This window comes from Pan paniscus, chromosome 18 (genome assembly GCF_029289425.2).
Source record: "Pan paniscus chromosome 18, NHGRI_mPanPan1-v2.0_pri, whole genome shotgun sequence".
Classification (NCBI taxonomy): Eukaryota; Metazoa; Chordata; class Mammalia; order Primates; family Hominidae; genus Pan; species Pan paniscus.
Genome location: NC_073267.2, coordinates 55,764,328 through 55,908,506, shown reverse-complemented (window position 1 = coordinate 55,908,506; position 144,179 = coordinate 55,764,328). Strand labels below are relative to the sequence as shown.

At 42.2% G+C, this 144,179-nt stretch overlaps 2 protein-coding genes and 1 pseudogene across 3 annotated transcripts; all 3 read left to right on the top strand.

The window, feature by feature from the left end:
- Positions 1–43,025: 43,025 nt before the first annotated feature.
- LOC100972376 (putative uncharacterized protein MGC34800) lies at positions 43,026–43,548 on the top strand. The gene is given in 2 exon segments (XM_014341754.3): positions 43,026–43,298; positions 43,300–43,548. Coding segments are annotated over 2 exon segments (522 nt in total).
- Positions 43,549–47,235: 3,687 nt separating this feature from the next.
- Positions 47,236–82,950, top strand: CCNYL1B (cyclin Y like 1B). Of its 2 annotated transcripts, XM_055099533.2 has the most exons (10): positions 47,236–51,751; positions 53,077–53,136; positions 55,483–55,517; positions 60,860–60,960; positions 63,940–63,975; positions 67,110–67,161; positions 67,749–67,868; positions 71,923–72,089; positions 76,899–77,061; positions 78,946–82,950. In XM_055099533.2, exons 1-10 carry the CDS (start codon positions 51,382–51,384, stop codon positions 79,057–79,059), a joined length of 1,218 nt encoding a protein of 405 aa, XP_054955508.2. In that variant the 5' UTR covers positions 47,236–51,381; the 3' UTR covers positions 79,060–82,950. The 2 variants fall into 2 exon arrangements, with proteins under 2 accessions (XP_054955508.2, XP_054955509.2); XM_055099534.2 differs by lacking the exon at positions 63,940–63,975.
- Positions 82,951–101,895: 18,945 nt separating this feature from the next.
- On the top strand, positions 101,896–114,780 carry LOC100973660 (complement component 1 Q subcomponent-binding protein, mitochondrial-like; annotated as a pseudogene).
- Positions 114,781–144,179: the final 29,399 nt, after the last annotated feature.

The window sequence follows — 144,179 nt, the reverse complement described above, 5'->3', positions numbered from 1 at the left end:
TCCCAGATCTGAAAGACTTATTCTCTGAAATAACTCAGCCAGACAAAAATAAAATAAGATAAAGAAGTATGAACAAAACCTTTAAGAAATGTGAGATTATGTAAAGAGAAAAAAATCTATGCTCATTGGCATCCCTTAAGGAGAGGAAGATAAAGTAAACAACTTGGAAAACACACTTGAGGATATCATCCACAAAAATTTCACCAATCTTACTAGAGAGGCCAACACTCAAATTCAAGAAATGCAGAAAACCCCTGAGAAATGCTATCATATTCTCCAAGATTTAAATGAAAGATTACATTCAAATGTAATCCTACAAGCCAGAAGAGATTGGGAGCCTATACTTAGCATTTTTTAAGAAAATAAATTCCAACCAAGAATTTCTTGTTCAGCCAAACTGAGCTTCATAGACAAAGGAGAAATAAGACCCTTTCCAGACAAGCAAATGCTAAGGGAATTCCTTTACTACTAGGCCTGTCTTACAAGACGTCCCAAAGGGAGTGCTAAATATGGAAAGGAAAAACCACTACTTGCCACAAAACACACACACACACACACACACACACACTCACTCATATACATACACTATTGAGAGTATAAAGCAACCACACAATCAAGTCTGCATAATAACCACCTAACAACAAAATGACAGCATCAAATCCACACAAATCAACATTAAACTTATACAAACAGGCTAAATGCCCCCCAATTAAAAGGCAGAGTAGCAACTTGGGTAAAGAAGCAAGATCCAACTATATCTTCAAGAGATCCATCTCAAATGCAATAACATCCATAGGTTCGAAATAAAGGGATGGAGAAAAATCTACCAAGTAAAAGGAAAACTAATAAAGCAGGGGTTGCTATTCAAATTTCAGTCAAAACAAACTTCAAACAAACAAAGAACAAAAAAGACAAAGAAGGAAATTACATAATGAAAAAAATCTGTCCTTAATATATATGCACCCAACACAGGAACACCCAGATTCATAAAGCAAGATCTTACAGCCTTATGAAGAGATTTCGATAATCATACAAAAATAGTGGGAGACTCCAATACCCCATTGACAATATTAGACAGATCATTGAGGCAGAAAACTAACAAAGATATCTGGGACCTTAATACCTACCAAATCGTCCTAATAGACTTCTAGAGAACTCTCCACCCCAAAACGACAGAATATACCTTCTTCTCATCTGCACATGGCACATAATCTAAAATTGAACAGACATTCAGCCATAAAACAATCCTTAGCAAATTTTTAAAAACACCTTAGGTAGGGCTCGGTGGCTTATGTCTGTAATCCCAGCATTTTCGGAGGCAGAGGCGGGTGGATCACGAGGTCAGGAAATCGAGACCATCCTGGCTAACACAGCGAAACCCCGTTTCCACTAAAAAAAAAAAAAAATACAAAAAAATTAACCAGGCGTGGTGGCGGGCACCTGTAGTGCCAGCTACTCGGGAGGCTGAGGCAGGAGAATGGCGTGAACCCAAGAGGCGGAGCTTGCAGTGAGCTGAGATCGCGCCACTGCAACTCCAGCCTGGGCGACAGAGCGAGACTCCTTCTAAAAAAACAAAACAAAACAAAACAAAACAGCTTAGGCCTTTTACTTAACTTCTCTGATCACTACTTTCCTTGCCTATAAAATGGGGGTGATAATGTATCTACCTTGAAAATAGGAGGATTCAATGAGTTTGAAACCCGGACAGCACTTAAAAGATGCTGGGAATACAGGAAGCATTCAGTACATAATAATGAGTTCTTTTATTGTGGTAAAATATACATAACAAGGCCGGGCGCAGTTGCTCACGCCTGTAATCCCAGTACTTTGGGAGGCCGAGGCGGGGGGATCACCTGAGGTTGGGAGTTTAAGACCAGCGTGACCAACATGGAGAAATCCTGTCTCTACTAAAAATACAAAATTAGCCAGGCATGATGGCGCATGCCTATAACCCCAGCTACTCGGGAGGCTGAGGCTGGAGAATCGCTTGCACCTGGGAGGCAGAGGTTGTGGTGAGCCAAGATCACGCCCATTGCACTCCAGCCTGGGCAACAAGAGCGAAACTCGGTCTCAGAAAAAAAAAAAAAAAAAAAAAAATATATATATATATATATATACACACACACACACACACACACACACATTTACCATTTTAACCATTTTTATCTTTATATTTATTAATTATTATTACTATTGTTAATTTTTTTTTGGAGACAGAGTCTCGAGCTATTGCCTAGGCTGGAGTTCAGTGATGCGACCTCAGCTCACTGCAACCTCTGCCTCCTGGGTTCAAGCACAATTCTCGTGCCTCAGCCTCCCGAGTAGCTGGGACTACAGGCTCTCGCCACCATGCCCGGCTAATTTTTTGTGTATTTTAGTAGAGATGGAGTTTCACCATGTTGCCCAGGCTGGTCTTGAACTCCTCAGCTCAGGCAATCCACTGCCTCAGTCTCCCAAAGTGCTAGGATTATAGGCGTGAGCCACCGTGCCTGGCCATTTTAACTGTTTTTAATTGTACAGTCTGTGGCATTAAGTATGTTTACATTGTTGTGCAACCATCACTATCATCTATCTCCAGAATCTTTTCATCTTGCCAAACAGAAACTCCGTGCCTGTGAAACAACAACTCCCCATTCCCTCCTCCCCTAGCCTCTGGCAACCATCACTCTACTTTCTGTCTCTATGAGTTGACTACTGTAGGGATCTCCTAGAAATTGCATCATACAGTATTTGTCCTTCTGTGATTGGCTTACTTCCTTTAGCATAATGTCCTCAGGGTCCATCCATGCAGCATGGGTTAGAATATCCTTATTTTTTTTTAAGGAAAAATAATATTCCATAGACCACATTACCCAGAAGCGGAATTGCTGGATCCTATGGTCATTCCACGTTTAATCTTTTGAGGAACCGCCATGCTGTTTCCCACAGCGGCTGCCCCATCATTCTTTTGATTTCAGACCCCATCTATAGGCTGATGAATTCCAGCTTTATATCTACAGCTTTACACCACCCCTGAGTTGTAGACAGATGTATGCAGTTTCCTACTTGATTTTGTCAATTAGATGTCTAACGAATCTTCTTTAAACTGCACCTCCCGCTTGCCCCCTCTTACTTTCCCTCATTTTGGTAAATGGCGCTAACTGAGCAGCGCGTTGCCCCAACTGAAAATTTTCTGCAGAGCCTAGTACAGAGGGAAGAATTGGAGCCTCAGCCAGGAACGAGGAAGTCAATCCCCTCTTCCCACAAGCCTGTGGCCCCAACCCACAGCGGACAGGCCACCCTAAAAGGATCCAGGGTGGTTGAGAGCCCTGGATCACTAGGGAAAAGATTCCTTGACTCCACTTGGGGAGGAATTTATCCTGATTGAGCGTGTTCCATGTGCCAGACATCATCTGGGTGATGGGGATACAACAGAGAACAGAACGGACAAAATCCTGTTGTCATGAAACTTTTATTCTGTGATGTTGCACTTACTCTATGTCTATTACTAAGATCTTTTCAAGAGCCAGGCCCTGACCTTGCACTAAGATACAACAGCGAACAAAATGCACAAACGTATAGTTACATTCGGTGATAAATTAATTCATTTAGCCAGTAGTCCAGATTGCTATATGAACACATAGCAGGCTATTAGATCTGACTCAAGGAACTGGGGAATTTCTCAAAAATGTAAATTAAATGAACTTTATTTTCTGAGCCAGAGTCTCTGTTGCCCAGGCTGGAGTGCAGTGGTGCGATCTCAGCTCACTTCAACCTCCACTTCCCGGGTTCAAGTGATTCTCGTGCCTCGGCCTCCTGAGTAGCTGGGACTACAAGTGTGCACCACCACGCCTGGCTAATTTTTTGTATTTTTAGTAGAGATGGGGTTTCACCAAGTTGGCCAGGCTGGTCTTGAACTCCTGGACTCAACTGATCCACCTGCCTCAACCTGCTAAAGTGCTAGGATTACAGGCATGAGCCACTGCACCCAGCCAAATGAACTTTATTTTTAGGAATAGTTATAGATTTACAGAGAAATCATGAAGTTAATACAGAGAGTTTCCATATATCTTGCACTGTTTCCCATGTTTCTAACATCTTACATCAGTAGGGTACATTTGTTACAGTATTGGACCAGTGTTGATATGTTGATACCTTATTATTAACTAAAGTCCATAAGATATTCAGATTTTTTTTTTTTTTTTTTGGTGATAGAGTCTTCCTCTGTTGCCCAGGCTGGTGTGCAGTGGCATGATCTTGGCTCACTGCAACTTCCACCTTCGGGTTCAAGTGATTTTATGCCTCAGTCTTCTGAGTAGCTGCAATAGCGTTTTGCCGGAATTTAAGATCCAGTGCTTTCATTTATGTTTTCCTGCATTGACTGCAGTGTTTGGCAGGAGCTGTGGCAACAGAAAGACCTGGATTCAGACCTGGCTCTCCCTCCTACACTCTATGTGACTTTGGACAAGTAGTAAACTCCTCTGAACATTATTTACCTCAGCTTTGAAACAGAGTTCTGGTATGTATCCCATGTGGTATTTGCAATGCTGCAAGATAAAGTGTCGTCTTAAATCTGCCAGATTGTTGGGTACCTCTGACATCTCAGCATCCACAACTAGAGACCAAGCCAGCTCTTATTTCAAATGTGTACGGTAGGTCAGACACAGTGGCTCACACCTGTAATCCCAGCACTTTCGGAGGCCGAGGTGGGTGGATAGCTTGAGTCCCGGAGTTCAAAACCAGCTTGGGCAACATGGTGAAACCCCGTCACTACGAAAAATACAAAAATTAGCTAGATGTGTTGGTGCACACCTGTAATCCCAGCTACTCGGGAGGCTGAGGCAGGAGAATCACTTGAACCCGGGAGGCAGAGGTTGCAGTGAGCCGAGATCATGCCACTGCACTCCAGCCTGGGCAACAGAGCGAGACCCTGTCTAAGAAAAAAAAAAACAAAAAAAACCAAGTGTGTACAATGTGACCGAGAAGCTGGGTTAATCCTTTGCAGAGCAAAGTGCCATATGATGGGGAGGAAAGGAAGAGCAAATGTAGACTCAAAAATGCCTGGGTTTGAAGGTTTGGAGTAATCATCTAGGAAGGAAAGAAGGTATATAAGGAAATCTAGATTGGGAGATTTGGAAGATTTGGAAGTTATTAGAAGCATGTTGAGAAGGATCAGGCCATTTTGCTACTAATTTTCCTGTTTATTAGTTATGCATAGTTCCCATCAACAGGGGCAGAGCCCTGCTGTGGGCAGATCTTGTGGTTTTTTTTTTTTTTTTTGAGATGAAGTCTTACTCTGTCGCCCAGGCTGGAGTGCAATGGCATGATCTTGGCTCACTGCAACCTCTGCCTCCTGGGTTCAAGTGATTCTCCTGTCTCAGCCTCCCGAGTAACTAGGATTACAGGCATGTGCCACCACGCTAGGGTAATTTTTTTTGTATTTTTGTAGAGACGGGGTTTCACCATGTTGGCCAGGCTGGTCTCGAACTCTTGATCTCAGGTGATATGCTGGCCTCAGCCTCCCAAAGTGCTGGGATTACAGGCATGAGCCACCACACCTGGCCTGCAGATCTTGTTTCTAATGACCCAGTAGAACAAAATGTTCAGCGATGCTCCCAGGTGGCAGTGTCCCAGAGGAAGGGATTGGGTTGTCCAGTGCTTAGGTGCTTTGTAGTTTAATGTAACAGAGATCTAAGAGCAGAGGAGAGCAATAAAAGGCAAGCGTTAACTCTTGCCTGTCAATGTTGAGAGGGTAGTGGGAAGAAACAATGATAACCAAAAAATTGAAACCAGAAAGGGCCAGGCACTTTGGGAGGCCAAGGCAGGCGGATCACCTGAGGTCAGGTGATCCTGACCTCAGATCCTGACCTAGAGACATGGCAAAAGCCAGTCTCTACTAAAAATACAAAAAATTAGCTGGGCATTGTGGCTAGTGCCTGTAGTCCCAGCTACCTAGGAGACTGAGACACGAGAATCCCTTGAACCCAAGAGGCAGAGGTTGCAGTGAGCTGACATCACACCACTGCATTCCAGCCTGGGTGACAGAGTGAGATTCCATCTCAAAAAAAAAAAATACAGAAAACTTAAATCAGAAAGGTCACATTGAAGAACTCAGCAAAAAGGAGAAAGGACAGGCACCTGAATAATAAAACCTTGGGCATTTACACAAATCTATAAAGGAAAAGAATTGGAAAAAGGGTTTATTAGTAAGTGTTCAGTAGAAAAAGCAGAAATCACCTTAGATATTTCAAAGAGAGAGCTTGAATACAGGGAATTAAGTTATAAAGCTGGTGGTAGGACTGGGAGAACAAAAATGGGAGAGGTGTGTTACCCAGAGATTAGAAACTACAAGAAGTTGGGAACATACTCCATGTAGTTAAATTCTGGGCATTAAAACTGCTTATCATCTGAAGTTTTATGAACAGCTGTGGGTAGAGTGTGGTGGCTCACACCAATAATCCCAGCACTTTGGGAGTTGAAGGTGGGAGGGTTGCTTGAGGCCTGGAGGTCAAAGCTGCAGGAAGACCAGCCTGGGCAACATAGCTAGACCTCATTTCTTTTCTTTTTTTTTGTTTTGAGACGGAGTCTCGCTCTGTCGCCCAGGCTGGAGTGCAGTGGCGCCATCTTGGCTCACTGCAAGCTCTGCCTCCCAGGTTCACACCATTCTCCTGCCTCATCCTCCCGCCTAGCTGGGACTATAGGCGCCCGCCACCACGCCCAGCTAATTTTTTGTATTTTTGATAGAGACGGGGTTTCACCATGTTTGCCAGGATGGTCTCGATCTCCTGACCTCGTTATCAGCCCGCCTCGGCCTCCCAAAGTGCTGGGATTACAGGCGTGAGATACTGCACCCGGCTGACCCCATTTCTAAAAAAAAAAAAAAATTTAGCCGGGCATGGTGGTGCATGCCTGTAGTCCCAACTACTTGGGAAGCTGAGGTAGGTGGGTTGCTTGAACCCAGGAGTTCAAGGCTGCATTAAGCTATTGATATAGGAGATAAAAAGAAATTATTTAGGCAGATAGGGTAAGGAAGTCCTCGGTAAGGTTTTAAAAGTTTTCCTTTTACTGAAAAGCAGCCCCCAAATCATTTCTTTCCTAACAAAGATCAGCCTATAATATTGAGCTGCAGACATACATATCTTATTGAGTTGTCAAATGAAAGACTCTATGTACAATGCCTGGCACGTGGTAGGTACTCAGATATTGGCTGTTATTATTACAAATCAGCTCACTGTACCTACATTTGAAGCCTGCCCAGTGGTTCCTCAGAATTCAAGCTGGGGTGTAGGAGGATAAATGTCTCGTCTGGATCCTGACAGCATGTGGATAAGGAAGAATCTTACCCCACAAACTAGCCTGTGATGTTGGGGAAGTCACTTAACCCCCACCGAACATGCTCTGTTTTGCAAAAGGGAGATAATATTTCCCTTACAGGGTTGTTGTAAGAATGAAATGAGATCACGTGGCCAAGCCTGACCACAGAACATGTTCAGTTTAGCTCTTATTGTTAGGTGCACATTTTTGGCAAAGGAGGCTCTTGGGAATGGTGGAGGTGTCAGAGGCGTTTGAACCAGAGCAACCCCATCCTGAATAGGGGCTGGGTAAAATGAAGCTGAGATCTACTGGGCTGCATTCCCAGATGGTTAAGGCCTTCTAAGTCACAGGATGAGATAGGAGGTCGTCACAAGATACAGGTCATAAAGACCTTGCTGATAAAACAGATTGCAATAGAGAAGCCAGCCCAAACCCACCAAAACCAAGATGGCGACGAGAGTTCCTCTGGTGGTCCTCACTGCTACACTCCCACCAGCGCCATGACAATTTACAAATACCATGGCCATGTCAGGAAGTTACCCTATATGGTCTAAAAAGGCGAGGCATGAATAATCCATTCACTGTTTAGCATATAATCCAGAAAGAACCATAAAAAATGGGAAACCAGCAGCCTCCGGGGGCTGCTCTGCCTATAGAGTAGACATTCTTCATTTCTTTACTTTCTTAATAAGCTTTCACTTTACTCTATGGACTCACCCTGAATTCTTTCTTGGGTGAGATCCAAGAACCCCTCTTGGGGTCTGGATCAGGACCCCTTCCCTGTAACAAAGGGGTGTCAATGTGAAAACAGATTGTGGTGGTGAAGGACCCCCATTAGGGGGCACTATTTTGGCACATTTTCCAAAGGTAATATTTATCAGTTAAAAAACTTTTTTTGTGGGGGGAGGAGCCAAGACGGCCGAATAGGAACAGCTCCAGTCTACAGCTGCCAGCGTGAGTGACGCAGAAGACTGGTGATTTCTGCATTTCCAACTGAGGTACTGGGTTCATCTCACTGGGGAATGTCGGACAGGGGCCGCAGCACACTGAGTGAGAGCCGAAGCAGGGCAAGGCATCGCCTCACCCGGGAAGCACAAGGGGTCAGGGAATTCCCTTTCCTAGTCAAAGAAAGGGGTGACAGACGGCACCTGGAAAATTGGGTCACTCCCACCCTAATACTGCACTTTTCCAATGGTCTTAGCAAACGGCACACCAGGAGATTATATCCCGTGCATGGCTTGGAGGGTCCTACACCCACGGAGCCTCATTCATTGCTAGCACAGCAGTCCGAGACCAAACTGCAAGGCAGCAATGAGGCTGGGGGAGGGGCGCCCGCCATGGCCGAGGCTTGAGTAGGTAAACAAAGCAGCTGGGAAGCTCGAACTGGGTGGAGCCAACCACAGCTCAAGGAGGCCTGCCTGCCTCTGTAGACTCCACCTCTGAGGCAGGGCATAGCCAAACAAAAGGCAGCAGAAACCTCTGCAGACTTAAATGTCCCTGTCTGACAGCTTTGAAGAGAGTAGTGGTTCTCCCAGCACGCAGCTGGAGATCTGAGAACGGACAGACTGCCTCCTCAAGTGGGTCCTTGACCCCCAAGTAGCCTAACTGGGAGGCACCCCCCATTAGGGGCAGACTGACACCTCACATGGCCGGGTACTCCTCTGAGACAAAACTTCCAGAGGAAAAATCAGGCAGCAACATTTGCTGTTCACCAATATCTGCTGTTCTGCAGCCTCCACTGCTGATACCCAGGCAAACAGGGTCTGGAGTGGACCTCCGGCAAACTCCAACAGACCTGCAGCTGAGGGTCATGACTGTTAGAAGGAAAACTAACAAACAGTAAGGACATCCACACCAAAACCCCATCAGTATGTCACCATCATCAAAGACCAAAGGTAGATAAAACCACAAAGATGGGGAAAAAACACAGCAGAAAAATGGGAAACTCTAAAAACCAGAGTGTCTCTCCTCCTCCAAAGGAATGCAGCTCCTCACCAGCAATGGAACAAAGCTGGATGGAGAATGACTTTGACGAGTTGAGAGAAGAAGGCTTCAGATGATCAAACTACTCCGAGCTACAGGAGGAAGTTCAAACCCATGGCAAAGAAGTTAAAAACCTTGAAAAAAAAATTAGACGAATGGCTAACTAGAATAATCAATGCAGAGAAGTCCTTAAAGGACCCGATGGAGCTGAAAACCATGGTACGAGAACTATGTGACGAATGCACAAGCCTCAGTAGCCAATTCGATCAACTGGAAGAAAGCGTATCAGTGATGGAAGATCAAAGGAGTGAAACGAAGTGAGAAGAGAAGTTTAAAGAAAAAAGAATAAAAAGAAATGAACAAAGCCTCCAAGAAATATGGGACTATGTGAAAAGACCAAATCTACATCTGATTGGTGTACCTGAAAGTGACGGGGAGAATGGAACCAAGTTGGAAAACACTCTGCACGATATTATCCAGGAGAACTTCCCCAATCTAGCAAGGCAGGCCAACATTCAAATTCAGGAAATACAGAGAACGCCACAAAGATACTCCTCGAGAAGAGCAACTCCAAGACACATAATTGTCACATTCACCAAAGTTGAAATGAAGGAAAAAATGTTAAGGGCAGCGAGAGAGAAAGGTCGGGTTACCCACAAAGGGAAGCGCATCAGACTAACAGCTGATCTCTTGGCAGAAACTCTACAAGCCAGAAGAGAGTTGGGGCCAATATTCAACATTCTTAAAGAAAAGAATTTTCAACCCAGAATTTCATATCCAGCCAAACTAAGCTTCATAAGTGAAGGAGAAATAAAATCCATTACAGAAAAGCCAATGCTGAGAGATTTTGTCACCACCAGGCCTGCCCTAAAAGAGCTCCTGAAGCAAGCACTAAACATGGAAAGGAACAACCGGTACCAGCCACTGCAAAAACAGGCCAAATTGTAAAGACCATCAAGGCTAGGAAGAAACTGCATCAATTAATGAGCAAAATAACCAGCTAACATCATAATGACAGGATCAAATTCACACATAACAATACTAACCTTAAATGTAAATGGACTAAATGCTCCAATTAAAAGACACAGACTGACAAATTGGATAAAGAGTCAAGACCCATCAGTGTGCTGTATTCAGGAAACCCATCTCACATGCAGAGACACACATAGGCTCAAAATAAAGGAATGGAGGAAGATCTATCAAGCAAATGGAAAACAAACAAAGGCAGGGGTTGCAATCCTAGTCTTGAATAAAACAGACTTTAAACCAACAAAGATCAAAAGAGACAAAGAAGGCCATTACATAATGGGAAAGGGATAAATTCAACAAGAAGAGCTAACTATCCTAAATATATATGCACCCAATACAGGAGCACCCAGATTCATAAAGCAAGTCCTTAGAGGCCTACAAAGACACTCAGACTCCCACACAATAATAATGGGAGAGTTTAACACTCCTCTGTCAACATTAGACAGTTCCAGGAGACAGAAAGTTAACAAGGATATCCAGGAATTGAACTCAGCTCTGCACCAAGCGGACCTAATAGACATCTACAGAACTCTCCACCCCAAATCAACAGAATATACATTCTTTTCAGCACCACACCACACCTATTCCAAAATTGACCACATACTTGGAAGTAAAGCACTCCTCAGCAAATAACAAACTGTCTCTCAGACCACGGTGCAATCAAACTAGAACTCAGGATTAAGAAACTCACTCAAAACTGCTCAACTACATGGAAACTGAACAACCTGCTCCTGAATGAGTACTGGGTACATAACAAAATGAAGGCAGAAACAAAGATGTTCTTTGAAACCAACGAGAACAAAGACACAACATACCAGAATCTCTGCGACACATTCAAAGCAGTGTGTAGAGGGAAATTTATAGCACTAAATGCCCACAAGAAAAAGCAGGAAAGGTCTAAAATGGACACCTTAACATCACAAGTAAAAGAACTAGAGAAGCAAGAGGAAACACATTCAAAAGCTAGCAGAAGGCAAGAAATAACTAAAATCAGAGCAGAACTGAAGGAAATAGAGACACAAAAAACCATTCAAAAAATCAATGAATCCAGGAGCTGGTTTTTTGAAAAGATCAACAAAATTGATAGACCATTGGCAAGATTAATAAAGAAGAAAAGAGAGAAGAATCAAATAGACGCAATAAAAAATGATAAACAGGATATCACCACCGATCCCACAGAAATACAAACTACCATCAGAGAATACTACAAACACCTCTATGCAAATAAACTAGAGAACCTAGAAGAAATGGATAAATTCCTCGACACATACACCCTTCCAAGACTAAACCAGGAAGAAGTTGAATCTCTGAATAGACCAATAACAGGCTCTGAAATTGAGGCAGTAGTTAATAGCTTACCAACCAAAAAAATTCCAGGACCTGATGGATTCACAGCTGAATTCTACCAGAGGTACAAAAAGGAACTGGTACCATTCCTTCTGAAACTATTCCAATCAATAGAAAAAGAGGGAATCCCCCCTAACTCATTTTATGAGGCCAGCATCATCCTGATACCAAAGCTGGGCAGAGACACAACCAAAAAAGAGAATTTTAGACCAATATCCTTGATGAACATTGATGCAAAAATCCTCAATAAAATACTGGCAAACCGAATCCAGCAGCATATCAAAAAGCTTATCCGCCATGATCAAGTGGGCTTCATCCCTGGGATGCAAGCCTGGTTCAACATATGCAAATCAATAAATGTAATCCAGCATGTAAACAGAGCCAAAGACAAAAACCACATGATTATCTCAATAGATGCAGAAAAGGCCTTTGACAAAATTCAACAACCTTCATGCTAAAAACTCTCAATAAATTAGGTACTGACGGGAAGTATCTCAAAATAATAAAGGCTATCTATGGCAAACCCACAGCCAATATCATACTAAATGGGCAACAAGTGGAAGCATTCCCTTTGAAAAGTGGCACAAGACAGGGATGCCCTCTCTCACCACTCCTATTCGACACAGTGTTGGAAGCTCTGGCCATGTCAATCAGGCAGGAGAAGGAAATAAAGGGTATTCAGTTAGGGAAAGAGGAAGTCAAATTGTCCCTGTTTGCAGATGACATGATTGTATATCTAGAAAACCTCATTGTCTCAGCCCAAAATCTCCTTAAGCTGATAAGCAACTTCAGCAAAGTCTTAGTATACAAAATCAATGTGCAAAAATCACAAGCATACTTATACACCAATAACAGACAAACAGAGAGTCAAATCATGAGTGAACTCCCATTCACAATTGCTTCAAAGAGAATCAAATACCTAGGAATCCAACTTACAAGGGACGTGAAGGACCTCTTCAAGGAGAACTACAAACCACTGCTCAAGGAAATAAAAGAGGATACAAACAAATGGAAGAACTTTCCATGCTCATGGGTAGGAAGAATCAATATTGTGAAAATGGCCATACTGCCCAAGGTAATTTATAGATTCAATGCCATCCCCATCAAGCTACCAATGACATTCTTCACAGAATTGGAAAAAACTACTTTAAAGTTCATATGGAACCAAAAAGAGCCCGCATTGCCAAGTCAATCCTAAGCCAAAAGAACAAAGCTGGAGGCATCACACTACCTGACTTCAAACTATACTACAAGGCTACAGTAACCAAAACAGCATGGTACTGGTACCAAAACAGAGATATAGACCAATGGAACAGAACAGGCCCTCAGAAATAATGCCACATATCTACAACCATCTGATCTTTGACAAACCTGGCAAAAACAAGAAATGGGGAAAGGATTCCCTATTTAATAAATGGTGCTGGGAAAACTGGCTGGCCATATGTAGAAAGCTGAAACTGGATCCCTTCCTTACACCTTATACAAAAATTAATTCAATATGGATCAAAGACTTAAATGTTAGACCTAAAACCATAAAAACCCTAGAAGAAAACCTAGGCAATACCATTCAGGACATAGACATGGGCAAGGACTTCATGTCTAAAACACCAAAAGCAATGGCAACAAAAGCCAAAATTGACAAATGGGATCTCATTAAACTAAAGAGCTTCTGCACAGCAAAAGAAACTACCATCAGAGTGAACAGGCAACCTATCGAATGGGAGAAAATTTTTTTGATCTACTCATCTGACAAAGGGCCAATATCCAGAATCTACAATGAGCTCAAACAAATTTACAAGAAAAAAACAAACAACCCCATCAAAAAGTGGGTGAAGGATATGAACAGACACTTCTCAAAAGATGACATTTATGCAGCCAAAAGACACATGAAAAAATGCTCATCATCACTGGCCATCAGAGAAATGCAAATCAAAACCACAATGAGATACCATCTCACACCAGTTAGAATGGTGATCATTAAAAAGTCAGGAAACAACAGATGCTGGAGAGGATGTGGAGAAATAGGAACACTTTTACACTGTTGATGGGATTGTAAACTAGTTGAACCACTGTGGAAGTCAGTGTGGCGATTCTTCAGGGATCTAGAACTAGAAATACCATTTGACCCAGCCATCCCATTACTGGGTATATACCCAAAGGACTATAAATCATGCTGCTATAAAGACACATGCACACATATGTTTATTGCAGCACTATTCACAATAGCAAAGACTTGGAACCAAGCCAAATGCCCAACAATGATAGACTGGATTAAGAAAATGTGGCACATAGACACCATGGAATACTATGCAGCTATAAAAAATGATGAGTTCATGTCCTTTGTAGGGACATGGATGAAGCTGGAAACCATCATTCTCAGCAAACTATGGCAAGGACAAAAAACCAAACACCGCATGTTGTCACTCATAGATGGGAATTGACCAATGAGAACACATGGACACAGGAAGGGGAACATCACACACTGGGGCCTGTTATGGGGTGGGGGCAGGGGGGAGGGATAGCATTAGGAGATATGCCTAATGTTAAATGACGAGTTAATTGGAGCAGCACACCAACATGGCACATGTATACATATGTAACAAATCTTCACATTGTGCACATGTACCCTAAAATTTAAAGTACAATAAAAAAATTTTTTTTGAAAGGCTGATCTATTCACTACCTTATTAAAGGAAGAGTGGTTTGACTCTAATACCCCGAAAGGCGATAACTGGAATGTTGTGCTGTTTTATGCTTTAGGCTCTCAAGGCAGGCTCATGCTTCTGATATCGGTAGTCCTAGTGCGTTAGAGGAGAAAGGATCAGGACTGGAGGTGTATTGTGATTTCTTGGCTGCAACACCACAGGCCCTACACTTCAGGTATGTCAGGAACTGCAGATCAAACTGAAATCTCCAGGAATCAGGCCCCATCTGGGTTTGCCTGCAGGGCTGTTGGGGCAGATCCCAGGCCTGGCACCAACCCTGAAAGGCAACTTTTAGCACAGCAAGGCCACACATCATTCTCCCAGACCTTCCTCAGGGATCTTGGGAGTGCCTGAGAACCTACGACATGCCCCCATGCTGGGGTGCTGGGGGTGATTCAGGCTTCTCTCTTCTTTACTTATTTATTTATTTATTTTTATTGATCATTCTTGGGTGTTTCTCGCAGAGGGGGATTTGGCAGGGTCATAGGACAATAGTGGAGGGAAGGTCAGCAGATAAACAAGTGAACATAGGTCTCTGGTTTTCCTAGGCAGAGGACCCTGCGACCTTCTGCAGTGTTTGTGTCCCTGGGTACTTGAGATTAGGGAGTGGTGATGACTCTTAACCAGCATGCTGCCTTCAAGCATCTGTTTAACAAAGCACATCTTGCACCGCCCTTAATCCATTTAAACCTGAGTGGACACAGCACATGTTTCAGAGAGCACAGGGTTGGGGGTAAGGTCACAGATCAACAGGATAAGAATTTGTCTTAGTACAGAACAAAATGAAAAGTCTCCCATGTCTACCTCTTTCTACACAGACACGGCAACCATCCGATTTCTCAATCTTTTCCCCACCTTTCCCCCCTTTCTATTCCACAAAACCGCCATTGTCATCATGGCCCGTTCTCAATGAGCTGTTGGGTACACCTCCCAGACGGGGTGGTGGCCGGGCAGAGGGGACCCTCACTTCCCAGTAGGGGTGGCCGGGCAGAGGTGCCCCTCACCTCCTGGGCGGGGTGGCTGGCCGGGTGGGGGGCTGACCCCCCCACCTCTCTCCCGGATGGGGCAGCTGGCCAGGCAGAGGGGCTCCTCACTTCCCAGTAGGGGCAGCCGGGCAGAGGCGCCCCTCAACTCCCGGACGGGGTGGCTGGCCGGGTGTGGGGCTGACCCCCACCTCTGTCCTGGACGGGGTGGCCGCCAGGCGGAGACACTCCTCACTTCCCAGACGGGGTGGCTGCCGGGCAGAGACGCTCCTCACTTCTCAGATGGGGTGGCTGCCGGGCGGAGGGGCTCCTCACTTCTCAGATGGGGCGGTTGCCAGGTGGAGGGTCTCCTCACTTCTCAGACAGGGTCGCGGCCGGGTAGAGGCGCTCCTCACATCCCAGATGGGGCGGCGGGGCAGAGGCACTACCCACATCTCAGACGATGGGCGGCTGGGCAGAGACGCTCCTCATTTCCTAGATGTGATGGCGGCCGGGAAGAGGCGCTCCTCACTTCCTAGATGGGATGGCGGCTGGGAAGAGACGCTCCTCACTTCCTAGATGGGATGGCGGCCGGGCAGAGACGCTCCTCACTTTCCAGACTGGGCAGCCAGGCAGAGGGGCTCCTCACATCCCAGACTGGGCAGCCAGGCAGAGGGGCTCCTCACATCCCAGACGATGGGCAGCCAGGCAGAGATGCTCCTCACTTCCCAGACGGGGTGGCGGCCGGGCAGAGGCTGCAATCTCCGCACTTTGGGAGGCCAAGGCAGGCGGCTGGGAGGTGGAGGTTGTAGCCAGCCGAGATCACGCCACTGCACTCCAGCCTGGTCACCATTGAGCACTGAGTGAACCAGACTCCGTCTGCAATCCCGGCACCTCGGGAGGCCAAGGCTGGCGGATCACTCGCGGTTAGGAGCTGGAGACCAGCCCGGCCAACACAGCGAAACCCCGTCTCCACCAAAAAAATACGAAAACCAGTCAGGCGTGGCGGCGCGCGCCTGCAATCGCAGGGACTCGGCATGCTGAGGCAGGAGAATCAGGCAGGGAGGTTGCAGTGAGCCGAGATGGCAGTAGTACAGTCCAGCTTCGGCTCGGCATCAGAGGGAGACCGTGGAAAGAGAGGGAGAGGGAGACCATGGGGAGAGGGAGAGGGAGAGAGAGGGAGAGGGAGAGGGAGAGGGAGAGGGAGAGGGAGAGGGAGAGGGAGAGGGAGAGGGAGAGGGCTTCTCTCTTCTTTAAAGAGGAAGTGCATAGCAAGGGGGCTGGGTTGATGTCCTGCTTGGCCACAGGCATGTGTAGGAGGCAGGACTGGAGTGAAGCACCTTCCTGGGCCTTCCAGTCTTTCAGAGGTTGGGGAAGTGCTTGTCCTTTCAGAAAACCAGTGTTAGAACTGGAGGAAGTAGTGCATACCACGGGGTTGTTGAGAGAATCACAAATACCCATGAAATGTCCCAGAATTGATGGGGGAAGCTTTTGGGTGGCTGGGGAAACCAACAATGGTAGACAGGGTTGGAGCTAGAGAACTGTTTCTTATAACTTAAATGGGGGATGTTTTGTTTGGGATCTGGTCTCTGCCAGCAGGCAGAGTCTCCACCCTCCTGTTGAGTGACCACCAGAGGTGAAAGAGCTGAAGCCCATGAGTGAATGTGTATATTTTTGCTGCAAGCAAGAGGTAGCCTTCAGGCTCTGGAAGCTCATCTTTAGGTCACTGGTTTGGTTTGGCTTGCAACAAGGGGACTCTTTTTGCTCAGTAAAGCCCAGATCAAGGGTTGATCATTAAAGGCATGAGTAGCCAAGGTGGCAAGCAATCTCACTTTTATTAGGTTTCTTGGGAAAGAGCTACGCTTTGCCCACCTTTTCATTCCCTTCCCCACCTCTCATTGGTACTAATATATGTTTTATTTTTTTTGAGGTGGAGTCTCACTCTTGTCACCCAGGCCAGAGTGAAGTGGCATAATCTCGGCTCACTGTAACCTCTGCTTGTTTGCTTGTCTTTCTGTGGACAGACATGGTTTACTCTTCTGTATGTGCCACACTGTGGAAGGAGAAGCATTTACTCAAGGGCATTAGCTTGAGGACTGAAACCACTGAAACCCATATAAGCTTACTCATGTCTGCATTACATGACTACTATCATGCAGTCTTCATAACATGACTTTACTATTCCACTGTCTTTACCAATGTATTTGTCTGTTCTCACATTGCTATAAAAATGCCTGAGATGTGGCAACTTATAAAGAAAAGAGGTTTAATTGGTTCATGGTTCCACAGGCTGTATAGGAAGCATACTGGCTTCTGCTTCTGGGGATGCCTCAGGAAACTTACAATCATGATGCAAGGTGAAGGAGAAGCAGGCACGTCTCACATGGCTGGAGCAGGAAGAAGTGGTGGGGGAGCTGCCAAATACTTTTAAACAACCAGATCTCGTAAGAACTCACTCACCATCATGAGAACAGCACCGAGGGGAAGGTGCTAAGCCATTCATGAAGGATCAGCCCATGATCCAATCACCTCTCAATGGGCCCCACTTCCAACATTGGGGATTACAATTCGACATGAGATTTGGGCAGGGACACAGATCCAAACTGTATCAACCAACACGTTTTCACTATGGCAGGAAACACTTGCCCAGAAAGATAAAGATTGCAAATAACTTTAGTGTTTGTTTTAGGAATTTTCCCCAAACTTACTTAAAACTGCTTAACTTTGGTAGACTGCATCCAATGACTGTTAACTCACCTTGCTGTCTCCAAGATCCTGGATGATGTCATAATCCTTTTCAATCTTAGTCTGCCCCACACTTAAAGAGCTGCCTTAAACCAGACTCTTAAACACCATAAACACCCTGAATTTACCTGTCCCACTCAGACATTGTTATGACTGCCAGGATAGTGCTCTCTCTTACTGCCATGAGCTTTGCTTTATCAACATATTGTCTTGGTATTTTATGGGAGCCAGCATTCAATAAGCTGCAATTTTCTTTTCCACACTATGTAGTTGCTTCAATCCTATTTTATCCAATATCCAATCCAATCCAATCCATCCATCCATCCATCCACTCACTGATTTATTTATTAATTCAACATATATTTATTGGTGTCTACTATGCATTCAGCACCCTTAGACCCTGGTTCAGTGACGATGGATAATGTTACAGCCCTTGTCTTTACAGCATTCACCCTCTTCTTCATCATTATGTCACTTTCCTGCTGCTAGGTGAAGGGGCCCTGAATATACCATTTTGGTTTAAGGATTATTTTGAGCTGAAGACAATTGGGAAAATACAGACACAGGAAAAGCTCTCTGTCCTTCTCCTTTCTGCCTAAAAGCAGGCCATGTTTCCCTTGGTAAAGGTAACATAACTTTCCATTTGTAAAGGATTTGTGAAATGGTGCCTTTCTCCAGTACCAGAAAAGGAGAATAACGCTTAATCACGGAAATGACTTATCACTGGAGACAGTACCAAGGTGAGTCTGCATAACAAATCCTACTATTCATCCCTTATCTACTGTACATTTCTTAGTTATTGTTCCACAATTTACCACTCCTAGAAGCCCAAATGATCTGCTTTCCTTTGTCTAGTTACTTCACAATTTATCACCCTTTGTTAAAATGGTATATAAGCCCCTGAGTCTGATCACTTTTTAGGGGTCTTCTTTTTTTTTTTTTTAAATTTTGAGATAGAGTCTCACTCTGTTGCCCAGGCTGGAGTGTAGTGACATAATCTTGGCTTACTGCAACCTCTGCTTCCCAGGTTCAAGAGATTCTCCTGCCTTAAGCTCCCAAGTCAAGTAGCTGGGACTTTCAGGTGCATGTCACCCCACCCAGCTAATTTTTGTATTTTTAGTAGAGACAGGGTTTTGCCATGTTGGCCAGGCTAGTCTTGAACAACTGACCTCAAGTGATCCACCCGCCTCGGCCTCCCAAAGTGCTGGGATTACAAGTGAAAGCCAATGCACCCAGCCTGGGGTCTTATTTTCTGTGAGGCCTCCTGTGCAAGAAAAAATATTAGCATTAAAATAATTTTCTTATATTTCTCTTGTTAATCTGGCTTTTCTCCATTTAATTTGCAGGCTTCAGTAACTGAACATAAGAGAGTAGACAAAATGTTTTTCTTCCTCTATGTAGGGAACATGGAGACTAAGAAGTACTTTCTCCTTGAATTAATTTGAAAGTGGAGCTTTCCAACAGCAAAAAAAGCTGGATCTTTGTGCTTTTAAAATCTGGACTCTGGATTTGATCTTCAGAAGGTCAGGAAGCAAGGTGTTTGCAATGAGTTTGTCATGCACAATAGTGATGAATTGACTTGTCAGTGCTGTGCTTCCTTTCCTCTGAGGTCCTGCCTTTTTTTTTTTTTGAGGTGGAATCTTGCTCTGTCACTAGGCTGGAGTGCAATGGTGTGACCTCGGCTCACTGCAACCTCTGCCTCCTGGGTTCCTGTGATTCTCCTGCCTCAGCCTCTTGAGTAGCTGAGACTAAAGGCACACAGCACCATGCCCAGATAATTTTTGTACTTTTTAGTAGAGATGGGGTTTCACCATGTTGGCCAGGATGGTCTCGATCTCTTGACCTCATGATCCGCCCACCTTGGCCTCCCAAAGTGCTGGGATTACAGGTATGAGCCACTGTGCCTGGACAGTCCTGCCTCTTGCTTCTTTGCCCTTGTGTTACCCCCATGCAGCTGGTGCAGAAACAGAACTGAGAACTTGGAAGTCACAAGGTGGCCTCACCCCCCAATTAGGACTGTTGTTTTGAAGCCCACTATCCATACATATAGTGAAATGACCCACCAGCATTGCACAGGAGAGCCCACAGAGAGATATGTCCAGGATATATGATCAGTCTGGTAGGTAAGGGGCCCTATCAGAGGCTTTACCAAGAGACATTACCTGCCAAGCTGGTTTGTAAACCAGCTCTAGCTGCTTCAGAGTGATCATGGTGTATCCGGATGAACACAAATCTGGACTCTCAAATAAATCTCTTGATGTTTGGTTTTCTTTCCATTTAATCCCAGCACTTTGGGAGGCCAAGGTGGGTGGATTACTTGAGGTCAGGAGTTCAAGACCAACCTGGACAACATGGTGAAACTCCATCTCTACTAGAAATAAAAAAATTAGCTGGGCATGATGGTGCATGCCTGTAATCCCAGCTACTCAGGAGTCTGAGGCAGGAGAATAGCTTGAGCCCAGGACGTGGAGGTTGCAGTGAGCCAAGACCGCACCACTGCACTCCAGGCTGGATGACAGAGCAAAACTTTGTCTCAGAAAAAAAAAAAGGTGTTTCACTTTTCTTCCCTTTTTATCTTTTTTGCAGCTAGTTCTTAGATTTACTCCAGCCCAGCTTATTTATCATAAGCTTCAGGCAGCTTACTCTTTCCCCCAACCCCTCCCATCTCTCCTTTCCCATGTGATTTCATCTTTCCTTGGTAATGGTGTTTTGACTGGCCTTTTGAATAATGCTAAGTCACCATGAGATAGAATATTTCTCTCCTTATTTTTTTCAGGTGCTTTTGTTTCCTGAGCTGTTTTCGTAAGTGTGTGTGTTCCTGGTTTTGCTTCTAGTTGGCAAATAGGCCCAGTATTCAGGGAGAAGACTGGATACCATGGTGTGTCAATTGGTCTTTAAAAGAAATAAGCAAAAGTTGATCACATGCTGAATCTGAGGGCCAATGCAGAGCTGCCTCCCAAAAGGTCAATCAATTTCAACTAAGGAGATTAAAGTCCTGAGTGCACAGAGGCCCGGTCACGTGTTTCTGGATGCCTGCCTCCTCCAGCAGCCTGACAGCAGGCAATGGAGTCCAGAGTGCTGGACTGAGCCCCTTGGGTCAATGTCAAGATGATAAAAAATAAGGAGAGGATACAAAAGGAAAAGCTAGCTGATGGGACTCAGTGATTCCTCATGGGGCTGTACTAGCAGCGTGGGCAGACCTTCCTTCTGCAGGACTGACTTGCTCAGTGTAGGATGTTTGGCAGTGCTGTCCTCAACCCCATCAAATATGAGTGGCTCTGTATCCAAGCCACTGTGCAGACCAAACCAAACCCAACCCTAAACAAAAGTGATGCCCCTGCACATTTCCTAGTGGACAGGTGCACCCTTGGTACCCAACAGCCCCACCTCTCATTTGCTCTCTAGGTGGAGAGGAGGCCTTGTGTGCCTCCCAGGTGGAGAACTAATTTGCCTTGTCCAGACCCTCCTCACAGGATTCTAGGGTTCCATGTTCCCTGACTGCCAGGGGCTTTGTAGAGCCTCAGCCACCGAGGGGCAAGGTCAGATGTGGCAGAGGAGGGAGAGGGGCAGACTGGCAAGGCCTGGCTGAGACTGAGGTGGAGAAGAGGGGCTTTGGCATCATATAGACCCAGGGCTGGACCTATCTCTGACTCTTATGGGCTCTGCATTGGCCCTGAGCTTCAGCATGTGATCTGCTTCTGCTTATTTCTTTGTAAGACAGTTTGGTATACGAGGTATCCAGTCTGAGCCCAGACTGAAAGTGAGCTACACTTTTGAAGTTTCTAAAAAAGAAGCCACCACCCACCTCAAAGGGGTTATGCCAAGCTCACAGGAGGTGGTGTGTGTACATAAAGTGCACAATAGTCCCTAGCCAGCCCTCTACTGCAGGCAGCTATCCAGTGACACTGGACAGGCAGATGGGGGCAAAAATCCCACTCAGCTCCCTGGATGTGTGGTCTGAATGTTTGTGTGCCCTCAAAATTTATGTGGTAAAATCTTAACCCCTGAGGTGATGGTATTAGGAGATAGGGTCTCTGGGAAGTGATTAGGTCACGAGGGTGGAGGTTTCGTCAATTGAATTAGTGCCCTTATAAAAGAGGCCCAAGGGAACCTTCTCACCCCTCCCACCATTCGAGGACACAGCATAAAGGCGCTGTCTATGAATCGGAAAGCACACCCTCACCAGACACCAAATCTGCCTTGATCTTGGACTTTCCAGCCACTAGAACTATTCACTTTCTGTGTTGAGAAGCCACCCAGTGTATGGTGTTTTGTTATAGTAGCCCTAAGATGCCAGAGCTGGTGATTTGTTTTAGAAGCTGACAAATCAATGTATTTGGGGTTCAGTGGACATGCCCTGGCAACCATGAATACTGTGCAAATGTCAGGTCTGTGGGATATAGCACAGAGGCAGGAGTGAAACAGGGCCAGGGAGAAGGGTTGTGCAGGGAGGCAGGAGGGACTGAGCTGGGCCTTCAGACTGGGTCTGGTTGGTCCCTGAAGGCAGGAAGGAGTAGGAGCATTTCAGGAAGGGGAGTAGCATGTGGCTGGTGGAAACCACAGGTATTTGTTGGGCAGGAAAGTTAAGTGGGCTGGGATGAAAGCCAGTCGGACAGAGGCCTGTGGATGTTAACAACGGCAAAGACTCACTCAGGCTTCCCAGGCAAATGGCAGGAGCCCAAAACCACAGTTCGCCTGGCCTTGAGGTGAGATCCTCTTTAGGGACCGACTGTTCATGCAGGGCCTCTTCCTTCTCTCTGCTGTCTTTTGGTTAGGATGGCCTCAAAAATGGAGTGGGAAGAGGGTGAGGCTCTACATGAGTCTATGCCAGGCCCTGGCTGCTTGTTTGGTTATCTAAAGCGGGGTTCCCCAACACCCGGGCCATGGACTGGTACTGGCCTGTGGCCTGTTAGGAACCGGGCTGCACAGCCAGAGGTGAGTGGCGGGCGGGCGAGCAAGCAAAGCTTCATCTGTATTTACAGCTGCTCCCCATCGTTCACATTATTGCCTGAGCTCTTCCTTCTCTCAGATCAGTGGCAGCATTAGATTCTCACGGAAGCACAAACCCTATTGTGAACTGCATATGCCAGGGATCTAGGTTGCATGCTCCTTATGAGAATTTAGTGCCTGATGATCCGTCACTATCTCCTGTCACCCCTAGATGGGACCATCTAGTTGCAGGAAAACAAGCTCAGGGTTCCCACAGATTCTATATTATGGTGAGTTATATAATTATTTCATTATATATTACAATGTAATCATAATAAAAATAAGGTGAACAATAAATGTAATGTGCTTGAATCATCCCGAAACCTTCCCCCACACCACGTCAATGGAACAATTGTCTTCCATGAAACTGGTCCCTGGTGCCAAAAAGATTGGGAACCATTTATCTAAAGGACAGGAGGGGCCGCTGTCAAAAGCACCTGCCTCAAGATCCAGAGGGTGGCAGAGCCCCAAACCCTCAGGGTAGGGAGGTTCATGCACTTGCCTGAGGTCACTGGGTGGTTAATGGCAGGGCTGGTTTCCTGCTGTCCAGTCAGGAGGTCTTTCTCCTATACCCCCAGCCTCATCCCTATTTCTCCCCAGATAATTGAGAAATGAATGGCCAGCGCTGCAGGCTTAGTTTTGTGGTAAACAGTTGGAACAGCCTGGTCACAATGACTTATGCCTGTAATCTCACCACTTGAGGAGGCAGAGGTGGGTGGGTCACTTTAGGTCAGGAGTTTGAGACCACCCTGGCCAACATGGCAAAACCCCGTCTCTCCTAAAAATACAAAAATTAGCTGGACATGGTGGCGTGCACCTGTAATCACAGCTGCTCGGGAGGCTGAGGCAGGAGAATTGCTTGAACCCACGAGGCAGAGGTTGAAGAGAGCTGAGATCACACCACTGCACTCCAGCCTGGGCACTACAGCGAGACTCTGTCTCAAATAATAATAATAATATTAATAATAATAATAATTAAATATAAGTCAAATGCGTATGGAAGTCTTGAAATACATTCTTCACAAAGAAATATCCCAAAAAAAGTAGTTTAAAAACTGTTTCAGTAGAACACAGGCTAGAGAAGGAAAAATGACTTCTACCTAATGTAATAATAGTGAACACATACATAGCACTTACTGTATGCCAGGCACTGCTCTGAACACTCCCAAATGAACACATTTATTCCACAGAATAATCCTATGAGGCGGGCACTAGTATTATGATCTCCAGCTTACAGATGAGAAAATCAGCGGACAGAGGATTAAATGATTGGCCCAAGGTCACACCGCGAAAGCAGGGCTATGGCAGGTTGAGGCTGCAGTGAGCCAAGACTGTGCCACTGCACTCCAGCCTGAGTGACAGAGCCAGACCCTATCTCAAAAACAAACAAAAAACCCAAAGCCAGGGCTAAAAGCCAAATTGTCAACCTCCAGGCTACTTTCCATTTGACCATTCCAGAAAGCCCCTTACTAAGGGCACAGTTGGTAGCTGAGGGGCTCACGTTGGACTTCCTGGTGGCTGGGCATCTCCTGTGTGGCTCTGGCAGCTGGAGAGAATCCCTGCATTTCCTGGGCTCCAGATTTTTCCATGTCATTTTATCTTTAGTCAGTGACTGAGACCTCTGCCTCAGCAAGGCTTCTCAAACTATCAGTGGTAAGGACCCAGGTTTTTATTTGCAGTGGGGTCTAATATGTGATGAGAAATGGAAATTTTTGTGTTAAAAAAACATACAAAATACAAGCTCGTTTCTTTTTTATCACTAAATTATTGCAACATAGCATTGCTCTGTTAAATGTGTGTGGATGCTCCTGAACACTTACTCTTCACTTTCTGTGTTTGCCTCATTATGGAGCCAGAAGCAATCTTTTGGGTCTTTATGAGTGGTACCGTTCTTTTTTTTCTTTCTTTCTTTTTCTTTTTCTTTCTTTTTTTTTTTTTTTTTTTGGAGAGATGGGGTTTCGCTATGTTGCTCAGGCTGGTCTCAAACTCCTGGCCTTTAGCTATCCTCCCCACTTGGCCTCCCAAAGCACTGGGATTATGGGCATGAGCCACTGTGCCCTGTGAAAAGCAAGTCCCTGCCAGCCTCTGCAGTGACAGATTCTGTAATTTCCAGAGACAAAACGTCACAAGCACTAACCCGGCTACGTCCTGGCTGGGCCTTTCCACATGGTTACCTTGGAGGGAGAGGAGCTCAGGGCCATCTGGTCACCTCTCTCACATTGTGTAGCAGCAAAGCACAGGCCTTAGAAACTCAAGAGCAAATCCATTCCCCTGACTCATGAGCCGTGTGAACTCCGGGCAAGTTCCTAACCTGTCTGTGCTTCAGTTTATCCATCTGGCAGATGGAGAGGACGATGCCTTCCGCTCAGGGAGGCGGTGAAGGTGAGATGCAGTCGTGCCTGGAAAGCGCTTAGCACAGTGCCTCATTACTCTCTGTTCCTCTTTGTCCACAAAAAGACTTGAGTTACGGCTGCTGGGAACAGGTGGGACTCGGGGGAGAGGGCAGCATGGCTGTGAGCCTTATAAGAACAACGTGGCCCTCTTGAACAAAATGTCAGAACAGGCGGTCTGGGTGAGCACAGCCTCCACAAGTCCACACATGAGTGAGGATTTCCCAGGAAAACCTTCCCTGGCCAGAGAATTGTCGAGAGAAAGGCAGGAGGTCAACTCAACCTCAGACCAATTGGCCAAGAAGGCTCCAATTTCACACCTTCCACTGAGATTTGTTGGGGAGGAAGCCTGGTGCTGTGTCTCCAGGGTATCTAGGACAGATGTGGGGTGTGTAAGCACCAAACAACTGGTTAGTCTGTGGTTTCTGGAGTTGGCACTGTTAGCTTCAGAGGCACCGTCTTGGTGTGTAGAGCTCAGCATCAGGACACCTTAGGCCTCTGAATCATCATCGGTAAGGCAGCTGCGACGGCCCAGGTATTAGTATGCTCAGACTGCAGTCACTTAAAGCAACATAAATTTATTTTCTCACAGTTCTGGAGCCTGGAAATCCAGGTCAAGGTGTCCGCAGGGCTGGTCCTTCTGAGGGCTGTGGGGAAAGGGTCTGCTCTAGGCCTCTCTCCTGGGCTTGCAGATGGCTGTCTTTTCCCCATGGCTTCACAATTCTCTTCCCTTCATGTGTGTCTGTGTCAAAATCTTCCACTTGTAATTGGAACACCAGCTTTTAGAATTAGGAATAGGGCCCACTCTAATGTCTTCATTTTAACTTAATGATTTCTGCAAAGACCCTATCTCCAAGCCCGCTTGCATTCTGAGGCACTGGGACTTGGGATTTCAATATATGAATTCTAGGAGATTGAGGGGGGCCCATAATTCAGTCTGTAACAGCCCCTGACCCTACTGGCTTCTGCAGAACCAAGCAAATTAGTCCTTAGGGCAGACCATCCAAAGGCTGATCAACAACAACAACAAACAAGCTGTCAGACCAACAAGAGAAGACAAGATTGCAGTGCCTTCATAATGATGTTGCTTTATTGATGCAATGCAAGGAAAACTACATTAGAATCTATTGATTCTCACTCTCTCTCTCTCTCTTTTTTTTTTGAGAGAGTCTTGTTCTGTCACCCAGGCTGGAGTGCAGTGGTACGATCTTGACTCATGCAACCTCCACCTCCTGGGTTCAAGTCATTCTTGTGCCTCAGCCTCCTGAGTAGGTGTCATGCCCAGCTGATTTTTGTATTTTTAGTAGAGATGGGGTTTCACCACGTTGGCCAGGCTGCTCTCGAACTCCTGGCCTCAAGTGATTGACCTGCCTTAGCCTTCCAAAGTGTTGGGATTACAGGTGTCAGCCACTGTGCTGGGCCTCTATTGATTGTCTTTGACATCAGCAGTAAAGTAAGAGATGAGCCTGGGATCCCCCAGATTCCTCCTGTCTTCAGTATGTTAAGGCTTAGCCTAGAACTGTGCTCAGCCTTCCCTGTGGCTGAATGTGGGACTTAGGGCAAGTCATATAATCTTTCCAAGCTGAAATGTATTGATAAAGCCCAGATAACAAAAATAACTTCTATTTATCTCCCTAGGTGTTCTGAGACTTAAGGCATGGTCGTAGCGATGACGCATTGCAGAACCAAATGAATTAGTCCTTAGGGTAGACCATCCAAAGGCCGATCAACAACAACAAAAAACAAGCTTTCAAACCAACAAGAGAAGACAAGATTGCAGCACCTTCATAGCAACGTTGCTTTATTAATGCAATGCAAGAAAAACTACGTTAGAATCTAGTGATTCTCCTTGAGGTCTAATAATATGCTTTATTCAAATCTTATTCACAAACCACTTCCTCCACCGGTCTTTCACAGTAACTGAAATTGGCCAGTTACAAGCAGAATTGGACCTACTGTCCTTTGAAATCACAGAAGCAGACATGTTTTAGAATATAAAAGACACTAATGTTTCTTTGGGAAACACGTCCTGTTTGGAAAAAAAAATCTCACTTCTAAACAAAAATTGAAAGCATGCCTAACTTCAGATTTATGTGATTACAGAGTCTTTCTCAGGGCTAATCAGTTTTAGAACAGATTCCTATTGGCATCAGAGAGCCAAAAAAAAAAATCCAGGAGAGAAGAAGTAACACAACAACTTAGAGAAACCAGGTTGTTCATTTGTTTAAACAGCATTGAGGCTGGACGCGGTGGCTCATGTCTGTAATCTCAGCACTTTGGGAGGCTGAGGCGGGTGGATCACGAGGTCAGGAGATCGAGACCATCCTGGCTAACATGGTGAAACCCCGTCTCTACTAAAAAATACAAAAAATTAGCCGGGCGTGGTGGCGGGCGCCTGTAGTCCCAGCTACTCCGGAGGCTGAGGCAGGAGAATGGCGTGAACCCGGGAGGCGGAGCTTGCAGTGAGCCGAGATTGCGCCACTGCACTCCAGCATGGGCAACAGAGCAAGACTCCGTCTCAAAAAAAAAAAAAAAAAAGCATCGAATTCATATTTACACCGCTGAGTCAAATTATTTATACACACCCTGTAGGTTTTGCGTCTCCAGAATTTGTTAGCGTTCAGAGGATAATAAACTGTATCTTGACATATTTGTGAAAAAATATGTAGATGACACCTGGTGGAGTTGATTGAAACTATTATTCAGGTGTAGAGCAAGAGAAACTCAGCAGAAAGGAAGGAGGCCGGGTTTTTAGATGTCACAATGGATGGTTAAGAATTTCAATTTTTGGGCAATGTTATAATACTCGAGTTATTTGCCTCTGGTCCTCATTTTCTCCATCTCTAGCATCGGTTGTGAACTCAGGGTTTTCTGTAAGTATTAAATGGAATAACGCATGCTGAGAGATCTGTGTGGGCCCTCCCAGGGTTAAGAATCTAATAAATGGTAGCTCATATATCATCATTATTACAGAGAATCTTTGCATGTTTATATTTTATCTTTGGAAAAGAATTAAATTCGTCAAAAAAAAGAGAGTAAGTCTCAGACCTCCTTAGCATGTGCTCTCTCTCAGTTCTAACAAGGGATATTGCCTCCCTACGACCCCACATGGAACTGGCGGGATGGAGGGGCTGGTTAGCAGGCAGGGTGAGGAAACATGCAGAGGTTTCACTTTTTGCATCTTTCCTGGGTAGCTGCAGCATTTGGCTTGATAACTTGTGAATTCCAAGATCAGAAGACCTACCTGAATTGAATTGCGAGTGCCCCAATCTTTCCAAATTCCATAATAATTTTTTTAAAAAATTAATTAATTAATTACTTTTTTTGAGACAGGGTCTCACTCTGTTGCCCAGGCTGGAGTACAGTGGCACAATGTTCACTCACTACAACTTCCACCTCCCAGGTTCAAGGGATTCTCCTGTCTCAGCCTCCTGAGTAGTTGGGATTACAGGTGTGTGCCACCATGCCCAGCTAATTTTTGTATTTTTAGTGGAGACGGGGTTTCACCATGTTGGCCAGGCTGGTCTTGAACTCCTGACCTCAAGTCATCTGCCTGCATTGGCCTCCCAAAGTGCTGAGATTACAGGTGTGAGCTACCGCTCCTGGCTCATGGTAATAATTATAATAATATTATTATTCTTTTTTTCCCACATCACTGTGTCATATTATAGCACAGAAAACTAAAGTTGGACCAATGACCTTTGGCTAGAAGGAGCCCATTGGGATTCTGATGGTTATTGACTGCATTTGTATGTCCTCTGTAGATTCACTTGTTGAAATCCTAACCCCCAGTGGGATGATATTAGAAGGTAGGGCCTTTGGGAGGTGATTAGGTCATGAGGGTAGGGCCCTTATGATGGGATTAGTGCCCTTATAAAAGAGACAGGAAAGGCTGGGTGAAGTGGCTCACACCTGTAATCCCAGCACTTTGGGAGGCCAAAGCAGTGGATCACTTGAGGTCAGGAGTTCAAGACCAGTCTGGCCAACATGATGAAACTCTGTCTCTACTAAAAATACAAAAGTTAGCCGGGCATGGTGATGCACGCCTGTTGTCCCAGCTCCTTGGGAGGCTGAGGCAGGAGAATTGCTGGAGTGTGGAAGGCAGAGGTTGCAGTAAGCCAAGATAGCGCCACTGTACTCCAGCCTGGGTGACAGAGTGAGTGAGACTCCGGGTCAAAAAAAAAAAAAAAAAGGAAAGAGCTTGCTTCTCTTGCTGCTCTCTACCATGTAAGGTCACAGTGAGAAGGCAGCTGTCTGCGAGCCAGGAACAGGGCCCTTGCCAGTAACCTGATCATGTTGGCACCCTGATCTCAGACTTCCAGCCTCCAGAAATATGAGAAATAAGTGTTCATTATTTAAGCCCCCCAGCCTATGGTAATTTGTTACAGCAACCTGGACTGATAAAAACAAAGATCATTCCAAAAAATAAGAGCTCTTTTTTGTTTTTTCTTCTGATTCCAGCTCTCAGGTACCACCACAGCAGGTTATTTGGGCTCTCTAAACAACTAATCTGGGATCAAGAGAGATACAGATTTCCCATTTGTCTGTCTCCCTCCCTGAATGACAACTCTACATTTTATCTAATATCTGTGGGAAAAACATTCAGCAAAGGGAGAGGCCAGTCCACCAACATGCACAGGCAGCAATGGTCAGGAGAATCCACCTCACATCATGCAGCCCTCACCCTGTCTTGTCTGAAGATGATAATCATGCTGTCATTTATAGAGTGATTCTCTTAGGGGTCAGGTAGTGGTGGTAATTTGACGTATTTTATTTCTGAATCTCACAACACATTTTTAGGCAGTTATGGTTGCTCCCATTTTACAGATGAGGTAACCGAGGCCTGAGCATCACAGCTAATAAGTAGAAAAGCCAGGATTTGGGCTCCAGAGCCTGCATTTAAACAATTATTCTATTTTTACTACATGATTTTTGGGAAGGCACGTAAGCTTTTGGAGGATCAGTACCCTATTAAGCAAGACAGAGATAAAAATCCTATTTTGCAATAAGCACAGAGAAATATGTTCAGATCAGATAAATGCAAATTAAGGAATCCTTGCCAGAGTAACCAGGCAAGAGAAAGAAAGAAAGAAGGAAAGGACATCCAAATTGGAAAAGAAGTCAAACTATCTCTGTTTGCTGATGATATGATTGTATACGTAGAAAACCCTAAAGACTCCTCCAAAAGACTTCTAGATTTGATAAATAAATTCAGTAAAGTCTTAGGTTACAAAATCAATGTATACAAATCAGTAGCATGGCTACTTATCAACGGCCAGGCTGAGAATCAAATCAAGAACTCAATCTTTTTTATAATAGCTTCAACAAAACAAAACAAAAGAAAACAAAAACAACCCTAGGAATATACTTAATCAAGAAGATGAAAGATCTCTACAAGGAGAACTACAAAATACTGCTGAACGAAATCGTAGATAACACAAATGGAAATATATCCCATGCTCATGGATTGGAAGAATCAATATCACGAAAATGACCATACTGCCCAGTGCAATCTACAGATTCAATGCAATTCCTATAAAAATACCAACTTTGTTTTTCACAGAATTAGAAAAAACAATCCTAAAATTCATATGGCACCAAAAAAGAGCCCAAATAGTTCAAAGCAATCCTAAGCGAAATAACAAATCTGGAGGCATCATATTACTTTACAAATTATACTACAAGGATATAGTTACCAAAACAGCATAGTACTGGTATAAAAGTAGATATATAGACCAATGGAACAGAATGTATAACCCATAAATAAAGCCAAATACTTACAACTAACTGATCTTCAACAAATCATACAAAAACATAAATTGAGGAAAGGACACCCTATTCAATAAATGATGCTGGGAAAACTGGATAGCCACATATAGAAGAATAAGACTGGTTCCCTCTCTCTCACCATAATAAAAATCAACTCAAGATGGATTAAAGACTTGAATCTAAGACCTGAAACTATAAAAATTCTAGGAAAAAAAACTAGGAAAAACTATTCCGGACATTGGCCTAGGCAAAGAATTTGTGCCTAAGACCCCAAAAGCAAATGCAATAAAAACAAAAATAAATACATGGGAACTAATTAAACTAAAAACCTTCAACACAGCAAAAGAAATAATCATCAGAGGAAACAGACGATTCACAGAATGGGAGAAAATATTTGCAAACTATATGTCTGACAGAGGACTAATATCCAGAATCTACAAGGAGCTCAAACAAATCAGCAAGAAAAAAACAAACAATGCCATCAAAAAGTAGGCAAATGACATGAACAGACATTTCTCAAAAGAAGATATACAAATGGTCAACAATGAAAAAATGCACAACCTAACTAATCATCAGGGAGATGCAAATTAAAACCACAGTGAGATACCTCCTTACTCCAACCAGAATAGCCATTATTAAAGAGTCAAAAAGCAATAGATGCTGGTGTGGATACAGTTAAAAAGGAATGGTTATATCCTGCTGGTGGGAATGTAAATTAGTACAAGCTCTATGGAAAACAGTATAGAGATTTCTCAAAGAACTACAAGCAGATCAACCATTTGATCCAGCAATCCCACTACTGGGTATGTACCCAAAGGAAAAGAAGTCATTCTATCAGAAGACACCTGTGTGCATACGTTTATTGCAGTACAATTCACAATTGCAAAGATATGGAATCAACATAAGTGCCCATCAAGCGATGAGTGGATAAAGAAAATGTAATATACATATACCATAGAATACTACTCAGCCATAAAAAAGAAAGAAATAATGTCTTTTGCATCAACTTGGGTAGAGCTGAAGGCCATTATTCCAAGTGAAGTAACTTGGGATTGCAAAACCAAATGCCACATGTTGTCACTCATAAGTGGAAGCTAAGCTATGGGTATGCAAAGGCATATGCAATGGTATAATGGACATCAAAGACTCAGAAAGGAGGAGGGTGGGAGGGGGTGAGGGATTGAAAAACTACCTGTTGGGTACAATGTACACTACTTGGGTGATGGGAACACTAAAATCTCAGACTTGACCACTGTACAATTCATCCATGTAACCAAAAACTACTTGTACTCCTAAAGCTACTGAAATCAGAAAGAAATGCAAATGAAAACCACAATGAGCTGTCACCTCACACCTGTTAGGATGGCTATTATCAAAAATATCAAATATAACAAGTGTAGCCAAGGATGCGGAGAAAGGGGCACCCTTGTCCACTGTTGGTGGGAATGTAAACTGGTACAGCCGCTATGGAAAACAGTATGGAAGATTCCCCAAAACCTAAAAATAGAACATGATTCAGCAATTCCACTACTGGGTATACATCCAAAGGAATTGAAATCAGTCTGTTGAAGAGATACCTGCACTCTCATGTTCATGGCCGCACTATACACAGCAGCCAAGATGGGAAATCAAGTTAAGTGTCCATCAATGGATAAATAAAATGTGGCTTATATACACAATGGGGACATATTCATCTATTAAAAAGAAGGAAATCCTGTCATTTGTGACAAGACAGATGAGCCTGGAGGACACTATGCCAAGTAAAATAAGCCAGGTACAAAAAGACAAATACTGTGTGACCTCACTTCTTCTTCTTCTTTTTTTTTTTTGAGACAGAGTTATGCTCTTGTCACCTAGGCTGGAGTGCAATGGCATGACCTCCACTCACTGCAACCTCCGCTTCCCGGGTTCAAGTGATTCTCCTGCCTCAGCCTCCCGAGTAGCTGGGATCACAGACATGCACCACCATGCCCGGCTAATTTTTGTATTTTTAGTACAGACGGGGTTTCACCATGTTGGCCAGGCTAGTCTCGAACTCCTGACCTCAGCTGATCCACCCGCCTCAGCTTCCCAAAGTGCTGGGATTACAGGCATGAGCCACCACGCCCAGCCCTGTGTGACCTCACTTCTATGTGAAACCTAAAAACATTGAACCCTTTGACCTAGAAAGTAGAATCGTGGTTACCAGGGGCTGGGAGTGGGGAGTGGTGGAGTGGGGAGGGAATCAGATATTGGTCAAAGGATACAAAGTTTCAGTTAGATAGAAAGAATAAGTTTTGGAGATCTATTGCACAACATGGTGACAGTTAAAAATAACGTATAGCATATTTCAAAATTGTTAAGAGAATGTATTTCAAATGTTCTCATCACAGAAAATGATGTGTGTGAGGTAATGAATAGGTGAATTAGCTAGATTTGATCATTCCATAATGTACACATATGTCAAAATGTCACATCGTACCCCATAGTTACATACAATTATTTGTCAATTAAAGATAAAAATATGTAAAAATATATTTTTTAAAAAGATGCTTAGCATTATTATCATCAGAGAGATGCAAATCACAACCACAATGAGATACCACTTCACACTCACTAGGACAGCTATAATAAAACAGACAATCACAAGTATTAGCAAGTGTGTGGAGACATCAGGTCCTTCATACATTGCTGGTAGGAATGTAAAATGGTTCAAATTCTTTGGAAAACGGTGTTTCCTCAAAAAGTTCAACATAGGACAGGCATGGTGGCCCACACCTGTGATCCCAGCAGTTTGGGAAGCTGAGGCAGGAGGATGGTCTGAACCCAGGGGTTCAAGACTAGCCTGGGCAACATAGTCAGACTCAGTCTCTAAAAAAGAAAAAGTTAGCCAGGTGTGGTGGTATGTGTCTGTAGTCTCAACTACTCTGGAGGTTAAAGTGGGAGGATTGCTTGAACCCAGGAGGTCGAGGCTGCAGTGAGGTATGATTGTGCCACTGCATTCCAGCCTGGGTGACAGAGCAAGACCCTGTCTCAAAAAAAAAAAAAAAATTTCAACATAAGAGTTACCATATGACCCAGCAATCCCACACCTAGCCATATACTCAAGAGAACTGAACATATATGTCTGCACAAAACCTGGTACACAAGTGTTTAGAGCAGCATTATTTATAATAGCCCCAAAGTGGAAACAACTCAAAGGTCTATCGCCTGATAAATGGATAAATAAAATTCAGTCTATCCATGTAATGGAATATTATCTGGCAATAAGAAGCAATGAAGTTATGATACCTGCTATAACATGGGTGAACCCTGAAAACATGCTGAGTGAAAGAGACCAGTCACAAAAGACCACACATTGTATGATTCCATTTATATGAAATGTCCAGAAGAGACCAATCCAAAGGGAGAGAAAGTAATTCGTGGTTGCCTCGGGCTGGGAATGGAGCAATGTTGGGGAGTGACTGCTCCTGGGTGCAGGGTTTCTTCTTGGGGTTATGAAAATGTTCTGGAATTAGATGGTGATGATGGTTGTGCAACTTTGTGAATAAACTAAAAACCAGTGAATCGCATGCTTTAAAATAAAGTGGTGAATTTTATGTTATGTGAATTATATTTGAAAAAAATTTAATGAATGCTTAATGCAGAAAATAAGAAAAAAAGGAAACAGAAATTGCAATTGCAGCATCCAGAGATAATCACTGCAAATGTTTTGATGTAGATTTCCAGACTCTTGTGTAAATCTATACATCTTTGGAAAATAAAGTGGGATCATATAGCCCATATGCTTTAGTGAAAGTTTTGTTTTTATATTACTAGTACTTTTCCTTTGCATTAAGAAATAGCCTCTCTAAGTATCAGTGGGTTTCACCTCTATGTCTTCTCAAATGTCTTGCCTTTCCACATTTCTCTGCCAAGCCATGCTCCTCTTCCCTACTCTCTTCTTCAGGAGAACTTTCCAAATTCATCTGATGCAACTCCCCTTGGCGCTTCTGCCTCCCCTCGGTGCCTCTGTCTCCCCTGAGCACCTGCCAGAGCTGCTAGAGGAACCGAGGGGGAACTGAGGCCTTCCAGAACATCATGTCTGTGGGACTCAGGGTGGTTCTGGAGGGCAGAGTGAAGGTCAAGCCCAGCAGAGTTAGGTGGGCACGTACACTCCAGAGCATGCACATAAGGGGAGGAGAGAGCGAAGTCCAAGGAACACACAACTGGGCCCAAAAAAGATCTGGGGAAAGGTGCTGACAGGCAGATTATGTGGTCAGAGGTTCCGGTGTCGGGTCCTGGCTCTGCCTCTTCCTTGCCCTTAGTGGGCCTCAATTCCAACAGCTATAAAAGAGGGGACCGAGTATTAAACTTTTCCCAACAGCAACACCAACTGTCTGTGCTCCCAGGCTTGACCTACCTCCAGAGGTTCACCTGGAGGACTGGCCCTTCCAGATGCTTCTGTCATGCCACCTAGATGCTTCCATCAGAAGGAAAGGGACAGTGAAGCCTTTACAGGGAAAACTGAATTTGCTCCAATTCACTGAGGGAGAGAGTTCCCACCTAATTATTACTACTTCCAAGTTACTCGTATCCCACTCAGGGCTCTGAGCTTGGGGCCTCGCCCTGTCTTCCACATCTCCTTGGGCTGTGGTTCCCAAACTTGAATGTGCACCAGGATCACCTGGAGGGCATCATGAAACACACCAGCCCCACTCCCAGAGCCTCTGAGCTCGTGGTCTGGGCTGGGGCTGGAGACGCTACATTTCTAGTATGTTTCCAGGTGACGCTGATGTTGCTGGCCTAGGGAATCCCATTTTGAGGAGCACCGTTCAAGAGCCTCACCTCTTTCCTGATCCCTCAGCCACCTGCAGCAAATGTCTCTCCACTAAAGTGGGGGCTCCCAGTGATTTTGGTGGCTTTCACCACGCTGGGGATAGTTTGACTGCCATTTCAATTTCTCCTAATTCTTTTGGTGGATGGATGGATGATGGAGAGGGTAGGGGGTCGGGGGTGGGGATGAAGGAAAAAAAGGCACTAGAGCTTTATTAATAAGTGGTAGATTGAGAGGCCAAGGCGGGCGGATCACTTGAGGTCAGGAGTTTGAGAACAGCCTGGCCAACATGGTGAAACCCCGTCTCTATTAAAAATACAAAAATTAGCCAGACGTGGTGGCGTGTGCCTGTAATGCCAGCTACTTGGTAGGCTGAGCCAGGAGAATCTCTTGAGCCAGGGAGGTGGAGGTTGCAGTGAGCCAAGATTGTGCCACTGCACTCCAGCCTGGGTGACAGAGAAATACCCTGTCTCAAAAAAAAAAAAAATGGTATAGCCAGTATTTATTTCTACACTGGTCATTCTGATCACAAAGCTCCCTCTTGGAATCACTCTGCTAGGTTCCCTTGGAAACATTTTTTTTTCTTTTTGAGACAGAGTCTTGCTCTGTCACCAGGCTGGACTGCAGTGGCTCGATCTTGGCTCACTGCAACCTCTGCCTCCCGGGTTCCAGCAATTCTCCTGCCTTAGCCTTCTGAGTGTCTGGGACTACAGGCGTGCGCCACCACACCCAGCTAATTTTTGTATTTTTAGAAGAGATGGGGCTTCACCATGTTGGCCAGGATGGTCTCGATCTCTTGACCTTGTGATCCACCTGCCTTGGCCTCCCAAAGTGCTGGGATTACAGGCGTGAGCCACTGTGCTCGGCCTGGTAACATTTTAATAGAGAACCAGCTGTTTGGTTGAAGAAACTACTTCCCAGCTGCTTTCTGGCAGCGTGTTAGGGACATTTCCAATGAGATGATCCAAATAACACACTTTAAACAAGGCTTGACATAGAACCAGTATACAACACATTTCCCTAGAAGTACATCCCACAGCATAGAGTTCAGCAGTACAGGCTCTAGATCAGAAGGCCTGGGGTTGGATCCTGGCTCTGCTACTTGTTAACTGTGTGACTTTGGGCAAGTTACTTAAACTCTCTGTAACTCAGTCTTCTCACCTGTGAAGTGGGGATGGGGATAATAGTACTCCTAGGCTTATAATGGATAATGCAATTGTTATCTGTAAAATACTTAAGGCAATGCCTGGCTCATAAGAACCATTTAATCAACATGTGCTATCATTCCTGGTTCAATGCTTTTGTGCAAACTGAAGTATAAACTGTAAAAGCAAATCACATGGGCTAGGTCCCCCCTGGGGTTATTCTGGATGCTTCTCTCCACTAATAAGGCTACTTGACAGGCAAAACAGATGCTAAGAATGTGAGTTGGAGTCATACTCCCTAGGTTCAATCCTGGCTAAAAAACTCCTTCTTAGTTATGCGAGCTAAAAAACTCCTTCTTAGTTATGTGAGCTAGAACAAGGTGCCTCACCTCTTTCATCTGTTAAGTGGGGACAGCAGTGGTATCTACTTCATAGGATGGTGTGATGGTTAACACTGAGTGTCAACTTGATTGGACTGAAGGATGCAAAGTATTGATCCTGAGTGTGTCTGTGAGGGTGCTGCCAAAGGAGATTAACATTTGAGTCCAGGGGCTGGGAAAGGCAGACCCACCCTTAATCTGGGTGGGCACCATTTAATCAGCTGCCAGCATAGCCAGAATATAAAGCAGGCAGAAAGATGTGAAAAGGCTAGACTGGCTTAGCCTCCCAGCCTACATCTTTCTCCCGTGCTGGATGCTTCTTGCCCTTGAACATCAGACTCCAAGTTCTTCAGTTTTGGAACTCGAAATGGCCTTCCTTGCTCCTCAGCTTGCAGATGGCCTATTGTGGGACCTTGTGATCATGTGTGAGTTTATACTTAATAAACTCATATATATATATATTTTCATTCTATTAGTTCTGTCCCTCTAGAGAACCCTGACTAATACAGGTGGTTTTGAGGATGCCCTGAGTTCAACTGCAGGAATGAAACTTCAGAACAGTGCCCAGTGGCTGGGCGTGGTGGCTGACGCCTGTAGTTCCAATACTTTGGGAGGCCAAAGTGGGTGGATCACCTGAAGTTGGGAGTTTGAGACCAACCTGACCAACATGGAGAAACCCCATCTCTACTAAAAATACAAAATTAGCCAGGTGTGGTGGTGCATGCCTGTAATCCCAGCTACTTGGGAGGCTGAGGCAGGAGAATTGCTTGAACCCAGGAGGCAGAGGTTGCGGTGAGCCAAGATCGTGCCATTGCACTATAGCCTGGGCAACAAGAGCAAAAAAAAAAAAAAACAGTGCCCAGCATGCACTGCAAGTCCAATATGTGTTTGACAGTATGCAGAGGGAATCAGCACTACACATGGCTTGAGAGTCACAAATCTGTTTCTCCAAAGCACATCACCTGCCAGGTCTGTGTAAAACTGCATAGATCAGGAAGAAGCATATGAGAGCACAACTGTGGCCTGAACTCATCAGGTTCTTGGACTTATTTGTTTACAACAACCCACCCCATATTTTATTTTTCTTAGGTAGTCTTTCTCTCCAAATTCCAAAGGCCTTGGCAGTATTGTTTTTTGAACTGATGTGTGAAATGCACTTACACCTCAGATGGGTTTCTTCTCAGTTTGCAACTAATGCATTTTTTATAAAGCTCTGTCTCCAGTTTCCTTTCAAACTACAGAGAGGATATCCTTTTCCTGTTAAGTTGTAGAATGATTTTTTTTTCCTTCAAAGTAAAGCATTAACCTCCAGAGTTCTGTGAATAGGTTTCATGTACATATTATGGTAGTTAACAAGGAGCTGGAAGCTGAAGTTTTCATTGGAGTTTATGTGATACATGAGAAACCTGTTATCATATTTCAAGATATTTCAGGTTTTCATAACAGTATCCAAGCAGAAAGCATTACATATATACTGATACATATACCACTGAGTTTTTTCCTTTACCTTTTTTTTTTGGAAATGATATGTGTTCATTTTAGAAAACTTAAAACACGTATTTTTTAAAAGTCACATGTAGTTCTACCAGCCAGAGATAACCACTGTTAACAACTTCCTTCTTTTTTCTGTACATGTTTGTAAATACTCCTCTTAAAATGTGATCATGCGGCTGGGCACGGCGGCTCATGCCTGAAATCCCAGCAGCACTTTGGGAGGCCAAGGCAGGCAGATCACAAGGTCAGGAGTTCGAGACCAGCCTGGCCAATGTGGTGAAAACCTGTTTATACTAAAAATACACACACACACAAAAACCAAACACACGCAAAAACCAAACACACACACAACACTCACATACATAGACTATTGAGAGTATAAAGCAACCACACAATCAAGTCTGCATAATAACCACCTAACAACAAAATGGCAGCATCAAATCCACACATATCAACATTAAACTTATATAAACAGGCTAAATGCCCCCCAGTTAAAAGGCAGCGTAGCAACTTGGGTAAAGAAGCAAGATCCAACTATAACTTCAAGAGACCCATCTCAAATGCAATAACATCCATAGGCTTGAAATAAAGGGATGGAGAAAAATCTACCAAGCAAAAGGAAAACTAATAAAGCAGGGGTTGCTATTCAAATTTCAGTCAAAACAGACTTCAAACCAACAAAGAACAAAAAAGTCAAGGAAATTACATAATGAAAAAAAACCTATCCTTAATATATATGCACCCAATACAGGAGCACCCAGATTTATAAAGCAAGATCTTACAGCCTTATGAAGAGACTTAGATAATCACACAAAAATAGTGGGGGACTTCAATACCCCATTGACAACATTAGATCATCCAGAAAGAAAGCTAACAAAGATATTTGGGACCTTAACACCTACCTAATGGTCCTAATAGACTTCTAGAGAGCTCTCCACCCCAAAACAACAGAATATACCTTCTTCTTATCTGCACATGGCACATAATCTAAAATCGAACAGACATTCAGTCATAAAACAATCCTTAGCAAATTTTTAAAAACCAAAAGCATACCAAACACATTTTGACAACATAGTGCAATAAAAATAGAAATGAATACTAAGAAAATCTCTAAAAACTATACCATTACATGGAAATTAAACAACCTGCTCCTGAATGACTTTAGGGTAAAGAATAAGATTAAGGAATAAATCTAGAAAATCTTTGAAAATAATGGGAAATAATTTGAAAGAATAAATAAGATTAATAGACTGCTAGTTAGACCAATGAAAAAATCCAAAAGATTCAAAAGAGAAGATCTAAATAAACACAATAAGAAATGACAAAGGGGACATTACTACCTACCCCACAGTAATACAAAACTTCTGAGATTTACACACACACACACACACACATACACACACACACACTCTATGCAAACACAAACTAGAAAATATAGAAGAATTGAATAAATTTCCTGGAAACTTTCAACCTCCCAAGATTGAACTAGGAAGAAATTGAATTCCTTAACAGACTTACAATGAGTTGTGATATTGAATCAGTAATAAAAAGCCTACCAACTAGAAAAAGCCCAAGACCAGATGAATTCATAATCAAATTTTACCAGGTGTATAAAGAAGACCTAGTAAGATTCCTACTAAAACTATTTCAAAAAATTGACTAAGAGTGTTGGGTCCCTAGTTCTATGGAAAATTCAAGCAGGACACTCAAGCAGACCTGTGGAGGGGATCCATAATACCTGATTTAAAACTCATGAGAGATCTCAAGCCATAACTCTACAGCCAAGTTGCTCTCAAATTTCTGACCCATAGAAACCATGACAGACAATAAAATTATTTAACCAAGCTATTAAATTTTAGGGAAATCTGTTATAAACTCTTATAGCTCCACCCTCACTACTTAATTACCTACCAAATACCCCACCTCCAAATGCCATCACACTGGGCGTTAGGTTTCAACATATGAATTTTGGGGGAAGGGCATAAACATTCATCCCATAACACAATAAACTCATGTCAATGTAAAAGCATTAAGAGAAAGGAGATTTTATGTATTTTGTGATTCACATATTGACTTAACAACATATATCAAGCAAAAGTGTACAGAAATACTACAAGTTAAGATGAACATTTTGTAACACTTTATAAAATAAGTATGTTGTTTAATAAGACTGTCATATTTCTCTTTAAATTGCCTTCACATATTTTTCACTTATCCCATTTTTCTTAAAAATTATATTAATTATTTAGTGTGATTGTTCTAATGGGTGTTCAGAACCAATTCATTATATTTATTATATTTCAATTTATAGAAACAAAAATCTTAGGATGATGAGTTTAGGATAAACGCTCAGCAAATAAGCTTCTACTTCCAAGTGTAAACTAAGGAGTGGTGTCCCCTCGCCCTTTTTCCAGTCTTCTTCTGGTTTCAGTTGCTTCTCACCATTGCTGTGTGTCATCATGAGTACTGGCATTATCATCATCTTCCCTAACAGATATTGTTCTGATTTTTCTGTATGAACAAACTTGCATAAAGCACAAATGATTTTATTTGTTAAAAGTACAAGTAATCTCTTTAACCTTTGATTGACTCTTTTTCTAACTAATATTATTGACAGTATGCTTCTTAAAATGAAATAATTTTCCAATTTATCTTTCACTTTTTGATGAAGTGGAGTAATTCAAGTAAAAATTGGAACTATTTATCCGTAAGGATAATGAGATGCCCAGAAACGTGTCTTTAAAGTATTTACCATAGAGCAACATGAATGTCAAAATACCGTCTGTTAGTGAGTCATTGTTTTTTTAAAAGATTAGTGATGGCTTTGTAGTCTTTCTGGGAATACTCTGAAATACCGGTTACGGATAGCTCTTTGTAATTTGAAAAACATAAAACAGTAATAAATTAACAGCTAGAATTCTAAAATATATTACATAGAGAAAGAAGGAGAATTAAATGAAGCAATGTCTCACATATTCAGCATTTTGGGGAAACTCATACAAGTGAATTTTCTAGGATGAATATGTGTATTTTTTGAAGTAATCAAATTTAAAGAATTGTAACTGTTGGTTTATTTTTCTTTGCTTCTTAAACATTATACACTAAAATCATGTCAGAAGTATACCATATTCTAATATAAAATAGTTCCATCTTTAGTGAAGGTCAATCTCCTGACAGTGTGACTATTTAATAAAGGTAGAGATATGTGATTGCTGCTTCCAATTTGCCTTGAATGAGAAATTTCCCGTATCATTGGAATTCAGCATAAACGGAGAGTCACCATGCTCTGAATGATGGTCTGAAGGCAGGGATGCTGGAGCATAAGGTAGAATTTTGCTATAACATTGGATGTATTAAAATATATATCTTTTGATTTATATTTATTACATAAACAATTCTAGCAACCTGATTTCTTATCTTCCCTTCTGTTAACTCAGAGACGTCCCGTTTATTTTTTATTCTTGATAGTTTTCTGAGCTGTTCAATCTTTCAGACAACCAGCTTGTGTCTGAACATATGTATGTGTGTGTGACGCATGCACATGTCACAGAGTGAGCTGTTGTGTGTGCATATGTGTGTGTGTAGATGGTTGAGAGGCACCAATGACAGGCTGTCTGGGTGCAAGCAGGCCAAGCCCCACTCCTCAAGATGGAGGAGGAGCTGCTGCTCCCGGCGGGGACTCCCCAGCAGGCCACTCGGGGAAGCCCCACGACCCAGACAGCAGGTGGAGAGCAGCAGCTGGCCGGAGATCGACTTCAGCGAGAAACTGTGCGGAGCTCCAGCAGCTGGACTTCCTGGAGCAGAAGAGCCGCTGAACCCCGCCCCTGCTGATCTCACTGCACACAGCCTAGGGCCCCACCCGCCGAGGACTCCAGAACCTTCTCCTACGAGCTCGCCCAGAGACCAGGCCAAGAGAGTGGTCTCTGAGGAGCCCGCCAGAAAGGCAAGGCGAGGCCCGCAGAGAAGGATGCCGAGCCTGTAGAAGCAGAGACGTCGGGGATGGGGGACCTGCCCTGGGCGCCGCCAGAGGCCCAAGCGCCCAGCACCGCAGGAGCTGGAGACGTCGCTGAGCACCAGGTGGCGCCGGCGCGGTTCCTACAGGGCGCCTGGAGGCAGGCTGCGGGGTGGCTGTGCCGGGAGACTGGAGCGGCTCCTGGCTCCGCGCAGGCAGGGCCCCCAGAGACAGCTCATGCAGCAGATCCGCAGCCCCGGGGCCCTCAGGCACCGCCGCGGCTGCCGCCCTCGCTCAGTCCCGAGCGCGTCCACCCTGGCCCAGCCAGCTGCCCCCGCTGAACCTGCGCCGGGCGCTCCGGCTCTCCGCCGGGGCCCCAGCCAACCCCGCGGGCTCAGGCTCCCAGTTTCTGTCCCAGCCTGCGCCCGCTCCAGCGCCCCCGGCTCTCCAGCTGCTCTTCCCGACTCCTATCCTTGGCCGCCCCCAGCGCGGAACCGACCCGCGACCCTACCTCCAACATCGCCGGTCTCGCCTCTCGCAGCCTTTTTGGCGTCCGCGCCTCAGCGTTGAAGCCAGGGCCCCTCGTGAGCTCGGCGCCCAGCCTGCCAAGTCCTCTTCTGCCTCAGCTCTCACAGAGGTGTCTTCCCCGCCTGCTGGTCGGCATCGCGCCACAGCCAATGTCTCCTGTTGCTGTCCGCCCCCGCGAAGCGCTGCAAGGGCCAGCGCCCAACCTGTCGCTGCGGAAGACCCGGGCATAGAACCTGTTCTGGTGCTGGGCAAGCGCTTCCGCCCCAAGTCCCCGACCTGGGCAACCTGGGGGAGCCCAGGGAATAGCGCTCCGGACCCAGAGGCTGGACAGCCAGCCCGCCCGCCCGTCCCTGGCCACGAGGCGCCCCGGACCTGACCACCGCCCCCGCCACCTCCGCCGGTGGGCAAGGAGGGTCCCCTTTCAGCCTGCAGTTCCTCAGCAGAGAGGAGGGCCCTCCGCAGGCCCGCGCCAGGTCCCACACTGGGGAGAAGCCGTTCAGCGGCGCCATCTGCGGTAGGGCCTTCACCACCAAGGGCAACCTCCAGGTACACTTGGCACTCACATGTGGAATAACGACCCTCGCAACCTCCCCCAAGGCCGGCTGCCGCGGTGGAACAGTCCATGGCTCTGCTAGGGGATGATGGTCTGAAGTTCTCTGAAACATTCCGGAAGGATCTGACAGCCCAAATAATGAATGGCGACCCCGATTTTTGGAACCAGGAAGCTGCAGCTCACCCCCAGGAGCTTCCCATAAAGAACAATGAGATTTCCATCGTTCAGAACAGAGGCTTTTCCCAGATTCCAGGAAGTTCTGGCTGCTGCACCATCCCTCTGGGTACCCTGGGGTGCAAAGAGCGCAAAATAGCCCTCCCATTGTCAGTCTGGACAACGCACCTCAGCAGCCTGCACAGCAGGCAGCGTCCATTCGCCAGGTTACCCAGGAGAACAAGGAGATGGTCTAAACTAGCTCAACACACGGGACTCGCGTCCTTCAACAGTGAGTCTGACTGTTCTTGAGAACTCTGCAACCTTTTAAGTGAAAAAAAAAAAAAAAAAAAAAAAGGTGATTGCAAAACGGCCTCAGGAACAGAAAGAGCCCAGGCAATCCTCACTTCTTTTCTACTAAAACCCAGTAATCCCTAGAGGGAGAAAGGGCGTCTCCTGCAGTATTCCAGTGAAACTCGCTGGTTTTGCTCGAATTAGACACTTGAACTATGTTTTTAGAACTCTTCATCTTAAAAGAAGTGGTTTAGTACTCCAAATGCTGTGTATTATGACAGTGTCTTCCTCTGACGTATTTATAATGTTAAGATTATGTGGGCAACAGACAATATAATAACCCTAACCTTAAATGAAGTTTATCTACTTCTGAATACATCTGGCTAGGTAAATTTTTTAAAGCAAGATTTGTTTTACTATAAATAAGTGGATTATTTCAATGCAATGTGAAGTTCTATTGGGAAAGAGAGCATGCTTTGTGTGTACAAGTACCTGTCAGTAAGAAGCTTTTTTTTAAAATTTAAATGTTTGTAGCCACTATGTGGACAGTTATTTTCTAGTGTGGTCTGTAGCCCAATGACTGGGGAACAAGTTACAGACAAAATATCATAAATTATTGACAATATTATAAGCAGTTGTGAGTAAATATTTTACATTATTAAAGCTGTGCAATAATAAGATAGTGTTTCCGGGCGGGCACGGTGGCTCACATGTATAATCTCAGCACTTTGGGAGGCTGAGGCAGGCGGGTCACCTGAAGTCAGGAGTTGGAGACCAGCCTGGTCAACATGGCGAAACCCCGTCTCTACTAAAAATACAAAAAAAGCCGGGCGTGGTGGCAGGTGCCTGTAATCCCAGCTGCTCTGGAAGCTGAGGCATGAGAATCTCTTGAACCTGGGAGGCAGAGGTTGCAGATCAGGCCACTGCATTCCAGCTTGGGGGATAAAGTGAGACTCTCCAAAAAAAAAAAAAGAAAAAGAAAAAAAAGAAAAAAAAAGATGGTGTTTCTATAATGTGATTGCAAACTTTTAATGTATACTATTGGACTTTCTGTATTTTGTATTAGAAAGGTTTGTTTATAATTTGAACATTTAAAATTATGTAAAGTATTTCATGAATCATACTCTAAGGAAAATGAAAAAACCAATGTTTTGTTTGTCTTAAGATCAAACAATGTTAGAAATCTATGCTACTTTAACAGAAGAGCCACCAAAACTTGTTAGCTCCTCAATACAATAGGAGCTGCTGTTTCTTAAAATGATTTAACTTTTCTACAAAGCCCATTTAAAAACTGTGATCATCCCTAATGAAACTTTGATGAATTAATCTTAGGACTGTGACATCAGTACAAGCCAGGAAGGAACTAGGAAAACACTGTTAAATTTTACTGTAAGCGGGTCTGTCTCTCTCTCACATTCCCACAGACAAGATTGTGACTGTCTGGTAGCACTGGTCATTTGGACAGTTAATCTGAGAAAAATAGCCAGTGTCTGGCATCATAATCACTCATGGCTTTGACTTTTTCTGGTTTCCTGATTTATTTATTATCTTTTCAGATGAAAGCAAAACACAATGTCCTCTGATTATTCGGAACACAGTCTGATGCTGATGGCCTGTCCATTGTATCCAGTGAGAAAAGAGGCCAGGACACTGAGGCAGGCTGAATCAAAACTTGAACAGAAGTGTTGTGTGTATCACCTCATTTTCACGCATTTCAAGTGTGCTGGCACCTGACATTTTAAACTTCCAACAACAGAATTGTTCAAGAGATGTTCAAGAGATGTTCTGAGTAGCTGAGTGACAGTGCAAGGAGGTGCATGGTTCCTGACGAAAGAATCAGACAGTGAAGTCTTCTCAGTTGAGACAGACAAATAGAAAATCTGTTTCTCACATAACTACAGCGATAACAGAAAATATTGTAAGAGGATGAGCTATTTTTGCCAGTGCATCATTGAACAAAAAAGTTTCAAAGACTCATTAGCTGTTTACTTCTGTTGGAAATTAACGTTGAGCTCTAAAAGTTTTCCATAGTGTTGAGATGTAACTCCCCCATGTCATACCACATGTTGTTCCCCATCATAAAATGTTGTTCCCCATGTCATACCACATGTTGTTCCCCATCATAAGATGTTGTTCCCTCATCATAAGATGAGGGATTGAGGGTGTTGCAAGCATTGGGAAAAGAAAACTGAGGTGGCTTAATGTTGCTGTGTTTTAGCAGTTGAATGCTTTATTATTTATCTGGTTTTTTTTGTATGATTTTTTTGGTTAGTATTTGGTACCATGTAGTGCTGTGTCTTCTCCCAAAAAGATGTGTATTTAGCTTAGGAAAGAAATGCAAAGTGTGGTTGATAAAATGGCTCATGAAAGTGCAGTGAGACTGACCCCATCCTGTATTCAGGGATAGGCCATCCCTCTCTGCCAGTGAAGAGAGACACTATCTTTATACCGTAATACCACGTAGAGCTAGGGCTTCCCTGATCCAGCTGGGGATTGTTACCTACACCCAATATTGTTTATTATTAAATCTTGTGGCTTGAAATATCTACTGATTGAAATGGATGTCTTGGTCTAGGTTACTATTTTTGACATATGTAATTGAAAAAAAAAGCAGGATGTATATTTTAATTTTTTAAAATTTACCATTTTATTTCAAGTTATTGTACCAAGCTCATGAAATGTTTTACTATTTGTCAGAAAAGTGACATTATGGCACATGCATTCTAAGATTTAATACATTGTTTTTAGGGAGGTTGAAATACAGTATCCTGAATCTTAAATATTATAGAACTTTTAAACAATTTGGCTTAGTTGGAGAAGGCTGGGGTATATTTAAGAATGTTATGTGTTCTGCATTACTCCTTAAGAAACAGATTTTCAGGCTGGGTGTGGTGGCTCACGCCCATAATCCCAACACTTTGGGAGGCCGAGGCAGGAGGATTGCTTGAGGCCAGGAGTTCGAGACCAGTTTAGGCAACAGAGCAAGACCTGATCTCTATAAAAATAAAAATAAAAAAAGAAACACGCTTTTGAGATAATAGTGATAACACCTGACTCTGTTACATATCACACCAAGACTAATTGAAGATAAGGAAAATTGGTTCTTGAGATAACAGAGACAAAGTAGACAGAACACATTGATTTCTGATGTAACACATAGTCAGTGTTTGAGGAAACTGTTTATAGAAAGTGAAGCCAAAGTTCTTTATTTTACCAAGGTAACTTTTAATAACCCAACTGTTGGATGAATAAAGCTTTTTAAAAAATTCGAAGCAAATGTTACTCATCATTTGGAGTCTGGATGTCCCAGTTCACAGGGTTACTTCTGAAATGTAGAGCACATGCAGCCTTCTGATCAAAGGAGAGTGAGGGGACTGCTCCTGCCAGGGCCCAGTTCAGCCGCAGGACCCCATGGCGGCCCATGGTCTTTGTCCATGCTGTGGGAGCAGTACAGGATTTATTCACTCAATAAACATTCACTAGGGGCTTACCATGCCGTGGATCCTAGGAGTCTGCAGAACACATCCAGCTGAAACCCTCTTCTGCGGTAGACCTTCAGTTATTCAAATACTACTCTCATTTTTTCACTGAAATGTTGTCAGTCACTCTCAGGATAAACATCACTTGTTTCTTTAACCAGTCCTCACTTATTGTGGTTTTCAGTTCCTTCATAATCCAGCAGTCATGAAAGGAAATGGGAGAAGGTGGGAGAGGGCTTTCCAGTTACTGAATGGAAGTTGGGCTTCCAGTACCAAGGACTTTGGGAAGCAGGCCATACCCTTTCAAGGAGTGCGTTATGAATGCAGTAATTCACACAAGTATTAGACATTACAACATATATGGACTGTAAGTTTTTGTGGCTAGAGGATTCACTGGTATATTCACGGGGAAGTGAATGCTTTTGTGAGTGAGTTTCTTATCCTGCAGAAACGCTTTGGGACCACATCAGGCTGCATTACATTGACTGTCTCATGTTGTTTCTCAAAATAGTCATAGATTCCATGTGGTTAAATCACCCATTTTAAAAGCAAAGCCAAATTTATTTCCTATGACCATATTTGACCATATGGTCATAATTCCTATGACCAATATGACTATATTATTTCCACATTTCCTGTGACCACAGGAACACCTCAGGGCATCACTAGACAAGTAAATTATGGTTTCGACAAGTATCCACTGATACAGAATCATTGAATGGTAGAGCTGATCAGGGCTTTAAAAAGTCATCTATTCCAATGCTGATTATTTGCAAAGAAAGGGCTGAGAATCACAGTGATTATACAACCTGCCCACAGTCACAACAGTAGTTAAGTAACCACACTGGGACTCGTAACTTCATATCTTGAATTCTAGACCAGAGCTCTCTATCCTAAAGCAATGTTAGAGGTACTCTTTTTAATTATACTAATAAAAAGTAATTTTTTATGCAGACTGGCTCTCACTGTGTTGGCCAGCCTGGACTCGAATTCCTGGCCCTAAGTGATTCACTCGCTTTGGCCTTCCAAATTGCTAGGATTACAGGAAAGAACCACCCCACACCTGACCTTTGGAGGGACTCTGGCTTTGTGTGTTTGGGCTAGCCTTCCTGTGTAGTCAGTAAGATGTTCCTGCAGTGTACTTTGGGATCTTTCTGCACAAATTCAGTAGATCGTGTGATTTTTTTTTCATATAATAAATGTATTGCAAATAAATTTGCAACAAATAAGCTAGACAATTAATTCACAGTTAGTAACCTACGGCCTAGAAAATTTCATTTCTTTATCCACACATGTTTATAAGGAGATGATTGAAGAAGTAGTCTAAATATGCAGATTCCTAATCATCCCCAAGAAGAATGGAACCACTGAAAGGCAACCTGGGAGGGTGTGTGGGGTTGTTCTGAGGTTGTGAAAGCCACTGAAATTCACACATAAGGGGATAGTAAAAGGGAATCCACATCTTTTGAGTACCTTCATGTGCTGGGTATAACTTGGTCTTCATTAAGATGATGCACCACCTTTGGAGTCAGACAGAACTGGATTGAATCCCAGTTCCATCGCTTATTACTATATGATCGTGAATGTGTTTTTAGCTCATCTGAGTCTCAGTTTTCTCACCTATAAAAGATGGGGTTGTTATAGGCTTACGTATGGTACATATGTAAAAATCTAGACACAATGCCTGTAATTTTGTAAGTGTTCAATATATGGAGGGAGCAGTATTATATTTCCCTCATTTAATCTTTAGAGCAAGTTTATAAAATTTGTGTTGTTATTCATATTTTTTAGATAAACCGAGGATGAGAAAGATTACATAAATCACTCCAGCCTGGGCGAGAGTGAGGCCCTATCATATATATATATCCTATATATAGCTATATATAGATAGTTTTAAGATAACAGATAAAATAAAAATATCTCCAAAATTTAGAAATTTGTTCCGAATTAATCAGTGTCCCCGGCAGATCATTTAAGTTAAAATTTTTCTTCTGATACTTGCTTTAGTTGTCTACAAATTCATGCCCTTATACTTGATCCTTCTACATAAGCAGAAGTCTAATTCTAGGCATTGTTCTTTGTCTGGAGCTATGCACCTAGTACATAATTAATTAAAAGTGCTTACCTGTCCGACCGCAGTGGGTCACGCCTGTAATCCCAGCACTTTGAGAGGCCGAGGCGGGTGGAGCATCTGAGGTCGGGAGTTCCAGACCTGCCTGACCAACATGGAGAAACTCCCTCTGTACTAAAAGTACAAAATTAGCTGGGCATGGTGGCGCATGCCTGTAGTCCCAGCTACTCAGGAGGCTGAGGCAGGAGAATCGCTTGAACCCAGGAGGTGGAGGTTATGGTGAGCCGAGATCGCGCTATTGCACTCCAGCCTGGGCAACAAGAGCGACACTCCGTCCCCCCAACCCCCCCCCCAAAAGCAATTATGATCACATTTAAAATCTTATTATGTGGTGGTTTTCTCTCCTCTCCTCTCCTCCCTTTCCCTCCTCTCCCCTCCCCTCCCCTCTCTTCTCTTCTTTTCTTTTCTTTTTTCTTTTTTTGAGACGTAGTCTTGCTCTGTCGCCCAGGCTGGAGTGCAGTGGTGCGATCTCGGCTCACTGCAACCTCCGCCTCCCAGGTTCGGGCGATTCTCCTGCCTCAGCTCCAGAGTAGCTGGAACTACATGCGCGTGCCACCACACCTGGCTATTTTTTTTGTATTTTTAGTAGGGACGGGGTTTCACCATGTTAGCCAGGATAGTCTTGATCTTCTGGCCTCATGACCTGCCCGCCTTGGCCTCCCAAAGTGTTAGGATTACAGATGTGAACCACCGCGCCCGGCCCAGTTTTCTTTTACATAAGCCTCTTCTTTTGTTGAAAACATAAGATCTTCCTCACAGTGGAGAAACCTGAAAGCTCCCAGCAGCCAGCAATGAATGAAAGGTGGGGGCGGGGCTGCCGGCATGGCAGGGCCTAGTGAGCCTTGTGCCTAGGCTCCCACATCACAATGGGGTCGGGGGCGCGTGGAGGGGTCTCTGGGCCTGATTGGTTCCTGGGAACCGGGAGGGAGCTCTGGCGGTTGGCAGGGCAACCTCCTTCAGTTGGTGGGAAGCGGTGGAAGGAGGAGGAGCTCCATCTGTGCTCTCTTCTCCGCAGTCACAGCTCTCAGGCTTGTTGCATCTAGACCCATTCTAAATAAACCAAGCAGATTCCTAAGGGACCCTTGCAGACAAGTCAGCTCAGGGGAGGCGGCTGAGGCGGGGTGCGGGCTGCTAGTGGGGTGCAGCCCCATAGCCGGGGCTGGCCCTGCCAGCGTGCCTTTCCTGGGAAGAGGTGGAAGTGCTGAGCTCTGCAGACTTGGAAGCAAAGGAAGGCCCAAGCTGCTGGAGAGGAGCCGGGCTACCCCATGGGGAACACGCTGAGCTATTGCTTGGGCACCAACGCCAGCCTCAAGCGGGGCCAGCGCAGGAGGTCTGGGGAGCTGTCCTGCAGCGCTGACATCTATGAGGCAGCGTCAAGCAAAGGTGTAGGCCAAGGCAGAGAGGAGCGGAGGCGCCGCAGATGGAACATGCCGCTCCCTGATGCCAGCCCCAAGCAAAGCCAGCGCAGGGTGCTGTGGGCGGAACCGCCCTGCAGCCATAACCTCACGGAGGCAGAGGTGGCAGTAAAAAAAAAAAAATCCCCACACCCCACTGCTGTGGAGCCTGCCCAGTCGGATTTCGGAGCCCGCGAGGGCCATGACCTGCAGCACATCAGCGACCAGGAGATGCCCAAAAGTAAGGAGGCGACTGATAGTGTTTGTCCTCAGGCGAGCCTCTGGCCACCGCTGACTCAAGGTCCCCCCAGAGGCATCCACAGCCTCGGACTCCTCCCTCCTGCCCCTAGCCAGCTTTCCTAGGCCCAGGCACCAGGCAGGAGGACTGGCCTTGCGTCGTGCCTACGTCCCCCACCTCCCCCCTGCAACCAATTTTTTTTATCTGTAGCATCTGGTGGTTTCTCTCCTCCTCCCTACCCCAGTGCCCAGTTCTGGCCCCTTTCTCATCCCCCAAGGCTAGGCAGAAACTAAGTTTTCAAAATAGAAAATGTATGCTACAGATTTCATTGCTATAGAGGAAGTGTCTTACAGCTCTTCTGTTTAAACATTGGTTGACCTCTTAATTTATTTAAACGTTTGAATAATTAAGCTTCATGATGAATGTGGCTTTGTAGCTGGAAAGTACTGTACTCGCGGAATATTAAAAAATCGTGAAAGAATGAACAAAGATAGTATGTGAATGAATTGTACCTTTATACACAAAGCATGCAAGTACTTGTGAAAGTTTTTCCTCATTTGGTGGTGTAAGGTAGGCCTCGGAGTGGTTTTACACACTAGGTAGTAGATGGGTAGTGTTGGATGAGAGCCCAAAATAGACTCTTTATATCATTCTTTGGGATTTACAACACATTTTCATGTACGTCTCATATATCACCCTGTCTCTACAAAAAAAAAAGGGTTAAAAATTAGCCGGGTATGGTGGCTTGCACCCATAGTCTCAGCTGCAAGAGGATCTCTTGAGCCCAGGAGTTTGAGGCTTCAGTGAGCTATGCTGGCTCCATCGCACCATTGCATCACTCCAGCTTGGGCAACAGAGTGAGACCCTGTCTCTTTAAAAAATTGTTTTTTGCCCAAAACAGCTCTTTATTTTAACATATTTGCTATATTGAGCCGGTGTCTGACAGTAATTGACCACAGCATCACTTGCTGCTTGAGACTTTCCCTGAAATGCGCTGGTAATAGCCGCATAGAGGAGGGTGGGTATATTTGATAAGTAGAAGGAGGAGGGCGTGTATATGATTCATCTAAAAGTGGCATCAGTTTATTTAGATGCAAGTTCTAAAATGAAGTCCCAGACACAGCCTGGTTTTATTCCACATACGTGGAGAACTTCTGTGATTTTTGCATTCTCCAGTAGAATTGGGACATTGTGGCCTTTATTTTCTTTACATTTATCACTAAAAGCTTTTCTCAAGACTGTTAAAAGTGATTAAAATGGATGTGTAGCTTTAAAAAGAATCTTTTCTACTCACTTAAATTATCCCATTTTTCCTTCTTCCTCTACAGATTTTGCTTCTGACCGTCCAAGGGAAAGCACACTCTTCCTGAGAAAATATCAAATGAGTGGTAAGATAATATTGTTTCTTCCTCCAAGCAAAAAACTTCAAACTTTCTGTTTCATGTATTACAGAAAGTATTTAGAGGAACTCAGATATTAGTTAAAAAAATTTCAACTTTTTATATATTTACTTGTCTTATTTTAATATGTGACATAATTTCCTTTAGTTGACACTGTTCGTGGAAACATGCAGGCTTTATGTCTCCACGTTTGATGACATTTTTATCAACATCAATGCAATTAATTGGCCACATGATTTGGTGTAGTAGTCATGGATGTATGCCTTTTTCTTTATACATCTTTGCCATTTTTCCCTTGCTCCAAAGAGTACATGTTAATGATGAGTGATAAGATTTAGGCTACAGCTTGGATTTCACTTGAACAAATCAAAAGAATCTGTTGTTCTAGATTGGATCCGTGATTTTGGCCTCCTTTTTCACAGTGCTCTAACCGCATGAGCCTGTCACATCCATGTTCATGCTACTCAGAACTTTTTCATTAGAATGTAATGGAAATGTAAACATGGCCTGTGCTGTTTTCCAGGTTAGCCTTAGTGTGTGAAACTAGTGTAAAGTTTCCACATCCTGCTTGTTTTAGGATGAGAATTAGAACTGTAGGAGTTTTCTGTACTCCTGCTTATTTTTTGTAACATTCTGCTAAATCTTACTTTTTTTTCAAAAAAGCCATACACCATGTTTTTCAGTTGTTTTCAACAGCAAGAATACAAGAAGTGGGGTTTCTATAATAACATCTGAAGTAATGCAGCACAATAAAAAATGGGTTTCTCCCCTGCATTTTCATAGTTTGTATGCACTTTGCCTGTCTCGAGCTGGTAACTTCTGGTTAGGATTGTTGTATTTCTCAGTTTCTTCCAGAGCCATGGGCTTCTCACACATAGAGTGTATGGAAGTGGAAGAAAACCTACCCCATGCCCCTCTCTCTTCAGCAGTGAGAAATGTGTGTCAGTGAGACCAGCTCAACTTCAAAGAAGGAGGCATTGTAGGGAACAAAGTGTGGCCCAAGTCCCCCTTGTAGCTTTTATTCTTTGGACCTGTATTAGAATGAAATGATTTTGTGTCCTGAGGATACCAAGTTCAATTAGGTTGGCACACTCATGTTAACATTTGAGTTTAAGCTAGGCTACTTTTCAGTTGTGTAAAGACCCGTTTATTTTTTCAGTAACATATTAGTAGATGACTGATCAGTCATTGGATGCTTGCAGGGATTCTAGTGCATCTAAAGACTGGCTCCAGGCCAGAAACTGGTTCTTAGAGCTGTCAGCTATTAGATCCTGGTAATGAAAGTAAGCTATGTGTAGAATCAGAAAACACTACTGCTTAGGGGTTCAGATATACAATAGGTAAATTTTTTATTAGCTAAATTTCTCATCTGTCCTGTATTTTGGCATTTCTATGAAGGAATACCTGAGACTGGATAATTTATAAAGAAAAGAGGCTTTATTGGCTCACGGTTCTACAGGCTGTACAGGAAGTGTGGTGCTAGCATCTGCTTCTGGCAAGGGCTTTGAGAACCTAATAATCATGGTGGAAGGTGAAGTCATCTCTCACATGGTGAGAGGAGGAGCAAGAGAGAGTGGGAGGTGCCGCCTTCTTTTAAACAAGCAGATCAGGCCAGGTGCGGTGGCTCACGCCTGTAACCCCAGCACTTTGGGAGGCTGAGGCAGGCAGATCACTTGAGGCTGGAGTCCGAGACCAGCCTTGGCCAACATAGTGAGACCCTGTCTCTACAAAAAATTTAAAAATTAGCCAGGTGTGGTGGTTTGTGCTTGCAGCCCCAGCTACTCCGCAGGCTAAGGTGGGAGGGTCACTTGAGCCCAGGAGGTCAAGGTTGCAGTGAACCATAATCACGGCACTGTGCTCCAGCCTGGGCATCAGAGTGAGACCCCATCTCAGAACAACCACCACAACAACAAAAACCCAAGAAGATCATGCATGAACTCAGAGCAGGAACTCCCTCATCACCAAGGGGATGGCGCTAAGCCATTCATGAGGGATCTGCCCCCGTGATCCAAACACTTCCCCACCTCCAACACTGGGGACTACATTTCAACATGAGATTTGGAGGGCATACACGTTGCCTAATTTGTTTTGCCTTTCCTTGTGTACATGGGGATTCTTTCATTTTTGTGTAATAGAACATCTGTTAGGTCAAAAATAAAACTATATTTTTAGATTTTACTTTATGCCAGATTATTTAAATGATAACTTTTGTTGGTAAGAATTTTTTAAAATGGAGTTTTATCTCATTTTATATAGTGATAATCAGATGATTAGCAACTACTTTTATTCTATGGTATTTATACCAGAATTGATTAGTTATTTTTTCATTCTTAGTGCAAGAAAAGAGGAGCAGCTCTCACCTATATTATGTAAGTAAACTTTTGAAAAGTTAAGAAATTAATTGTTTGAATTAAAAATCTGTCATGATTCCTTAAAAATTTAACAGGGAGCCAGTGCTGTTAGCGTGATCCTTTTCTGATGGACTTTCTAAATCTCTTCTATTTTCCTAAGTATCAGATTTATACAGGAAAGTCTTTAGCTTACTGTGCCCATTTTTAAGGGTGATTGTGATATTATATCACAATTTGGTTGTGATATAAATATCTGCCTTAAATATTTAATCTTTTGTATTCAAATAAAATTAAAAATAGCTGAGTCTACTTTCTCCAACACTTTCTGCTGACTTCCTGTCATAGCAGGTGAAAGCGTAGCTTCCTCACTCCACTGTGACCTTATTTCCCTCCCCGTTTCTTCCACCTGTAACCCATTTTTTATTAAATCACTAATTGATATTTACATGATTATGACTATGCACATATTATTCACTGCTGAGTCATGTAGTGTTCTGACTGTGCCTCCTCGTTGTGCATCCTTCATTGTTTCTCTTAAATATTTCTGAAATCTGAACACTTCTGCACTTCTCCCAGATAATCCCCCTTTTCCTAGCCCATGATAGCTCATAAAGCCAAATACGACCATTAGCCCCCAGCTGGCCTCTTTGTTTTCACATCCTTCATTATTTTGTGTGTAGAATTAATTTTCTGACTATGTTCCTTTGCCTCTTTTTTAACAGCTATTCTTCCCCAAGTGGTGTAACATTTGTCACATGCCTATCAAAAATAATGTTTTATTTACTAAAACATATGTTCTGTGTTTTTTCTTGAAGGAACTTTCCTTGGCCTTTGGTTATCCTCCTCCAGGATAGACTGTGTTTCCCTAGGCTGCCCTGAGCCTGTTTCCCTGGGAGCCCTCTCTGAACTCTTATGCGCCCACTCATGTTGGATCCCTGAGTCCTAGACTGTGCATTGCCCTCTGCCTTGTGTTACTCCCCAGTGGTGCTGGAGCACAGTTTCTGAGGAAAGGCTCATGGACACACATGTATAGAGATCTAGCCTCTCTCCAAACCCTTCTTTTGTTATAGAGTATAAAATTCTAGAGTGAAAACTAAATTTCATGGCTCTGAAGACATTTCTCTATTGTGTTTTCATTATACTGTACTTGAAACTATTGCCATCGTGTGATACATCATATGTAACCAATTTTTACATTTTTGAGCTTTTTAAGACCTTCTGTATTCCTGGGATTCGGAAATTGTATAATACAGCTTTGTGGGGACCTTTTATTTATTGCAGCCATTAAGTCTGCAGACTCTCTTTTAGAGAATTGTCCTATATTCTCTGTTTTATTATTATTTTAGTATTCTTATGATTCAAATGTTCGGCCTCTTATACCAGTATTTCTGCATTGATCTTTAATTTCTTCCCCTCCTATTTTCCAATTTGTCTTTTGTTCTGCTTCTTAGAGATTCTTTGACTTTCTGCGCTAACCCTTCTATTGAACTTTTAAAATCTCCTTAAGGGTATTTTAAGATTTTTTAAAAAAGTTTTGCTCCTGAATTTTTACTGGTCCCAGAATTCCTTTTTCCTGTTGTTTTGATCTCTCATTGGAGGCTTCCCTGAGATGTGTGGTGGTCTTTGCCTTTCTCTATTTGGAAGCAGGACCTTTGTTCACTGAGGGGTCTCATTGTGGGGATTTGGAGGTCAAGCCAACTTTTCTTTTGGGGAAACTCAGTGTATTATATGTGGGTATTTTCTTTGCAATGGTTTAGTTTTCTTCCAAGGAGGATCTCCCAGTTTTCTGCCTGGGCAGTGCAAGCATGGCTGCTGGCTTTCTAGAAGCAGGGTTGGGAAGGAAAGTGCAGTTTCACTTTGTGTGTGCAATTTATTCCCATTTCCCAAGTTTTAACCCTAGTAGTTCTGAGCCCAGAAACCCTCAGGTATAAAATATCCAGAGAATACGCATCCAAATTCCTTCTAAGATGGGAAGAGAGGTGGACTTGTGGCTCTAAGCACAGATTTACAGTTGACCTTGCTGGCTTCGGTTGTATATTTCACCCTACCTTCCCAGGTACTATGTGCCTCTGATTTTGGAGCCTGAGTTGGGTTCTTCAAAACAAAGAAGATCACTTGTTTCTGTTCAAGTCACTCCCTGTCAGCTCCAAAGTTGTGCTTCCATGTTAGTTGCAACTCTTCTATCAGCTTTTCACCTTGCATCATTGACTCAGAATGATCTGCCATCAATCCTGTCTCCTGGTCCTGTGTATAATGTTTATTTTATGAATAATACTAATGAGATTTCAGAAGGAAGAGAAAATAAATTTCTGGTCAATCCATCATATTTAATGATTTAACCCATATATAAGTGTAAATCTAAGTTTAAATTCAACATAATTATGACATTAATTCAGACAATTTCTATTTATACTTACAATAAGCACATAACACTTTTCCACTCAGTCCTTGTGTAAGAATTCTATTCAAACTCCATACATGCCATGTGGTCCCATTGCTGTGCAACATAGATGGAGCTGTTTTTGTTAGTACACAAAATGTTATAAATTTTTAAGTTAGCTAAAAGTCATTAATTATTTTAAAAATATCTGAAAGATGTCTCTTAAAAAAATGGGGAGAAAAAAGTGATCTTGAGAGCTGAGCATGGTGGCTCACACCTGTATCCCAGCACTTTGAGAGGCTGAGGCAGGCAGATCACTTGAAGCCAGGAGTTTGAGACCAGCATGGCCAACATGGTGAAACCCCATCTCTACTAAAATACAAAATACAAAAATTAGCCCGGCATGATGGCACATGCCTGTATTTCCAGCTACACAGGAGGCCAAGGCAGGAGAATTGGTTGAACTTGGGAGGCGGCGGTTGCAGTAAGCTGAGTTCAGGCCACTGCACTCCAGGGTGGGAAACACAGCAAGACTTCCTCAAAGCACACACACACACACACACACACACACCCCAATATATGTTCATTATGTAAAATTTTAAATAGAACAAAATGGGGACAGGTATCACCTAAAGCTGTACCAACTAGTCTGTGTTTTGGTGCATTTTTTTTCTGTTCTTTTTATTCTCATATATGGATTTTTTCTCAGAATTGACTTTTGTTACCGCGTAGTATTATGCTGTATTACCCCTAATAGTGGTGACCTTAAGGGATACTTTCTTTCACTTTGAATGAAAGTATCTGAGTGAGTCCATTTTTATTTTTCATGCTATTTTTGTTTTTTCAGGCAATAAAAGTATGTACATTGACATACATACACTGTTAATGTAAAGTATATACATTAATAGAATAGCTTAAGAGACATAAGAGTTTAGCTAGAGTTAAAACATTTCTACCTTGAAGGAGAATTTGGTCCTTCAAATAGTAATATTGTTCAAAAACATCTGGGATTTTTGTTAAGAAGTAAGTGAATTTACAGTGAAAAGCATCTGAAACAAGCAAAATGGTGTTAGACTGTATGGATATTTCTGATTATTGGCTACAGGCAATTTTTAAATACTGTGTACTTTTATAAACAACCGCTAGATCTCCTCCCTACCCTGTCTTTCATGTACTTGTGGGAGACCCTGATGGAAGAGTGTGATAACATGATGCAGACAAGCATATCCCAATAGGAAGAAGGAAGGCTCATGTGAATTATTTTTTTAAAAGCTAAAATAATTGGTATTTTGTGGTTTTAAATAATGCTGTTGATCTCTTCAACCATTTGGTGACTAGGATTTGGTTACTGCCATTATTTTTAAGAAAGAGCATTTTTTTTTAAAGACGGAGTCTTGCTCTGTCACGCAGGCTGGAATGCAGTGGCATGATCTTGGCTCACTGCAACCTCTGCTTCCCAGGTTCAAGCAATTCTCTGTCTCAGCTTCCTGAGTAGCTGAGATTACATGCACCCACCACCACACCTGGCTAATTTTTGTATTTTTAGTAGAGACGGGGTTTCACCATCTTGGCCAGGCTGGTCTTGAACTCCGGGCCTCATGCTCCACCTGCCTCAGCCTCCCAAAGGGCTGGGATTACCGGAGTGAGCCACTGTGCCTGGCCAGGAAGAGCATTTTTTTAAACATAGATGAGGCAGTTTCCATATTGACTGTTGCACTCTCGACAAACGAATAGATACTTTTAAAGTGTTTTATAAATAGTTTATTTTCTAGAGGGCTCAAAAGGTTCACTGTCACCTCTCTGATAGCACTGCAGATAAATTTCACCAATTTGTAACTGTAGGAAGATTTACCTTCCAAATTGTAACTGATTTAAATAACTTGTCAAGCACTTATTGAACTCCTTAATTTCTCCCACATTCTGTGCTCAGCAGCTGCAGGTAGGAGAGGAAGGGCCCTCCCTCCCCTGGAGAGGCTTTCTTTTTCACCAGGGGGATGCTTTGCAGGCAATTGCTATCATGTAACACACGGTGAATTAGACTGACGAGTACACAAAACCGGAAATGTTTTGTGGTGTGGCTGCTGGCAGAGGCATCCCAGAAGGCAGAGGAGGTGAAGCTTGCTGGGATAAGGAGGAAAGAAATAGGTATTCTGGGCAGAGAGCAGCATGACTGAGGCAGGACAGTGCCATGATGTGTGTCAAATTACTTACAGAATAAAATCAATCAACTTTTGAAATGAATGCAAAGTATTCTCGGAAGTTCTCATTTGAGTAATGTAATAGCAGTCTTATGTAAACACGAAGTGAAAGTTAAATTCCTGAAGTGGTTTTCCTCATCTGATTTTCAAATGTGAGAGAGTCTTAAAGTAGTACTTTTCCTATCTTCCCCCAAGGAAACAGGCCCAGAGAAACCCATGGCCCCTCAATTGTTTGGTCACTGAGCAGCCCTGGCACACAGAATCTCTGACTCTAAAATTCTGATTCCATCACACTGTCTCTTGAATGAGTATATTTAGGATTAGTAATTTAGTGAATGTAGTATTAGGTCTTTATTTACTGCAATAAAAATGCTGTTGTGCCAATATTATTTAATGTATGACATTTTGTTGTAGTTAATGAATAATAGAAATAGAAAATCTCAGCTGCTTTTTACTGCATAATAAAAAAACCATGAAATCTTATTTTAAACTTTTCCCATTATTTATAAAGGGAATTCATAATAGAGGCTTGCCAGGTTTGACGATTGGTATCATAGCAAGGGCAACATTTTATAACCCATTCCTCGAACATCATCTGTGGAAGTTAAGCACCTCCAATGAGTTTCCCATAGAGCTGCTCACAATACCACACTCAGGCAGGTCATGGGGTATAAAAAATACCTTAATGCTTTATTATTTGACATTTTGACTAAGGAAAAAAGCCCACACTTTTGTAGGTTCAGCCTACTGTGACATTTTTCTCTATCTTCCTTCTCCTTCAGATACCTCCATGGCATCTTGATAGAAAATACAGCTCATGTTCCACCATATTGCTAGATAACAGCACAGCCAGCCAGCCTGATCTTAGACATACATTAGAAAGGTGAGTAAAACGAGGCTGCCAAGGGCTGAGTGACAGACCCCCATATGCTAAAAGCATCACAGCCATCCTCTGTCATTTCAGCCATTTGGTTGCCCTTTTCAGCAAGCAGTTTAAGAAGTTGATGTCAATGATATATGGATTTCCGGGACCTAAATATGAATTTTCTGTTTCTCTTTTAACCTTAGATGCTGTGTGGTAGAAGGGAAAGCCAGATAGCAAATAAGCAATCCCAGAAAAAGAGTGGCTATTTATTTGATGCATTTATGTTATGACAGTGTTGAACCTCATGGGAAGGAGAGGTGCTTTTTATTGAATGTTTCTGGGAAAAATTATTAGTTCTTTACAGGCCAAAGACGATGGGTAATACTTTGGAAACTACTCTTGAAAGAAGGAACAGCTTGTCCTCCAGTGGTGCCATAGTATATCTGCATTTACATTTTGCCATCATGCATGAGCACTTCATAGGCCACAATCAGAAATGCCTTTTCAAAACACCCTTGAATGATGGGTTCAAGTTTATTTAAAAAGTCACAACAAAGCCCAGTTCCATTGAGGCATCCAGGGAACATTATTAACATGTCCTTAGATTATGAGCATTGATTTTTGGGAAAACAGTTTGAGAACTACTACCTTAGCATGTTAATGTCCTTATCCCTAACTTAACTTTCCAGTCTGTAAACATGACTAGGTTACAAGCTTAATTTTGTTTCTAATGTACTAGCTTTTTAAGCTAATTTGTCAGTAACTTCTACTTTAATTAAAAATGATAAATTTACACTCATAATAATGTCACTTTCCTCTCTCCTGTGTAACAATTATTGAGATCAAATTGTGTTTCATCAGGAACTGGACTCCACCTGTGTCTAAAGCCCTGAGTTTTGGCCTCTATGGAATCATCACCTAATGTTTGTATTCAGCCCTAAGTAAAAAGGCACTCTGTTTTGGCTAGAGTCCCTGGTTTCTTATGATTTCAAAAGATTCTGATGTTTCAATATGCAATTCAAAAGTAGTTTTTAAGCTTCACCTTGCTCAAACAAGTAGAGGTTCTGCTTTTTCTTCCAGCATAGTCTAATTCTTACAAGTTGTTTTAAAATAGATTATTTTTTTCTTTTTTAGAGATGGGGTTTTGCTGTGTTGGCCAGGCTGGTTTCAAACTCCTGGTCTCAAGCAATCCACCCAACTCAGCCTCCCAAAGTGCTATGATTACAGGCATGAGCTACCACGCCTGGCCTAGAAGTCTATTTTTGAAATACAGTTAGTTTTAATTTGCTCTCAAATTTTAGAAGGGATCATTTGGTATATTTACTTTTATGAAATAAAGATTTACTGAGCAAATTAATAGAGCAAATTGGCTTTCAGAAAGATTTTGAAAAATGTTTTCCATGGTTAGTAGTCCATTGTACTCAAAGGGATGAGTGAGCCATATTAGAATCACTTATACCTGTTTCTTCAAAATATATGTCTGCAAACACATGCATCTTCCCAGCTCCACATTCCCTCCATCTCTGGCACTCACAAGCCTTTTAGAAAAATGGTTAAGTATGTGAGGCATCATTATATGGATAAAAGCATCCCAGATGATTCTGACCTTAACCCTAACTCAGTCATTCTCAAACTTTGCAGCACATTGGAATCACCTGGGGATCTTTACCAACAACCCTGATGCCCAAATCATACCCAATGCCAATTAAATCAGAATGTCTCCAGCTGGTGGTGAGGCTGTTTTTAAAGCTCCTCAGGTGGTCCAGTGTGCAGCAAACGTGGGGGCCACTGCTTCCTTTGCACGGAGGAGTGATGGTTCTAACGTATAAATTACACGTTTCCCTGTCATTTGCTCTTCTTTCTACTCATAGAGCCTTTCATCTGTGCAAGTCATTTCTATGTATGTGTGCATATGCTTAAATTTAAACCATACCACAGTGTTTTGTGAACTCCTGCAGTTCACAAAAGCACTATGTGGGGATCTTGGGCAAGTCAGTTTGAAGCCTTGGTTCTCTTATTTGTAAAATGGGTGGTTCATGGAGTGTCATGTAAGGTTCAGTGGCCTTTTCAGCATGTAACTTCAAATTCTGTGATTTTGAAATCAATTTGGAGATGAAACTGTTTGAGGCACTATAGAAATATCGATCTTAGATGCTAATAATGTTGTAAGGTCTACTTTTTACAACTCAAATTTGCCTTCTCAAATTATTCTGAGCCTCATTTTAAATGCTGAGGGCAAATGGAAGCACAGAACTTATCCAAGAGAAGCCCCTGTTTGCTGACACACACCATCTGAGGATGACTGAGGACCACAGTAACATACATCTGAAGAGTTGTATTTGTTCACTAATATTTTGTTTAAATGAATGTGGAAATACCTATCATGAATATTGTATGATGCCGTGTTATGCTCTTTAGTGCTGCTTATTTCAGGATAGTTACAAGTGTCATCAATTTTTGTGTGCATTATATTTACTAATAAATTTTCTGTTAATAATTATGCAGAGGTGATTTTAAATTACTTTATTTGGTATAAGGCACAATCATTGTGTGCTTTTAGGGAACTAATGATAAATGGGTGAGTAGGTGATGGAGAACTAAATCAGCTGAAATGCAGGGCCTAGCCACTTAACAAGCAAAACACTACTATATAGCCTAAATGTAAGCTTATGTACACATAGATGTAAGTGACTTGCACAGGATGAAAGGTTCTATGGGTAGAAGAGCAAATGACAGGGAAAATATGTAATTATTTATATATAATAACCATCAGCAGAAACATCTTCTAACAGCATATTGCCTAGCATTTTGGTTCTCCTATTTTCACTATAAAGCCAGAGAGCTAAAACAAAAGAAAAGTGCTCATATGGTACTGTTTTGAACAAGAGGATTTCAGGGCCACTGAGAGAATTCCCTCCTCCCCCTTTTAAAAACATGTATTCAGGCCTAACCAATGATAAAATCAGTTCTTACAAATATATTTTTTCCCCTCCACAGTGTGGCTTTGGCAATATATTACAACATAAAGCACAGGTGAGCTCTTTGAAAACCTGCCTTGCTATTCCAGCTCATCACTTTGTATAATATGAAACATGCTGTTAGGTCATAACTATAGACATAAGCTGTAGAGTGCTTACTTTACAGTATTAAAGTGAATCATTTGTGGGTTTTTTGGTCTGTAAGACTCTTTTAACTCTTAAATTATTGAGGCTCCAAAAGTGTATTTGTTTATGTCTTGTTTGCAATTTATTGTAAAGAAGAAATAAAAAGATGAACTGGCCTCATGCAAATGTGTAGTAGGAAAAATGTGTATTTTTAAAGCTTTCAGGTAATCGTGGGTATTCTTTAAGCACACCAAAACTTCACAAGTGCTGACTTATTAAAATAGTTATAATGGGATTGTACATATCAATGAATTCATTCCACTAATACTCACTGATCTTTCTCATACCATAAATGGATCTCTCCACTTACTGGCTTTTATAATATTATGCATTGGCTATTTGGAAAATATTAATTCATGTTCATTGATAGTGTCAAAAACTCACTTTCATTAGTATCACCATGATTATAAAAATGTCTTCAAATATTGAGATGCCGTCAAGCTCACAGTAGTAGGTATGAGTTTTCCAAGTCCTGATTTTTAGCTTGAAAGCTTTAGCTTTATTATAGACAACAAATACTTGTTATTTTCCTTGAAATGACAGACTCATTTGACTTCTTTTTGAGAATGACAGTCAGTCAAACTTTCAGATAGAAATGGTGTTCTGTGAAAAATTGGCTTGTTCAGCTCACAATTAAATCACAAGTGCTTTTCTTTAACATACCCATACTTCAGTATGCAGAAGTGGTTTATGTGAACTTCCTACTTTATCGGGGAAATCAGCCCCCAATATTTCAATGTAGGTTCTTTTCTATTTTCTTTAAGTGTCGGCCAGTCTGAGAAATAAAGAAAAAGAGTACAAAGAGAGGAATTTTACAGCTGGGCCTCCAGGGGTGTCATCACATATTGGTAGGACCGTGATGATGACCCTGAGCTGCAAAACCAGCAAGTTTTTATTAGGGATTTTAAAAGGGGAGGGGGTGTATGAACAGGGAGTAGCTCACAAGGATCACATGCTTCAAAAGGCAATAAAGATCACAAGGTGAAGGCAAAATTAGAATTACTGATGAGGGTGTATGTCCTGCTGTGCACGCATTGTCTTGATAAACATCTTAACAGGAAACAGGGTTGAAGAACAGAGAACCGGTCTGACTAGAATTTACCAGGCTGGAATTTCCCAATCCTAGTAAGCTTGAGGGCGCTGCAGGAGACCAGCGCGTATTTCAGTCCTTATCTCAACCGCATCAGACAGACACTCCCAGAGCGGCCATCCATAGACCTCCCCCCAGGAATGCATTTCTTCCCCAGGGTTATTCCTTGCTGGGAAAAGAATTCAGCAATGTTTCTCCTACTTGCACATCCATTCATAGGTTTTCTGCAAGAAGAAAAATATGGCTGTATTCTGCCCAACCCCGCAGGCAGTCAGACCTTATGGTTATCTTCCCTTGTTCCCTTAAATCGTTGTTATTCTGTTCTTTTTCAAGGTGCACTGATTTCATATTGTTCAAACACACGTTTACAGTCAATTTGTACAATAGTGGTCCTGAGGTGATGTACATTGTCAGCTTACAGAGATAATGGGATTAAGAGATTAAAGTAAAGACAGGCATAAGAAATTATAAGAGTATTATTAGAGAAGTGATAAATGTCCATGAAGTCTTTACAATTTATGTTCAGAGATTGCAGAAAAGACAGGCATAAGAAATTATAAAAGTATTAATTTTGGGAACTGATAAATGTCCATGAAATCTTCACAGTTTATGTTCTTCTGCCTTGGCTCCAGCTGGTCCCTCTGTTCGGGGTCCCTGACTTCCTGCACCACTACTTAGAATACTAAAAAGAGAGTTCAGGACTTAATAACACCATTAATTTTTACTGTTTCATCAAGGATATTCTTAAGTGAAGCAGGATATTTTAATAAAAACTGCAAGGGGGAGTGAAGAGTGTAATGAATACTAGTATAATTTGGTACCACAGCCCTTATTCTTACTGAGAAACAAGAAGTTTTACCCACTTTTGCTTTTATGCAATCATTACAAGTGTTGAACAGTGAAAAAGCAAGCAATGTCTTAATACTTTTAGAAAGTAATAAATTATGTTTTATTTTCAATCAGCTTCTCAGGTTGAATTAGTATTCTTATAAGAACATTTTGGGCCATAGGTGGTGGTTGACACCTGTAATTCCTGCACTTTGGGAGGCCAAGGTGGGAGAATTATTTGGGACCAGGAGTTTGAGACTAGCCTGAGTAATGTGGCAAGACCCCATCTATACCAAAAAAGAATTAAAAATTAGCTGGGCATGGTGGTGTGCACATTTCATCCCAGCTCCATGGGAGGCTGAGGCAGGAGGATCGCTTGAGCCCAGGGAGTCAAGCCTGCAGTGAGCCATGTTTGTACCACTGTGCTCCATCCTGGGTGAAAGAGCAAAACCCTGTCTCAAAAAAAAGAACTTTTGACATCATGGGCCTCCTAGGGAATCTCAGGGGTCCACAAACCACATTTGGAGAACCACTGGTTTCCTAAATGAGCACACAATGTGTTAGTTTTTTAAAGTTCATTAAGACTGGCCTCTTTCAAAATAAAAAGGCAATTAAGTTTGTAACTCAAACTACTTAAACAAATATGATAAACATATAATAAAGGAAGATTTGGTAAATCTGAATCTCATTCACATTTATTAAAAGTTATAAGTTTATTGCCAACCACTACTGCTTTATAAAATGTTCTTGTGTTCCAGCATGTGGTTAGAGGAGTGAAAATAGATATAGTTTATTACCATTGCCTGTTAGCGGGGGTCAATATTTAAAGGCAAGTCTGGCTCATCAATGTAGAAAAGACTTCACAGTTCACGACATAATGTGCTGAAGAAAAACAGGTCAAGAAACCCTCTGAAGGCCAGGATCCAGGAGAAAAATTTGCAAAAACTCTTTTGATGAACAAATTTTACCAAAGCAAACAAGAGGTATCTCTCTCCACCCTCCATGCCCTACTCCCAAGCAGATATTTTACTAAGATATTAACAATTCCCGAATTAATTTCTTGAATGCACGTTCTTATTTTATAGATATGCAAATAGATCTCTGGCTATTTTTGAAGAGCCAATACATCCACTTTCAGTAAGTGTTGCTTTATTTGAGGTTCTATTTTTGTCTCATAGAGTTATATTTAGTTCATGCTGAAGTCAGACTCACCCACCTTTAAGTCTTCCCTCTGTTGTGTCTAATCATCTTATATAAGGAGTGTTGTAAAGTGGGCATGCTGGAGTAAGAGCTGACTTGCAGCTTTGCTTAATTAGTGTGCTAAGGGGAGTAAATATACCATGCAAATAACAAAATGTGTCATTTAAAAAAATAATTTTCTATAGCAGCAAACAATATAAATATTTGTAAATAGTCCTAACAAATATGCACAACCTCTGTGAATAGAATTAGAAAACAATTTAAATCAGTTTAAATGCTACAAAAATTTAAAAACTTCCTTCTTCAGATATATGATAGCCACAGGTCCACCTTAGGGCCTGTGTTTACAGAAAACCAAAAATATTTTAAGATCCTTATGTTTATATTTTTAAAATAAAAAGACATTTTATCTCATCAAAATTGTTGTAAGGGACACATGGGCACAAATGTGAACACTGCCATCTTAAGAGTTCTTAAAAAGTTTCCTTGAGTGGATATTTATATTGCCTTTTTTCTTCTTTCAGCAAGAGAAGCTTCCAGGGAAATCCTTCAAGCATGATCCCAAACGCAACTGTATTTTCAGATATTTCTGTACTCTTTTTCAAGTCATAAAAGTAACAGCTCCATGTGCAATCATAGCTTTGGTAAGATATTTCTTATCTATAAAGCATCTTTAACAACTGGTCTCCTACACAGCGTATGGCCATGTTTCTAACTAAAAGTAGATTCCTGAAATTATCATCAGATCTTTTAAGAGAAACCTGTGCAAGCCATTAAATACACATATTTGAGTTGAATCATCATTATGGTTTAAAATGATGCCATTGCTTTTCTTATCACAGAATAATTGCTATTAAAGGCAGCAGGAGAGATTTCTGGTTTCTCCCTCAACAGATTCCAATGTAGATCTAAGCTGAGTCCCAGGCCATATTCCCCGGGCACTTCTGAGGCATGCTGTGACTGGGAGCTGCTGCTTTGAATGCTTTGTTGTTCCTGCTGACCTCTTGTGCCTGCTCCAGAAATTGCCCAGGAACGTGGTAGCAGTAAGACTTGGACACAGGCTTTGCTAGATAGCCTGCTAAGCCATAGCTGTGTCCTTACCTCTACATCATTCTCACAGAATTCCTGTGGTGAGACTCATTCTGAATATGAAGCCCTCTTCAGATGGCTGGGATTGATTTACTCCTCCCCACACTAACCTGTAGAGGAGTGTCAACCATGCAGCCAGGAGAGAAAAGATACTTAGAACAGTACCCTCTCCTTTAGCATCTGGCTAGAGCTTAGAAGAGAAGGCTTCTGCTAGGCATCTGCATAGAAATCCCTCCGTGGGCATTGGATCAGGTGCAGTCCTCTTCATGGAGCTGCAGGCCATTTGGAATGCTCAGCACATGCTGGCAGGAAGCAGAAGTGGAACTTCCAGCTAGAGAGAGAGAGCTGACGCAGGAGGGAAAGCTGGATTGGAAGAAGGGGGAGTTCACTGTAGACAGGCTAAATTTGGTGTGCCTGTAAGATAGCAGAGTGGCCGTGTACAGTCAATATTTGTATCTATGGGACTGGAGCATGAATCTGAACTGGAAATAAGGAATGAGGAGTAAGAATACCTGCTCAAGGCTGGGCACAGTGGCTCACACCTGTAATCCCAGCACTTTGGGAGGCTGAGGCAGGCGGATCACCTGAGATCAGGAGTTTGAGAGCAGCCTGACCAACATGGTGAAACCCTGTCTCTACTAAAAAATACAAAAAATTAGCTGGGTGTCATGGTTGGCGCCTGTAATCCCAGCTATTCGGGAGGCTGAGGCAAGAGAATCACTTGAACCCAGGAGGTGGAGGTTGCAGTAAGCCAAGATCACACCACTGCACTTCAGCCTGGGCAACGAGAGTGAAACTCTGTCTAAAAAAAAAGAGAGTAGCTGCTCAAATGCAGAGAAAGTGTTTAGAATGAAAGTGGAGAAGCCGGGCATGGTGGGGACACACCTATAGTCCCATCTGCTTGGGAGGCTGAGGCAGGAGAATCAGTTGAAATCAGGAGTTTGTGTCCAGCCTGGGCAACATAGCAAGTCCCCATCTCTAAAAAGGAAAAGAAAAGAAGGTGGACAGAAGATAGCTGTGTAAGGACTACCAGCATGTAAGGGACAAGCCCCCAGTAAAGTGGCTAGAGTGGGAGGAGGAAGAGCAGGAGAGGATAATAAAAGAAGAGCAAAGGGTTCAAGATAGGAAAGGCTGTGGTCACAGGGCTAAATGCTGCCAAGAAGTTGTCCGTTCCATAAACACCCCCTGGATGCCGACCGTGTCCCACTCTTCTAAGTGCTGGGGTAGAGAAGAGGACAGGTTGAACACAGTCCTTGTCTTTATGTGCTCATGTTGCAATGAGGAAAGCATTTTTTTAGGTTATGGAAAATAGCAAAACAATAAAGCAGGATAAAGACAGAGTGATGAGAGGGGCTCATTATTTCAAATAGAATGATCAGGAAGAGCCTCTCTAGAGAGGTCACATTTGAACAGTGACCTGACTATAAAGCGAGGACGATAAGAAGTGCTGGCACGACAGGAAGTAGGATGAGTGCTGAGACTGAGACAGAAACACATTTCATGTGTGTTCAAGGAACAAACACCAGGGGTCCACGTGGTGAGAGGAATGAAGGAAAGAATGGAAGAGATGAGGCTGCACAGGCAGTGCGACAGCTCACAGAGCCCTTTGGCTTGCAGGCCATGGGAAGAAGTTCAGGTTTTATTCCAGTTTGATGGGGGCGCTCATGGTAGATCTTGAGCAGGGGAGTGCAGTGTTCTTAATTTAAGAGGTTATGGTGACGGCTTTGGGGAGAGTAGACCACAGTTGGGAGGAAGGTTGGGGCAGAGAAAATTACCAAGAAGCAACTAGGGTGATATAGGTGAGCCGTGACACATGGCGGCTCAGAATCTGAAGCAGGCAGCCTACCAGTGAAGGTAGGCATAGAGGGATTGCACACAGATTGAAACAGGGTAACTCACATTTAAGTGTTAGTCCCCAGGAGCTAGGCCAATGGCAATTCCCTGGACAAGATTAGGGCCAGCTTGGAGAGTGGAGCCTTGGGGTGAAGGGCTCTGGTTTGTAAGTGTCAAGACTCTGAGGACCTTGACAAGAGGAGTCTGAGGCGAGTGATGGGGGTGGGTGAGGTGGGTTAAGGAGAGATGGGAGGTGAGGAGCTGGCAACAGGGCCTGATGCTGTGAACAAATGAGAGGATGCCTCTGGGGAGCTGTGGGGAGCCTGATGGGAACAGGAAACACATTCATATTGGGAGAAATCTCTGGCAGAGAGGGAGAAAGGCTTCAAGAAGAGGTGATTTGGGGAACAGTGTTCTGCAAAAGTGGGATGGGATCCACCGTGCTGATAGAAGAGTTGGTGTTAAAAAAGGAGCTTTCTCACTGACCCAGGAGGGCAAGTGGTTTCGGTGAGTGTCAGCAGGTCCAGCTTACCAGTAAAGGTGACAGGAAGTTGAGGGCTTGCCAATGCTGTTTAAGTGCTCTCTAATGAGTGCTGTGGAGTTGAACCCTGGGAGGGAGGGTCATTCCTGGGATACTTGATAGTGCAGAGTTAGGGGGAAAGGGAGCAGAATCTCTCATAAGAACATATCATGTTCAAGAGCCATTTGATTTTGAAAACATAGTTGAGTTTGGAGAACATTGCCATATCTGAGCCGCCAATCTGATAACCTTCAGACAATAAATGAACTCTCTTAAAATGAACTGTTTTCCTTTGATCTTGATACAAAGATGTCAAGTAGCATAGAGACATACTCTTCTGCAGAGTACCCTCTGGGATAGCAACGCCTCACCACTCACCTCTGTAACCTCCACTCAGCTGGTCCCTCACCAAGTTCTTTATAGGATAGAGATTGGATAGATAGAAAATACTTTCTGAGATTGTCTCACAAACTGCTTGGCATGTTGAGAGGAACCCCGGGGATACAGAGGCCGACAGCTGTCTCTGCCTAAAACCCAACTGAATTGACTGAATGCAGATACTGTAGAACAAGAAATGAGTTTTCTTGAAGAGATTGTGGAGATGTGGAACATAGGGGCTGTGAGCAGGACCCTCCTTTCATACTCATGTGTTCCTTATCAAGCACTGAATACGGAGATTATTTCTCAGCCACAGAGACCTGTGCTTGTCATGCTGTCTGCATGGCAGGCATTGGGAAGTGAGCTTGATCTGCAGTTCCTCAGCTGGTGTCCCAAGAGTGGGTTAGTTACTGTGAAAAGGAGAAGACAGCAGTGTTCTCAGTATCACTTGAGTGTTACATATTCAAGCATGGTATACCTGTAAAATTCCTATCTACCTGCCAGCCAGCTGTGATGCTGCACACAGACGGCACTGGAGTGTTTCCTGAACAACCTTAATCTGCACTGGGCCTGAGTTTGTGCTGCCTTGAATGAGTGTGAAGGTGCTGATGGTGCCTCTCTTCATGCCCACAGGGATGTCCAGTCCTCCCTGTGACCAAAATTGGGCTGGAAATGTCTATAGGCAGAGTAGGCTGCAGAGGTATCTGACTATGACTGTGATTTGGCCTCTTGCTTTGTCTGAGCAAAGTCTCTGCAGAACATAAGAATAAAAGGCACTTACTTTCTGGTCAAAACCAGAAGAAATCTTTCATTTTTAAATGTTCGTATCACCACATTTAAGCTGAACTGAAATCAAAAAGCAGTGCTCTATTTTGCAGGTGTACATCGAACGACTTCTAACTAGTGCTAACATCGATCTTTGTCCTACTAATTGGAAGAAGATTGTCCTTGGAACCATGCTTCTTGCCTCCAAGGTTTGGAGAAATCATGGTCTGTGGAGTGTGGATGACAGCCAGAATCCCAAGGACACTGCAGTTGAGAACATGTGAGTTTGTAAGGTTTTGGTGAACTGTGTAGCCAATTTCCATACCTCATTTGCTCTCCAAGTTAACCCTGTAAAAAATATCTTTATAGGTTTCATCGTGCAGATAAAAGAAATAGGCATAAGACCACAGACTTCTCTCTATCCAGCTTTAGTATAACAATTTATATTTTTTGGCATTCATGGGTAGGTCTTGATGTGTTATTGTTGTAATAACCTCCTGGATAAACTGAAAAGTATTTTTCTGATTGTTTTTTGGCAAACCTCTTACAAGTGTACTATTAGAATGACACAGTACAATAAATATCTTTATAGCTTTTTAGAAGCTATCTGCCAGTTTCAGTCCCTTTTTAAGGGGCAAACATTTGGCCTTTGAAGTAATTGGCCACTGTTAAGGTCTTAAGGACTCTGGACTATGGAGAAGTTATAGCTTCAACCTAAGTCACCCTTTGTGTAGTTGCCTTTGCTGGTCCTTTCCTCCCCATTTTATCTGAAGATCTGTTTTTATAGGAACCTTGAGATATGAAGTTAAATAGCCACAGATTCCTGTGCCCTGGCCCCTCCCCATTGGGAGTGTTGCATGTGTTTGGAAATTAGCCTGATGAGTTAGAAGCTCCAACGTTCGCCTCCCGCAGTGTGAGAAGCATTTCTGGGGCATCTCCCCATGCCCACCACACTCACAAAGCTCCATGGGTACTCAGACATCCGCAGCAGCATGCTGGGGTCTGGAGTTGCCCATGAGAGTGCAAGGAGTCTTGCGGAGTCATGGGGTTCCTCCCAGATGCACCAACATGACACTGAAACGCAGCTTCACCAGGGCTCCCTTCCAATCTGGCCTCATGACTGCTGTGAAGGGAAGGGCCCTGGAGCTGGCAGGCAGGGAGAGCAGGGAGGCATTTCCAGCAGAGCCTTCCTGGATGCCTGCTCGACAGTGAGGACAGCTGTGCAGGCTGCATCTGTGCAAGACGAGGGAGCAGCCCTTGTTCACACTGAGCAGCAGCAGCAGATCAAGATCATGCCAGGCATGGGACAAGTTAGTTTTGTGACCTTTGTCCATGACTCCAGATAATACTGTCATTCTGAATCACCTCAGTGTATGTCTGCAATTGAAGATATAGTGTCTGTTGTAGGTATACCTCAGTGTATATCTACATTTAAAAATGAGCCCTTTGCGGCTGAGCTCAGTGGCTCATGCCTGTTATCCCAGCACTTCAGGAGGCTGAGCTGAGTGGATCGCTTGAGCTCAGGAGTTGAAGACCTGCTGGGTAACACAGTGAACCCTGTCTGTACAAATTTTTTTTTAAAAATTAGCCAGGCGTGGTGGCAGGCAGCTGTAGTAGTCCTAGCTACCTGGGAGTTTGAGGTGGGAGAATTGCCTGAGCCTGGGAAGTTGAGGCTGTAGTGAACTGTGATCACATCACTGCACACCAGCCCTGGGTGATGGAGCCAGACCTTGTCTCAAAAAGAAAAACAAAAATCTATTTTTGCCACCACTTTGCCAATAGTGTAAACCAAGTGATCATGGTGATAGTTCTGGTAGCCATTTTAGCAAAGAGTGTGACCGCAAATGAATTTGAAACTAACGGAAATACTTTGGACGTTGAAAACACTAAGGTGGCCTTGATCATAGTCATCCATTTGTAAACTGGTTCCTCAAAGGAAGCAAGATTTGTGACTGCCCAACTTCTCCTTGCCTGCTGCCTAGTCAGCGCTGATTTATTAAGACAGGCGAATTGCAATAGAGAAAGAGTTTAGTTCATGCAGAGGCAGCTGTACGGGAGACCAGAGTTTTACTATTACTCAAATTAGTCTCTCTGAAAACTCTGGGATGGTTTTTTAAAGAATAATTTGGTGGGTAGGGGGTCAGAAAGTGGTGAGGGCTGATTGATCAGATCAGAGATGGAATCACAGAGAGTTGAAGCTGTCCTCCTGCACTGAGATGGCTCCTGGGTGGGGGCCACAAAACCAGATGAGCCAAGTTTATTGCTTGGAGTGGTGCCACCTTTTCCCAGTACAGGGCCTGCAAAATATCTCAAGCACTGATCTTAGGTTTTACAATAGTGATATTATTCCCAGGAGAAATATGGGGAGGTTCAGACTCTTGCAGCCTTCAGCCGCATGACTCCTAAACCATAATTTCTAATCTTGTGGCTAATTTGTTAGTCCTGGAAAGGCAGGCTAGTCCTCAGGCAGGAAGCGGGTTTGTTTTGGGAAAGGGCTGCTACTGTCTTTGTTTCAAAATTAAACTATAAACTAAGTTCATCCTAAAGTTAGTTTGGCCTCTGCCTAGGAATGAACAAGGATAGCTTGGAGGTTAGAAGCAAGATGAAGTCAGATCAGCTCTCTTTCACTGTCACGATTTTCTTAGTTACAATTTTTGCAAAGGTGGCTTCAAATTTGTTCATGAACACTTAGTTCTACCATCATGGCAGCTGAATTGTTCTCAAAATCAGCAGCTCAGCTGGCTGGGGCTCTGAGTTCTAGTCACAAGATCAGAGAGCATGCAGGGATATGTGCAGGTTTCCACAGAAGTGAGCTCCAGGAGCAGTGGGGCAGAGCCTAGCTCCAAGAAGACCAGTTCCAAACAGTGCTGTTGGTGTGTGAATGGTGAAACACCAGGAGCTATGCTCCAAAAAGGCTGCTTCTGTTTATGATCTTGGGAATCTGAAAAGCATTACATCAAAGTGTTTATAGACATTTGTTTCAGCCCCCTGCTGTTGACTCTTTGCAATGGTCCCATTTTGAGTGTAAATGTAATAGTTAAAAAATTGGTGTTGATCAGATTTTTCTTAAAACTTTCCAATATCCCAACATGGCACATGTATACATATGTAACAAACCTGCACATTGTGCACATGTACCCTAAAACTTAAAGTATAATAATAATAAAATAAAAAAAAACTTTCCAATATCTATGTGTCTCCCTAGAATATTTCCTTTCTAAAGAGTAAGTTAAACTAAGTAGCTGCTATTTGGAAAATTTGCTGTGTCTGTAAAGGGTATGCTATTCAATCATCTAGCCATTTAAAAGAAACCACAAAGCCCAGAAGATGCATATTCTATACACAGAATGCTTTTCTTCAGGATTAAATTTCTATTTATATGTTAATTCTGTGAAGTACTGTATTTCTACACGGTTACAACGTACTAGTGGAGAAAATAAAAAGGGATCGTGAAGTGCCTTTAATTCCTGTCATAAGTCTAGTCCTGATTAGCTATCTATTCATATATTATTTGAATTATATATATAATTTGAATTATATATATAATTGAATTTTATATATATAATTTGAATTATATATAATTGAATTATATATATAATTTGAATTATATATAATTGAATTTTATATATAATTTTATATATAATTGAATTATATATAATTATATATAATTGAATTATATATAATTATATATATGATTGAATTATATATATAATTTTATATATATTATATATAATTCAAATATATAAATATATGAAATAATATTCATATTTATTTGAATTATGTATATATAATTTGAATTATATATACATAATTCAAATTATATATACATAATTCAAATAAATATATTTACATTTCTATGGACTTACGGACATTTGAACAGAAAATTAATTTTGGAAGTAGGTTCAGCTGGGTTTTAAGTTCAGCAAATGAGATCACCTCATTTTGGCTCGTGGTCTAACTGCCCCCCTTACAGGAGAACATCAAGCATTTGTTGACTTAGCCAGTGGGTAAAATATTAAAGCTTTCAAACGAAGAAACCAAATATATTGTTCAGATAGTGATCATTTTTAAGCAATTAACTCATTACAGGGGTTACTCTGAAAGCAGCCAGATTTACTCTAACTGTGTACCTATTAATTTAGCCTTGGTGAGGGCGGCTGGATGACCGTGTGGCAGAGGACGGCTCCCAGCCCTTTAGTCTCCCACTGCATTCAACTCCCCCACATCCCTTTCTGGCCAGGGGTGACAGATGCTGAGCACTTCACGGTTGCATTCCCAACTCAGGAGCAACACTGCATGTGTAAGGCCAGGGCCCTACTAGAAATCACATCGTAAAATGGGTTTAGTCTAGCCAAAATGTCTCTCCTTAATTTTTCTGCCTTTCAAACTTTAAAGAATATCCTTGTCCTGTCATAGTGGCAGTTTCGACTCTTCATAATACTAAGGTGAGCAGAAACTTGCATTATGCCCCTTTGACATAGCCTTGTGGGCTGGAGCAGAGGGAAGGGGATTCTTTTTGCCATGGAATGTAGCTTGCTTACGTATTTATTTGGGATGAATCCTTCTTGTAGCCTTAGAGTTTTTCCTCCTCTGAGATAATAGGGTGGCTCTCCATGGGTCCATTTGTTGCTGTGGTGATGCACCCAGTCCTCTTGTTGGTGCTTCTCTACTTCAGTAAGCCCCTTCCTGTTATCGTCCTGGTAAAAATGCCTGGAGGTACTAAAGAGCTAATAAATGACACCCATCATTCTTGTCATGTGATTGCTATTGCGGGTCTTGTGAGTGAGCATGGAGTTTGAGTTGTGCAGCTGCCCCAAGGGAACTCTGAAGAATGAGCCCCGATTCAGCAGCAGGAGTGCAGAAGAGGCTTCCACCTTTCCCTTATCCCAAACTTGGGGTGCTGGGATGCAGAAGAGCCCCAAGCAGCTGTGTCTTATTTGGACATTAGTGTAGGGACCTGATCAGGCAGCCTTTATGTGTTTCAAAATAGAATTTAGAGCATCCTAGTAGCTCAGAATGATATTTTTAAAGATAACCCACTTGACTAGAATTGTCCTATGTTGGTTTTATTGTGTTTCTCCTCCCCCAGGAGCAAGATGGAGAAGTGTTTCTTGGAGCTACTTGAGTTTAATATTCATGTATCTGCCAGTGTTTATGCAAAATATTACTTTGACCTGCGTGCCTTGGCAAATGACCACGACCTGTATTTTCTATTTAGTTTTCTTCACAAAGATAAAGCCCAGAAACTGGAGGTAAGGATGTGAAGTCACTTAGTGGAGTTTTCCATTGGCTACAAAAGCCAACATCTGTTACAAAATCATATTAAGTAGTGATTTGGAAAATGAAAGCCTTAAAATTAACAGAGCAAAGAGCTTATTTCTTTGGCATCATATTTCTTATCTTTTATGGTCTATAGAAGGATCCATATTCTTAATTAATTAATTAATTAGTTTTTTTGTTTTTTGAGATGGAGTTACACTCTTTTTACCCAGGCTGGAGTGCAATCTCGGCCCACCACAACCTCTGCCTCCTGGGTTCAAGCAATTCTTCTGCCTCAGCCTCCCGAGTAGCTGGGATTACAGGCATATGCCACCACGACCAGCTAATTTTGTATTTTTAGTAGAGACTGGGTTTCACCATGTTGGTCAGGCTGGTCTCGAACTCCCGACCTCAGGTGATCTGCCCATCTTGGCCTCCCAAAGTGCTGGGATTACAGGCGTGAGCCACTGCGCCAGGCCAATGATCCATATTCTTAAAAATTTATTGATATTCTTTCTGCTATGACCATAATTCAGAATATTTTTAATTAAATTTAATCTGATTTTAATGGGCTTTGTTTTTTAACCTCTATCTGTTCACACAACAATGCTTGAATAAATGCAATTGTATTCTTAATTATACATATATACACAATGCACTTACCACTCTTGACTGTCTTTTACTTACACAGTTTGCAAATTTATGTCATTGTCTACCGTATATATCATGGTGCAGTCCCATGAGTTTATTAGACAAAGCAGTAGTGGCTGAGAGACTTGTACTTAGACTGTATAAGGTGCCAGTGTTTCAAGTGCTGGCTGTAGGAAGGACATGGCTTTTTAATGAAAATGGTAACTTTCATGGGGGTAATGTAAGATTTATGGCTTATGACCCTTGGTGAGTATACAGGAAAATTACAACTGAAATAGACATATATAAAATTGGCACTTTCTCTGGTATCTTGGTGATACTTTAGAATAATACATTTTTCTACCACAATGTGCATGTAAAGTAGCACCTTATGGTGCTTCAGTCATTAGACTTCTTGGATGTTCCAAATAGCCCAGCACAAACCTGTCTCATTAAAATTTGCTTTGAGTATATAGTAACTAATAAGGATTTGGTAGAATTTGAATCACTGAGTAAATCGATTTTTTGGCACAAGTGCATGTTTATTACGTTGAAGGAACAAGTGCACAGGTAACAGATATTGTTGTTAGGAGCTTGTCACAATACTCTTGAAATCTTTGGGAGTCCTATTTTATTTTTTATGTGACTATCATCAAGCGATGAGCCCAATTTTAAAATAACTTAATAAAGTAAGTTCCTCTTGGCTCTGGCAATCTATTCATAGCCCTGGCAATCTATTCATAGCCCTTAAAGGAGATCACCTTAGTGAATGGGCAGGGAGTAGCATCCTCAGAACCTGGCAGTGTAAACCTCAGCCAAAGCAGTTGCAAAGGGACCATCTAAAGGAATCTGCATGTGTGGCTTCTCATCAGTGATGCCTTTTAAAAAATGCTGGAGCCCGGCCGGGCACGGTGGCTCATGCCTATAATCCCAGAACTTTGGGAGGCCGAGGAGGGAGGATCACGAGGTCAGGAGATCGAGACCATCCTGGCTAACATGGTGAAATCTCATCTCTATTAAAAATACAAAAAATTAGCTGGACATGGTGGCGGTCACCTACAGTCACAGCTACTCAGGAGGCTGAGGCAGGAGAATGGTGTGAACCTGGGAGGCAGAGCTTGCAGTGAGCCGAGATCGTGCCACTGCACTCAAGCCTGGGCAACAGAGCAAGACTCCATCTCAAAAAAAAAAAAAGTTGGAGCCCTTTTTAAAATTGTACCTGTTTTCTCTTTGACTTACTTTCCCAGGCTATGTCACGGCTGTGTGAACACAAAGACTTGCATCAAGATGCCACTGCTTTGAAAAGGGTTATCAGCATGAACTTCATTGGTATTGGGTGCTCTAATGCCATCTTATCTTAAAGAGAAAAATTAGCCTTATAAGACCCTGAACTTCTCAACTGTAAAGACTAGAAAATATCACTTCTGCTGAAAGAAACAACAATATTAGGATTTTCTTTTTTTCTTCTTTGTTTTATTTGTTATTTGTTTTTTTTGTTTGTTTGTTTAGGATTTTCATCAAGAGGAAGTATCTTCAAGTTAGCCACATTGTGGAACTGGGTGATGGTGGGATGAACAGTGGGTGCCAGGTGCTTCCTGCCCTTCCTCTTTCACTGGGTCCAGATGGCATTCCTAGGGCACCACCTTCTTGAACAACTCTTGGAGAGAAGGAGTGTCACATGGACACAGCACATCCCAGCTCAGAGTCCAGTCACCCAGTCTCAAGCAGGTGCCAGTGGTGTCCACAGTCACCCACAGTCCCTAGCAGGTGACAGTGGTCTGAGCTGAGCTGGAGCTAAAAAAACTTTAGAATTGGCTCCAGATTTGTGAGAGCACCTGGGTTTGGTTCTCTGTCCACTGAGGCACTGAATGCATGATGGCCCAAAACTCAACAATGGTGGGAAGAGAGAGTGGCCTTGGGGCAAGACTGTCGTTACTCCAAGCCCCAGGGTGGCTCAGGTCTGCTCATCTAGTCTTCGGAGGGAATCTGTGCATGTGAAATGAGGCCCCCACGTCATGGTTATAAAGGAAGAGATGAAATCAGCTCATCTTCTCCCAGGCCGATAATGGTCACTCCACCTAGGGAAGCAGTAAAAGACCTGGCCTTGGGATTGTTAGGGGAGCTACAGAAGTGAAAACTGAATTTACCCAGTTCTGGGAAAACAACAAAGGAGGAGCATCTGGGTTCAAAACCTTATCAGAAGATCATTTTCCCAGCTAATCTTGCCCCGGTGCATTGTATGGTCTCAGCGCTTATCAACAAAACAAAAGCCTGTCTATAATTCTAACACAGGGACACACTGCACCTCACATTTTCCAGTGCACTGCAGTGGTTCAAGAGATTGCTGGTGCTGCCCGCATCTGTCTGTTTGCATATGGAGAGGAGCTGAGGTTCTCATGGGAGCAGCTTCTGCATCCTGAGGAAGTTTACTCACGCAGTTCTGGTTGTAATAACTGGTGGCAGCTACTGACATGCAGTCAACAATGGGACTCCTATGGTGCACAGGACTGCCCCCCTTGTCAATCAAGAAATAATTTTCCGGCTTCCAAAATAGAAGGTGCTGAGGATCAACTGCCTCAGAGTCTACAAGGAAACCACTTTCTGAGACTTTCTTTTCTCTTACAAGAACACCAGATCCCCACCAATGTGAGATGTTAGATCAAGTTTTTGTGCAAGGGTGGATGTAGGGGGCAGAATCCTAAGATGCCCCATGATCTCTGCTGTCTTTTGTTACACCCTGAATCCTCATCTTTTCTTGGGTATGGCCAGACCTGTGCCTTGTTCTAGACATTTGAATATGGCAAAGTGAGGGAGTGGCTCTCTGCGAGTTACCTTTCCTTTCCTTTTATCGGGAACTATAGGAATCCCTATTTTCTTTCTTGCGTTTACTTTCACAGTGCAGTGGTTTGGAATATCCCACTGTCAATTTGCGATTTCCTCCTCCAACCATAATCTATGGCCCTTTATATGTAATTGAATGTTTTCATGTATTGATATTTTGTCTGAAGATAAAATATTAGACTAAACATGTTAAAACATTTCATGCAAAACCTTCAGTGGTTGTAAAGTCTACTCTGGTGAATACACAAATTTATCTATTTTATATATTAAAAATTATATTAGTTGTGATAATATTTTCTTTTTTATCTTCACTTGTTAGATATAGTTACTTAAGTTTTTCCAAAATTAATGATATTGTATCTTGTATTTGATTTAAAATACTACTAGGATATTTGGATTGATAGTTGAAAATAAATGGCAAAATAAGAATTGCTGAAACCTAGTGATAATGTACTTAGGATGGGTTTATTATCTATTATCTGTATATTTGTTAAATGTTTACATTTCCATGAAAACCTATACATAACAACTTAAAATTTTGTGTAAAATCCTTCGTGCCCTGCACTTAGGCTCCACTGCATAATGAATAAAAGGAAAACGGATTCTCCTGCGGGAAGTTCTGCTGGGCTCTCCCTTTCTTTTCCCTGCAACATACGGAGAGCGTTTTGAGGTCTCCATGGGGTGAGGTGGCCGTGAGTGCCGGGAGGAGTGCGTGTGTGGAGATGTGTTTCGTGCCCACGATTCTCCCTTGGGTCTTTCTGATTGTGGTGGTGGCTTTGAGGATGGTTTCTGAGGATCCTCTCCAGGGGAGTTCTCCGCTTGTGAGGTCTCCATCTGGGGAGGGGGGAAGATGTCTGGGGAGGGATTTATGGGGTCGCCCCTGTGTGACAGAGGCGCCCTGTGGGGGGTCTCCGGGAAAGCATCTTTTTAGGGGTGGCTGGGGGAAGCCATCGCCTGGGTGGAGGGTGGGGCCTAGTCTCCCCTGTAGGGGGGCGGGATGTCTGAGGGAGTGCTGGAGGGTCCTCCTGTGAGTCGGGGTCGCTGTGCGGGGTCTCAGTACAGCCCTCGACCTGGGGAACTCATTGTGGAGAACCCGAGGTGGTTGGGGCGGAGAAGGGGGCAGCCTGGGCAGTTGCCGCAGTGTGTCAGCGTCGCGGATGCCAGGAGACAGGTTTGGGAGGAGTCTTTGGAGGGGAATAATTGTGGAGTCCCATGTTCCGGGCGGGGAAAACTCGAGGGTGCTCCAAGGCCAGAGGTCAATGCGGGGTGCGCGTGAATAACCTAGGGGGGCTCGCAGGGGAATGATGGCTCCCCCGAGAGGTAAAGGGTGGAAAGAAGGGGCCTCAGCAGGTTAGGTCTTGCAGGGTCCTTCTGTAGGGCGTCTGGGAGATAGATCCGTGGGCTCCTAGGGTCGCCCCTACCCGGCGCGGGGTATTTTCCCGTCTTCAGACCTTTCTGGGTCCCTGAGGAAGGAAGTGAAACTGGCATCGCTCTCTGCATCGCCCGGTGGACGCGGCCAGGAGGCCTGGGCTCCCGCCTGCCACACGTGGCGCTTGGCAAACTTGGTTCCGGGGAGTCGCGGGGCTCCTGGGCGGGGAAGCTCCTTGAGCCTTGGAGACAGCGGGGCCACCCCTTAAGGGCAGGCAGCAGGAAGGAACGGAGCTAGTTGCGCACCTCTGCATCCTTTTATTACGGAATTGGAATTGGGTTTACTTGGCCGACCGTGCGGAGCGGAGGGTGGGGTCGGCGCTCCCCCTCCTCCTTCTCTGCTGGGCGCAATTTCCAGCCCAGATCAGAACTCTTGGGGCGCCTGCTGAGGGGAGCGCGGCCTGGTGCGGGGGGCGGCCGCGGGCTCCCGGGGCTGTCAGGGGACATCTGCGCCCTGTGAGCGCCAAGCCCGCCCCACAGCTCCTGAGCCAGCCAACACTGGCTCCCGGCGCAGTACGCGGACCCGCAGCCCCAGCTCCCGAGGTGGACAATTTTGCTCCAGAGCGAGCGGCGACAGGTAGGGCTACAAACAGAGGGAATGCGGAGGGCTGGCCAAAAAATGAAAAAAAAAAAAAAAAAAAGGCAAATTATTGAACGTGGTAGTCATGAAATGTGGAGTTCCGTATTAGATTTGAGTGTTACATTGGGTTTAGAATGAGTGACTACAATGCAGTTTTAGGACTGGCGATAGACAGCTGTAAAACTCCAGGAAACTGCAGATAGGAGAGTCGTTGATAACCTTTCTATGAGATGGCTCTTTTGAGCTGTGTTTGATAAGAAATATGCCCAAACCTACGAGTACAGCTTTCACATTCCTAACAATCTGAGTCACTCTGAGTCAGAGTGGTCTTCAACAAATTACGATCATTTCCTTTGCTTTTCTGACCTGGTTAAACGAATCACATGGTTCCTGCCCATTAATACCCCTGCATCACTAACCAAACCTTTGCGTGTTAGCTTGCTGCCTCCGTTTTCTTTATTATGCTTTGAAATGGACAAGAAATAGATTTCATTTTTACAATCTGGGCCCTGGGTTTCTCAAAATCTTAAACAACCTTAGTGTATGTTGACCTGTTAATTTTTTAAAATGCTTTACTGGGGTATATTTTATATAATATAATCACATATTTTAAGTACAACTCCAGGCTATTTGGTATATTTATAGAGCCATGCGAGCTTAATTACCATCTAAGTTTAGAATATTTGTATCCCTTAAGAGGAAAATGCATCCTACTTGCATTCACCTTTGCCGTGTCAGATCTAGACAACAATCAATTTTATGTCTCTATAGATGAGCCTATTATCAGAGTTTCTAATAGCCAGGATCATGAATTATGTGGTCTTTTGGGTCAGGTTCCTTTCACTTAGCCTAATGTTTTTGGGTTTCATTTCTGTTGTAGTTTGCATCATTGCATCATTACATTATTCCTCTTGGATGGCAAGTGGAGTTCTATTGCATGGACATGACCACATGTTATGTGCATTCATGTGAGAGTCTTTGTATGATTATAGGAATTTCCTTTGCATACTAACTTTGGGTTAGAATTTCTGTGTCCTATAGTGATTTTATGTGCAACTTTTGAGGGATAGCCACATTTTTATTTCGTATTGTTTTATTTTCAAGGTGGCACAATATTTTACATTCCTATTTGCAGCATATGTGAGTTCCATATTCTCCACTTCTTTTCTAACATTTGTCATTGTATCTTTGGTATAGCCATTCTAGTGGGTGTCAACTAGTACTAATTGTGGTTTGATTTGTATTTTCTTAACAACTGATGAAATTGAGCAAATTGGCAAATTGTGTATCTTCTATGGAAAACATCTATTCAAATCTTTTGTCCATTTTTAATTGGTCAATAGTTGTTTTATTATTGACCGATAAGAGTTTTTTATATATTCTAGATACTAGCTTCTCTGAGTTTGGTTTTTAAGATTCCATATATAAATGAGATTTTATATAAAATATATATAATATATATAAAATATATATGTCTGTGTGTTCTTTATAAACCCTAATATACCCAAATAATGTATAAAATTTAAAATTTTTTTCCCATTAAGCAGCATATTTTTTCATATTCTTTTTGATGTCCTAAAAACAAAAGTTTCCAATTCAATAAAGTATAATTTATTTTTTTAATAAAATTGTGCCTTTGGTGTAATATCTTAGACATATTTATGTAACCCAAGAATACAAATATTAACTATAAGATTTCTCCAAAGAATTTTGTGTTTAACCTCTTACATTTTGATATATTACCCTTTCTGAGTATTTTTGGGGGTCTGTGGTTTGAGTTAGGAGTCCACTTTTTCCTTTTGCAAAGTGTATATTTAATTTTCCCAGCAAAATTTTTTGAAAAGACATTTATTTTCCTTTTACAATTTCTTGGCATCTTTGACACAATCAATTTACCATAAATTAATGTGTTTATTAGTGGCCCTTCTATTCTATTCTGTTGGCCTACATGAATCTATACTTATGCTAGTACCAGACTATAACATTGCAGTAAAAATTGATACTGGATGGGTGAGCAAGGTGGCTAACACTTGTAATCCAAGCATTTTGGGAGGCCAAGGCAGGAGAATTGCTTGAGCCCAGGGGTCTGAGACTATCCTGGGCAACACACCAAGATCCCATCTCTACAAGAAAAAACAAATGTTAGCGGGACGAGTGGCATGCACTTGTAGTCCCAGCTACTCATGAGGCTGAGGTGGGAAGATTACTTGAGCCCAGAAGCTCCAGGTTGCAGTGAGCTGTAATCCTGCCACTGAACTCCAGCCAAGGTGACAGAGCAAGACCCTGTCTCTGAAAAAAAAAAAAAAAGATATTGGCAGTGTAAGTAACTAAATTTTGTTATTCTTTTCAAAAAATGCATATATTTTATTTCCTTTGTGTATCCACATGCATTTTAGGAAGAGGTTTAAAATTTTTGTTGAAAAAAACTAGAGAATTTGCATTAAATCTATAGATCCAGCTTTTAGTATTTTGATATTAATATTAAGCATTGTTATTCTTGAGTATTGATGTCTCTCAACATATTCAGTTCTTTGATTACTTTTAGCATTTTAAAATAATTTTTCACTATGATGTCATTGCTCTTATTTTCTTAAAGTTATTTCTGACTATTTCTTCCATTAGGAGGCTTTTACCAATGGTATTTTTGTCTTCATTTAATTTTTAGATTGACTAATTTTATACAGTAGTACAATTTAAGTTTGTATGTTGATCTTGTATCTGATTGTATCTAATTAATTTATTAATTCATATAGGTTTTTAGTAAATTTCTTACAAATATTTATACAAAATCATGACGTGTGAAATGACCTATTTCTTTTTCAATCTGGGGAGTGGGTAAGAGACGGGTTCTGCCTAGGCCTGGCCCTTCTTCCCATCTGGTCATTGTGTGAGGCCCAGAACCCATGGTGGGAGCTATGGAGAGGCACAGCCTCTGCCTGGGTCCCTGGGCCTGGAGGGGCAGGGCTGTAGGGAGATCCTGGCTCCCACTTAAGCTGGTTAGGATGGATGCCAGAGCTGTCCTGACGGGGCCCTGGGAGCACAGCAGAGGCCCTGGGGGGTGCCCTGGCGAGGTGGGCATGCTCCCTCTCCCCAGCTGAGCTGCCTTTGGCCTCTTGCTGCCAGCTCTGTTCCCCCTGGGAGAGACTTGGTTCCCTCCTGGCAGGGAAGGGGCTGTGAGGATGGGAAGGTGGAGCTGCCAGCTTCTCAGTTGGAGCTCAGAGGCCTGGGGTACCAGTGCAGTTGTCCTCTGGGAGACAGTGATGGGGGGTTCCATCCACCTCCCTCTCACCATCAACAGTGACTCTCAGGAAGGAGGTGACTGTCAGGGCACCTGCAGGGGGCAGCAGGAACCAGAGGCTCCAGCCGGCCTCTAGGCCCAGAAGGCAGAGGAGATGCTCAGTGCCTGTGATTGGCAGACTGGGGCAGCCCCTCAGGGCCTGGGCCCAGCTCTACATCAGCTGTTGCCAAAGCAGTTCTGCCCAACCCTCTGGGGTGGAAGCTGAGCAGAGGACCCCCATTCTGGGCGCTTACGCTGTCAGCCAGTCTCCTAGGCCCTCAATCTTCAGGGGTGTAAGTACCCCAAATGCCGGGTTCTCCTGTCCCCCAGTGGCCTTGCCAGGAGTGGCCCCTTTCTGGGGGTATAGGGAGATAGGCCCGAGTGCAGATAGCTGTGCGTTCTGGTATCCTGGAGCCACTGGGGCCTCCTGGCCCATAGCCGTCCTTCTGGCCAACCTACAGCCAGATGCAAGGCAAGGGGAGTGCACCCTTCCTGGGGCAGCCCTGGTAAGTGTGGTCCCATTGAAGCCCAAAGCCAGCTCGAGCTCCAGCCTGGGACCCACCAGCTGCATTAGAGCAAGGGTAGCGGCAGAGACTGGAATGAGGAACACAGATGGCACCAGGGAACTGGCTACTTTGCTAACATGGCAGTCCTGAGACCCCAGGGCCCGGGAGAGGGTGGCACCAGGGAGCAGTGGAGTCCTCATGAACAAGTTGGCTACTCTCTCACTGGGGAGGTCCCCAGGGCTTCACCCAGAGATGATGAGACCTTCAGGGTTCTCCAGAGGAAGGAGGAGGGGCAGGACAGACCCTCATGGGTAAAAGGAGGCCTCTGGGGAACCAGCCACGTTGTTTTGAAATCTGATCAGGGGATAGATGCCCTCTGCAGGTGGTGGGCTCCCAGAGCTGGGGAGGGAGGATGGGGCCTGTGGCCACCTGGCCTTGTCTCCCCTCTCCTCATCCATGCCTCCCATTCTAGACACACCAAGGAGCACAGGTTTCTCATCTAGGTCCAGGTCTCTGCCTCCCCACTTCTGGGACCTCAGAGCTCAAAACTGCTGCTTCACAGTGGGTGGGGGCCCTTCCTGCTTCTCCCCTCATTCCAGGGGCATACCAGTCAACACAGCCTTTCTCTGGGACCTTGTAGGGTAAGTTCCTCCTCCTATCTGCCCTTCCTCTTGCTGCTTCTTGAAAACCAATCCATCTCTGCCCCTCCTACTCCTGTCTGCTCAGTCATTAGTGTCAGGCAGTTTTTCACTGTGGGGCATGGCTGCTCACTTACCAAGAGCTTGGGGTTACCCTGCCTGGGGGCTGTTGGGTTGCCGGAAGGGAGAGGAAGTCCTTGTGCATCCTTGTGGTTCTTGGCAGTTTCATGGAGGGGTGACAGCAGATGCAGTTATTGAAGACTCTCAGTGGCTAGGGTTTCGGGCAGTGCAGCAACCGTGGGGGTGTGGCTGTGGAAGGGAATCTGGGTTCCTTCTGACCGGTGTCCTTGGGTCAGACTCTGGACCTTTCTGAGCCTCATACACCCTTATTTGGGGTGAGAAGGAGGGGACCATATCTGAGCTCCCGGAGGTCCTATTTCTCCTATGTCGTGGGATACAGGGGAGGGATAGTAGCTTCTCTCCATGTCCCTGGTATGCCTTTCTGTGCTGGCAAAACCTCTGTCTGAGGCTCCTGCTCCATGCTTCCAGTGGGTCTGGTTTGGGCCCACACATTTCTGGGAAATGCACCCTAATCCCACTGCTGAGAGCTGGGTAGGGAAGAAAAGATGGGGCTGGCTGGGATGGGTGGATCTGGGTGTGCTGTTCTATCTGGAAGCTGACCCAGACTCTGCTCAGGGCTGAGACTTTTGAGCTCTCAGCCAAGCCAAGCCAAGCAGGCCTGCCTGGCTGATGGGCACACCCTGGGGTCCCAGGTCCCCATTTGCTCAATGGGCATCCAGGCAGGCCTGTGTTTGATGGAGGGTTTCTGAGAGGAGACCCCAGCTCCCAAAGGCAGGGAGGGGCTCCCCTTTGTTCCCCTGGTGCCTAGGTAGGAATGGAAAATTATGCCACCTACTCCCCAGTCTCCTCACAGCCTGTAAGTTGGGGGATGGGGTGTAATTCTGCCATCAGTAGTCATTCTGGCATTTGAGAAGAGGGCTTATTTCACCTAGGCCTAGAAAGATGAGTGTGCATGCCTGAAAGAATGGAATATCAGGGGCAGCCTGGACAAAAGCACAGAGGTGGGAGGGCAGGGGCAGGGTCTTCAGCCTTCTGTGTTTTGGCGCTTCTAGACCTGAGTGGGAGGCAGGAAGAAACTGAGGCTGGCTTTAGGTTGGTGCCTGAGAGTGCTGGCTTAGGAAGCTTGACTTAGAGAGCAGTGGGCTTATTAGAGGGGTTCCAAGTGGCAGTCTTGAAACAGGAGAAATGCCCACCCCAGGGCTTGGCCACAGAGGTAGGGGACCATGGGCCAGTTGGGGGATTAGGGTGAGTGATTCAACAGGGAAGGGGGACCTACACAGAGCAGCGGCCAGTTTGTGGAGGAAGCTAAATTCCATTCCCACAAGACAAGTCTTCAGTGACGCTTAAGGGTCAGCCACATGTGATGCCTGGGAGGCAGCTGTCCCCTTCATCTGAAAAGCCTGATCAGGGCCAGGATCAGGATTGGCCATGGGAACTTCATGGTGGAAGGAGGATATTTGAAGCCATGGAGAGGATGAGGTGAGAAAGAGAAGAGGCTGGGCCCAGGCACATCCCCAGCTCAGGACTGGTGGAAGGGGATGGAGCCAGAGAGGGAGGGACAGGGGGGTCATATTGGTCAGGGAAGAGGAGGAGGGAGTGTGCAGTGGTGGGGGGTGCTGCTGAGAAGTCACACACATCAGGACTGGAGAAGATCCTTGGGCTGGGCCCTAACAGTGGCATTGGTGACCCTGGGGAGAGTGCTTTGGGCAGTGTGCTCAGGTGGAAGCCATGCCATGGTGGGCTGAGGAGCAGCAGATGGGAAGGGAGGGCTCAGGATGTGGGAGGGAGGAGGCGGTGGACTGCAGGGGTGCCGAGGATGTGGTGGGACTGTGAGTTGGAGGCTCAGGAAGGTATGCAGACACTGTTCTATAAGGCACATGCCCCCCCCAGGTGAAGCGAGGCAGACAGCCCTCCCTCACCAGCTAGGCCCATCTGACTCAGCTCCATCCTTGTCACCCCCAGAGCCACAAGGACTCCCCAGAGAACTCAAAGAAGGATGTTGGTGCAGCCAAGTCACCCAGAAAAGGTGGGCTGGATGAGGTCGATTTGGGAGATAATATCCCAGGATAGGAAGTCATTGTTATTCAGAACATGGCTTTGCTGTGAAGATCCTGACCTCCAGGATAGAGTCCTTCTCTCACAGGTAAGGGGGAGGAAGGGATGCTGGAGACCAGGCCTGAGTCTGCTGGGAAGGATGAGGCTAAAGTACCAAGTCTTACCCATGCTCCTTCTGACCCCATGTCATAGGCAGGAAACCGAGAGTCCTGTGCCTTGCACAGGTGCCAAGACTAGCTCGGTCATGGAGACCCTAACCCAGTGGCACTAGAGGAATCAAAGGCCCACAGAAATACAGAGTGTGGAGTGGGAAATCAGGGGTCCCACAGCCTTCAGAGCTGAGAGCCCTGAACAGAGATTTACCCACATATTTACTGACAGCAAGTCAGTGATAAGCATTGTTTCTATAGATTATATATTAACTAAAAGTATTTCTTATGGGAAATAAAGGGATGGGCCAAAGTAAAGGGATGGGTCTGGCTAGTTATCTGCAGCAGGAGCATGTCCTTAAGGCACAGATAGCTCATGCTATTGTTTGTGGTTTAAGAACGCCTTTAAGGGGTTTTCCGCCCTGGGTGGGCCAGGTGTTCCTTGCCATCATTCCAGTAAACCCACAACCTTCAGCGTGGGTGTCATGGCCATCAAGAGCATGTCACAGTGCTGCGGAGATTTTGCTTAGGGCCAGTTTTGGGGCCAGTTTATGGCCAGATCCAGGGGCCTGTTCCCAACATGTCCCCCTTCTTTGTTTTGCAAAGAGATAAAAACAAAGGCAGCTTTGTCACAGTGAACTACTTCTCACAGGAGTCAGGATCTGCATCTGCATACTACACAAAGACAAACAACACAGATTAAAAGCACAATCATCATTGAAATCATAGAGCTTCCAAGTGTTTTTATCCATTTTAATGGATTACTAGCTGCTAACCCAACTGCAGCTCCTTCAAGTACTGCAGTTCTTGGCATTAAGGTCAGGTGTGCCTGGAATGCTTTAAATATTTGTTCTTTTAATTTTACAATATCCAAAGACAAATTTTTAGAGTGTGCTTCTAGATGCTTTTTATTCTTTCCTAAATTTTGTTCTTATTAAGAGTCATTAATAGTTTCCACAAATCCTTATGTTTAGGTCCTATAACGGGCCATATCATTTGAGGCTGAGGGGCCACTATACCACCATGGTGCCAGATAATAGGAACTCTTGCCATATTTGTTATCATTTCTACCATCTGACCATTTTATTCAGACCAGCTGAACATAGTATGGCCATGGCATGCAGAGGGGTGCAATTCAAGCTAAACAGCCCATTAGGGACCAATCAATAATGATTCCATAGGAATCGTTGCACCAGCACCTTTGCCTGTTCTGCAATGCAATCTTCCTAAACAAGTACATTCATTTTTTCTGCCCAGGTTCAATTCTGTTTACAAATAGGTTTTTGAGGCCAGTATGCCTCAATTATAGGACCAGATTTATTATGGCAAATACTGAGATCAAAAAGCATGCATAACTGTGTCATAGAGTGATTACATCCAGGCATTATTGCCAGCCAAGATTGATAAATATGCCCAATAAGTATAATTGTTCTCTGTGTCAGCCCTTGTTGAAGGAATACTCATGGCAATGGTGATCACCACTATCATAGCTACCATTAAATTACTCATTGTGACTGGTTGTCCCTCTTTCCTCAGGTTTTCTTCTGCCATCTGTGACAGCTTCTTGATCTGTCCCCAGGTGGGTGGCTGTGTTCAATGGGTGCTGCTCGTGACAGTTGGGGTCCTCCTCAGTGTCAGTCTCGACATGACTGCAACCAGGGGGTCCTTGGGTTCTTCCTGGAATCTCTTCCTTGCATCTGACTCATGATAAGGTTTCAGGTTTCTTGATGATATCCAAATCAGCTGTTGACTCAGTCCTGGAGAAACACAAGCATAACCTCTACCCTGTTATTATTTTACCTATTTTCCAACTTTTTGTTATCAGATCTCTCCACCAAACCAGTTGTTCTGCTTCTGTCTTTGCAGCTGGTTTCTATAGATGCTGTTCAGCTGCTAACATTTGGCCTTCAGGCACACTCAAAAAATTTAAAGTTAATAATGCTAGATTCAATTGTGTATGGGCTGTCCCATAATCCCTGTTCCCCCTTTCTGTTTTTGCAACTGCTCTTACAGGGAGAGATTCATTCTTTCCACTATGACTTGTCCTTGAGAATTATATGGGATACCAGTAATGTGTTTAATATCCATATAGAGAAAAATGTACTAGAGCTTGGCTAGTATAGCCTGGGGGAATTGTCTGTTTTAATAGAAGCTGGAATGCCCATCACTGCAAAACACTGCAAAAGGTGATGTTTAACGCAGGCGGAAGACTCTCCTGGTTGGCATGTAGCCCAAAGTGAAAAAAGGTGTACACACATACATGTACATAAACCAGTTTCCCAAATGAAGAAACATGTGTGACATCCATTTGCCAAAGAGAACTAGATTCCAATCCTTGAGGATTAACTCCTCCTGTAAAAGATGAGGAATACACCATTTGGCAAGTTGGGCATCATGGATAATAGCTTTAGCTTCTTTCCAGGTAATGCTGTATCTGCATTTGAGACCAGAGGCATTAACATGGGTTAAATTGTGAAAGTGTTTAGCATTAGATATTGCAATAGCAACTAGGCAATCAGCCATTTGATTCCCTGCAGTCAAAGTCCTGGAAGAGGTGTATGAGTCCTAATGTGAGTGTTGTAAAAAGGGTACATTTTACTCCTAACTGCTATTTGCAGTTGGGTAAATAAAGTTATCAGTTGTTCATCTGTATGAAATCATAACTGAGCATTTTCAAATAATTGTGTGGAATGAACCATGTATGAAGAATAAAAAATCACATTAATAGGCATATCAAAAGTGGTCAATACCTCAATTACAGCTACAAGCTCTGCTTTTTGAGCTGTAGTATAGGGCATCTGAAAAACTTTACCTTTTGAGCCAGAATAAGAAGCTTTACCATTACTAGACCCATCTGTTAAGACATTCTCAGCACCTTCAATTGGTTTAAATTTAATTATTCTAGAGAGGATCCAGTTAGTTAATTTCAAAAATTGAAACAGTTTTGTTTTAGGAAAATTATCAAGAATACCCACAAAGTCAGCTAAATGAGTTTGCCAAGTAAGACCATTTATAAAAGCTTGCTGTATTTTTGCCTTCATGAGGAGGACAATAATTTTTCTAGGATCATATCCATGTAATTTAACAATCTGAGTTCTCTCATTTCCTATCATAGTAGCGTTTTGATCCAAATAAGGAGTTAGAGTCCATGAATTAGTATGTGGAAGAAAAAGCCATTCTACTAAGTCCTGTTCTTGGACAATAACACCAGTAGGTGAATGCTGAGTTGGAGAAATTAGCAAATCTGGAGTCTTCTCTGGATCTATTCTATTTATTTGAGCTTTATGGACTTGCTTTTTGACCAACTGCAGCTCTGCCTCAGCTTCTTTTGTTAATTGCCAAGGGCTAGTGATACTAGGATCTCCTCTAAGAACAGAAAATAGATTACTCATGGCATAGGTAGGAATGTCTAGAGCAGGTCACATCCAATTAATGTCACCTAGTAATTTTTGAAAGTTACTTAATGTTTTCAATTGATCCCTACATATAGTTGCTTTCTGTGCTGAGATGTTAACTGTAATTTTTTAGGTTGTAGAAATATATAATATAGTAAATATATTAAAATATAAAAGATGTTAAAATATATTCCATATTTTTATTTGCATTTTCCAACTTTTTCTGTGCATGTATTGCTTTGTAATAAGAAATTACCATAAAATCTATTTTAAGTCAACATTAAGAACCTTGTTTGAAAACAAGGAAACATTGCACCTATTAAGATAATAATCATTTCCTTTTGAAATGTAAATAAAAATTTGGCGGTTTCGTCCTTGGCATTCCGAGGGAAAGGACCATTCATAATGCACGAGTTTGTTTCCCTGATCCTCAGTAGAACCGCCCAAAGCAGCAGTCATTACAGGCGCCTGTCACCATGCCTGGCTAATTTTTATACTTTTAGTAGAGACAGGGTTTCATCACGTTGGCCAGGCTAGACTCGAACTCCCGACCACAGGTCATCCGCCCTCCTTGACCTCCCAAAGTACTAGGATAGCAGGCAGAGCCACTGCGCCCAGCCAGCACTCCTAAACAGTGCTTTTGACTTGGCATTAGCACTTCCTCTGAGGTTGGAGGGGATGTCTTCCACGGATAATCACGAGGGACATCCATCCTCCCTCATTGATCCAGCCCTGCCTTCCTTCCTCTGCCTCTTCCCATGGGCTGGCTTCATTCCTCTCCGGCTTAATTTGGGGCATGCATGCTTGCGCCCATTGCTCTGATGGGTAGGCTAGGTTAAGGCTGATACAAAAAAAAAAAAAAAGAAATGTAACCTCCACAATTACGCATCATTCTCTTCATAATTATCTCCAAATTCAAGGGACGGACATGCATTTTTGAAACATCTCAGCAGCTCTCTCCTGACACTTTTTGTGCTTCTTAAGAGTCAACACGGCTTTTCTTTTGTGAAGTGGAAGTGGAGAGTCCAGCCCTTGTCATGGCAATGAAATTCCCAGGAAGGAATAAATCATAGGAATTTAAGGTTGTGGGGTGCAACTTCAGTTCAAGAGGCACATGCGATAGCCTGCACTCTTCACAAATATTCATGCTGTGAAAGATAAAGAAGAGATAAATAACAACCCAGATCCAAGAAGAGCAGGGAGGCAGAACCACCCAATGCCATGTGTGAGCCTGGGATGGATCCTTGGCCAGGAGAAAAATAAACATGACATAGAGAGAAATATCACATAAAGAGAAAGATAGCATAGAGAGAAATATAGCATAAAGAAAAATATAACATAAAGAGAGATACACCATAAAAAGAAATATAGCATCAAGAAAAATATAGCATAGAGAGGAATGCAGCATAAAGAGAAATACAGCCTGTTGGAACCTCTGGCAACATTTGAAGTGTGGTAGGCTGCCATGTGATTAAGGCATTAAATCAAATTTTGTGAATTTGAAAGTTGTAGTACAGTTATTGTAAGAGATTGATTTTCTTCTGAGAAAATAACATTAAGGTATTGGTTGGAGAGAGAGACAGAGGGAGACAGAAAGGGACAGAGCGAGAGTTAGAGAGAGAAAGAGTGAGACACAGAGAGAGAAAGAGGGACACACACACACAGAGATTGGAAGGGTAAATATGGCAAAATGTATAATGTTGGTGAATCTAATAAAGGTACTTTGTACATTTTGTAACTATCCTTGTAACTATTCCATAAGTTTGGAATTACTTCAAAACAAATTATTGTTTGTTTTGTTTGAAAGAAGCATGTGTCACTTCATAAAGCACTGACACCTGCTGTAAACAGCAGGAATTGTTGATGAGGCAGATCAGATTCTGATTTGTTGTGCAGTCAGCCAATCAAGGAACCAGACATACCTGCATGGTTGGAGATGGAGGACAGATGGACTGATGTATTCCACCTACAGGCAGGAGGTGTCTCCTAAGAACAGAACCTGCCACTTTACTATGCTCCCAGATTAAATTAGATACTTCTCTATCATATATTAGAAGCATGTATGTGTGTATATGACTCTTCTCACCACATATTAAAGAAATGATTTTACTTTTACTTTGCCATTCCCCAAATTATTTTCCTCTTTTCTCTAGAGTAATATATTTCAAATGTGTCCTGCAAATTGCCTTCCTGAAATAATAGTTGTTGCAATGTTAAACAGTATTGTGGTTATGACAAAGAAATTTTCAAATTAAGATTTTATGAGACTGACGCACTGCCTCCTGCAATTAAGGAGGCAACTCCGATTCAGATTTTAATACCTGAATACCTAACATTGTGAGGGACAGGATGGCTTTAACACAGTGCAGTGACTATTGAGAGTTTGGAGCTACTGAAAAGTTGTTGCATGATATACTTGGCCTTTAGTTTCAGAGCATGGAAAATTATTTTGGAAGTTTGTTTTGATTTTAGAAAAGATTTTAATGACTTTCCCTAAAACAAGTTTCTTTAGATCTAAGACAAACTGACTTTACTTAGAAACATATGGCTATAACAAATGCTATGGAAAAATGGTGTAAAAAATGGTTGATCATTTACAGAAGTTACATGGTTCATGTCTGTGCACCCAAGACATAATGTGACCAGTATGCATCATATTTAAAATCTATCTTTATGTGGCACCCTTCTTAGAACATGACATTTCTATTTGTTGTCTCATGTTGTTACCATGTGTGACTCAATCAGCAGTTTCTGTTGCCCGGTGCTTTCAATTTAAATGACCAACTGTAATGACAGTTTTTTTTTGTTTTTTTTTTTGAGACGGAGTCTCACTCCATTTCCCAGGCTGGAGTGCAACATTACAATCTTGGCTCACTACAACCAACGCCTCCCGGATTCAACCAATTCCTCTGCCTTAGCCTCCCAAGTAGCTAGGATTACAGGCATGCATCACCACGCCTGGCTAATTTTAGTATTTTTAGTGGAGACTGGGTTTCGCCATGTTGGTCAGGCTCGTCTTGAACACCTGACGTTAGGTGATCCACCCGCCTCAGCCTCCCAAAGTGCTGGGATTACAGGCATGAGCCACCTAACCAGGCAATAACAGCTATTTTTTTAATAGAACCCATTATGTACCCCTAGCCCTATGCATGATGTTTGAGATTCTCTTTGTGTCCAGCTTTTAAGGTATAAGATGTCCAAGGTCATAGAGTTTGTCAATGGAAGGACAACATATAAAACCCAGGTTTTTTTTTTCTGGTTTCCCTCTAGCACCCTGCCTTGCTCAGCGATTTAACAGGAATACTGTAACATCCAGTTTACAATGCAACCTTTAGTCTACACAAACACATTTTGGGCAATGGCATATTTGTGTTGATACCATAAGTCTTTCAGTATTTCGCCTGCTTTATATATTCTTCTGCAACATAAAGCTGAACCTGGAACTTAATCTTAATCTTGGAGTACCCAGAAAAAAACATAAAACTCTTACAGATCTACTTGCATTTAATTGATCGCTAGAGAAAATCAAAATGTCCACTTATTATACAGATTTTAAAATCCATCTTTATTAGTTCACTTTCATACTGCTATAAAGAACTGCCAGAGACTGGGTAATTTATAGAGGTTTAACTGACTCACAGTTCAGCATGGCTGGGAAGGCCTCAGGAAACTTACAATTGTGACAGAAGGTGAAGGAGAATGAAGGCACCTTCTTTACAAGGCAGCAGAAAGGAGAAGTGCTGAATGAAGTGGGGAGAGCCTTCTATAAAACCATCAGATCTCGTGAGAAGTAACGAACAGCATGAGGGAAACCACCCCCATGGTTCAATTACCTCCACATGCCTCTGCCTTGACCTGTAGGGATTATGGGGATTATAGGGATTAGAATTCAAGATGAGATTTGGGTGGAGACACAGAGCCAACCATATCACCATCCATAATATTAAAATCACTAATACTAAACTGTGTTCTTATTACACACTGTATAAGTTGTCAGATTTTGGAATATCTTGCTAGATGTTTTCTCAGTTTTTAACCTATGTGCACATTTTTTGAATACCATCTAACCAGGTGCTTTGTGCATGGTGTATGTAGCTTAATATCATGTTTTCTTATTTTTAAGAAATAATCTTAAATGCTAAGCGAGGTTAAAAAAGAATTAACACATTTCAAGTTCTATTAGGATGATGCGTATACCTTTATTACAAGTGTTACCATGCTTTAATTGAGGCAAATTATGACATGCCAAAAAGAACAAACAAAAAAAGTATAAACAGGAAAATTCATCAAAGAACTGACTGTGCGTTTGGACTAAATCAAGCTTAGCTGGTGGGAACAGGAGCTAATGACTCTTCACTCTCTACTCAGGCCCCTTTGCTTGATTTTGTTCCGTTATTACAGATTGTATACTGCTAGTTATTCTAAGTACATGTGATGCTTGCCATGAATGGATTGAGTTCCTGATAGCAGACATTTAAGAGCACACTACCATCACTCTACTAGAACAGTTTGAAGTGATAAATTCTCAGTGTTGATTTTACATAGAAAGGGCATCAAAGACTCAATTAGAAGACCACGTCATCATTTCTAATGCATAAATGTGATTTTTTTCTAAAGAGGTTCCTCCCCATTATTCCTTTCTCATGGCTTCAAACATCAGTTGCACCATCCCCAATTCTAACATCTTCCCTGTATGTGAAACTCTTATATCCCACTGATTTTGTAACATCTCTTTCTGAATATTTAACATCTTCTCAGACTTCTGGTCTCCCCCACTTTGATCTTGCAAGCATGCTTCACCCACCATATTTCTCTCCAGCAAACAGGTTTGTCCTTTACTTCCTTAGACTAAAAACCTTGAAGTCAACCTTGACTCTTTTCATCCTACAGCTTACCCATCAGAATATCCCATGAGTTCCATATTCAAGATATGTGCATACAACAGCCATTTATCACCATCTTTCTCTGCCATTATCTTGTCTTTATTAGAGCAGTAGCTTCCGTGCTGGTCTTTCTATAACATTTTCCCCTTGTCCGTGTTGCCTAGAGTGTATTCTCAACACAGCCATCATAATCCTTTAACGACATAAGACAGATCGTATCACTCCTTGGTTCCAAACACCTCAAATGATACCATTTCACCTTGAGTAAAAGCCCAAATCCTTACATTCATTCATGAGACAATACAAGATCTAGTCCCCAACCCCACACACTTCACCTCTGTCTTCTCTCTCCCCTTCATTCACAACACTGAAGCTATGGCCCTTCATGGGGTACCTTGAATTTGCTGAGCACATAATGCCTCAGGGCCTGTGCAGGTTCTGACTTCCCTTTCTGGAATACTCTTCCTCAACTTATCTGCATAGCTGGCCTCTCAGTTTTTCCAGGTCTCTCCTCAAATGTCATGGTATTAATGAGGTCTTTGCTGGCTACCATATATAGAATACTAGAATGGCCACTTCTACCCTGGCATTCATTGTCCTCTTCATCTGCTCTATTTTACTTCAGAGGATTTACTAGCATCACATGTACGTTGACTTGTTTATTCCTGTCTCCTTCCCAAACACACTGGAATACAAAGTCCCTGAGGGCAAGACTTTGTTTTGCTCACTACTGTATTCCCAGAACCTAGACGACAGCATGCACATAGTTGGCACTCAATACTGAATGAATAAATGAGCCACTGAAGATTGAAAGTCCCCTATCCTTTTGTGACTGCTTGAAAGTATAATTAGCTTCCTTGGAACTATTAATAACACTCAAGTTATATTAAAATCCAATAAAAGACATAAATGTTTTCTATCAGAAAACAGCACTCAGTAAAGACTTATTCATCAATGTCATGCTTCACTACTCCATACATATACTTTATTAATTGAAAACCCTGGCCGGGTGTGGTTGGCTCAGTCTGTAATCCCAGCACTTTGGGAGGCTGAGGTGGGTGGATCACGAGGTCAGGAGTTTGAGACCAGCCTGACCAACATGGTGAAACCCCATCTCTACTAAAAATACAAAAATTAGCCAGGCATGGTGATGCGTGCCTGTAATCCCAGCTACGCAGGAGGCTGAGGCAGGAGAATCGCTTGAATCCAGCAGGCGGAGGTTACAGTCAGCTGAGATCACACCATTGCACTCCAGTCTGGGCGACAGAGTGAGACTCTATCTTAAAAAAAAAAAAGTAAAGAAAAAATTGAAAACCCTGTAAATTCATATTTTGAAAAGTTGCTTATATTTTAAAATATATAAATTAAATATACATATTTAAAATTACAGTTATTTCTATAGTTTTTTTATTTTTATATTGTCTCATATATATCAAGTAGATAAGTTAGGGATGGCTTGAAAAAAATAAAGTTATGAGGACTCTAAATCATTCCTCCTTTGGACCACAAAGCTTTGTAAGAGCCAGCTTTTTACAGCCTAACTCCCAGCCACTGTAGAAGGCTCTTTTGAGGAATGAGGATTCCAGTGAAGGATCGGCCACCTCTCATTGCTGTTATACACTAGGGTCCCAAAAATAACTTATCTCTTACTGGTCACATGCATTTAATAACCAACACATATTTGATAGATTTAATTGTATATTTATTTTCATTCTCATTCCCAGAAATGACAGTCTTAATTCTGACAGTGTCAGTATTAAAAATCAACACTTGCTCTTGTGTCTGAAACTGACAAGTTTCATTTCACCCATGACAGCCTACTGTTGTCACATAGAAAATATGATCTGAACTTGGATCATTGATGTGAAAAGCAAATGTCACTGCTTGGAGGGGCCAAGTACATAACATCCAGTTAGGCAGAAATCACTGTAATAATGTCTCTTTTTTATTAGAGTAGTGAGTGTTGTCAGGAAACAATGTTACTGCCCTTCATCTTCACAGGACCCCCGACACTGATACACACATCACTGAACACATCCTTCCCAACAGTATAGTAGCATTTGCCTTCAGTTTGACTGAATTGTATGAAAACCGTGGTTTGCAGGGATTTATTTAAAGTTATATTGTTAGCCAAAATGTAGGTATAATAGAAATATATTTATAAAATTATGTAACAATTCATAGTAGAGTTTGAAAAGTTTGGTGTCAGGTTAAAATCAGTTAGTTTTAGACTGAGTATAAATAGCAGATATGTAAAGTGTATGTTGGTATACACATGCCAGCGGGCATAGGGAAAAATGGTATAGGAACTGGGTATACAGGAGCTTTTAAAAATCAAAAGGAACCAGTACCATGCTGTTTTGGTTACTGTAGCCTTGTAGTATAGTTTGAAGTCAGGTAGCGTGATGCCTCCAGCTTTGTTCTTTTGGCTTAGGATTGACTTGGCAATGCGGGCTCTTTTTTGGTTCCATATGAACTTTAACATAGTTTTTTCCAATTCTGTGAAGAAAGTCATTGGTAGCTTGATGGGGATAGCATTGAGTCTATACTACAAGGCTACAATAACCAAAACAGCATGGTACTGGTACCAAAACAGAGATATAGACCAATGGAACAGAACAGAGCCCTCAGAAATAATGCCGCATATCTACAATCATCTGATCTTTGACAAACCTGACAAAAACAAGAAATGGGGAAATGATTCCCTATTTAATAAATGGTGCTGGGAAAACTGGCTAGCCATATGTAGAAAGCTGAAACTGCATCCCTTCCTTACACCTATACAAAAATTAATTCAAGATGGATTAAAGACTTAAATGTTAGACCTAAAACCATAAAAACTCTAGAAGAAAACCTAGGCAATACCATTCAGGACATAGGCATGGGCAAGGACTTCATGTCTAAAACACCAAAAGCAATGGCACCAAAAGCAATGGCAACAAAAGCCAAAATTGACAAATGGGATCTAATTAAACTAAAGAGCTTTTGCACAGCAAAAGGAACTACCATCAGAGTGAACAGGCAACCTACAGAATGGGAGAAATTTTTTGCAATCTACTCAACTGACAAAGGGCTAATATCCAGAATCTACAATGAACTCAAACAAATTTACAAGAAAAAAAACAACCCCATCAAAAAGTGGGCAAAGGATATGAACAGACACTTCTCAAAAGAAGACACTTATGCAGCCAAAAGACACATGAAAAAATGCTCATCATCACTGGCCATCAGAGAAATGCAAATCAAAACCACAATGAGATATCATCTCACACCAGTTAGAATGGCAATCATTAAAAAGTCAGGAAACAACAGGTGCTGGAGAGAATGTGGAGAAATAGGAACACTTTTCACTGTTGGTGGGACTGTAAACTAGTTCAACCATTGTGGAAGTCAGTGTGGCAATTCCTCAGGGATCTAGAACTAGAAATACCATTTGACCCAGCCATTCCATTACTGGGTATACACCCAAAGGATTATAAATCATGCTGCTATAAAGACATATGCATACGTATGTTTATTGCAGCACTTTTCACAATAGCAAAGACTTGGAACCAACCCAAATGTCCAACAATGATAGACTGGATTAAGAAAATGTGGCACATATACATCATGGAATACTATGCAGCCATAAAAACGATGAGTTCATGTCCTTTGTAGGGACATGGATGAAGCTGGAAACCATCATTCTCAGCAAACTGTCTCAAGGACAAAAAACCAAACACCACATGTTCTCACTCATAGGTAGCAATTGAACAGTGAGAACATACGGACACAGGAAGGGGAACATCACACACTGGGGCCTGTTGTGGGGAGGGGGGAGGGGGGAGGGATAGCATTTGGAGATATACCTAATGTTAAATGACAAGTTACTGGGTGCAGCACACCAACATGGCACATGTATACATATGTAACTAACTTGCACATCGTGCACATGTACCCTAAAACTTAAAGTATAATAAAAAAAAGTCAAAAGGAAACAAAATTAAATCCACACTATTAGGAGAACTTACAAATAGGAAATGTTCATAATTTATATGGAGAGTTTTGGAGAAGAAACCTTTGTTTACAAACTCAAATCCCTTCCACATCTTTTTCAAAACAGGCCAGCTTTTGATTTGCTGGGTGAGGGAGCTCCATTTGTGAAATCCTAAGCCTAAGCAAGACTGGCTGAGTTTCTGGTCAGAGCAAGCATGGGGACACACTGGCATCTCTGCAGGTGATGAAGTGCTCCAGGTCTTGAACTGAACAGAGTAGGACTGGGTGTTCCCGCTGGGCCTACCAGTTGACCCAGGTTTACCATCGTGTCCAGGATCCATAGAACACATCACCTGCTCCCGCCCACACCTGGACCTGCCTTCTCTGCGATGGACTGGGAGACAGAAGCTGGTCTCCTCACACTTCAGCCAGGGAGCATCTTGTCTGGCATTCGCTGCCAGATCCCAAGGCATCTCAAACAGAAAAATGCCAGGTATGAAGAAAGGGATACAGCAAAAACTCTCAACTTTTAAAATTTAATTTAAAAATATCAGCTAAAGAGAAAAACAATTCAAAAAGTGCTTTTTAACCAGTTTATTTTAATTCAAAAAATGGAAATATATATTAATTTACAAGCTTTAGCTGTAGAGCTAAAACTCTCACTGTTGAATCTTGTTCTACAAGCAACAGAGACTTTTTTTTTTTTTTTTTTTGGCAAAAACCAACTCTTAATGATCATCTAAAATTTCAAGATTGTGGTTACTATAGAATAAGGCAAGAACTTAAGACCCATGAAGGCTATCTTTGTGTATGATCCTTCTACTCCTTAAAAAAAAAATCCCACACCATTTACAGTCATCTTGCTTACAGCTAATTAGCTAATTTGGCAGTGATTTTCATTTTTTTTTGCTATTATTCTATAGTCATACCAACTCTTTTAAAATATTTCATACATTTTTAGAATATTACATTATACTACATAATTATAATGACAAATGGCAGTACCATAAATAGGTCTGGCATAAAAACAGCTGGCTCGGGATGAATGCACAGCACACCTGTTGGGAAACTCAACTTTGCAAGATGAGGTACAATGAGAGAAGCCCCAGTGGTGAGTGCCTGTCCCACCAGGTGCCTCAGGCAGGGACACAAGACACCTGAGCCTGCAAGGTGATTAAGTGGAGCTTGTGTTTTTAAAAAAATCTTCCACTACTCTATATTTACCCATTCTAAATGATTTATAATTCAGCACCAACTTGTTCATTGGGAAACTAGCTATGGCTATAGGAGGCAAGAAAGGTAGAGTCTAAAGCAAGAAAGAAGTCTTCCAACATTTTCAAGACTGACTCAGAGACTAGTTGATGAAGACTCACCAGACTTCATCTCTGGAGGGAACATAACAGGTATGATCTTAATCCCTGTGATGCCAGGAATGAGAAGGACTGGAGCCCCCACAGACTTCCTGTCTCTCCCAGCCCAGAGCCCCTGGGTTGGTGAAATAGTTTTTCTACACAAACAGATATCTCTCAGAAATGACACGAGACATGCTTCAACTAATGTCCAGTGCCCCTGCCACACACAGGTGCTACCAGAAGGTAATGGGTGTGTGCAGTGGACTCAGTGGGGAAAAGCCTCTTTAGGAAGGGCTGTGTCTACAACTCAAGTGAGAGTGTGTCCTACCAGAGCTATTCAGAGGCCACTGCTAGACAGAATGCTATGGGGCACCCAGGTAAACAGGAAGGAAAGGAGAAAAGCAAACATGAGTTTACTCAACACAGAACATACTCTCTGAGAAGCATAGGGCACAAAGTCATACCACTACTTTCCTAGAAATGCTTTCTAGCATGCTAGTTTTCATTTTATAAGTGGCACATGCTTTTTCTCTTTTTTTCTCTGAGTACATCACTGATACACAGAATTTCTTATCTCTGTGAGAGTAAAAAGATGCTCTTTGCTGGAGAAAAATCTGCATTTGAACCATTGATTATGCAATAGTGCATAATCACTCTCCTAATCCCAAAAATAACATACTCAAATGAGAGCACGAGATGGGAGAGTGGGTTTCTTATGAAGCCCTTTCCTCTCCTTCCTTCCTTGCTGGTGCAGCTGTCTTTCTATTACAAAAGTTTTAAGCAACAGAGACTCACTTTGCAAGCCAACCAGTAATTGTTAGGACATGGGCATGTGACCCAATCACGGCCAATGAGACATACAGGAAAGTGTCTGCCAGGGCATTTTTGGGATAAACTCTTCTTCTGGATAAATCTTCACTCCACTGTTGTTGCACTGGACATTGTCATTGGGAATCCAGTATCAAAGCTCTCAGGCACCAGGTGTAAGCTAAGAAAATCCTTACAAAATTGGCCCAGAAGCTTGACATTGTTGAGCCATTAAAACAACACTGGACTCCATGATGTTGGAAAAAAACAAACTTCCATTATCTTGGATACCGCAGGTCAAATATTCTGTTACTTGCAGCAAGAAAATCCTAATTCCATAAGCAAAAATAAAGAAGACCTGGAGCACAAACGCTTTCTTAAAACTTCGATTTCTAGGAACCACAGACTTTCAGAAAATATCTATACACTTAACAATATAGGCCTATACATGCAAGTACAGAAGGCATATAACATACCTCACACCATTTTCCCCAAGACAATGTTTGGAGCAATTGTAATATGTAGAATTGATCCTAAAAATGCAGTTTATAAGGAAATATTAAAATGTGGTCTCGCACTTTTCACTGGCTGCAGTGAAGGGACATAATCTCGGCTCACTGTGGACTCAACCTCCCTGGCTCAAGTGATTCTCCCAGCTCAGCCTCCTGAGTAGCTGGAACTACAGGCATGGGCCACCACACCTGACTAATTTTTCTATTTTTAGTGGAGATGGGATTTCGCCATGTTGCCCATGCTGATCTCAAACTCCTAGGCTCAAGTGATCCGCCAGCCTCGGCCTCAAAAATTGCTGGAATTATAGGTGTGAGCCACTATGCCTGGCCAAATCATTTTAATATACTGTACTACTTAATGAAATCTAAATGTTCAAAAGTCCAGCCTAAACACTTATAAACATGTTGCAACTGCACTCTAATACTAATAATGTAAATCATATTCACTGCAGAATTGATTAACACCCGGCAGATGAGGGTTGTAATCCTACAGGTGTCTGTCTGCTTTCCTGACTTTCCTTAGTGGCCTCTTTCTCATCATCTCTCAGAGCAGCTAGTCTTGGCATTTCACAGAAAGTCATTCAATCTCTCTCTAAAATACTTTCAAAATAGTCATTAAGAAACAAAAATTTTCACAAAGTTATCCAACTCTTCTTTTAATGTTTTCCTTGAAGAAGACAAAAATGCCACCATCGGTCATGGTGGCTCACACCTATAATCCCAGCATTTTGAGAGGCCAAGGCTGTCCTTCACTTGAGGCCAGGAGTTCAAGACCAGGCTGGGCAATGTAGAGGGGCCATCTTTCTATTATAATATTATTAATTTTTTTTAATGCCACTAGTTCACATATTTAGACACCTTTGTCACTATTGCTCAGTGGAAAGGCCTGTCTTGGTTTAGCAGAATTCCACAGGATGCCCTTTTATTTGGTAAAGTGGGAAATACTGGGATCTGGTAGCTCATTCATCTAACTACTAAAATAATACCACTCACACCACACTTGGATTATTAACTTTTCAAAAAATTTGAAAGCCAAAAAAAAAAATCCATTTAACACTAAAGTTGAAAGTAATTTAGACTGTTTCACATTAAGAAAGCAGGTCAAGGCTGGGTGCAGTGGCTCATGCCTATAATTCCAGCACTTTGGGAGACCGATGTAGGTGGATCGCCTGAGGTCAGGAGTTCAAGACCAGCCTGGCCAACATGGTGAAACCCTGTCTCTGCTAAAAATACAAAGATTAGCCAGTTGTGGTGACACACACCTGCAGTCTCAGCTACTCAGAAGGCTGAGGCAGGAGAATTGTTTGAACCAGGGAGTGGAGGTTGCAGTGAGCCGAGATCGTGCCACTGCACTCCAGCCTGGGGGCGGCGGGGAGAAGAGAGAGAGTGAGAGAGAGAGGAAGGAGGGAGGGAAGGAGGGGGGGAGGGAGAGAGGGAGGGAAGAAGGGAGGGAGGGAAGGAAGGAAGGAAGGAAGGAAGGAAGGAAGGTCATAGTCCTGTTGTGCTGTAGGTATTCATGTTCCAGCTTTTTGCCAAAAAACGAAGACATCCTTTCTGTATCACAAAATATTCCCTGACCATTTCACAATCTTTGTTGCATGCATTAAGGCTTTTTGGGTGATGATAGAAAAGAGTGTGTTTTGTTTTATTATTATGACCTTCAAAAGAGTAGCAAGTTATTCTGCTGTACTTTCAAAAACTGTAGCTGGGAAGAACAATATAGCAGAACAGAAGCCGAAAATTATTTTCAAGGACTCAGAAAACGAATGTGTGGTACGTACTACACATTGTCTGTTAAAATAGCCAACCACGGTGAAATCCCTTTGTGGGGAAAAGTAAGAATTTTTACAAATGCAAACATAATGCTACTTCTCTGGGTATAACCACAATAACAAGGGCACAGAAAACTATGTCAGAACCAGAGGAAAGATGGGGTTATATACTCTGAGAATCAAAGCCTCCTATGGATTCTTACTCTGAGAGTGCCTAGAAATAAGCTGAGTTTCATCGATAGCAGCAAGAAATTCAGAGTGGGAAAATCAGGAAGAAAGTTCTAGTAGTGGCCCAAGCTCAGTGGCCCGCACTTGTAACCCTAGAACTTTGGGAGGCCGAGGCAGGTGGATTTCCTGAGTTCAGGAGTTCAAGAAAAGCCTGGGCAACATGATAAAACCCTATCTTACCAAAACAGATAAACAAAAAACAGAGAGAAGAAAAAAGAAAAGAAAGAAAGAAAAAAAAAGAAAGTTCTAGTAGCCACAGAAGTCAGTTGCTTTGACCATGGGATATGATGTCAGAATTTCAGGAGTAACAGAAACAGCAGGAAAGCAGGCAGACAGATGGCAGAGATGTTTGCTGGAACCCTCAAGCCCTAAGAAAGAGTCTTGAATATGTTAACATCACTTTTGAACACTTTAGTGACCACGGCTCTGAGTCTGTGAAGGAAAGCCCTGCTGGCCATTGAGACGAGTGTGACAGACTGTCCTGCTGTGGGAAATGTGGAAGGGCTAAATTGGAAAAGCCTAGGTAGGGCTGGCCAATATTTTGGCTTCCCTGGGCCACATTGGAAGAATTGTCTTGGGCCACACATAAAATACACTAACACTAATGATAGCTGATGAGCTAAAAAAAATGCAAAAAATCTCATAATGTTTTAAGAAACTTTAAACATTTGTATTGGGCTGCACTTAAAGCTGTCCTGGGCCATATGCGGCCTGCCGGCCTAGGGTTGCACAAGCTTGGCCTAGGGTTTCTTGATGAGATGAAAACTGTGATGGAGCATTCAAGCCCACAGCATTGTTTTTTCACAATAGCTTTGGAGAGTAACCATTTTCTGCGTGGTTGTTGAGGTATCACAAGAAAAGAGCCCCTGAGAAAGCGCCAGCTTCTGGGACAACAGCACAAGAAATGCCTTCAACCTCCAGTCCCCTGCAATGTACAAGGAGAAAACAATCGTGCTTCCTATGGCCACCATGACACCTTTATCACAGCCCATGGGTCACGGAGGGACTCGGGCCCTGTCTGGTTCTTTCTTATAATGTGCATTTTCATAGCACATGGGGCAGTTGCCAGTGACGCTTGCTACTTCCCTAGGGAGCACTGATGCATTTCTAATACCAGGATGAAAACCAATGCCAGACCATGGAGAGAAGCGACTTCTCAAATGCTGGTGCCTTGCAGTTGTTGTGGCCTGAATCTAATGTTTTTTAAGAGACAGAGTCCTGCTCTGTCACCCAGGCTGGAGTGCAGTGGTGCAACCTTGTCTCACTGCAGCCTTAACCTCCTGGGCTTAAGCACTAATTCTCCTGCCTCAGCCTCCTGAGTAGCTGGGACCACAGGCAACTGTCACCACACCTGGCTAATTTTTAAAACAAATTATTTGTAGAAATGGAGTCTTGCTAACATAGCAAGACCGTTCTTGAACTCCCAGCCTCAAGCGATCCACCCACCTTGATCTCCCAAATCATCAGGATTACAGTCATGAGCCATGGCACCCAGCCATAGTCTAAATCCATAACTCACTGTCTTAGTTGTGACCTCAGGATGCCTCAGATTTGCCATGTCAGAGTTTGTGTGGTCATCTGGTTTAATGATGATTAAACTGCTGTTGAAGATGCTTCACAGCAGTTCTTAAATTACCATGATGAGACATTAGCAATTGAGGCCCTCAAAGAGTTGTCCCAAATAAGCATAAGACAACAGAATCTCTCACCAAAAAGATTCCCCCAGACTCATTTAAATATAGAAGGTGGTTGGGTGCAGTGGCTCATGCCTGCAATCCTAGCATTCTGGGAGGTGAAAGTGGGAAAATTGAGCCCAAGAGTTCAAGACCAGCCTGGGCAAAGTAGTGAGACTCCATCTCTACAAAATATTTAAAAATTGGCCAGGCAAGGTGGTGCATGCTTGTAGTCCCAGCTACTCATAAGGCTGAGGTGGGAGGATCCTTTAAGCCTGGGAGATGGAGGCTGCAATGAGCTGTGACTGTGTCCCTGTGCTCCCACCTGGGTGACAGAACAGAAGTGCCAGCCTAATGTCAGTGCTTAAAGGACAGGGCCAACTCAGGTATTTCTACATCACCATGAAAAGCTCATGGGGGTGGTGGTGGGAGGAAGTAGATACTGAAGTCATCTTTTTCTGAAGTAATCACCTTTTTGTTCCAGAAAAGGTTAAAATGAGGCATCTCTCTCCTGGTGTCTTCTCCCCCAAACTCCTCCACAGCTTTTTTTAAGATTCCAGAGCAAAAACAATAGCAGAGTTGTCACGGTCACAAATAACTGGTGGTCACAAATGCATGATTATCAACATAAGATCATTTATATTTTAAAGTGTGGTGTACCAAAATGAGTAAAACAGGCATACACAGGTCAACAGAGGTTGCCATGGAGATGGTCAATCATATTGCACCCAGTTTTATTGTTTGTCGTTGCTTGGAAGCACATTCACTGTAATTCTCATCTTCCCAGAATACCAAAACATGCACGCACACACACAGGCTAGACAATAGTTGAGTGTCACGTTCCTATAACATTTAGGTGATGCTCTTATTTCATTTGTGCTCTTGGAACCATGAAAACTCAGAGCTGCAGGAGCTCTCTGTTCAGAGTATTATTCAACTTATTACTTTTATAGCTTTAGAGAATGAGGTCAAGGCCAGAATGGAGGTTAGGAGGAGGGTTCTGACCAGAACCTGAGTGTGCCCCTTTTCCTGAGGGTAAGACAGTATGAAAAAGACATCGGGCTGCAGGTTGCAGTGGCTCATGCCTATAATCCCAGCACTTTGGGAGTCCGAGGCGGGCGGATCACCTGAGGTCAGGAGTTCAAGACCAGCCTGGCCAACATGGTGAAACCCTGTCTCTACTAAAAATACAAAAATTAGCTGGGTGTGGTGGCACAAACCTGTAATCACAGCTACTCGGTAGGCTGAGGTAGGAGAATTGCTTGAACCTAGGAGGCAGAGGTTCCAGTGAGCCAAGATCATGCCATTGCACTCCAGTCTGGGAGGCAAGAGCAAAACTCTGTCTCAAAAAAAAAAAAAAAAAAAGAAAAAGAAAAAGAAAAAGAAAAAGAACAAAAAAAAAAGAAAAGAAAAAGACACCTGGGAAATGTGATCTTCAGACCAAGGAAGGACTCTGTGACATTTGAGAATGATGTCTATCACACATAAAGCACCATTCTTAGGACATTACAGAGCTCTGGGATGTGAATTGTTCCTTTGTCTCTAATTTGTTCATCAAAATGCTTTAAGAGTGCAAGTATTTTTTGAAGCTATACTTACAGTGAAATTATTAAGTGACAGCTGAAGTTTTTAAAATTGTGCTTCCAAAATACACACATAATTCTTAATTTTTTGAGAATACTCATAAAATTCTAACTTAAAAAAAAAAAACAACCAGACATACTTTCCGCAAATCCTACTCAAGAGACTGTTGGAGGAAAAGTGGGTGCAGAGAGCAGAAGGAATGTTAGAAGAGTGAAAAAATGAGAAACATCACAGCATTCCAATAAGAAATTAAAGATATCTCTTCTTCCCTCAAACAGCTCTCTGAAGCATGGTGCAGTGACTCACACCTGTAATCCCAGCACTTTGGGAGGTTGAGGCAGGAGGATTACTTGAGCCCAGGAGTTTGAGAACAGCCTGGGCAACACAGCAAGACCCCTGTCTCTACAAAAGATGCGAACATTAGCTGGGCATAGTGGCTCATGCCTGTAATCCCAGCACTTTGGGAGGCTGAGATAGGAGGATTTCATGATCCCAGGAGTTCGAGACCAGTCTGGGCAACAGAGGGAGGTCTTGTCTCTACAAAAATAAAAAAATTAGCCAGGTTTGGTGGCATGTGTCTGTAGTCCTAGGTACTCGGGAGGCTGAGGTGGGAAAACCACTTGAGTCCAGCAGGTCAAGGCTGCAGTGAGCTATGATCGTGCCTGGGTAACAGAGTGAGAGACCCTGTCTCAAAAGAAAAAAAAGGAAAAAGCTCTCTGGAGAACACAGTAGCTGTGGATTCAGTGCACTCTTCTTGCATGCTCAGATCCCTTTGCTGCAATTAGCGCTTCAGATGTAGTCAACGGCAAGTAACACATGCACTGAATACATTTCCTTATTATCTATTTAATAAGTAAATCCCATCAAAGTAGCCTACTTGCTGGGGTCTGATGCTACTGAGCAGTTCCCTAGCCTATTATCTCCAAGTTTCTGTTGCAGCTTTCTGCTGAGTTTTAACATCAGAAGAGATATAGCTTTGGAATATGATTATTACAAACTCTCTTCATTCTCCAAATGCACAAAATAATATTTTTTAGCTTCTTTTCTTGTCAATAAAGTGATTCACCTAAACGCTGGCTATTTCCACAACAGCACAATCTGAAGCTTTTGGTGTTTCTATGTCCTGTAAAAATGGGGAGGCAGCCCTTGGCTTTGGTGGCTGTGGAAGATAGAAATAGAGTAATGGAAGAAGTACACTGTACCGGTCAGTGCAGGTGATGTCCCCTCTCTTCTCCAGCAACAGAATAACAACCTCCAGTTTTTTGATTCTGGATGAAGACTGGCCAGGTGTGGTGGCTCATGCCTGTAATCCTAGCACTTTGGGAGGCCAAGGCAGGTGGATCACGAGGTCAGGAGTTCGAGAGCAGCCTGGCGAACATAGCGAGACCCTGTCTCTACTAAAAATACAAAAATTAGCTGGGTGTGGTGGTGGGCGCCTGTAACCCCAGCTACTTGGGAGGCTGAGGCAGGAGAATTGCTTGAACCCAGGGGACAGAGGGTGCAGTGAGCCAAGATTGCGCCACTCTAGCCTGGGTGAAAGAGCAAAATTCCATCTCAATAAAAACACAAAAAAAGAAAAAACAAAAAACAAAAAGACAAAGAACTACTGCAAATAGCTGAAATTTGAAAAAAATTGTAGAGAAAGTCAGTTAGCTTTGTTAAACTGGTTGCTTTCAAACCTCATGCCAGAACTACTAATAAAGTAGCAATCCCAGCAAATTTGCAATATCTGCTGCCTTGCCCATCCTGTGATCGAAAGCCCTTCACAAACTAAAATGTCATTAGTCCCACCATGGCAGGGTAGAAAGAGGTAAAGCGAAGGAATGAGATGATCCAGAGTAGGGCTCCCCATCCCCGGTCTGCTGTTTCATGGCCTGTTAGGAACTGGGCAATACAGCAGGAGGTGAGCAGTGGGTAAGCCAGCATTACCGCCTGAGCTCTGCCTCCTGTCAGATTGGTGGCAGCATTAGATTCTCACAAGAATGCCAACTCTACTGTGAACTGTGCATGTTCTCCTTATGAGAATCTAATGCCTGATGATCTGTCACTGTCTCCCAGCACCCCCAGATAGGATGGTCTAGTTGCAGGAAAACAAGCTGAGGGCTCCCACTGATTTTACTTTATGTTGAGTTGTATAATTATTTCATTATATATTACAATGTATTAATAATAATGAAAAGAAAGCACATAATAAATGTAATGTGCTTGAATCATCCTGAAACCATCCTCCCTAGCCCCTGTCCATGGAAAAATTATCTTTCATAAAACCGGTCTCTGGTGCCAAAAAGATTGGGGACTGCTGATCCAGAAAACTAACTGATTTCTAGAGTTTACCCTAACCACAAAACTCACTCCTTTGAATGATAGCAATACATTTCCTTTCTTCACAATTTTTAATTTATTTTTATGTTTTGAGACAGGGTCTTAGTCACCCAGGATGGAGTGCAGTGGCACCATCTCAGCTTATGGAAGCCTAGAACCTACTGGGCTCAAGCAATCCTCCTGGCTCAGCCTCCCAAGTAGCTGGGACCACAGATGCATGCCACCACACCTAGCTAATTTTTTTTTTTTTGGTAGAGATGAGGTCTCACTATGTTGCCCAGGCTGATCTCCAACTCCTGGGCTCAAGTGATCCATGTGCCCGACCCAAAGTCCTGGGATTCCAGGTGCGAGCCACCAGACCTGGCTCACATTTCGTTTTCTTTTTTTAAAGCTTACATATAATCATATTCATTAAAACTGAAAAGTGAAATGTAGTTTTCTTTTCTGTAAAGATAAAATTGCTTTTAGGCACATGTTAGAAGAAAGGGTGTGGCTCTGGAGAGAAGATCTAGCTAAAGGTACCCCTACTTCCTACATGACCTTGGGCAAGATGCCCAGCCTCCTGAGCAGCTGCTGTATCATGTGTAACATGAGAGTGATCAATACCACATCCCAGAGCACTATCACAGAGGACAAATGAGAATCTGCCTGAAAGCCCTTTGTAATTTCTGAAGTCCCATATACATTATTGCTTTTATGAGATTAGAACAGTGCACAGTTTTTAATAATTATTAAAGAATTTTGGTGATTTATGCTTGTAATCTCAGGACTTTGGGAGACCAAGGTGGGAGGATGGCTTAAGCCCAAGAGTTCCAGACCAACCTGGGCAACATGGTTAGACCCTGTCTCTACAAAAAATACAAAAATTAGCCAGGCATGGTGGTGGACACCTGTAGTCCTAGCTACTCAGGAGGCTGAGATGGATGGGTCACCTGATCCTTGGAGATTGAAGCTGCAGTGAGCCATGCTCACGCCACTGCACTCCGATCTGGACCACAGAGTGAGACTCTGTTACCAAAAAAAAAAACAGTCAAAGTCAAAGGGAAGGGAAGGGAAGGGAAGGGAAAAGAAGGGAAAGGAAGGGAAAGGAAGGGGAAAAATGAGGTTAAAGTTGGAGAGAGGGGCGGAAAGGCAGTAGTGTTACCAAAAGGACACAAAATTTGCTGGCTTCAGAACAATTTCCTTTTGGAAAGAGAACAATCCTCTCTACCTCTGCCCCATTACCAGCTGGGCACAGAGAAGCCTATTGCCTGGGAAGGAGAGAAGCAGAAAATAACCTCAGCCAGGTTAGTGCTATAGAAAACCAAGACGAAAATGTTGTCAGGTTCTAGGGTAAAAAGAAGCAAGATTCTAGAGCTGTTCAGAAGTTAGGATGTAGATTTTCTATGGCAATGGGAGAAAAACTGGACGGTCCCTTGAAACTCTGGTTTCAAACATTGTTCATTTTTAACAATACCAAAAAGCCATATTTACACTTAAGTTTTCTTCTATGGTGTTGTTACATATTGTTTTTACCTTTTTATAGAGTAGCTAACACAGGCAGTGATCAGATCAGTGGGGTGGCTGGTGAATGCATGTGGACCATGACCAGCCGTGCATTGCATTCTATGGAAACTTTAACTGAAGATCCAGAAATAGTGAGGGGTTACAAGACATTTCTATAAAGGTCACCCATGTGCTACTCATTTTTCCTACTTTTCTATTCCCTCTTCTTGTTTTCATCTGCCGTCATCTCTTTTTAATTTCTGTATTTCTCTCTCCCCTATCTCCTTATTACACTGAAACAATGTGCAATTTTTAAAAGGTGCAACAAGAAAAAGTTTAAAAACATATAAATACCCATGTTGAGATCCATTTTTGTCCAGTTAAGGAAACTTTTTAAATGATGAGGTCTATGTTGGCACGCACGCAAAACAAAAACAAAAACAAAAACAAAAAACTATAGGCATTTCACATGATGGATTACCTTTTTTTGGATTTAAAGAATTATACAAATTCAACAGTGTTAAAAGTAATAAATGTATGTATGTGGAGTTTTTACAATCCGTGTTCCTTTCACTTAGTATCTAGGATTAGAAACTTATCAAAGCGGTTTAGGCCGGGGTCGTCCTTTGCCTCTGCATGTATTTGCAGCCCCCTCTGTGACGCCGCCTCTGCTGCACTGTGTGCCAGGCGTGCTGCGCTCAGCCGTGGCCGGCCTGCGCGCCGTCGCGCCCAACTCGCCTTTCCCGCAGTTCCTGCAGCGGCTCCTGGGCCACGGGCTTGGCATTTCTGGCTGCTCAGAGTGTGTGCAGAGTCTGCAGGGCGGCCTCGCAGCTGTGGCTGCAGCGTGGCTGCGCGCCAAAGGAGACATAACTTTTGTTGATTTCCTGAGTGATGAAATTAAGAAGGAAAGGAAAATCCAGAAGCATAAGACCCTCCCTAAGATGTCTGGAGGTTGGGAGCTGGAATTGAATGGTACAGAAGCTAAATTAGTGTGGAAAGTTGCAGGGAAAAAGATTACTGTCACTTTCAACATTAACACAGCATTCCACCAACATTTGACGATGAAAAGGAACTCTCACAAGGGCAGAAGGTTGAAGAACAGGAGCCTCAGTTGACATCAACTCCCAATTTTGTGGTTGGAGTTATAGAGAATGATGGCAAGAAGGCCCTTGGGCTTGACTGTCACTATCCAGAGGATGAGGTTAGACAAGAAGAAAAGACTGAGAGTGACATTTTCTCTATCAGAGAAGTTAGCTTTCAGTCCACTGGCGAGTCTGAATGGAGGACGCTAATAATACACTCAACACAGATTCCCTGGACTGAGCCTTATAAGACCATCTAATGGATTTCTTTGTGGGCCAAGGGGTGGACAACACTTTTGCAGATGAGTTGGTGGAGCTCAGCACAGCCCTGGAGCAACAGGAGTACATTACTTTTCTTGAAGACCTCAAAAGTTTTCTCAAGAGCCAGGAAAGCAGACAAACACTGAAAGCTGTAGCATTATGGCAGGCATTAGCCAGTGAACGAATCCTACTCTGAAGCCAGACACATGTGGTTTGAAACGATAATCCTAATATCATGGGGAAAAATAGCAAATTTAAATAAATTCTTTTGCACTGTCATTTATTATCATTTGTTTTTTCTGTAAAAATCCATTATTTCTAGATTTTTGTATAACATAATAGAAAATAAAATTGGTTTATCTCCTCCAAAAAAAAATCAAGGCAAAATAATTATTGAGCTAAGTAAGCTTCTATCTCAAGAAATGAGAAAAAGAAGAGTAAAGTACATGTGTAAAAGTTGGAGAAAAGCACTTCTGCTTGCGGCCAAGGTGGAGCAACAAGGACAAGACTTACCTCCTGCTTGAAACAATAGAGCCAGAAAAAATACATGCAATGACAGTTTTCAAAACAATGAACATCAGAAAATGAAGGGCAGTGGATACAAATTAGGTGAGCCTGTTAGCATTGGCAACTCCTTCCAGGTCTGCAACAACCTCAATTGTTGCCTCCTCAGAACAAAGAATTTGACCGAAGGGCGTAAGGCAGAGAAAGAAACTGAGACAAGTTTTAGATTAGGAGTGAAAGGAAGTAAAGTACACTTGGAAGAATGCCAGGTGGGCAACTTGAGAGATCAAGTGCACCATTCAACCTTTGACTTGGGGTTTTATACATTGGCATGCTTCTGAGGGATTGTATCTCTTCTCCCATGATTCTGCCATTTTCCATTACTCTGCATGCTTGAGCCCATTTGCCCAACTCCTGAGATCTTATTGGGAAGCTGCTGATCACTGCCTTCACGTGTTTCTATCTATCAGGAGACTGCCTTTCCCCTGGGCCCACTGAGACCAATTGTTACTTTATTTTTATTTTATTTTATTTTTTTCTTTTTGAGACAGAGTCTTGCTCTGTCACTCAGGCTGTAGTGCAGCGGTGCAGTCTCGGCTCACTGCAACCTCCGTCTCCCGGGTTCAAGAGATTCTCCTGCCTCAGCCTCCAGAGTAGCTGAGATTATTGGTGTGCACAACCACACCCAGCTAATTTTTGTATATTTAGTAGGGACACGGTTTCGTCATGTTGGCCAGGCTGGTCTCGAACTCCTGACCTGAGGTGATCTGCCTGTCTTGGCCTCCCAGAGTGCTGAGATTACAGGAGTGAGCCACCACACTTGGCTTAATTGTTACAGTATAACAGTGGCCTTACCATTACCTGATGGTCACCTGGCATTCCTGGGGTTGGGAAGCCTCTCTCATGTCTGCCTGACTACCTATTGCTCATGTCTGCCTGACTACCTACTATAAAAAGCCCTAGGAATATCCGGGTTCTGTGCTTTAACCTATTTTCCAGCCCACTGCTCAGGGAGGGGAACCCAGGCAGAGCCTGGCAGACTCCCCAAGTTGAGGAGACAGAGCTGAGAGTCCACAGAGACCAGCACAGCTAGAGTTCATAAGACAGAGAGTGAGAGAAAAGAGAGCTGCTGACAGAGAACCCTAGAGACTGGCAGAGGGTCCTCCCAGCGTCTTCCAGCAGAGTATCAATCACTGCATGTACCTGAAGACACTACTTGAGGCTGGGGCAAGAACCATCCGAAAGGCTTGTAGGAAACCGTGCTGGGCACTCACACAGGGTGGGTAACAGTGGCTGATCTCGCCAGCCAAATTAGAAATGTTCATAATTCACAGGTCATTGGATAGAGAACTCAACAAATCATGAAAACAAGACCTGAAAGGATCAAACTGTTTCTAAGAAAATAAAATGTGTCATACAACCAAAGCAATCTACAGGCTCAGTGTAATCCCTATCAAAATACCAGTGATGGTCGGGTGCAGTGGCTCAGGCCTATAATCCCAGCATTTTGGGAGGCCAAGGAGGAATGATCTCTTGATCCCAAGAGTTCAAGACCAGCTGGGGCAACGTAGTAAGATGTTATTTCTATAAAAAAATAAAAAAAATAGCTGGGTGTGGTGGTGCACAACTGTGGTCCCAGCTACTTGAGAGGCTGTTACAGGAAGATCACTTGAGTCTGGGAGATTGAGGCTGCAGTGAGCCGTGATCATGACACTGCACCCCAACCTGGGCAACAGAGTTAGAGTCTGTCTCAAAAAACAAAAAATACCAAGGAGGCCAGGTGGCTCATGCCTGTATTCCCAGCATTTTGGGAGGTTGAGGTGGGTAGATTACTTAAGGCCAGGAGTTTGAGACCAGCCTGGCCATCATGGTTAAACTGCCTCTCTACTAAAAATACAAAAATTATCTGGGTGTTGTGGTGTACATCTGTAGTCCCAGCTACTCGGAGTATGAGGCACAAGAATCACTTCGACCCAGGAGGCGAGATTGCAGTGAGGTGAGATTGTGCCACCGCACTCCAGCCTGTGCGACAGAGTGAGACTCTGTCTTTAAAAAGAAAAAATGTGGCCGGAGATGGTGGCTTACGCCTGTAATCCCAGCAGTTTGGGAGACGAGGCGGGTTGATCACGAGGTCAGGAAATCGAGACCATCCTGGTTAACACGGTGAAACCCTGTCTCCACTAAAAATACAAAAAAAAAAAAAAATTTAGCTGGGCGTGGTGGCATGTGCCTATAATCCTAGCTACTGGAGAGGCTGAGGCAGGAGAATTGTTGGAACCTGGGATGTGGAGGTTGCAGTGAGCCAAGATGGCACCACTGAACTCTAGCCTGGGCGACAGAGCGAGACTCCATCTTAAAAAAATAAAATAAAATAAAACCAACTACATTCTTTACAGAAATAGAAAAAAAATCCTAAAATTTATATGGAATCACAAAAGATCCAGAATATCCAGTCTGTCCCTGGATCTAAGGAGCAAGACAATAAAAAAGAGACTCCTAAAATCCAAGAAATCTTGAGCAAAAAGAATAAAGCTGGAGGTATCACACTAAACCACTTCAAAATTTACCGTAAATCTATAGTAACCCAAACAGCATGGTATTGGCATAAAAACAGACACATAGGCCAATGCAACAGAATAGAGAGCCAACAAATATATCCATGTGTTTATAGGCAACTGATTTTCTACAAAGTTGCTGAAAACACACAACAGGGAAAAGAGTTCCTTCAAAAAATGGTGTTGGGGAAACTGGATATTCATATGGAGAAGAATGAAATCAGTCCTTTATCTCACATCATACACAAAAGTCAACTCAAAATAGATTAAAGACTTACATGAATGTCCTGAAACTATGAAACTACTAGAAGAAAACATAGGGAATAAGCTTCATGACACTGGTCAGGACACTGAATTTTTGGATAGGATCTTAAAGGCAGAAGTAACGAAAGCAAAAATAAAATGGGATGACCTGAAACTAAAAAGCGTCTGCACAGCGATGGAAATAATCCACAGAGTGAAGAGGCAACCTACAGAATGTGGAAAATATTTGCAATCTATGCATCTCTGAGGAGTTAACATTCCAAATATATCAGGAACTCAACTCAATAGCAAATCCAATTAAAAAATGGGGCCATGGTGGTTCTTGCCTGTAATCCCAGCACTTTGGAAGGTAGAGCCAGGAGAATTGCTTGAGCCCAGGAGTTCTAGACCAGTCTGGGAAACATGGTGAAATCCTGTCTCTACAAAACAATACAAAAAATTAGCCAGGCATAGTGGTTCATGCCTGTAGTCCCAGCTACTTGGGAGGCTGCTGTGGAAGGGCCACTTGAGCCCAGGAGGTTGAGACTCCAGTGAGCCATGATGTAATCGTGCCACTGGCATTCCAGCCTGGTTGACAGAGTGAAACCTTATCTCAAAAGGTAGGGGGCAAAGAACAAAATAGACATTGCTCAAAAGAAGACATATGAATGGCCAATACGTCTATGAGAAAAATGCTCAACATCACTAATCATCAGCAAAATACAAATCAAAACCACAATGAGATATCACCTCGCACCTGATGGAATGGCTATTATCAGAAAAGCAAAAGATAACAAGTGTTGGTGAAGATGTGTTGAAAAGGGAACCCTTGCAGGCTGTTGGTGGGAATGTAAACTAGCATAGCCATTATGGAGGCTACATATGGAAGAGCGTATATGGAGGTTCCTAAAAAAGTTAACAATAAAACCACCATATGATCCAGAAATCCCACTATTGGGTATATATCTAAATGATAAAAATCAATATGTTGAAGAGATGTCTGCACTCCCATGTTTATTAGAGCACTATTCACAATAGCCAAGAAAGAGAGAAACAAATGCATCCCAGAATGAAAGCTCCAGGTTACCTATAGGAATACAAAAATATCCAGCAACCAATAAAGCAAAATGCACAATGTCTGAGATCCAACCAAAGATTACCAGAAATGCCTTTGCAGGGAAAAATGACCCATAATAAGGAGAATAATCAATCAATCAAAACTGACTTAGAACTGACAAGGATGTTAGAATTAGCAATGAAGGACATTAACACTGTTATTATAACTTTATGTGTGATCTTGTGATAGAAGAAGTATATATTTGGTCTTTGTTCCTGGTTCCTGGCACAAAACTCTTGTAATTTCCTGAATGACAAGGTGAGAGGATCATCCTATTATTCATAATATGCCTCTTTCAACCATCCCTGAGTTTATGCTAATGAGATGACTCTTGGTGGACCCCTAGATAGCTTCAGATGAGGGCTGTTTTCTAGCCCCACCCTGGGCCTCTGGAAAGCGGAGAGGGTTTGGAGATTGAGGTAATTAATCATCAATTTCCAGCCAATGACTTCATCAATCATGCCTGTGTAATGAAAAGTCCATAAAAACCCCTGAATGAAGGGTTTGGAGGGCTTCTGGGCTGATCAGCATGCTAAGAGGGTGCCCCTTCCATATCTAGTCCTATACATCTCTTCCATTTAGCTGTCCCTGAGTTGTATCCTTTATAATAAACCAGTAATGCTAAATAAAGTGACTTCCTGAGTTCTGTGAGCCATTCTAACAAATTATGAAACCTGAGGAAGGGGTTGTGGGAACCCCTGATTTATAGCCTATCAGTCAGAATTATGGGAGGTCTGGGGTTTTCAATTGGTGTCTTAAGTGGAGGCAGTTTTGTGGGACCAAGCCCTTAACTTGTGTGGTCTGACACCATTGCCAGGTAGTTAGTGTCAGAATTGAATTGAATTGCTGGACACCCAATTGGTGTCCGGAGAGTTGGAGAACTGTTTGTTGATGTGGAAAAAACTCACACATTTGATGTCAGAAGTGTTCTGAGGAGAAACAGTTCAGAGTATGCCATATGTTAAAAAAGTTAAATAGAGACTTTGAGGATATAAAAAAATACATTGAATGGAATTAATAGCACATTAGACATTGCAGAAGAAAATATTAGTCAACTTGAAGACATAGCAATAGAAACAATTGAAAACAAAGTACCAGGAGAAAAAAAAACTCCACAAAAATGAAAACAGCATCAGTGAGCCATGGGACTTCAAGCAGCCTAATTTGTGAATAAGTTATATCTGTGAAGGAAAATAGAGGAGAGAGTCAGGAAAAAAAAAACACATTTGAAGAACGACCAGCCAAAATTTTTCCATATCTGATGGACACCAGAAACCTACAGAGCCAGGAGGCTCAAAGGACCCCAACCACATGAAGAAAATTACTCCAAGGCATACCATAATCGAATTGCTCAAAACCAGTGCTAAAGATAAAATTTTAAGCGGCCAGTGGGAAAAATGGAACATGCTATGTACACAGGAACGAAGAGAAGGATGACATCAGATTTCTCACCTGAAACAATGCAAACAAGAAGACTTGGAAGCAACATCTTCAAAGTACTAAAAAGAAATAAAAAACTCTCAACCTATAATTCTATACCCATGACAATATCAAAAAATAAGGTGAGTCTGGGCATGGTGGCTCACACCTACAATCCTAGTGCTTTGGGAAACCAAGGTGGAAGGATTGTTTGAACCCAGGAGTTCAAGGCTGTAGTGAGCTATGATTGTGCTATTGCACTCCAGCCTGGGTGACAGAGAGAGACTCTCTTAAAAACAAACAAAAAAGATGAAAGAAAGACATTTTCAGACATACAAAAACAGAAAGAATTAATCACCAGTTGATCTGCACTACAAGATATGTTCAAGGACGTCTTTCAGGCAGAAAGAAAATGATGCCAGATAGAATCAGGAATGAAGAGCGCTAGAAATGGTAACTGCATGAGTAAATACATATGATTATTTTTCTTATTATTTCAGTCTCTTTAAAAGCTAATTGACTGTTTAGGCCAGGTGAAGTGGTTCACACCTATAATTCCAGCACTTTGGGAGGCTGAGGCAGTCAGATCACTTGAGCCCAGGAGGTTGAGACCAGCCTGGGCAACATGGCAAAACCCCATCGCCCCCTAAAACACAAAAATTAGCCAGGCATGGTGCCATGCATCTGTAGTCCCAGCTACTCAGTAGGCTGAGGTGGGGGGATCACCTGAGCATAGAGAGGTCAAGGCTCAGTGAGCCACAATCGCACCACAGCACTCCAGCCTGGTTGACAGAGTGAGACCCTCTCTCAGAAAAAAAGGATAACTGACTATTTAAATAAAAATAGCAGTGTATTTTCGGGTTTGTAACACATGAAAAAGTAAAATGCATGATATAATAGCATAAAGGCTGAATAAGGATCAATAGAAGCACGCTAAAGGTCTTATACTATATGCAAAGTGGTAAATATCACTTGAAGGTAGACTATGATAACTGAAAGGTAAATACTATAAACACTAAAGCAATCAGTAAAATAAAACTAACAGTTGGCTGGATGTGGTGGCTCATGCCTGTAGTTCAAGCTACTTGGGGGGCTGAGGTGAAAGGATCACTTGAGCCCAGGAGGTCAAGGCTGCAGTGAGCCATGATTACACCACTGGACTCCAGCCTGGGAAACAGAGCAGGACCCCCATCTCTAAAAATTAAAAAAACTGTGTCAGAGCTCTGGAAAATGGTTAATATGGTTTGGACTTGTGTCCTTGCTCAACTCTCATGTCGAACTGTAATCCCCGATGTTGGAGGTTGAAACTTCTACCAGATTCAACCAACTGGTAGAAGATGGTTGAATCACGGGTGCAGATTTCTTCCTTGCTGTTCTCATGATTGTGAGTTCTCATGAGATCTGGTTGTTTAGAAGCGTGTGGACATGTAAGACATGCCTGCTTCCCCTTCACCTTCCTCCATGATTGTAGGTTTCCTAAGGCCTTCCCAGCTATGCTTTCTGTACAGCCTGTGGAACCATGAGCTAATTAAATCTCTTCCCTTTATAAATTACCCAGTCTTAGGTATTTCTCTAAATCAGTGTGACAGCAGACTAATACACTGGTTAAAAGTTTACAGGAACTGAGAGCCCAATCAAGAAAAAGTCATCTTCAAACTGGGAATATTGTGGCATTTTCGCTTGCCCTTGTCCCCCTGTCTGCCTGGCAGAGTGGCACTCGGTCAGCCTCAAAGCAGCCACCTAGTTTCCAGTCCCCTCCCTTGAACTGCAGGGAGCAGAGATTTTATTCACAAATTACTGTGTACATGTTTTCTTTCTTTTGTTTTGTTTTATTTATTTATTTATTTATTTAAGACAGAGTTTCACTCTTATTGCCCAGGCTGCAGTGCAATGGCATGACCTTGGCTGACTGCAACCTTTGCCTCCCGGGTTCAAGCGATTCTTCTGCCTCAGCCTCCTGAGTAGCTGGGATTACAGGTGCCCACCACCACGCCCGGCTAATTTTTTGTATTTTTAGTTGAGACGAGGTTTATCCATGTCGGCCAGCCTGGTCTCGAACTCCTGACCTCTAGTGATCCACCCGCCTCAGCCTCCCATAGTGCTGGGATTACTTGTGTGAGCCACCGCACCTGGCCTGTATACATGCTTTCTATTTGTCCACCTGTTCTATGTTCCTTTATTCTCACCTTGTTTTGGGTTAGTATTCTTCTTTCTCCTCTCCCCATTTGTTTGAAACTTATACTTTTTCTGTTCTTTAGTTTGAACAAACTATTAATTTATCAAAATATTGGTCTAGGCCAGGCGCAGTGACTCATGCGTATAATCTCAGCACTTTGGGAGGCTGAGGTGGGTGGATCACTTGAGGCCAGGAGTTTGATGCCAGTCTGGCCAACATGGTGAAACCCCATCTCTACTAAAATACAAAAATTAGCCAGTTGTAGTGGCACACACCTGTAATCCCAGCTACTTGGAAGGCTGAGGTGGGAGAATCACTTGAACCCAGGAGGCAGAGGTTGCAGTGAGTCGAGATCGTGCCACCGCACTCCAGCCTGAGCACTAGAGCAAGACTGTTTCAAATTAAAAAAAGAGCTGGGCGCAGTGGCTCACACCTGTAATCCCAGCACTTTGGGAGGCCAAGACCGGTGAATAATGAGGTCAGGAGTTTGAGACCAGCCTGGCCAGCATGGTGAAACCCGTCTCTACTAAAAATACAAAAACTTAGCTGGGCATAGTGGCGGGCACCTGTAATACCAGCTACTCAGGAGGCTGAGGCAGGAGAATCGCTTGAACCCAGGAGGCAGAGGTTGCAGTGAGCCGAGATCACACCACTACACTCCAGCCTGGGGGACAGAGTGAGACTGTTTCCAAAAAAAAAAAAAAAAAAAAAAAAAAAAGAAAAAGAAAAAGAAAGAAAGAAAAGAGAAATGAAAAAATCAAAATATTAGTCTAATGTAAAATATTTTAGAGGATGCATAGTGTGACTAGGTGCTGTGGCTAACACCTGTCATCCTAGCACTCTGGGAAGCCAAGGTGGGAGCATCACTTGAGTCCAGGAGTTCAAGACCAGCCTGGGCAACATGGTGAAACCCTATCTCTACAAAAGTACAAAAAATTAGCTGAGTGTGGTGGCATGTACCTGTAGTCTCAGCTACTCAGGCGACTGAGGTGGGAGGATTGCTTGAGCCTTGGGGGGTCAAGGCTGCAGTGAGCCATGATAGCACCACTGCACTCCAGCCTGGGTGACTGAACCAGACCCTGCCTCAAAAAAAAAAGATGCATAGTGTGTTTGTCTGTTTTGCATTGCTATAAAGGAATACCTAAGGCTGGGTAATTTATAAAGAACAGAGGTTTATTTTGGCTCACAGTTCTGCAGGCTGTACAGGAAGCATAGTGCCTTCCAATCATGGCCAGAGGTGAAGGGGAACCAGCATGTCACATGGGGAGAGAGGGAACAAGAGAGAAAGGAGGAGGTGCCAGGCTCTTTTAAATAACTAGCTCTCTTGTAAACTCATTACCACTCATTACTGGGGGGAGGGCACCAAGCCATTCATGAAGGATCCACACCCAAGACCCAAACACCTCCCACCAGGCCTCACCTCCAACATTAGAGGTCACATTTCAACATGAGATTTGTTTTGTTTTCAGGCATGGTCTTGCTTTGTTGCTCAGGCAGTGGCATGATAATGGCTCACTGCAGTCTTGACCTTCTGGGCTCAGGTGATCCTCCTACCTCAGCCTCCAGAGTAGCTGGGACCACAGGCATATGCCACCACACTCAGCTAATTTTTGTATTTTTTTTTTCCGTAAAGCTGGGGTTTTGCCATGATGCCTAAGCTGGTCTCAAAACTCCTGGGCTCAAGAAATTCATCCACCTCAGCCTCCCAAGATGTCAACATGAGATTTGGAGAGAACAAATATCCAAACCATATCACACACCTTAATACACTTCAACCTGTATTTCAATTCACAGATTCCCTCTTCAGCTATGTCTAATGTGTTGTTAAACTCAACCAGTGACTTCTTAAATGTTGTTGTCTATTTCAGGTCTATCATCACTTCCACTTGTGTGAGTGGCAAGCCACCCAGGTGCCAAGGCAAGAGACCAAGGGCACAAGCTATTCCAGTATAATAAAGAAAATATATAGAATAAGAATAGTTATACTAGAAATAGAATATAGATATGATTATGTATGAATATTATTAATCATTAGTTTGTAGCATTACTATTTATTCCAATATTATAATAATCTCTGTTCTACAATTATAACCTAGGAAAAACCAGGCCATACAGAGATAGGAGCTGAAGGGACACAGTGAGAAGTGACCAGAGGGCAAGAGTGTAAGCCCTCTGTCATGCCCAGACAGGGCCACTAGAGGGCTCCTTGCTCTAGCGGTAACGCCAGTGCCTGGGAAGGCACCTGGTACTTAGCCGACCTTGGTCTAGTGGTAGTGCCAGTGCCTGGGAAGGCACCCGTTACTTAGCAGATCCGGGAAAGGGAGTCTCCCTTTCCCCAGGGTAGTTAGAGAAGACTCTGCTCCACCACCTCCTGTGGAAGGCCTGACATCAGTCAAGCCCGCCCACAGCCATCCAGAGGCCTAAACATCTCCCTGTGATGCTGTGCTTCAGCGGTCATGTTCCTAGTCTGCTTTCATGTTCCGCCCTGTACATCTGGCTCCGCCTTCTAGATAGCAATAGCAGAATTAGTGAAAGTACTGAAGTCTTTGAAATGCATAGAAGAAATAATGACATAAGCTGTCCCCTCTGTCTCTCCACCTCGGCTACCAAATACGGAAGGGCCCCCTGTCCGGTGGACAGGTGACTCAGGTGACCGTACCTATCATTGGAGATGGCTCACCCTCCTTACCCTGCCCCGTTGCCTTGTACCCAATAAATAACAGTGCAGCAGGCATTCAGGGCCACTACCGGTCTCCGTGTCTTGGTGGTAGTAGTCCTGCAGGCCCAGCTGTCTTTTCTTCTATCTCTTTGCTTTGTGTCTTTATTTCTATGATCTCTCATCTCCACACACAAGGAGAAAAACCCACAGGCCCTGTAGGGCTGGTCCCTATACACTTGGTTCTTTTTCAACTCATTTTCTTTTTTCTTTTCTTTTTTTTTTTTTTCTTGAGACAACATCTCACTCTGCTGCCCAGGCTGGAGTGTAGTGACACAATCTCAGCTCACTGCAACCTCCACCTCCCAGGTTAATTTCATTCTCCTGCCTCAGCCTCCCAAGTAGCTGGGATTACAGGCATCTGCCACCACACTGGCTAATTTTTGTATGTTTAGTAGAGATGGGTTTCACCATGTTGGCAAGGTTGGTCTCGAACTCCTGACATCAAGTGATCTGCCTGTCTCCATTTCCAAAGTGCTGGAATTACAGGTGTGAGCCACTCAGTCCAGCCTCATTTTTAAAAGCTTTAAATTTCTTGTTCACTTTTAATCATTTTTACCTCCATGACCATGGTAAGCTTGTCTCACACTGGTGTCTGATCTTTCTAAAATAAGAAGTCTATGTAACTGTGTCTGTTGTCTCTTATTTCTCCTGAGTCTCACACATGTCTTGATTCAAGATGTCTTTGTTTAGATAGGGAAGTTATTTTAAATGAATTACTTTAGGTGGGCTTGGTGTGGGACTGATTATCAGTAAGGAGGCATTCCTATACTTACAGCCTATTCTTACTTAGCTCTTTATGCCTGCTTCCTCATCTGCAAAATGGGGTAATGATAATGCTTCTGTTGTATGTCTCTTCATGAGCCTTTAATGATAGCTTCTGAGTGCCTGGATCCAGTCATACCTGAAAATAGTATTTCCATTCTTTTTTTTGCTTGTCTGTTTGAGTTGGGCTTCTCATAGCAACTGCCTTGATTCCTGCCTAAGCCAGCAGAGCGACTGGGAGGTTTGTGGGTGGCAATGCTGGGGTCAAGTGACCCTCACAGTGAGTCTGGCCAGACCCAGTGCATAGGAAGCAGGCTGGGGTGAGTGTTGAGGCCCTGGCTGTGGGAATGGTCCCTCAGCTGCCATCAATCAGGATTCCCCCCACCGTCAGTGTGAAGGGTTGGATGGCTCCTTTATGTCCAGATTCCTGTGGTAGGTTTTTCATCTTGTTTGGGGTGAGGCTGGAGGGATGCTGCCTGGCAGGGGAGCTGGGGTCATGACGGGAGAGGGGGTTGACTACAGGGGCCACACAGACACAGCACATTTGTCCTGTCTGCCAAGTGCATGTATCATCTCCACAGGAGGTCTCAGGGGGATAAAATATTCTCAGAGGACATTACTGGGGGCATGTGAGGTGGCCTGGAGAATAACATCCTTTTTTTTTTTTTTTTTGAGCTGGGATCTCACTCTGTGGCCTAGGCTGAAGTGTAGTGGCATGATCATAGCTCACTGCAACCTCGACCTCCTGGGCCCAAGTGACCCTCCTGCCTTGGCCTCCTAAATTGAGGTATCAGGTGGCACCTGGCCTGAGAGCAGTCTTTTTACGTCCCCAGATCACACATTTGCCTACATGGATGCATCCATTCCACGTGCTCCATTTCCGCATTAGCTTTGGTGCAGCTAATGTCTGAAGAGTGATTATCAGTCCTGGGTCCAGACAAGCCAAACACTACCTCCAGGAACTGACCAGTGTAGCGCATGGCATATACTGACCTCCTGACAGAACCTGAACCATTCCATGACCTCTGTCGCTCAGTGTCCCCGTCCAAAACTGGAGGTGACAATGTGTGCATGAGATTGTTGTGAGGATTGTGTATCAATATTTGTAAAATGCTTTGGAAAAAAACTGGGTACACCGTTGGTGCTTGGAATAGTGCCTGGCACACAGAGGGTGTTTTAAAAGCACTTAGAACAGCAGCACCTGGCCCACCGCTGGTGTTCACTAAGCACTCAGAGCTGCACCCATCACACAGCTGGCCTTCAATAAGCACACAGAGCACAGGCTCAAAACTGGCGCTTACTTAAGTACGTGGAGAAAAAAACCACTCTGCTGAGTGAGGGGCACACTGGTGCTTTATATATACACACACACAGCAGAAGGTACAGGCCTCAATAAGAAAATACACTCTGTTCAGGTGAACCCCCATCACCACCCATGCAGAACACCCCGGGTAGAGGAGAGGGAAGGACACAAACATAAATAAAGACTAGGAAAGAGGGTTACTGCTTGAAGGGCAAATACAGGTGGGGAGCACACTGTGGGTAGGAGACAGGACCTGTTCTTCCCTGGGAGAGAGCAATGCAGCGCAGATGAGAACAGTAGCCACGACTAAGCCTGCAATGCCTGGCGGGGTCAACCCCCACCTTCCCCGAGACTCCCTGACTGCCCAGTTACTCCACCCACTCATCCCCACAGCCTGAAGTTATTTTTTAACGGAGCTGAAGAGTTACCAAATATCTTATGCTTTACAACCTGTTGGATAATTTACACAGCACTCTGTTTATGTGCTATTTCATAAAGTTCTTTGATGTTATCAGAGCACTGAGGAGCTTCTTTTTTTTTAAAACTATATTGTTTTTAATTATAGTCACGATGTTGTACAACAGATCTCTTGAACTTGTTCCTCCCATCTAGCTAAAATTTTGTTCTTTTTGGAAACTGCTGCTTGGTTTACAAAGAACTTTTCTATTCACAAAGCACTTTCTATTTTAGTTTTTAGTTATCCAAAGATTTAAACATTTTCCTGAATGCTCCTATGTTTAGAAAGTGTCTTAAATGTTCCATATTTCAAAAATCGCTTTTTGTTTTTGAGGCCCATGATAAAGGAAGGAGCTCAGCTCAGAATCTGGTACACAGGAGAGGCCTCATAAGTGCTGAATGAGAAGTAAGAAGCAGCAGCCCCCCCCGCCCCGTGATGAGGAAGAAAACACCCAAAGACACCCTGTACAAGGGTCTGTGGCCCCATCCCATTGGCAACTTCAAGCCCATTCCCCTTCTAAGGCACGTGGCTGAAGCTCTGTGCAGGGCAGGTGAAGGAAGCTGCACGTGCCCAGTGAACAAGGCAGAGGAGGGAAGAGAGAAGATGGTTAAGGCAGGCCCATACAAAAGGAAGTGGACCAAGTTCCTGAGGAACTCCATCTCCCCACCATCCCCTCACTCACAGGAAAATATCATCACGGTCCAAGATGCTGCTCAGAGGCTTCTCCAGCTGGTAGAACTGGTGACTGTAGATTCTCTTGGCATATAGCTTGCTATAAAAAACGAAGACTCTCATCTTTGTTTACTGGTCAGATAAACTGAAAACCTAGGCTGTTCCACTTACTAGATTTTTGACAAAATTCTCCTTGGGCCAGAAGCAATGACACCACTGGCAAACTTGCTAGAAATTCAGAAACTCAAGCTTCATTCTAAATCTCCAGAATCAACATCTACATTTTAACAAGAGTTCCTGTTCATTGTTGTACACAATAAGATTTGAGAAGTATGTTTCTAACTCACCATGAAGTCTCCATTTATTAACTATAGACAACTTATCTTGTATTATATAAATATAGAATTAAAAAATGTGCATATCTTTGTTGGTGTCCTTCAATTTATACTGTGTTGTCAAGAAAAGTGTTGTGTATACACTGATTTTATGGATCTTATGCCATCTTCTTATATCAGAATTAAAGAATACATTAGAGAATATTTCTGTGCTAGAAAGTATCTTATTGGGCCTGGTGCAGTGGCTCACACCTCTAATCCCAGCACTTTGGGAGGCTGAGGTGTGTGGATCACCTGAGGTCAGAAGTTTGAGACCAGCCTAACCAACATAGTGAAACCCCGTCTCTACTAAAAGTACAAAATTAGCTGGGTGTGGTGGTACATGCCTGTAATCCCAGCTACTTGGGAGGCTGAGGCAGGAGAATCACTTGAACCCAGGAATCGGAGGTTGCAGTGAGCTGAGATTGCGCCATTGCACTCCAGCCTGGGCAACAAGAGCGAAACTTCATCTCAAAAAAAAAAAAAAAGAAAAAAAAATCCCAGCCTCCCGAGTAGCTGGGATTACAGGCACCTGCCATTGTGCCTGGCTAATTTTGGTATTTTTGTGGAGATGGGGTTTCACCATGTTGGCCAGTATGGTCTTGAACTCCTGATCTCAGGTAATCCTCCCACCTTGCCCTCCCAAAGTGCTGGGATTATAGGTGTGAGCTACCGCGCCTGGCCTCTAGTTGTAAATATCGTATTGGATAACTTCAGTCACTCATATTAGTCAGAATGAGTTCTCTCTGCTCTCAGTTTACCTGATGTAAAATCGATTTCTACCTATGACCACTTGCTAAATATGTTTTTCAGGGAGTGTTGACATTCAAGGATGTGGCCATAGAATTCTCTCCAGAAGAGTGGGAATGCCTTGATTCTGCCCAGCAGCATTTGTATAGGGATGTGATGTTAGAGAACTACAGAAATCTGGTGTTCCTGGGTGAGAATAACTTCAATATACAATTCACATTTCATACTTAATAATTTATTTTCTTCTGTTTTCTGGGAGTTTCTGCTTTGCATGAATGAGTTTCAGAATCCTGCTTCAAAACAACAACAACAACAAGAAAACGGGTATCTGTTGAGGTAGAAAATAAAATTTTCAAAATGTTTCATCTTTACAATAATCTTTCCCTTTTTTTGAGCTGACTTGTATACTTTAGTGTAAATTAGTGGTAATACCAGAAATTTAGTGGCATAAAATATTGTTGCCCACACCTTAAAACTGAATTTTCACCACCAGTTTGTCTCTAATTATTACTGAGTAGTAGAGCTACGAACCCACAAATTCAAAATGCTTTCTAAATATGCTAAAGTTCCTGTTAGAAAACAGTACACTGGGATTACTTTTCTAGAATCTTATATAATGTTCACTCTTCTCTACTGAGCACAGTACTGGATTGGTAATTGGACTATTCTAGCGAGAGTCATGTTATTTTTTTCTAATAAAACGGGTTTTGCTGTCTCCAAGCCAGACTTGATTACCCATCTGGAGCAAGGAAAAGAGCCCTGGGATGTGAAGAGACAGAAGACAGTAGCCAAACACCCATGTAGGTGGGAGCGAATGAAGCAAATGACACAAATGAGACTTCCAAGTGTCAAGGAGGGAGCCAGATTTTTAAACATGGTTTGAGAGGCTCTCACAGTGGAAATATTTTCTGAGTAGCCTGCATTTCTTTCTCCTGATTTGACATAAGGGCATCTTTTGTCTCATTCTCATTAACTTTCTAAGCACTGTACTTCCTCTTCAGTTATGGTTTCTTAGTTTACAGTGATAATGAAAGTCTTACTCATAACTTAAAAGAATGTGTGATCTGAATGCTCGTCCATTGCTTTGGGAGAAACAGTAATACCTGTATTTTGAGAAACTCTGTTAAACAATTTTTAAGGTTCTTTTTTTGGATAATGTCTAAAATATATGAGAGTTTTGATGATACTGGGATTTGGTTCAGAAATCCCAGGAACACCACAAAAAGAAACATTCTGCTCAGCAGTATTTTCTGCTTTATAATTTTCTTTCTTTCTTTCTTTTTTCTTTTTTTTTTGTTTTTGAGACGGAGTTTCACTCTTGTTGCTCAAGCTGGAGTGCAATGGTGCGATCTCGGCTCACCACAACCTCTGCCTCCCAGGTTCAAGCAATTCTCCTGCCTCAGCCTCCCAAGTATGTGGGATTACAGGCATGAGCCACCATGCCCGGCTAAGTTTGTATTTTTAGTAGAGACGGGGTTTCTCCATGTTGGTCAGGCTGGTCTCGAACTCCTGACCTCAGGTGATCCTCCTGCCTCAGCCTCCCAGAGTGCTGGGATTACAGACGCCCGGCTGCTTTATAATTTTCTATCTTACAGAGGTTTCAAATGTGATTTTATAGAAATTTATACTCAGTAATTTAATCAAAACACTAAGCATCTCCCTAAATATAAGAAAGTCTAAAATTATGTTACTTGAAAATGTGATACTTTTTATATAAACTAATATTTGTAAATTAAACTCTGTATGCTGAAAATGCCTCAACTGTAATATAGTTCACTGTATCTACTTCATACATTTATCAAACATACTATGTCACTGAGGAGCTTAAAAACATTGCTGAGCATATATTAAACTCTCAATTTTAACTTTATTTTTAAATGATGGTCATTTTACAATTTTGTCTTATTTAGTATGAGGCTTACTGGGACTGTGTCATTCATATATATGTATACATATACACACATACATATATGCACACACGTGTATATATGTATGGGATTGTAACATGTGGATCTCTTCACAGATAATAACTGAATATGTATATATTTATTGTACACTATGTATTGATTTTATATGTATATACATAGTGAAATGGTTAGTACAATCAAATTAATGAATAAACACATCTATTACCTTACATAGTTATGTTTTGTGTAGTGAAAACAATTAAGATCTGTAAGCAGATTTTCAGAATACGTAAGAGTATTATTAACTATATAATACTCACATATTGTCATAAAGTTGCACATTAGGTCACCATAACTTATTTGTTTTATAATTAAAAATTTGTCCCATTTGAACAACATCTCATTTTCCCCACCTCCAGCCAGGCCCTAGCACCCATCTTTATATTCTCTGCTTCTAGGAGTCCAACCTTTTCATATTCTCCATAAAAGTATTTGTCTTTCTGTGTCTGGCATATTGCACTTAGCATAATGTTATCTGGATCCATCCATGTTGTCAAAATGGCAAGGTTTTATTACTTTTTACGGCTGAATAAGATTCTATTCAGTCTATATACCATGTTTTCTTTATCCAGTTAGTTTCCACAAACATTTTAGGTTTGTTTCATATCTTGGCAATGTTTGATTCAAGGAACATGGAGGTGCAGATGTTTATTTGAAATACTAAATTTATCGTATATGCAGAAATGAGACAGCTGGATTGTATAGTAGTACTGTTGATTTTTTTTAAAGAATCTTTATAGTGGTTTTCATCATGACTCTAAAAAATTACAAATCACAGAAAGTGTACAGTATTTTTTAAAAATATACTTAATACTTGTTATAACTTTACTTTTTGATATTAGCAATTCTAATGTGTGTGAAGTAATATCTCACCACGGTTTTAATCTGCAACTGCCTGGTTGGTGATATTGAGCACCTTTCTATATACCTGTTGGCCAATTGTATGCTTTCATTGAAAATCATCTATTTAGTCTTTGGCTTATTTTTCAGTCTTGTTATTGTTACCATTATTATTATAATTTCTGCCTTTGATTTGTATGAGTTTCTCAAATATTTTTGATACTAACAACTTATCAGATATAGTTTTCTTATTTTATTGTTCTCTTGGTTGTGCAGAAACTTTTTAGTTTGATGCAGTCTAACTTGTTTATATTTGCTTTTATTGTTGTACTTGTGCTGTTGTATCCAAAAATTAATTTTCCAGACCAATATTAAGGCTTGTTCATATGTTTTCTTTAAAAATTTTTAAGGATTTATGTCTTACATAATGAGAATCTTTTATATTTAGTTAATTTTCAAGTATAGTGTCAGAAAAATTGTCTAATTTTATTTTTTTACTTGTGAATATTCAGTTTTCCCAGCAGCAAGTATGGAAGAGACTATATTTTCTGTATTGTGTATTCTCAGTGCCTTAATGTTAAAGATAAGTTGATCTTAGATGAATAGATTTGTTCTGGGGCTCCCCATTCTGCTCCACTAATTGTGATATGCATTTGTATGCACAGACCATCCTGTTTTTATTACAATAGTCTTCAAATGTAGTTTGAAATCAAAGTAAAATGCCCCCTGCTTTGTTCTTATTCCTCAAAACTGCCTTGGCTATTCAAAGCAAGACTCTTGTAGTTTTATATAAATTTCAGGATTGCATTTTCTATTACTTTAAAAAATTTTACTGGAATTTTGACGGAGCGTGTATTGAATCTGTAGATTACTTTAAATAATATACTTTAACGATATTTATTTTTTAATCCATAAACATGAAATATTTTTGCATTTATTTGTGTCATCTTCAATTTTTTTATTATCTTAAATATTTTAATGTAAAGATTTTTCACCTTTGTTAAATATATTGCTAAGAAATTTATTATTCTGATGCTATTTCAATGAGATTATTATTTTTTCTTTTTCATTTGACAGTTTGTTGTTAGTGGAAACACAAATTATTTATATGTTAATTTCATATTTCTCTAATTTACTGAGTGTGTTTATTAGCTGAAACAGTCTTTTGGCATACTATTCATGGTTTACTATATATAAGATAATGCCACCTAAAGACAGTGACATTTTTACTGCTTTCTTTTCAGTTTGGATGCCTTTTTTTTCCTTTTCTCCTTTGAGACAGGGTCACATTCTGTCACTCAGGCTAGTGTGCAGTTGTGTAATCATGGCTCATTGCAGCCTTAACCCTTGGACTCAAGCAATTCTCCCACCTCAGCCTCCCAAGTATCTGACACTACAGGTGTGCATTTTCCACACCTGGCTAATATATTAAAGTTTTTAGAGATGGGATCTCACTAAATTGCCAAGGCAAGTCTCAAATTACTAAGCTTGATCTTCCCACCACAGTCTCCCAAAGTGCTGGGATTACAGACATGAGCCACGGCACCTGGCTGGATGTCTTTTCAAAAATTTTCCTGCCTAATTGTTCTGCCTAGGACTACCAGTACTATGTTAAAATGAAGCATTAAAAATGTCATTAAAAATGACACAATGTACCTTGTATTGGAAACCCCGTCTCTACTAAATACAAAAGTTTGCCAGGTGTGGTGGCACACGCCTGTAATCCCAGCTACTCAGGAGGCTGAGGCAGGAGAATTGCTTTAACCAAGGAGGAACAGGTTGCAGTGAGCCGAGATTGCTCCACTCCAGCCTGGGCGACAGAGCGAGACTCCGTCTCAGAAAAAAAAAAAAAAAAAAAAAAAAAGAGAAAAGAAGAAAAAAAAAGAAAATGAGACTGAGAACTTTCATCAGAGCACAAAGCATCTGACTGAGTACAAGAAAATCTAAACATCTATTTCACTTTAAAAGTATGTTTTTCTTAGTAGGAACTAAGCTTAGAAATTTAAATGCTATATGACAAATAACTCTATGATTGAATAGTTGATTTTATTTACTCACCTCATAGATTTCTTAAAAACACTAATACCATAGGCTACTTAGAACACTGCCCAGCATATAGTAAACTCCCAATTATTACCTATTTTTAATAACTATTATTCTATAATTTTATCTTCTTTATTATGAAGATTACTAGCACTGTGTCTTATATCTTTTCTTTTTACTTTCTGATTTGCTGTATGCTAACTTTGCTTTAATTTCACAAGTTCTGAGGTAATGTGCTTGAATGTATATGTTATATAAAAAGTGAATGAAATAATTAATGGGCACGTCACATTCATTAAAATCTTTTATATGTTTAAGTTTACTGAATATAAACAGTTATTAGCATTTCCGTTCACTTTTCTCAAACTATACAATCTAAATGATCATATACATTTGTTTCTAATTGTTCACTTTGTATATTAGTGTTTCATACCATATGGTACAATATTTATGTTGTTCATATTATTTAGAAATGTAATAGTTTGCTTTGCTCCCAAAGGTTGCATTATAACCTTTACATTTTGTGTAAAAATAGCATCAAAATCATAATGACATAATAAAGAAGTTTCTTCAGTACTATTTAAGTTCTTCAAATTTTCTATCAAAGTCTTTATGAATGATAATAACACATTTTCTATGAAATGTTATTGCTTTTATTGTACACTAATGATTCAAGCTTCATGGCCTTCAATAGCAAAGACATGGAATCAACCTAGGTGCCCATTAGTGGTGGATTGGAAAAAGAAAATGTGGTACTTATACACCATGAAATACTACGTAGCCATAAAAACAGGACAAAATTATGTTCTTTGTAGCAACGTTGATGCAGCTGGAGGCCATTACCCTAAGTAAATTAATGCAGAAACAGAAAACCAAATAATGCATGTTCTTACTTATAAATGAGAGCTAAAAACTGGGTATACATAAATAAAAAGATGAAAACAATTGACACTGGGGACCACTAGAGGAGGAAGGGAGAAAAGGAGACAAGGGCTAAAATGCTACCTATTGGTTACTTTGCTCACTACCTGAGTAGTAGTAGTATCCAAAAGCTTAGCAGTGCATAATATACCATTGCAACAAACCTACACATGAACCTAAAGTAAAAGTTGAAATTTAAAAATAAAAACAAATCACCACAATATGTGCTCTTTATGAATGTGCATAGTTGAAAATTGTAGCTGTCTAGAATTATTTTTTAGTAGTACACTATGATTATTCAATTTTTTTTTGTTAAATTTTGTTCTGGGCCAGGTGCAGTGGCTCACGTCTGTAATGCCAGCACTTTGGGAGGCCGAGGTGGGTGGTCCACTTGAGGTCAGGAGTTCAAGACCAGCCTGGCCAACATGGTGAAACCTTGTCTCTACTAAAAATACAAAAAATTAGCGTGTTGGCATGTGCTTGTAATCACAGCTACTCAGGAGCCTAAGGCAGAGGAATCACTTGAACCCACGAGGTGGAGGTTGCAGTGAGCCAAGATTGCACAGCTGCACTCCAGCCTGGGTGACAGAGACTCCATCTGGAAAAAATTAAAAAAAATTCTGCCATGTTGCATTTCTGTGTTTCATATTTTAGAGCAGACTATGTCACATTGTGTTTTTGTTTATAAATAATATTTTTAAATAAAATTTTATATGCCAATATTCAACTCTGTACACATTAAGACAATGTTTGGACAGAAGTCAGATATGAATCAGCTGTATATCTATTGCCAATATAATTATTTGTGTGTTTCTTTGCCTGTATAAATATTGCCCCTATTTTATGACTTGTATATTTGCTTTTTTTGGTTGGTGGTCAATGGTTGTTTTTTTTAAATAGTAAAAAATACATATTAAATTTTATAATCTTTCATATTTTCAAGTATATAGTTTATTTGTGTTAAGTATATTGTTAGCAACATCTCTAGAACATTTTTATTTTTGCAAAAAAATATGTAATACACATGCATCCACTACTTATTTTCCCCATTGACTGGCCGTTTAAAAACATCATTCTATTTTCTCTTTTTAAGGGTGCAACTACTTTAGATATTCCATGTAAGTGTATTCATACAGTATTTTTCTGTGTGAGGCTGGCTTATTAAATTTAGCATAATGTCTTCAAAATTTGTCTTTATGGTAGATATTAGAAAATATACTGCTTTTTAAATACTGAGTAATATTTCATTTTCTTTATATTTTAAATTATATTTATCCATATTTTTGGTACAAGAAGTTCAAATTGCATTCACATATTGGCTTTTGTGGAAAATGCTTCAATAAACTGTGTGCAAATAACTCACTTGACCATATATGAAGAGTTTATATCTGTGCTGCATTCTGCTTCATTGTTTTGGTGTTCTGCCTTTATACCAGTACTAAAGTGCCTTGTTTATTATAGCTTTATTTTGTGTGCTTTGAAAACTGGCACAAGACAGGGATGCCCTCTCTCACCACTCCTATTCAACATAGTGTTGGAAGTTCTGGCCAGGGCAATTAGGCAGGAGAAGGAAATAAAGGGTATTCAATTAGGAAAAGAGGAAGTCAAATTGTCCGTGTTTGCAGATGACATGATTGTATATCTAGAAAACCCCATTGTCTCAGCCCAAAATCTCCTTAAGCTGATAAGCAACTTCAGCAAAGTCTCAGGATACAAAATCAATGTACAAAAGTCACAAGCATTCTTATACACAAATAACAGGCAAACAGAGAGCCAAATCATGAGTGAACTTCCATTCACAATTGCTTCAAAGAGAATAAAATACCCAGGAATCCAACTTACAAGGGATGTGAAGGACCTCTTCAAGGAGAACTACGAACCACTGCTCAATGAAATAAAAGAGGATACAAACAAATGGAAGAACATTCCATGCTCATGGGTAGGAAGAATCAATATCATGAAAATGGCCATACTGCCCAAGGTAATTTATAGATTCAATGCCATCCCCATCAAGCTACCAATGACTTTCTTCACAGAATTGGAAAAGACTAAAGTTCATATGGAACCAAAAAAGAGCCCGCATCGCCAAGTCAATCGTAAGCCAAAAGAACAAAGCTGGAGGCATCACGCTACCTGACTTCAAACTATACTACAAGGCTACAGTAACCAAAACAGCATGGTACTGGTACCAAAACAGAGATATAGATCAATGGAACAGAACAGAGCCCTCAGAAAGGATGCCACATATCTACAACCATCTGATCTTTGACAAACCTGAGAAAAACAAGAAATGGGGAAAGGATTCCCTATTTAATAAATGGTGCTGGGAAAACTGTCTGGCCATATGGAGAAAGCTGAAACTGGATCCCTTCCTTACACCTTATACAAAAATTAATTGAAGATGGATTAAAGACTTAAATGTTAGACCTAAAACCATAAAAACCCTAGAAGAAAACCTAGGCATTACCATTCAGGACATAGGCATGGGCAAGGACTTCATGTCTAAAACATCAAAAGCAATGGCAACAAAAGCCAAAATTGACAAATGGGATCTAATTAAACTAAAGAGCTTCTGCACAGCAAAAGAAACTACCATCAGAGTGAACAGGCAACCTACAAAATGGGAGAAAATTTTTGCAACCTACTCAACTGACAAAGGGCTAATATCCAGAATCTACAATGAACTCAAACAAATTTACAAGAAAAAAACAAACAATCCCATCAAAAAGTGGGTGAAGGATATGAACAGACACTTCTCAAAAGAAGACATTTATGCAGCCAAAAAACACATGAAAAAATGCTCATCACTGGCCATCAGAGAAATGCAAATCAAAACCACAATGAGATACCATCTCTCACCAGTTAGAATGGCAATCATTAAAAAGTCAGGAAACAACAGGTGCTGGAGAGGATGTGGAGAAATAGGAACACTTTTACACTGTTGGTGGGACTGTAAACTAGTTCAACCATTGTGGAAGTCAGTGTGGCGATTCCTCAGGGATCTAGAACTAGAAATACCATTTGACCCAGCAATTCCATTACTGGGTATATACCCAAAGGATTATAAATCATGCTGCTATAAAGACACATGCACATGTATGTTTATTGTGGCAATATTCACAATAGCAAAGACTTGGAACCAACCCAAATGTCCAACAACAATAGACTGGATTAAGAAAATGTGGCACATATACACCACAGAATACTATGCAGCCATAAAAAATGATGAGTTCATGTCCTTTGTAGGGACATGGATGAAACTGGAAACCATCATTCTCAGCAAACTATCGCAAGGACAAAAAACCAAACACCGCATGTTCTGACTCATAGGTGGGAATTGAACAATGAGAACACATGGACACAGGAAGGGGAACATCAGACACCGAGGCCTGTTGTGGGGTGGGGGTAGGGGGGAGGGATAGCATTAGGAGATATACCTAATGCTAAATGATGAGTTAATGGGTGCAGCACACCAACATGGCACATATATACATATGTAATAAACCTGCACATTGTGCACATGTACCCTAAAACTTAAAGTATAATAATAATAAAATTTAAAAAAAAGAAAATTATTAAGTGTACTGCCTCCAATATTTTTCTTGTTTTTTAAGATTGTCAGGCTTTTTCATGGTCCCTTAAAATTTCATATAATTTTGTGTTTTTTTTCTATTTTCAGAAAAGTAAAATTGGGAATTAAGGGTTGTGTTGAATGTGTGGGTCACTTTGGGCAGTATGGACATCTTCACAATATTATGTCTTGCAGCCCTTGAACAACAGCAAGCTGAAGAATATGATTTTTAATTTCCATAGTTTGTAAATTTTTCACTTTTCCTTCCGTTACTACTGATTTCTAGTTTCATTCTATTTGAGCTATAAATAATAGTCTGAAATTTTAATTTTAAAACATTTGTTAAGGCTTGTGGTGCCACAGGTGGTCTCTCTAGAAAAATGTTTCATGAGCTATTAAAAAGAATGTATTCTGCTCCCCGTCTACATTTGTTAGGTATAATTTTTTCATAGTGCGTTGAAGTTTCTTGTTCCCTTATTAATATTTTGTCTTGCCTTATTATTCATTACTGAAAGTGAGATATTGAAGTACCCTACCATTATTACATTGCTTTCTAGTTTTTGCTCCAATTCTGTCTATGTCTTCTTTATGTGTTTGGGAAAACTAATGTCAGATATATTTATATATTTGTATGTTCTCAGTTATTGAACTCTCCTATAATTTAATATCCTACTTAGTCTATTGTGAATTTTGACTTAAAGTAAATCATATGGAATGTGACACTTTTTGACTTAACATAATTATTGCCCCTCCTCTCATCTGGTTAACACTTGTATGTTTTTTTCTTTTCAGGCTATTTTTTAAATTGCATCCGAAGTGAGTCTATTGGAGACATGACATACTTAGATCTTGTTTTTTTTTTAAATTTTTAAAAATTCCTTTTATTCAGTATATGTATATTCAGTATATGTATTTTGATTAGGACATTTAGTACCTGAATATTTAAATAATTTTCTGAGAAAAAGAACTTACTATTACCTTTCTGTTGTTTTATTTGGCTCGTTTAGCTATTTTGTCTCTATCTCTCTTTCTTTGTGTACTATCTAGTTGATATTTTAGTGACATGCCTTTACTCCCACTTAACTTTTTGTTTGTCTATAGGTATTTTCTATGTGGTTAACATGGGGATTACAGAAAGTCTCTTAAAGTTATTATATCTGCTCTCATCTTTGTTATCAATGCCACTAATACTGTATTGCATGTACATTAACAAATTTTTAAAATACATTTTATGCTTTTATCTTTCTAATTTCATTTTTTTCTGTTTGTTTCAAAAATCAAGAACTAGCGGAAACATATCTTAAATTTTAGAGCATAATTCAAAGTGTTTTTTGAACCATGACAATAATACTACACATTTTTATAGTTGTGTATCTGCATATCTTTTCCAGAGAGTTATGTATTTTTACATAATTTGGTCTTTTTTTATTAAGTATACTTTATTTTCAATGAGAGGGACTTCCTTATGCACTTCTTGTAGAAAAGTTCTACTGTTGACGCACTTTCCTACATTTTGGTTATCTTGGAAAGTCTATTTTTTTCTTTATTTTAAAGAATACTTTTGCTGGATATAGTGTTAATGCTTAGACATTTTTGTTTTGTTTTGTTTTTTAGTGTTTTAACTACATATCCAACTTTTTCTTCCCTGAAAGATTTCTGTTTATAAATCTGCTGGTAGTCTTGCAGGAGCGTACATATAAATGACACCTTTCTTTTCTCTTCCTGCATTCCAGATTCTCTTCTTGTCTGTGACTTTCAAAACTTTGTCATATTGTGTCTTTTTAGGGATCTCTTTGTGTTAATCTTAGTTGAAATTTGCTGAGCTTCTTGATTTTGTTATTTTTTTTAATGCTGAAGTATCAGTTGAGTATCAGTCTTATTCTTCTGCTCCATAATTTTCATTTCTTTTTGTGCTTTGTATCTTTTTGTTTAGTTACATTTTGGTTATTTCATATTGTTTTCTGTGTTCCCATTTCACTCAATGAGCATCACTGAGATGTTAATTTAAATTTTTTAAAGTGATTTATTTTTTTCTTTCAAAAAATCTAGCTGAATTCACATTGTTTCAGGTAATTTTAACATCTCCATTTTTCTAGGATTGATTTCCGGATATTTATTGTTTTTCTTTGATTCAGCCATCTTGTCCTGATGTTTTGAGTATGTTTTTGGGTATGTTTTAATGTTAGGTTGTGATTTGTACAAAAAAAAGCCACATGTCAAAATATTTATGAAGTGGCTTTGACCTGGGGCAATATGGCACCAGGTGTTTTTTTTTTTTTTTGAGATGGAATCTCGCTCTGTCGCCCAGGCTGTAGTGCAATGGTGCTATCTCGGCTCACTGCAAGCTCTGCCTCCTGGGTTCATGCCATTCTCCTGCCTCAGCCTCCTGAGTAGCTGGGACTACAGGTGCCCACTACCACGCCCGGCTAATTTTTTGTATTTTTAGTAGAGACGGGGTTTCACCGTGTTAGCCATGATGGTCTCAATCTCCTGACCTGGTGATCTGCCTGCCTCAGCCTCCCAAAGTGCTGGGATTACAGGAGTGAGCCACTGTGCCTGGCCCGGCACCAGGTTTTTAGGGTAGAAATTCTTGGAGTCTCTCAAACCTGTTCTATGGATGTGTCTGCTCTGGGCTTGTTTGTTTTTCAGTTAAAGAAGATTCCCATGTTTCTTATTGAGATCCTATAATGACTTTCTATACGCATTGTCTGTTTATGGTACTGAAGTCTTTCTTCTCTTGTAACAGTCATTTACCTCGGCTGACCCAACCTGTCATTCAAAGTATACCACCATGTCTTTTAGCTCTGTAATGGAATGTAGAAATTAGTCTTTGGCAAGGCTGCAAAAAGCCAAAAGCATGGACACATGTGGCACTATTTTATTTATTTTTGGAAGGAGAAGCCAGGAGTTGGGAGTTTATATTTAAAGGCACCATGTTGTATTGGAGATGAAGAATGGCTGTGGTGGGTAAATATAATATACTTTTCTTCCACTTCTCTATAGTTCTTGGCATTTTGCTCACTTGTGGTGCTGCAAATGCTTAACTGCTTTTTATATTTCTCAAAAAAGCATTTCATTTGGTATATTTCTGTCAAGTTTATATGTCTATAAAGAAATTACAGCCTGTGGTATTGTGTCACCATTTTTTATTATTATTATACTTTAAGTTCTAGGGTACATTTGAACAATGTACAGGATTGTTACATAGGTATATATGTGCCATGTTGGTTTGCTGCACCCATCAACTCATCATTTATATTAAGTATTTCTCCTAATGCTATCCCTCCCCCAGCCCCTTACTGCCCGAAAGGCCCCAGTGTATTATGTTCCTGTGTCCATGTGTTGTTCTCGTTGTTCAACTCCAACCTATGAGTTAGAATGTGCGGTGTTTGGTTTTCTGTCCTTGTGATAGTTTGCTTAGAATGGTGGTTTCCAGCTTCATCCATGTCCCTGCAAAGGACACGAACTCATCCTTTTTTATGGCTGCATAGTATTCCATGGTGTGTATGTGCCACATTTTCTTAATCCAGCCTATCATTGGTGGACATTTGGGTTGGTTCCAAGTCTTTGCTATTGTGAATAGTGCCACAATAAACACACGTGTGCATGTGTCTTTATAGTAGCATGATTTATCATCCTTTGGGTTTATACCCTGTAATGGGATGGCTGGGTCAAATGGTATTTCTAGTTCTAGATACTTGAGGAATTGCCACACTGTCTTCCACAATGGCTGAACTAATTTACACTCCTACCAACAGTGTAAAAGCATTCCTATTTTTCCACGTCCTCTCCAAGCGTCTATTGTTTCCTGACTTTTTAATGATCATCATTCTGCCATGACATGGTATCTCATTGTGGTTTTGATTTTCATTTCTTTAATGACCAGTGATGATGAGCTTTTCTTCATGTTTGTTGGCTGCATAAATGTCTTCTTTTGAGAAGTGTCTGTTCATATCCTTTGCCCACTTTTTGGTGGGGTTGTTTTTGTGTGTGTGTAAATTTGTTTAAGTTCTCTGTAGATTCTGGATATTAGACTTAGAGGTACTTACAGTATTCTCTCATAGTAGTTTGTATTTCTGTGGGATTGGTGCTGATATCCCCTTTATCATCTTTTGTTGCATCTATTTGATTCTTCTTTCTTTTCTTCTTTATTAATATTGCTAGTGGTCTACATATTTTGTTGATCCTTTCAAAAAACCAGCTCCAAAATTCATTGACTTTTTGAAGGGTTTTTTGTGTCTCTATCTCCTTCAGTTCTGCTCTGATCTTAGTTATTCTTGCCTTCTGCTAGCTTTTGAATTTGTTTGCTCTTGCATCTCTAGTTCTTTTAATTGTGATGTTAGAGTGTAGATTTTAGATCTTTCCTGCTTTCTCTTGGGGGATTTAGTGCTGTAAATTTCTCTCCACACACTACTTTAACTGTGTCCCAGAGATTCTCGTACTTTGTGTCTTTGTTCTCATTGGTTTCAAAGAACATCTTTAATTCTGCCTGCATTTCGTTATTTACCTAGTAGTCATTCAAGAGCAGGTTGTTCAGTTTCCATGTAGTTGTGCAGTTTTGAGTGAGATTCTTAATCCTGAGTTCTAATTTGATTGCATAGTGGTCTAAGAGACAGTTTGTTGTGGTCTCTCTTTTTTACATTTTCTGAGGAGTGTTACCAATTATGTGGTTAATTTTAGAATAAGTGTGACATGGTGCTGAGAAGAATGTATATTCTGTTGATTTGGGGTGCAGAGATCTGTAGATGTCTATTAGGTCTGCTTGGTCCAGAGCTGAGTTCAAGTCCTGGATATCCTTTTTAACCTTCTGTCTCACTGATCCGTCTAATGTTGACAGTGGGGTGTTAAAGTCTCCCATTATTATTGTATGGGAGTCTAAGTCTCTTTGTATGTCTCTAAGGACTTGCTTTATGAAGCAATACAGGGTGCTCCTGTATTGGGTGCAAATATAGTTAAGATAGTTAGCTCTTCTTGGTGAATTGATCCCTTTACCATTATGTAGTGGCCTTCTTTGTCTCTTTTGACCTTTGTTGGTTTAAAGTCTGTTTTATCAGAGACTAGCATTATAACTCCTGCTTTTTTTTCCTTTCTATTTGCTTGGTAGATCTTCCTTCTTGCCTTTATTGTTAGCCTATGTGCATCTTTGCACATGAGATGGGTCTCCCGAATACAGTACATTGGTGGGTCTTGACTCTTTATCCA

Coding starts and splice junctions, on each gene's coding strand:
- CCNYL1B (XM_055099533.2), top strand. CDS start 51,382: ATGGGGAACACGCTGAGCTATTGCTTGGGCACCAACGCCAGCCTCAAG. Junction 53,137..55,482: donor GAGAAAATATCAAATGAGTG/GTAAGATAATAT, acceptor TTTCATTCTTAG/TGCAAGAAAAGAGGAGCAGC. Junction 60,961..63,939: donor CTTAGACATACATTAGAAAG/GTGAGTAAAACG, acceptor TCCCCTCCACAG/TGTGGCTTTGGCAATATATT.